The 144,179-nt window shown below is 38.6% G+C and overlaps 2 protein-coding genes and 3 long non-coding RNA genes across 5 annotated transcripts; 2 read left to right on the top strand and 3 right to left on the bottom strand.

Annotated features, from left to right (window-relative positions):
* Positions 1-24,787: 24,787 nt before the first annotated feature.
* Positions 24,788-28,154, bottom strand: LOC110479176 (uncharacterized). The gene is made up of 3 exons (XR_004149374.3): positions 28,026-28,154; positions 26,028-26,094; positions 24,788-25,033 (listed from the first exon to the last, which is right to left on the bottom strand). It is a non-coding gene; the product is annotated as an uncharacterized LOC110479176 (long non-coding RNA).
* A 2,177-nt stretch (positions 28,155-30,331) lies between these two features.
* Positions 30,332-40,463, top strand: LOX (lysyl oxidase). Its single transcript, XM_031507423.3, has 7 exons — positions 30,332-31,379; positions 31,800-31,908; positions 33,196-33,333; positions 35,621-35,777; positions 38,139-38,234; positions 38,394-38,509; positions 39,936-40,463. Exons 1-7 carry the CDS (start codon positions 30,662-30,664, stop codon positions 39,940-39,942), a joined length of 1,341 nt encoding a protein of 446 aa, XP_031363283.2. The 5' UTR covers positions 30,332-30,661; the 3' UTR covers positions 39,943-40,463.
* A 5,385-nt stretch (positions 40,464-45,848) lies between these two features.
* On the bottom strand, positions 45,849-116,078 carry SRFBP1 (serum response factor binding protein 1). The gene is made up of 8 exons (XM_021546254.3): positions 115,974-116,078; positions 94,202-94,290; positions 93,145-93,217; positions 71,044-71,115; positions 50,555-50,636; positions 48,926-49,661; positions 48,492-48,529; positions 45,849-47,783 (listed from the first exon to the last, which is right to left on the bottom strand). The coding sequence occupies exons 1-8, from the start codon at positions 116,001-116,003 to the stop codon at positions 47,593-47,595; spliced, it is 1,311 nt and encodes a 436-aa protein (XP_021401929.2). The 5' UTR covers positions 116,004-116,078; the 3' UTR covers positions 45,849-47,592.
* LOC146763762 (uncharacterized) lies at positions 79,063-83,038 on the bottom strand. The gene is made up of 2 exons (XR_014951433.1): positions 82,901-83,038; positions 79,063-79,237 (listed from the first exon to the last, which is right to left on the bottom strand). It is a non-coding gene; the product is annotated as an uncharacterized LOC146763762 (long non-coding RNA).
* Positions 116,079-116,422: 344 nt separating the features above from the next.
* LOC110479139 (uncharacterized) lies at positions 116,423-124,657 on the top strand. Its single transcript, XR_002466869.3, has 2 exons — positions 116,423-116,560; positions 124,045-124,657. It is a non-coding gene; the product is annotated as an uncharacterized LOC110479139 (long non-coding RNA).
* Positions 124,658-144,179: the final 19,522 nt, after the last annotated feature.

The raw sequence follows: 144,179 nt of genomic DNA, 5'->3' as shown, positions 1-144,179 counted from the left end.
AAGGTTTGATTTAATAACCAAATCATTGGTTATTAAAGACATCTATCTATCTATATGTGAACTGTTCCTGTCTTGTGCAGTGCTGTAGCCACGGGTTTTACATTTCTCAGTCCATCACAAAGGATGCATATTATATTGCTCTGGACACTGCTATTAGTTTATGCCCCCTCTTCAGGACTGTAGTTGCAGGACATGGTAGCCACGTTTATTGGCCTGCCTTCCCAGAAGGTGGCCCGAGAGTCACCACTCTGCACACACCAGAGCTCTCTGCTGTGAGTTTCCTCCCCTGAGTGCCAAGAATATCAGAGGAATTGGATTTGCAGAAACCTGAACTCCTCGCCTCCAGCTCAGGGCAGCCCAGGGTTGTTTCATACAGACTATACATTTCTTCCAGCCTCCTCTGAGTGGGTGACTCATTGCAGCCTCACATAGTCTGCCATTTCACACTCTTTCCTTTCTTACTACATCCCACATAGGCAGCCACATTGACAAATCTGTCCTAAGAGCTGGAATCACCTTGTCTCCAGTGCAGCCCCCTTTGCCCTGCTGTCACAGTGTCTAGCCATCAGCAATCTTGTGCCCCAAGCATCAATACCTAGATGCAAATTGGAACAGCAGTGCATCAGCTGCAGGGGAGCCCAGCTACATACACATAGTATATTTCAGGATGAGGCAATTTTCTTGCAACAGATGTTCCCCATTCCAGTCACTCATATTACTGCTGCCTGGATGCCCTTTTTTTTGACATATCTTTTGTACCTAGCATACAATTTTCATTTCATAAGCATCTTTCACATCAAGAACATAACTAGTAATGAAGGCTTCCAACAAAGCAGAAAAAGCTTACCAACAACAAAAACAGAAAGAAAGAAAAAAAAGGCTGAACTGTATAAAGTTAAATATAAGATCAACCTATTTGAAACAAGAAGGAGTAAACTACCAGAAGAGGAACTGTTAACATGCATTGAGTTCTTCAACTTCTTAAATCTCCATATCAAGCCCACATGACCTCAGGAAAGTTGGCTTTAGGCTAGCTGCAAAATTAGTTGGATGAAATACTATGGCCATGTTACATAGTAGGTCAAACTGACAATCTGTTGATCCCTTCTGGCTCTAAAATCTATGAGTCAAGTGATTCTTCCTAAGTGGCCCCAACAGGGATTTGAGCCCTCTGTGACTTAAACCCCTACCATTTCTTCTTGCATTTACATGTTAAAGATTTTCATTTTTCAATCTACCAGTCTTTTTTCTTCCTATTTCATCACACTAACCCCACCAAGATGGATCTCCATGCAGAAGAGCTTCAAGTGATTCCCTATCCTCTGTCTTTTTCCCTCCATTAACTGCATTAAATATAAATAAACCAGAAATAGTGTCCGCAGAAAGGACTGATTTCCAATTCTTCCTTAAAAAATCCCTCACCAGCAAGATCCAGAATTTAATTACAGCCAAAACCAGTCAAGAACCACACTTAGATCAATTTTTATCCCATAATTCTAAGCCAGGATGTCACTAAAACAACAGCTGCATATTATAAATGGTACACAGATTTTAAAATCTCTCTACACTCAACCAAAGAGTGAAGAAAGAGATTCTCCAGTCTTCAGATGTGTCTGAAAATACTTGAAGGCCTCCTATGTGCAGTCTGTCAATGCATCAGGTGCCAAACATGTAAAACTACACCCACTACATCCACTACACCCTCTCCTGAAAACCTGGATTTATATTCTGAAAGGGGCCAAGCAAAGTCTTGGTGTGAGAAGTAAAGAGGCCACTTTGCAAGTTCAGTAGACCCTTTGTATTAATAATAAACAAAAGAATCTATCACTGTCCCATTGCTCACTATCTCCCTTTCTTCTGTCTGCTTCCTCTTTCCTTACCCATGCTGCAATCTTCCTTTGTTTTTTACTTTTTTAAAATTTTATCTATCCTCCTAGCACTTCACTTTGCTGATGTTTTGTTCTGTGGCAAACCTGCTAGTGCCAGCTTCTTTCTTCATGATCTTTCTCCTTTCCCCCAGTTTGCTTTCTCTCTAATGTCACTTATCAAGCACACTCACCCTTTGTCTTCATTGCCCAGCTGCACTGTTTGGGCATTCTCTCTCTCCTTTCTAAGCCACTTACATATTTCAGTCACATGTTCATGTCCCAAACAGCTACACCTATCATCCATCTTTGTTCATTGTACTCTTTTAATTGCTTATTTTATGCAGGCCCATATACAGATTTACTATTCAGTACATGTGAGTAACTTGTGACTCTGCTGATCTCCTAATTTGGTTGTGTGAAAAACACTTCCAGTTCTCCTCCAGTATTTCTTCTACTTCCTCTGAATCATCATCTATATTTTCCTCAGCCTCTCTCTTGATACCACCACAGCTTTCAAGTTCTCTAGGCTTTCCCATCCTTCTCATTATTTTGTTGTCAGTTTTTGCTGCTGAAGAGAAACAGAGGAGTTGAAGACAAAGCATGGGAGCCATTTCCAACTGCTGTCACCTGCTAAGTCATCCTTCCTTTTGGTGGGCATCAGGAGCAGCAGCCACAACCCTTTTTGCAGCCTGGTCAGGAGAGCAGAGCAACATGACAATTTGAGTAAGCACAAGGAGGGGGACCTGCAAGGAAATGGTAGGAGAGATATACAACAAATTTTATGAAAATGTAGGGGCCAAGAGAGAAGCCGGAGAGTCTATGGGGGAATAAAAGCATCCACAAAATGCTCCAGAAAATCAGAGAGCTGTGTGAAATGAAGGGGTGGAGATGCCCCATTAATCTTGCTTATTGGATTTAAAATCATTATAATGGAAGACAACAGAGACAATCTTTCACCCATTTTCTCCTCCAACATTGATCCCCACATATTGAACCTTTTGAAACCTTCTTGAGTATTTTCTCTTTCTGTATCTCTTCAGCTGTCCGTCTGCATATCAAACTAAGCAGCACACTTCACATTCCCTAAGCTTAGAGGATTTCCTCAGCCCTTCCAAGTCCTCTGTGATGCAAGCATGCCAGACAAACATTCAGCCCTCAAATGTACTTATATAGTCTCTTGTTTTCCCCTTGTGTGGCTCTGAAGGATTATGAAAATAAGAGGCCAAACAAATTCATGCCAGCAGTAATTCCAGTCCCACCCTGCAGAATGGGCAGACACCACATGGGCCAAGGAACAGCCAAATTTCATTATTACATTTAAATAAATGTTGACAGTTAAAAAGACTGCTCTATGTCCCCCAGTTTTCACTCTCCTCATGTTCTTTCACTGCAGGGGGCTATCAGCACCTTGGCTAACTTGGCTTCAATATGACATGAAGAGATTCGAAAATACTCATGTAATAAAGCAACACTGGTAAACAGGATTTCAGCAAGGACCACAATGCTTAATGATTTTGGGGGTTAAGAAAAGTCACAGATGAAGTGGGAAGAATGAACTGCTTTTCCAAATAGTTTAAGTTCAGTGTTTGCCAAGAGCTGCAGGAGGGAGACAAAACCAGAAATATTAATAACAAAAAATAAAGGCTTTAGAGCAGTATTTAACTTAATTTTGTAGGTGGTTTGGGTATTTTGTTTGTTTGTTTGCTCTGATTTTTTTTCTGTATTTGGCTGAGGGTACCTGTGGTATTATCTAGACGCACCAGACAGGAATTAATAGTTGCCTTTTATTGACTTGTTCATAAGCTGTATGGACAGTACATTTCTTCTCATCCTTAGTTCCACATCAGGTTTCTATGCTCTGCATCTGGCTGTACATTAACAGGACTTTTTTGTGTTACCAGAATTAGCAGGAGCTTTCATGAGCCTTTAGAAGAGTGAATTTTTTATTACCTGATTCAGAAAACAAAATGAAGATATTGTATATACATGAAACCTATTTTTTAAGGAAATAATAAAGAAAAAAATCAAGATTATTCTCAATCCTTTTGTTTTCTGAAAACTGAGAATATTAGTTGTTTGCTCAGCCATTTCACTTTAATTTCACTGTGCTCTGTGCTTTGAATGCTGTCAATACAGATTAAAGAACACATATGAGGTCATTTTTAATGAACATTGCATTGCCAAATAACTTAGAAAAGTTCACTTTACAATGATTGGAAATACAGCTGAAAATTCTGCAAATCCTGTCTCTATAGGTTTTTTATTTTTAATGGCAAATGTCAAATTTGCTTTTTTTTATTAAACTTGGTTACTGAAGAAATTTGAAGTGTAGCTCAGACCTCACTGAGGGCCTTCTTGAGGTTGCCTGTGTTACAAAGAGCAAAAATATTAACAACCACTTTGTAATAGGTAGCTGTCAACTGTAAAAATGCTACAGCACATCTGCATTTTCAACTTCAGTGTTTTTTTAGAGGTCAGAATGGGGCTTATATTGTTATTCACTTAGCATCAATTATAATGTAAGTACAATACCATGATTAAAAGTTTTGAGTCTATTACTAAAACATAAGATCTTTGACTGCTAAAGACAGTGTGTAAGTTTGGCAGTTTTGGATATACACTAAAGCTACATTACCTGCATCATCCTTTCATACTTTTTTTTTAACTTTGCACCTCCCGTCATTCTCTTTGCAGGTACTACCAGTAGCTGACTCTTGCAGATTTGCCTTCAAGATACTTAAGGATGTTGTTATAGGTAATAAGAGAGCAATAGCATTGTGTTTCATGGGTAACACAGTGCTGTTTAATTTTCATATTCTCCTTGCAAGGTAGCAAGACAGCAAACATCAAGAAATCAGGTGGCAGAAGCAGAACATATTTCTCCACATATTTCCCACTTGACTATTTTTCAGTAATGCATCTGTACCAATGATTAATTGTGTTACAGAAAACAAGACAATGCTGGCTCTGCAAGAACCTATCCAGTCTCCTTGAGTTATTATCTTTGGGGAAAAATGCAGTTTATGCAAAATGTAGTGTAGTCTTGTACTGGGTTTATCTCACTAGAGAGCCAGATTTGTTGTCTCTGTGCAACACACACAAAACAGAACTGTGGAACCCACTGAAATGGAATCCAGTGGCCAGTAGATTTTATGCACTTGTGTTCATGCTGTATCAGGCATCATCTGACTCCTACTGTGTTGCAGAGCGGTCTGAATTCCTAGAAAGCTTGTTAGCTCTGTTGAAATGTGGTGCACTTAGAGATCAGTTAAGGTCAGGTGCTGTGTATGAATGAGTGCATTCCTCCTCCAGTTGGTGTGTCAGGTGGGGTATGATGAAGGGGTACTCCTACGTCATGGCTGGTTCCATGACTGCTCCTGGTACTTGCATCATCCATGTTTTTCTGCTGTGTTTGTTTCTTTCCGTCAGGTAATGGAGAATTCACCATAATTATTTTTGGCTGGACTACTGCCATTAAAAACTATTTCAAAATGGTGTAATGCAAAATGGGCTCATGCCAGAGAATGGTTTCTTTGTTTTAGAGAAAATGGTGTTACTGAAGGTCAGACTAAGAGGCCAGAAACCCCAGTAAAAATCAGCGTGATGCAGGAAAAGGATTGAACCTACTTGTCACATCAGTGTCCTAACACATGGACTTAACCTGCTGCTCTCAACATACATTGACAGCTACTGGGAGAGAAGGACTCTGCAGCCTGGAGGTGAACATGACCAGCTTCTGTGACAAGGCAGCGTCAGGCCAGGACGTTTGAGAGCCCAGCCATCTCAATATTTCTTGGTAGGGTGAGCAGGTAGCTCTTCTTCACTTCAGAATGTTCAAACCATAACTCACATCACCTGAGGGAGGTATCAGTTCTGTATCCTGTATACTGAACACTGAGTGCTCTGGACACTTCAGTAATGATTGAAAGCACTGTCATTAGCATTCATTGTTAAAAAACTTAACTGTAAAAAACTTCAAACTCTTAAAATTCACTCTTAAAAACATGTGAACTGCTTGCATGATTTGTTTCCTGGATGGACAGTCTATATGCCTGTGGAAAGAATAAAAAAAATAAAAATCACTAAGTGCAGTTGATCTAATGAATGCATACATTTTTGCTTTTTTTTTTTTTTAATAGAAATTAAAAATACTTTTTTTACACTATATAATTAATGTTTAATTGGTATAGTGTCCATCACCTTGTTTCTCACATGAATATCCCTGCCATTGTATTCTTAAACCTAAATGTAATACCTTTTGTAATCACTGCTCACAGGCCTCTCTAATATGCCACAGAGAATGAAATTTACTTTTGCACATTTTGTGAACAAAGACAAAACCCCATCCTTTTTTGAGGTTCAGTCACTGGACTCTGGCAAGTACTCTGCTTTGGAGGAGTACCGTTTCAAAAGAATGTTACAAAAAATGTGAAAGCTTCTACACTGGCATAACATGAGAAGACCCTACAGAAATTGAAATGCCAGACCAGTGAGCTGGAATTTGCCTGTGCTGCTAGCTGGGAAGGGAGCAGGGGGAAGAACAGTACACATTCCTACTCCAGAAGGAAAAACCTGGTTGTGACTCAGACAGGATAATTTTTTCCAATAACAGTTCATCCTAGTGAAATTAAGACACTCAGGTCATGTTGCCAAGGTCACTGACATTTTTGTTTATCTGATTCTTAAAGGCAAATTACCAAGTTAGAAGTCGTGGACTATATCCTCCATAAGGCAAACCGTTGCACTCCACTGGAGCCACTTAATGAATGCACTATGCGTTTCATGCTGTTTCTTAGGAGTTCCTTTCTCATGTTATTTCAGTTTTGTATGACATCCAATTTTCAAAATCTTTTCACAGTTAATTTCTGACTTTTCACAGTCTGGCTTCACTATATGTAATCCTATAGCTGCATGGTCATAAACAGAATAGTGGAATGAAAACTTGCTTGAAATCAAAAACAGTGTAACAAACATGCTGCATTAGTGCCTAATGCAACACTGGATCCCTGCCACTTGCTATCTCCTACCTCCCCCATTCCCAATCATCTCTTGTTAAATGTCTGCCTTTTTCCTCCTTTCATGTACCCGCTGATAAGAAGCAGCTGTCTAAGCCTCACAATTAAGCATTGCATTTATTAAATGTTGAGCCCATGATCTCCCTATAGAATAAGCTGCACAAAGCATCATTGCTTTTACAAAGGGCAGCTCCTTGCTGGAGGCAAGAATTTGAAAATAACTTCTTGTTCTAGATAGTGACATTTTTGTTATCTCAGTGTGATGGGTTCCACCCATACTTTGAAATTGTGGGATTTAACTCTTAGCACAGTATCAGTGCTGAGCTCTTCTTACTTGTCTTCTCAGTGGACAAGCACTCCTGGCCAGTAAGGCAGGTATAAGAGTAGTCCCAGATTCACTGGGCATAAATTAGACAAAAGGCAACCATTTCTTTCTTGCTTTTGCTTCAGGCATTTTGCAGGCATACAGTGAGCCAATACTCAGGCCAGATTCAGCAGAGTCCTGGGATCAGAAGTTATTTAACTTTTCAGTCCAATAGGTGGGTTTTAAGAGCAACATCCCTCTCTGACAAGAGTTCTCCACTTGTACCTTTTGTCTTTAGTCACATGCAAACTGTGAACTTGAAAGGACATGTCTTCTCTCTGCTATGACCAGCATACGCAGGGATCTATTTATTGAAATTTGTGGATGACAGTGATATTATGCCATTAGTAAAATATTAAATGACTGTCAATAGGGAGTAATTGTACAATTACTCCTGTGCAATTGTCTGCCTGACCAGATCTGTGAAGTCTGATGTCCCTTTGATGAGGTTCTCTGGAAATGTAATCTTCTCAGGGGTCCCTGGCATAGACAGTGACACTACAGAGAGTGTCAGCAATGCAAAAATATTCCATGTTATAAAAGGGTCAAAGAGGGATTGTTCTCCATGTCTTTGAGTCACTTATCGTACAGAGTGCAACATGATAGTTCCTGGCAATACTCTTGAAGGAAAAGTATTGTGTAGGTTATCACTTCATCTTCTCATCAAGAATAGGGTCCAGATTTCCTCAACCACATAAAGCCAGTCAGTCAGAAGCCACTGTCATTTTATGTCTGACCTCAGCATTGCTTAACAAAACATTTTCCTGTTTTGGAAAACACTTGTCTAATTAAAAGTACGAGCTGACACCCTTGTAGTCCCTTCAAGCAGTCTCACTGTGAAAAGAGTACTCAAGAGAAAAGTACTGAAGGTTCAATAACAAACATATTTAGAAAACTGTTAACTAATCAGATGGGAAACCACATATTTCATTCTTTACTCTCTGCAAGAATTTTTTGGTACAGAAGAATTACTAAATCAAACTGTTGATTATTAAGAGAAAGACTTCTTTTTTTACTAAACATTCTCTTTAATAAAATTACATATTAATCTACATGAAATACAAACTTTATCAGACTTCTTTGTCTACAAGAACCCTCTGCATATCCCTAAAAAATTCAGTAAATTCTGTTCTGAATTTATTAAAAGGCCATGTCCATTAAGCAGTCAGTTTTTGTTGTTCCCTTGAGAGACTGCTTGCGGCAAATTTTACTGTATTTCCTTCCCTCCTGGTATTGACTTATAATAAAAGAAAAACATTTTTTCCCTGTTTAATGCATTTTCCAAAATTACATCAGTATCCATCCACTTCAAACAATTTCTAACAAAGGCCTGATCCAGCTGGATAAACAAAATTATTTTATGTATATTTAATTTTTTATCTTTTTATTATGAAATATTAGAGTGTAGCTTCTTGCCACTACTCAGACAAATAATGATTTGCATGTTTAAGCTAAGGTATAGGTATTTTTACTATCACAGTGAAAGTTAAGAAAAAACATCCCAGTGTAATTAACTTGCAACCTCACATAAAAATAGGCCATTAGTACACAGCAAGGATATCTCTGGAACAATCAATACTGACTGAAAAAAAGAAAATAAAGTTCTCATGCTGATACACCTGTCACAAAGTTGAGAAGCATATGATATCTGAGCTTGTTTTCTTTTTTGGCAGATTAAACACAGATCATTACCAAAGTTGATGGACAGATTTCCTAAGTGCAAAACTACTCCCAAACAAGTAGCAACACAAGCTTCCTACCCAGTGCCCTCTAAGATAAAACTGTTTTCATCCCCATCTGTTGAGGGTACATACCTGAATATGCTTAGAATGAAGCTTTAAGCATAAACTTTTGTGTTTTGCTTCCTTTTAATTAAAAACATTAAATCCAAGGAAACAAACCCAGTATGAGCCATTTTTCTTTCTTTGGTGCTTTGAGAAGATTCTGTTAGAGCTGCATTGAGTTACATTTGATATTTAGGAAAGGAAAGCCTGTTCCTGAGGACAAGCCAAGTGGCAGAATGGGCATGGGAAGAATACCACTGTTTATGGATAAGTTGCAAAATCTCTGTTCTTTGTTTTTTCTTTTTTTCTAAGGACATAAAGATAGCTGAAAATTAGCTGACACTATGGAGGAGTTTTGATTTACTGCATAACCTTGAAATATTCTTCAAATCCAGCCTTCACTTCCATTATCATGATGTCAGTGGAGTCAAATTTTCTTGCGGTGTTCTTCTATTGACTAGAGAAAATTTCAGAAAAGGGATTTTTTTTCCTGTATTGATGAGTGCTCATAGCTACCAGAGTTATCCTGACTACAGTGTCCCACTACAGAAAGTCCATGGAGTCCACTTTTTTGAAAGCAGCAATGTACATCACTATTTACTTGTTATATGAGTTACCAGTTAAGTGTGTGTGTCTTCTTTATGTCAAGGTTTCATTTTCCCCCACTGACATGTATTTTAGAGCATCAGCGAAACTGGTGACTGTGTAGCTGATTCATAAGCTTGTGGCACAGGAATTCTGGATCTTGCTCCAGGGTGGTCTTCCTGCATAATCTTTACAGTCAAGGGTCATTCCGTGTCTAATGACAACTGTGACCTTTGCATGCCACCACAACACAGTAATGCACTGTGGTGGGTTAGCTCTGGCTAGCAGCTGAACTCCCACCCAGATGCTCACCACCACTTTGCAGAAGAATGGGAGAAAAAGTAAGCTGAGAAAGTTTATTGGTTGAGATAAAGATAGAAGATTGTTACCAGTTGCTGTCATGGGGAAAACATACTTGGGGAAAATAAATTTCTTTTATTTTCAATTAAAATAGATTCAAATGGTGAAATACAAAGACAGTCAGTGGAACAGCTCTCCTACCCTCCATTCCAAGGCCCACACTAACTCCTTCACTCCTGACTCCTCTATTCCACCTGAGTTGCACAGCAGGGGCTGCAGTAAATACACAGCAGTCAAACTCCCACCCAGCTGTTCCTTCCTTCTCACACTGTTCCATGCTCCTCTGTGGGTACTCTTCATGGACTCCAATTCTTCAGGATAAACCTGTTCCAACATGGGTTTTCCATGGTCTTCAGGGAATTTCTGCTCTGCTGTGGAGGCTCTCCTTCTCCTTATCTGACCTTGGTTTTTCCCTGTGCTGCTTTTCACTCTTTTTGTTCTCTCCTTCTCATTTTGCCCTTTTTAAAATAAGTGTTCCCTGACACACCAGCAGCATGGCTGAAGGGCTCAGCCACGTCCTGTGGTGGATCCATTGGATCTGGCTTGAGCAGATGTGACCCCGCATGAATCAACCCCTGATCTCCTCTTGCAGAGACAGCTCCCAAACCTTGCTTGGACACAGTGCCAATATTGTATTTCCTAACTGTACAAAGAAGTCCCTGCCATAATACTTGTTTTGTTATATCACTCTGTGCTGTGACATTATGCAATGCAAAGTGACAAAAATTTGTGACTGGAATGTGGTATTGGTGTTGAAGATTTGCAAACTTTTTTGCAAAAAAAGCAAAAAAATAAAATTTGCTTTTTTCCCCAGCAAATTTAATTTCTCTGCATCCCTCTCTCAGCTTCCAGAAAACATTAGGAAAACTCATAGATTGAATCAGGTGGGAAGATTAAACAGAAAGGAAATACTGTACATAGAGCAATTTAATCATCTGAACAAATATTGTCAGCCACTTATCTCTCTTAAAAAGGAAAATAGGGAGTAAAAGTATGAAGAGAAACAACTTGAACATGAAGAAAGGGAACTTAAAAACGTACAGACATTACAAAGGCATTTCAAAAAGCCATAGATGCATTTACCTATGGGAAAAAAAACCCAAAAAAACAAAACAAAATAAAACAAACAAACAAACAAACAAACCCCAAAACAACAACAAAAAAACCCCACGAAAACCCACCATGCATAGGTGCAGACTGAACTAGGCTCAAAGAATGTTAACCTGTCTGCAACTTAGCCAGTAAATCTGTATCATACAAGATCCCTCTATTTTTCTGCTGGAGTACCAAAGCTGGGAGGAACATAGAGTTAAAAAGGATTAATGGAGTAATAACAGCATTTTAGGAATGCAAAGTGATTTGTGGCATCAGATCTTGGCTGAAAAAAGCAATCTGTTGAGGACAGTGATGGTTAAAACATATTTGATCCAAACTGCTACAACACATTACAGAAAAATTTGCATCTATTTAATATTACATCTATAAAAAATACTTTAAAGAAAGGAATTCTAAAGGTGACTACAGAAACTGCAGATTTTAAAGCAAGTTCTGAACTCTTACTGTCAGTAATTATTCCCATATCAGCCCTGTAATACTAAACATCCTGAGTTTGACCCGGATTATGACCAGTAAAATGCAGTGTATCATATGGGTGAGAAAACAGAAAAATCTGCAATTGTGAAGCTTCTGAAAGTTAATAATTACATATTCAATGTGAACACTTTGTGGCTGCACTCGATCCTCAAGTAAGATGAAGTAAACAAGGAAATGCTTTCACATTTGATTGCTTTATTGAAGCACTTCGATGTTTTCAGAGGAAGAGGTTTCCAGTTCTCATATGTTTGATTCTAGGAGATGTTTATTTTTCCTAGTCTCCTTTTCTCTTGCCTTTTCAGAACTCAGTATTTCTCAAAACATGAGAAGAGCAAAAAATACCAACAGTAGGAAATGGGAAAAAGATATTTTTGAAAGAGAATAGGAGGATATATGTAGCCCATATGTTTCAAGAATTGTGTTGTCCTAAAGAAACTTATCTGACAGTTTCCTGCTGACCCAAGATTTCTATGGGGTCTCTCAATATATATATATAAAATAAAACCTCTCCCATTTTTAGTACTTATTGGCACAAAGGAGAGATGTAATGGATGAAGTGCAAACTATTTTAATTAAGTTCTATAGAGCGCCTGCAGATCAGGACAGGGACAACATTGAGAGGATGCTACTATGAAGTCTTCTGGAGTACGACAAGGCAATTTATAAGCCTGTCAACCTTTTAAATTTCATAGCAATATAGTTGCTATTTGCCTGTTTGCCAGAATGCTTACAATCAAAAGAATTTCTTTATTAAAATACAATGATGATTCCTTAGGTCAGGTTTTTTGTGCCTTCAACTCTTGCTGAAACCATAACATAGAAATAATATACATACAAATAATTAAATTGCTAAGTAGTAGTTTTACTTAACAACTGAATTACTGTCTATTGTATAGAATGATCATATAAGATTGGAAGGGGAGCTCAAGGATTTGGCCCAACTTTCCTGACAAAAGCACAGGGTAGACAATACTTTCTTCCAAAGTATCCACATTTCCACACTCGGTTTAGAGTCATCAGCAAACTTCTTCAGGTCATACCTGGTGCCATTTTATCAGTGCTATTAAATAGAGCATTGGGCCCACAAGTGGGGGATCCCACTTGTTACAGGCTTTTGTTTTAGAAAGGAACTATTTGCCAACACCCCCTTGGTGCATTCAGGCAGCCCCTCAGCCTGCACACAGACCTCTTGTCTAGGCCAAAACTTATCAGTCCTCCTCTAGAAATAGGCTGAGGAGACTATGATTTATTCACTTTCTTTAGACATAAAGTGACACCTAATTTAATAAAAACTGAGCATATAATTTTTTCCAGTATCCCAGTTTTCACCTGGTTTTCCTGTTTTTCCTTTATTCAAAGAAATACACATACAGCATCATGTCCTGTCCTAAAAGAGGTTAAGAATGAAAGCTATGTGCACAACTGTGTGCTCTAATGTTTCTTGCTTCATATTGCTTTCTGGAGAATTTCTCCTCTCATCCTTGTAGATCTAGCAACTTATCCCTTATATCTAGCTGAAACAGTGTGTTTTGGTTCACAAATAATAGTTCAGCTTTGCTTTGACGCTAAATTCAAATGATGTTTGGGAATAATATTCTCTTCATATTAGCTTAAACAGTCAACTGAAGTAAATACTACTTTTGTTTGTATTTTGGAAGTGGTTCATACTGACTAAAAGTCTGGAATGGCAGAGCTACTAGCTGTGGCACCCTTCATTGTCAAATTGTGGGAATCACAGTAGTACAAAAAAAAATGGAAGAATCATGTCCGTTTAGCTGGGATGAAGTTGATCCAGACTAATAGAACGACTTAACAGAGATGCACACTTAGACTATGTTACTGCAAAGAGTAGCCACAGAAAAAAAAGTGATGGAAAAACATAAAATATGCAATATGTTATGGCCCCAAAAAGATGAACAGTTCAGAGCAAATTTGCATTTTGAGCCAGGAGTGTAGAATCATTGAGCCATGGGCATAGAATCATCTTGATGAGAAATCACAGACTGTAAGATTGACTGCAGCTCCAGAAAAATCTTAGTACCTTATTTACAGGTATAATTAAAGCTTGATATAGAGTTTTGTCTGGTTTCAACTCTATAAAAATTCTTGAATTTAATTTGGATTGGGAACATTTCAAGATGTAATTGAGAGTTAAATACACTATTCTTCTAACTTACTTATTTGAATTAAATAATTTAGGTTACTATTTAGATATATTTGTTTGAATTGAATAATTTAGGTGAAGACTAAGTGAAATATAAATCACATCAGCCTTAAAAAATTCTCTTTGTCTGCTTATACATGATAAATAATTTATTATTATATACATGTTATTCTGAGAGGAAAATAAGCTATAAATAGGTTTTTACATCAATGAGAATGATGCAAGTATAAAGGGGAATTTATGTGGGTGCCGTTCACATTATCACTTGGCTTTTATGCCAAGGCTAACATCCTTTCTTTCTTGGACACTCTTGACATATAATGGTTGCAAGTTATTTAAACCCTAAGTCTCCCCTCAACTCACATAACATGCTGTACCTTGAACAACACAGCATTTCCTACCTTTGTGCTGGAGAGCAAGGTTAAGTTAGCAGTGACCCAAAAGAAGGCTGTTATCACCATATAGTGCAGTACTTTCCAGCAGTATACTTCCATAGAGTCAGAGAGACCTGACCATATATTGTCTGTCTTCTGAACCACAACTCAACTATTCTCTTGTATTGTTTTAGCTAATCATCAGCTCTCTTTAAAATTGTTTTGCATGCATGGTTTCTTAATTACATTTAAAACACTTTTTTAACAGAAAAGTATTCGCACTCTTCAATGTCTAGTGGGCCTCCTGATATTAATTAAATAAATCATAATACTTAGAAATGAGCCTAGAGTACAAAAATCTGTTCAAAATATATTTTAAAAGTATGTTGAAAATCTGTGCCTGAGTATTAATTTGGTGCTACTGTTTGAGAAATCAAATTAGTTGGTCTTACACACACATGTGGCCATGGAGCTATCAGGAGAGTAGCAAAAATCAGTCCTGAAGGATGAAGGAGTCCAGAAAGGCAAGGTGTACTTTCAAAGAAACTGTTAAATACTCAGGAGCAGTACAAATGTGTGGAAAGACAAGTGGTCGGGGGAAAAAGACCAGCCTGGTTAAACAGAGAAGTTAGGCTAGTGCTTAGGGGAAAAAGATGCTCAGATCTATAAGGGGAGGTTAGGTAGCTTGGGAGAACTATAAGGACATCCTGAGGTCATATAAGGAGAAGATTAGAAGGGCCCAAACTCAACTACAGTTTGATTTGGCACCTATAGTTGAAGATAACAAAAAAGTTTCTATAAATACATTAGCAGCAAAAGGAGGCTCAAGGAGAGTCTCCATCATACACTGAGAGCAGAGAGTACTGTAGTACCATGGGATGAGGAAAAGGCAAAGGTGCTTAATGCTTTCTTTGCCTCAGCCTTTAATATAAAAAACAGTTATCCTCAAGATACTCATCTCCCTGAGATGGAAATTGGTGAAGATCAGTGAAAACTGCACAGTATGGGAGGAGATGCTAAGTGACCTGCTGTGCCTGCTGGAAGGAGGTTGTGGTGAGGTGGAGATGATCAGTCTCTTGTACAGTGTCTGCAGTAAGAGGATAAATAGAAATACCCTAAACTGAGGCACAGAAGATTCAGATTAGATATGAGAAAAACATATTTTCCTGTTAGATGGCCAGACATTGGAATAGGTTGCCCAGGGAGGCGGTTGGTTTGACATCCCCAGAGTTGTTTAAGAAGGCTCTGGATCTGGTGCTGGTTGTACTCCTGAAGATTATTAGTAAAGGAAAGACAAAGTAAGAAGACAATTTTCATGCATTAGATATCCTTAAGAATCATGTAGTTTGTCATTGGATTGATCAGAATTATGTAGTCACATAACAAAGGCTCTCTCACCTTGAACCCCAAGACACAGATGTGCCTTAGATAACACTCCCTGTATGTGGCACATGATATAACCTCTTGTATACTCTGGCTATGGATGATCTACCTAGAACAACATAAAAATATAGAATATGATGTCTTGTGGATAGCATGCTAATAGTCACTGTATATTTTAGCTGTAGACCAACCAAAAGTTCTAACCCCTGTTAGTGTTACCATGTTATATAAAAGCCAGATTCCAGGATGTAGACGTTTCCACTGAAACCTACCAGAATGTATGTCAAAACTGGCCGACAGATTGTTTTGGGAGTACTATGAAGTTTAGACAAATTCTTTAGTCTAAACAGTCAATTTAAAGTTTCATCACATCAGAACTTAAAGATTTTTCTTTCTCCTGAGAGATCTTGAAACCACCAACATATTTCCTGGACAATTTGGGATCGGAATGGAATTATCTTCATATGTAGATTAATACATAACATAGCTAAAGGAAAAGTGAAATTTCACAAAATATTTTGAAATCCAATATTTTGGCTTTCACAATAACACTGCATCTGCAAGTTTGTAAGAGTGTACAAATTTGTGATATCCAAAATTTTGCTTAAATAATTGTAGATGTTCATGCAAGTTTTCTAACAGAGCAAATGACTGGAGATTTGATAAATTAAAAATGCTGATTTTATATTATAAAACACAGGGCCTTGCCATTCAAAGGAGGAAAACTGGGGATGATTCACTACTATGTCTCAGTTATACCTCCAGGCTTACTGCTGATGTGACCCTATGAAGCTGCCCTTGAAGACACCTGGTTTGCTCACTGTCACACTTCCATGCATGGGTGTGGGCCTTCAAAGGTTCCCTCAGGTTTGGACCTTCAAAGTCTCTTTTACTACTTCAGCATTCTCATTTCACAGAAGCAGGACAACAGGTCAGAGAGCAAGTTTCTTAAGTTAAATGCACTGATTGTGTTTACATTTTATATATGCACACATACACATGCACAAAAGAAATGTATTACTCAGAACTAGCAAGTTCACAAGGTAAGTATATGCTAGTGTAAAAAAAAAATATGCTTTAGTATAAAATTGACAATGTTATTATTTTTTAGTACTAAAAAAATAGCTCCCTATTCCCCTTCTCTGCACCAGTCATGACTTTTAATTTGTATTGCTCCCCTGAAAACATCAGTTTTCTGCTCTATGAAATGAAAGGTCCTATTCTAAGGAACAACCTCATCAAATTAAAACATAGGAAACAATATTAAGAAAAATTACTTACTCCAAGGTTTGTGAAACACTTGCATGCCACAAAGCAGGTGGGGTCTTCATCTCAGAACCAGTCTGTGCTTCATATGCTTCATGAAGAAACAGTATCCTCTGCCCTCTGAGGAATCCCTACCTATAATGAGCTGTTATCTCACAACAGCTTCTTTCTGTTGCAAATATTTAAGACAGGATGTTACCGAAAGCTTTTCTTAAAAAAAATTCAAGTATTGTCTGCGTGCCCCAAAGTAGGTGTTGCAGACAGGTGCTGCAGCAGCACAGGAGCGGAGAGCTCCCAGGTGTGACTCCAGAGAAGCCTTTTAGCCTGGTACCTGCACCCTGATGAAAGGAGTTGCTTGTGCTACCTGAAAAGAAGTGTTCATGAGTGATACTTTTGACTGGCAAAGGCAAAAAATCTGTCCAAGGAGTGCTTAATATTCTTAAACCCATTTTGGAGATACTAAACCTGAAAACTTACCAGAATAAACCAGGAGAGGGCAATGAGCACACAGCTGATAGCTAGAGAGGCCCAGGTTACTGAACAGTATGCCATTTTTTTTCTATCAAGGGATAAATATATATTTGCACCCTTTGGCCCTAAAGAAGCTGTAGTTCTGGGCTTAAATATTACCACATTGCACACAATAGGTCTAAGGGTCTCTCAAAGCAAACCAAAGGTTTCCTCATCCATCTTGACAAAATAAAAAACAGTTCAGAATTGCTGCTGAGAATTTCCTCTTGCGCTAAATGGAAGAATATGTTTAACTGGAAAAATTCCCAGAATTAATGCCACAGAAATTTGCATTAGAAAACAACAATAAAAAAACCCTCATCCCAATAATCTGCATTTAGAAGTGGAAAACTCATTGAAAAAGATCTGTTCTAAGAAATTGCTTTCACAACAGTCTTCATATGAATGCACTCTTAAGTTGCTTCTTTCCCAGCACATATTCTTTTTAAAAAACCTATTTAGCTCATTTTAGTCACTTTCAGGAAGTTTAACTTTTGGTGGACTCTGAAAAATCTGTGTTCATTAACAAAAGGAGGAAAGCATTTTTTTGGTTTCCCCAGAAAAAAAATGCTTGCTGTTCTATGTGTTGCTGTTAAGTCCACTGTAGACATAAACAACAATAAATTGTACTGCTGGATTGAGGCATATAATTTTCTTAGTTTAAGAAGAGAGGGTAACTGTTAACTTCAAAGATGCTGTAATAAAAAAAAATTTTAAAAAAAAGAAGTTGCTTCAGCAGAAACAAAAATAACCCCCTCCAAAAGCAAATGAATAAGGCACATCATTATTCTCAGGTATAAACAAGTGCAGGGGTTTAAACTTGAACCTTTTTATAGCTGAAGTGGAAATGAGTTCCAACAAAAAATATTCTTCTGAAGCTCAAGTCCTGATTTTTTATTTTTCAGCCTTAGTAATTTAGGTGGCATGTGCTGGATTCTGTTTTTGTCCTAAAGGTATTGGTTTAATATTTTATAACAAAATATTTAAAGTCCTGAGGAATTCAGAATACTTTTAGTATCCACGGGAGCAAACAAACACATATTGCCTGCATACCTAATAGTCTAGTGGTTTGCTGCAGTGAGAAACTGCCCACCACTTTTTATGGTTTAACCTCAGTACTTAGTTCTTTATGGGTTCAGATGAACTGAGTTCATGTTTCTCCAGGATATTATTTTCTCTCAACCTGCACAGGTTGCTCACTGCTTGGAACATCCTTCTGACAATGCATTTTAAATACCTATTTATAAAAACATTATTTCATGGGATATGAAGAACAACATGACCATTTTTTGGTCACAGAAAATGACTTAATTAAATCTTATATTCTTCAAGAGGATAACATTATTGTTTATGAAAGCATTAGTTTTACAATTGGGGTGCTGCCACAGGGAGCAAAATAAAAATGAAGGCAAATTTTTCTCAATAGCATTTAAAAACCTACAGATAAGAGATGGTCTCCAGATGCTATACAGTCACCAACAATTCAGAACAGGAAGGAATGTACAAGTAATCTCTATTTTGATTTGCAGGCTTTTTTTGGAGAAGTACTTTCCAGTAATGGTTTTATCACAGAGGTGGAGGTGCAACAGACAGGTGCACAAGATTCAGTAGGAATGCACAGGCAAGACAGGACTGCCTGGGTCACACTAACTGCAGTGGAAATCTGTACCTTGTTTCTGGCTTCTGTTTGGTATCTTTTGACCCTGGAAAAAGGAACCTGGTCAATTCTTTCAGGTATGTTCAGATATAGTTTACCTGACACCTTTTAAGCCTGGGCAAAATCTGCAAATCATGATGTAAGACTAAACATGAGTAGCTCTGTGGTTCCCCAGTACACGGGGTGGTTTTTTTGAGCAGTTCCTCCACCAAGTATGCCTCTTGGCTACAATGTGGATCCTAAATGTAGTTTTATAAACTACATTTATAAATGTATTCTTGATATAAATTTTGAATGGTGAAGGAATTTGAATTTTTTCAAGGGATGAAGTATTAATTCTGATTGCAATTTTCAGCAAGTAAAAGCCATGTAACAAAACAGAAGACTTAGCAATTTCTCCTAATTAATGTGTTCAATGACTTCTTGAGAAAAAGACATCAGACTGTCTTCAGGTGCATGTATATGAAAAGTTCTCAAAATGCTTTGGGAGGATAAGTGGATCTCTTCCTCCCAGCTGACAGTTACTAGTGGTTTTCTCAGCCCAGTAGCACTCCATCATTTGGTAGGAAGAATGTAAAGTTAGATAAATACATTTTCAGCACACCAGAGTCTGCATCAAAAACCTCCTTTACAGCAACATGCCCCTTTCTCAGTTAGAAACCCCGAGAAGGACAGTCACTCTGAAAATCAGATAATGGAAGGAGTGTTTCAAAACTGCTGCAGCTCATTGTCAAAAATCTGATCCTCCCTTATGAAGAAAGCAGCCAGGAGGGAAAAGTGAGGGACCTTATAAAAATGAGAGAACAAGAACAGTAAACAAAACTTTGCTTTTTTTTTCTTAATTCTCTAGTCAGCATTTATTATGCTTAAAACATTTTTATTCATGCTTGTGTTAACAGATATTTTCTTAGTACAGATGCTGTCCTGAATGATAACTTCAGTGAAGGTGTTAAATTCGAATTACAAACAAGGAACACTTTGTTATGTTTTGTAGGGAAGGGAAGAAAGTATTGCATCAGCTGACTTTGGGATGTGGTGTGCTCCCTATCATTTGGCCTCTTTAATCCAAGACCGTCTTTCTAAAAAAGGTATCTTAGTTCAGATAATTATGATCTTTATGAAGAAATTGCTGGGTGAAATTCCACTGCCTGTGTTATGCAGAAGATCAGACTGTCCTGACAGGTCCTTCTTGGCTTTGAAATTTTGTAAATCCAAATTCTAACACATATAATCTTACTTACAGATTTCTCCAGGGATTACTATAAAAGGATATTTCATTTTATTTCTGTCCAACACTGCTCATTTACGTTACTTCAACAGAGTTAACATGCTCTTCCTCAGTGTTGTGCAAAGATCAGTCATGGGATATATTTCTGTAACATGCTTTTGAATCTTTCATGACATGATGCAAACCAAAGTTTCTTCTTGCTGGTTTTCAGTCTTTGACAAATACTAACCTGCAAGGAGAGTGCAGTAATAATGGAAAGACAAGTAGTATAAATACAGTATCTTGCCCTTGTAACTCAGGACTTTTAGATTGTGCTCTGATTTGACTTCCTATACATTTCAATTCAAATTAACCAAGGTTTTACACCACAATTGTGCTATTAACCATTATAGTTTTAATGAGAAGCCAAATCCAAAGCTAGACCTATGATAAATAGCTTTGGGCACCACAATGTAAGAAAGACATTGAGCCCTTAGACAGTGCCCAAAGGAGGGCCACAAGGGTGCTGAAGGGCCTTGAAGCCCTTGAGGAGAAGCCGTGTGAGGAGTGGCTGAGGTCACTTGGTCGGTTCAGCCTGGAGGAGACTGAGGGGAGACCTCACTGCAGTTCTGCAGCTTCCTTGGGAGGAGCAAAGGAGGGGCAGGCACTGATCCCTTCTCTGTGGTGACAGTGACAGGACCCAAAGGAACGGCCTGAAGTTGTGTCAGGAAAGGTTTGGTTATCAGGAAAAGTTCTTCACCCAGAGGGTGTTTGGGCACTGGAAGAGGCTCCCCAGGGAATTGGTCACAGCACCAGCCTGATAGAGCTCAATAAGTGTTTGGGCAATGCTCTCAGGCACATGGTGTGACTCTTGGGGTGTCCTGTGCGGGGCCAGGAGCTGGACTTGATCTTTGTGGGTCCCTTCCAGCTCAGCTTATTCTTTTATAATTCTGTGAAATAAGTGGAAAATACAATACCTGGAACAATTTACTTTATTTTAAAAGTCCATCACAAGACACATAAAAACATGTTAAGTGCTCTACTCTCAGCTGCAACGTCTCATGCTGGTGTAAGTCAATTAATTTCCATGGGAGTTTTTCACTAGAACTCAGTATTATACACAAACCTTTTAAAGGGAATCCAGACATACTGTATTCCTTTTGTGTCTGTGGGGCAAACACCTGCTTCTGGAACCAGACATTCATTCTCCTCATGTAGCATCTTTGCTTCTTAAACCTGCCAATGCTTAATCAGATTCTGTCTTTCGACATTGTCTCTTCTTCTGATATGATTCCTACAGCAGCCCTATAGCAATTTCTTAGTTTCTGCTCTTCATTCCTCGAGAGGTCCATGAGAGTGAGTTAAACAGTGCCACCAAGTCAAGGTTTTTGTATTCATTATTGATTTCTCATTACTCTTTGGAAAAACTCTTTCTGGTTTACCCCACAACAACTTCACTGGAGCAGGCACAGTAACTTCTACTTGAAAAAGCAGAAAATCTTGGAGTAGATACACCTCCCTAAAGCGCTTTCACATTGTTGTGCTGAAAGGTGTAGTCCATCATACTATGACTCTTAAGACACCCCACGGTGCAGAACAGTTGCCACCCTCCTGAGTTCCCCCTAACAAAGGATGGAGGTGATAGAAAGTATAAAACCTCCTGAAGGTTAGGATTTTATGTGGGTTTTTTGATGGTCTATGTAGATCCAAGAATTTGATTTTGTTCGAGCTACGCCACAAAATTGTACTTGTACTAGATGCAATCTTATATATACAAATGCATAGAGAAAGTTGTGTTAAACAAGAGCAAGTACAGAAAGAAATTACCATGGTAAAACTAGACAAAAAGAAACAACAGAGTCGGTTTAACTGTAGATTTATTGGGGAGAATAAGTAAGGGGTGTAATTGGTCCTGTTTTTCTCCATCTCATGTCCTCGTATTGTGCTTTCATGTCACCACACAGATAACTCATACAAACCCAGCCACTGTGTGAAACCACAGCTTTCCCCCAGAGCTTTCAATGCTACAGAGTAGCACCAGTGCTGTCTGTGTGCTCCCACAGCCCATTGCCTGTCCATCAGCAGTGCCAGCCCAGCGCCTGACCTGCTGCTATCACACCACCCAGACCCAGCACAGGGAGACAAGAGTCAGCTGGAGAGATGGAGAAGGGGCTTTGCTTTCGCAGTGAAAGGCAGCAGCCACCTCTGTCACTACAGTGCACAGCTGGATGTACGCACTTTTGAATAAACTACCTTTTTGCACAGGAACTTCTGTTTGACTACATGACATGGAATGTTGAGATAATCTTTAATGCTCTAAAATGACATATATAAGAGCAGTTTAAACCAATTACTATGTGAGACTTCAACTCAGAATAAACACAGTGGAATCAGCTTGGCCTACCATACACATTCTGAGCTTTCCCTCAAAGAATGGGCTTCCATTAGGAGCTGCTTGAGTCTGTTCACTGTGAGGGAAAAAAGTCAACTTTATTTTAGCTCATTAAAGTCAAACAAGTTCTTTCTAAGCATACACTTTTCTTCTACTCTTAGTTGGTAAAGCAAATATTACAGTCATTGCCCCGATATACCTTCAGCATATTTTTATAAACATTCCTTTCAATTTAACTGCATGACTTAATGTTTTACTTCTAAAATTTTCCCCAATCACTGAGAATATCTAAAGTTAAATCTGATAATTATGCATGGATGAAAATAGGGATTAGATTAGGAATGTATTTCAAAGAAGATCTACTATAAAGCAGAATAGTAAAAGAATTCATAAGATTGGTATGTAAGACAAAATATTATGATGAAATTTAGACCAAAGTGAAAACCACCGTGGGTGTTTTATTTGAGTCATAATTGCCGAGTGTCAACTCTGTTCAATAACACACACAGCTGCATGAGAGTTTTCACATGTTCTAAATGTTGCATTTGTTCAATGCAGCATTCTGTATTTGGGACTGCTCTTCATATTGTAGCAGAGGCCAAAATTAATAGACTCTGTGCCCTACTGTGAGCATCACTGAGCTGACACATAGGAAGACTTGGTCCCTGCCCTGGGGAAAAAGGGACATAACAATTGGAAAAAAACAAAGAGGAAAGATAACAGAACCAAGATGATGTATTTGATATGATGAGACTATGAACAACAAACAGTTTCTCAATAGTTTTAGTGCTCTCTTCATCTTGTAAGGAGGGTAAATAAATAAATTCAGTTTTTCCCAAGACTTAGTCAATTAGATACTACTTATTTCAATTTTCCTGAAATAGTTTAATTAGTTATGACTAGACAAAGAAATGCTCAGAAACCAAGAAATACTCACCAGTCCAGACCATCACTTTAGGAAAACTGGCATATCTCTACTGTTGAATGTATGCTTTGTTTCAGGATTGGAGTATGTCTATTTTCACAGACTCATATAATGGTTTGGATGGGAGGGGACCTTCAAAGATCATTGAGTTCCAAGTGCTCTGATATGGGCAGGGACATCTTAACTAGACCAGGTTGTTCCAAGCCCATCCAATCTGTCTTTGAATGCTTCCAGCGACGGAGCATCCACAGCTTCTCTGGGCAGCCTCTTTCTATGTCTCACCATCAGCACTGTAAAAAAATTTTCTTCCTTGTATCTAACCTATATCTACCTGCTTTCAGTTTAAAAATATTCCTCCTTGTTCTGTCAGTACAGGCCTCAGTAAGAAGCCTCCCTCCAACTTCATTACAAGCCACCTCTACAGACTATGACTAGATCATTTCCCTGGAGCCTTCTGCTCTCTAGGCTGAGCAACATCAACTGTCTCAGCTTCTATTCAAAAGCAAGTCTTCCAGACCTCTGATCATTTTTTTGTCCCTCCTCTGGACCTGCTTCAACAGGTCCATGTCTTTCCTGTGCTGAGGAACCCAGAACTGGACACTGTACTCCAGGTGGGATCTGAGGACAACAGAGCAGAGGAGCAGAATTGCCCAGGATCCTATTGGCTTTCTGGGCTGGAAGTACATGTTGTACCCCTTCTCTCCAGCACAGAAAAGTACACCAGTCAGAAACCTTTTCAGGATGCCTTCAACCCCACTGCTTGTGTCATTAATAAAGTTACTGAGCACTACTGGTCTCTTTGGATTTTGCCCTTGGTGAAGCCACGCTGGCTGCCTCTAATTAACTCCCAGTTATCCACATGCCTTGACAGATCATCCTTGACAGGAGGATATGTTTATGTAATCCACACAGAAAACCTTTTTCAGGGTTTACACATAAAACTTTCTGAACACAGATGTTTGATAAGCAAAATAGAAACAATAGGTGTTAATAATATCAAATACTTTCTTGTCAATAACATGCTAGTAACCAAGACTGAGTTGCAAACGTGAGACATAATACAACTCGCAAGTCAGAGCCTGCCTCCCTTACCAGATGACTTTTGTCAGGTTCGTGTGTCCTGCTAGAAGCAGATCTCACTGTGGAGAAGTTGGACCATTCAGCTGTTTCAATTCTACCCTCATTTCTTTTTGAATGCAAACTGCAAACTCTATTTCTAATGTCCCTGATGCCTCTAAACATTCTCTCTAATGCAAAGGTGCAGGGGGGTTGCTTGTTGTTACTGTGTACATATTCTCCAGTGAAAACAAAGTAGACAATTAAAAGCCTAGACATAGGAGTTCTTCTGCCAGTTCGTTATTTACCATCATCAGTGTCCCACTTTTTATGCATTCACATTCACATAATGAAGGGCAATACTGATCAGTGTTTTAATTGAGCCTTGTCAGTATAACACTAATTTTTTTCTAATATCAATTATGGAAACTCACATTGGGATTGGAAACAGGAATTTTCTTTGGCATTCTTCCATCAGGCATTGAAGTTTCACAAATAAAGCCATCTGTCCCTGTGATGGCCATGCAAATCTGGGGATGGTTATGAAGACAAAATCACTATTAAAAAAAAATAACATCCAGTATTTTTATTGATGAGATGCATAGTAAAATCATATTCCAAAATTTCTGCTGACATTTTCTGTTCTTACATTATGTTGGGCAGTGTTCCCCTTTGTTAATGATTTACAGGCACTTATCCCGTGCTGAAGATGGATTGGAAAATGAGGTTTGGAAAGCTATCCATTTCTCTCCCTTTATATATTATCTCAACCTGGTGAATGTCTCAATTTAAAATTAATTATTCTCTCAAGCCTTCCTCAGTTTAGGCTTACTAGATGGGTTTTCTTGCTTTTGTGCAAAATATACATAAGGAAAGACTATGCACTACCACAACAAAGATGTGCCTGTGTATAGAACTGTTCAGCCAGTTTGTGTTTTTCACAATAACCTCTCCTTAGTATCCACAAGTTTCAATAAAATAAAATGAAATTAAATAAAATTAAACACCTAATAAAATTAGGTGTTTGTGCCTGAATGGTGGCAGTTCTTTAGCACCTGCTCAGCTTGTGGAGACAATACAGGACTGAACTCCCTAAGCAATAAGGCACTGTTTATCCATGCACTGTTTAATCTAATCTGAATTTTATTGACCTTGCTAAATGAAGCTAACTCTAGTTCCTATCACAGATGTTAATGCATAGATCTTTAGTTTGAGTGTCTTGGACTTCTATTCCTTTGTATGTGTCATCAGACAACTTATATAACACTGCAATGAATACTACATAGACAATAGGTAGGGAAGGTTTACTACAGATGCTGATGTATAAGAAAAGAAAAAGCTTTGGTGGATTTTCAACTCTCTGAACAAATTTGCAGTAACTGCATATTTATCTCTTTATTTCACGTTTTTCAAAATCTCACTTTTATAGAAATCTTGGAAGATAGAAAACAAATAAGGTTAGAAAAAATATACAGAAATGGAACACATAAAGTCAATGCAGAAGGCTTTGTCTTCAGCCCTCACCATGCAAGAAAAGAGTAACATCTGTCTCAGATCCTGTAGCTGCTTTTCCTGATCAAGTTGTCAGATCCTGAAGAGATAGACAAGTGCAATTAATTTATTTCATCTGGTGCAGGTATTTGTAATTCAGCAGTTCTACCCATGGTGCATAAAACTAAGCAACCAAAAACTGGTATTGTAATGCAGATAGATAAACCCAAAATATTAGATAAGGTAAAGGTGGCTGATAACATTTTGGCTGTTAATTTTGAATCGAGAACTAATAAAACTATAATAATTTTCCTTTTTCAACAAATCGACAAGTTCATTGAATCAACAAAAATCTATTTGTTCCTCTATAAGTTCAGAGCCGAAAAAAAGTCTGAAAGTTTACTTTTGTGTTTTACTTATGGTAGTGGAAAGTTGCCTGATTAGAGACTTCAAAATCAGACATACAAAGGGCAGCTAAATTTAACTGGAAGGCTAACTTTTGTAAAAATAATTAGCTGTCTGCTCCAAAGACTACCGATGTCAGAAAAAGTCTATAACCCTTGCCTCTAATTAGGTTGGTTTGTTAAAAAAAAAAATCTCAATACAAACATGAATCTGAAAGTGCTCAGTGTTCTTAGTTTCTAGAGAAGTTCACATACTGCAAAGAATACCTTTACATTTTAATCCCAATTATTAAGGGGAATTCATTAAAATTAGGAACTTTATAATCCAATGGATTGACAAGTGACTTCCTAAATAAAGATACCTGGACCTGCTGTAAAATATGCTTCATAAAAATCCACAGTGTTCTGGTGAGCAACAGAATTACAGAATTTATATTTGAATGCAAAAAAAAAGGCAAGTTATAAAAAGTATTGCAAATAAGATCTACAAAAAAAAGGATAAATTTGAATCATCTAGTTGCAACTCAGTGTTATGCAAATTGAAGAATCAGAGGAAGTTCTTTGTCTATTCAAGCATAAATCAGTTTAGTACACTGAATATTTCCCAGGTAGAAAAAGTTAAAACCAAACCCTATTTTCAAGATTTTTCTTGTAGTGACTCCTCAACAAATAACCCTTCAATCCCAAGAGAAAATATATCAGTTTATAAATATACTTAACAAATATTAAGTTTGTCTAGTTTCTTATTAGGATTTTATAAAATTATTTCTATTTCTTGGTTTATGTGTGTGACCCTCATCAGTTTTTGACTAAACAAGAACACAAATTATCCAGCCCGTAACTACAGAGCTCATATTTTAAAAATAACATTAAATGTAAAAAATTATATGATTGATGTAAACTGACATTTAAAATTGCTTCCTCTTTTTTACACTATCATAGTTTTTTCATACACATATCAAATAACAAGATTAAAAAAGCTTAAAATGTGTGTCTTAGGACATATATTAAGACATGCCCAATTCAAATACCTTTGGTTCTGTTTGGAGTATTTTTGTTGATTTTTGTGGTGAACAGGTTAATATTTTTCCATTTTCAAGATTCACAACTGAATTAGCAGTTTAACAGTAGTAGTACACATTAAAGTAACTTCAAATGATACTAATGCCATTGTAGATATTCTTCTATTTGTAACATCTGAATGAGGACTGCTACAACCTTACAATTAAATGTAAATTTAAATACAAGTTACCACCTGATACCAGATTCTGAGACATTACCGCATTTATGTATGACACCTGCTTTAACTAGTGTCATTTTTTAGTGAAGGAAGGTTTTATATCTCAGTTTATATACATTGCATTTATTTCTATAGGTGGCAGAAATCAAAATCCCTAGTGCAACAAATACCCAGGCATACCAGTCATTCCAGACAAAAAAGAAAGGGGTAAGCAAATGCTTAAGTACCTAAATTAATTGTGATCATTACCAGAACTGGACTTTACAAAGCAGCTGTATCAACCTCATAAGAAAGTTTAAGTCCAGAGTGCTTGACAGTTTTTGAGGCAGTTGCAGTACCTGATTTGCTTATGAGTCTTTTTAAAGTATTGCAGACTTAAAATCCTACCTCGACACCTGAGATCACAGAGCATTTTGATGGTCTTTTCAGACCCATGATGGAAAAACCTGGTGCAATTAGGCAACCTGTGGAGAGAGGAAAGTAGTTAAATGGACATAGGCACCTAATACTAAGGGAAGGACATGACTCTAGTGATGCTAATAATGCTTTTCAGGCATTATGAACCCTAAATTAATTAAAAAATGAAACTTGTGCATGTAAAAAATGGCAAACAGTGTGAATGGCTGATAGATGGGTGACAATATCAGCCTCAAATATGCTTTCTCTAGTTTCATGAAAAATAGTAACTTAATCAGGCATATGAAAAAATGGCTGGAATCCCACTGTGTGGAAACATTGTCTAATATCACATATTGGGCAACAACCTGCTGTTTGTAACATTAGTAAGATTTAGAGGAAGATTAAAAAGACAGAAATCTCATTCCTTCAGAGCTGCATTTTCCCTATCTTCAACCTTTCCATTTTACTCAGCTTGAGTCACTGATCATTCCAGGCAAACCCTTAAATGGAGAATAATATTTTCAAAGACACAATGAGAAAGATCATAGGGTATAAGCAACCTGCAAATGCGATGAATAAGGGAACCCAAAGCAGACCACCTCTGCAGCAGACTGCCCAAACTAACACAACATGCCTGTTGACACCAGTTACTCTTCTGGTAGGGGGCCCATTCCAGCAGATGCTTCCCACCATCTTGGTGCTATCTAGCAATGGTAACAAGCACCCACCTGGCTATTGGGTATGTTTTCCGGATAAGAAGACTTCGCTGTCTTTGGAGCAGAAGTGCCCTGTGCTCCTCAGTGTTCTGCAGACTGACCATTTTTATGGTTAAAGCACAGCCAGCAAGCCTGGTGTGGTGAGCAGCCAGTGCCAACACCAGTCAGAGCTAATGACCCCCAGTCCACGGGTGGACCTTTGACATGCAGGGTGGCACCACTAATTTCCGGGTGGTGAAAGTACTTTAAAGATGAGCACTGCAACTATTAATTCTTTAGCAGTGTAAGTCAGCATTCACCATCCATCACAGCCACAATGCTGGAAGTGCACACCATTTAAAGTAATATGCAATTAAAATAAACTACAACACAACAAATGACTGGAGAACTGTACAAAACCATCCAAATGCAGCTGCAATATCCACCTGGCCAGTAACATGTGGTCTGTTAACCTGACCCAGGGAAGCTGGCAGTGGTTCTTGGATGACTTGAATCTACCTAAGGTGGAAACCTTGAGCAAGCCAGACAGATCATCATTGACAGGATTCACTTAAATATTCTCACCACAAAACTTTTGGTGAAGGAGAACTTTTGTGTATTCCCCTCAATTCCTTTGCAAGGATTCATAAGCAAACAGCCTTTGGAAAAATAATCCAAAAGAAGTTTTGGCTGAAATCCATGGACTGGGTGATAGTACTTATCAAAACACAGCCTTGATGAACTTGTAAAAGCAGGAAGGAAGGGAGAGGCTTTCGCGCCGCAGTCTGCTCCTCTTCCCCAGCACGATTTTGGGGAGACACTACCCAGTCTAGGTTTATTTGTTCTGGTGATGGGGCTAAGCCTCTCCCATGTGAAATTTCACTTTTCAATGAAAACTTACTCCGAGTGGAGCATCGCCAATATATTTCTCGTGTGACTCATATGCACAAAACCCAAAAGTCAATAGTCAAGAGTTTATTTGATGAAGGTTTTCTTCTAATTAAGAGGTCATCAACGGGATCCGACTGTTACTCAGCGCTGAGACAAAGGTTACCAGCAGCTGCTCCAGCCCGGGAGATGTGCCGGCCAGTACATTTTCCAGAAACATGTTTCCTCTCTCGCCAGCGGCCCCTTCCCCCTCCCCGCCACCCCGTTTCTAGTCTCTCCAGCGCTGATGAGCTAATAGCATTTTTCCTTTGCATACTTTGGCGCTGCCCCACGGCATACTCTGGCAACCTACGTGTGTCTGAGCGCGCCCGCCCGCCGCAGGCTCGGCACGGCTCGGGGCGCGGGGGGAGGCAGGGCAGGGCAGGGCAGGAGGGAGGCAGACGGGGAGGGAGGATGGGGAGCCCCCACCGCCGCGCCGGCCCGAGCCGCCCCCGCGCGGGGCGGGCGGGGGGCGGCCGTGGGGGAACTGTCAGGGCCGCACGTTTCCAGCCGCATTACGTGAACAAATGGCGGGGGTGCAGTCAGCCCAGCCAGCGGGGCTTGTGTAACTTTGCGAGCGTGCCAGCAAGTTTAAAGTCCCTGGTCTCTCCTCCTCCTTCTTCCCTCGCTCCAGACACCAGCGCGGGCCGGAGGACGATGAGAGGCTGATTGTTTGCTCCGGCTCCCATTCGCATCCCCTCGCCTATAAATACCAGGGAGAAGAAAAGCCGCTCTCGCCGCCTACCCCGGGCCGAGTTTCCTTTCCGACGGTCCGACCTGCCCGATGGCACTTCCCGGGCGCCGCAGCACCTGAGACCCCGCTGCCCGCCCGACCCTTTCAGAGGCGCAGCCCTCCACCCCTCGGCCGTCCCGCACCGCCCCCGGCTCCATACCAAGCAGGAAAGGCGCCCCTCGCTCTTCTCTCGCTCCCGCCCCCCGCTCCCTCCCCTCCCGGTTTCGCCCGTGTCTCGCTACCCGCCGGCGCCCACGAAAGCGGAGAAGATGCGTTTCGCGCCGCCGGGGTTCCTGCTCGCCCAGCTTCACGTGTGCATCTACTGGAGCTGCCTCTGGCCCGCCGGCTGCCAGCAGCAGCCGGCGCGCCGGGATCCCCCGCCGCCCCCCGCCGCCTGGAGGCAGCGGATCCAGTGGGAGAACAACGGGCAGGTGTACAGCCTGCTCAGCCTGGGCTCCCAGTACCAGCCCCCGCGGCGCAGGCAGGCGGGGGAGGCGGCGGGCAGCCCCATCCTGCTGCTGCGGAACAACGGCACGGCGCTGCCGCGGAGAGCCGCCGCCCGCGCCGCCGCCGTCCAGCCCCCGCCGCAGCCCCAGCCCGCCGCCGGCAGCCGGGGGAGCTCCGGAGCTCGGCACTGGTTCCAGGCTGGCTACCAGGCTTCCTCCGGGGGTCGCGCCGCTGCCGCGCCTCGGAGCCCAGCGGCCGCCACCTCCGCGGCCCGGAGCGCCTCCTGGGGGGCGCCACCACCCAGCGCCGCCGCCGGCGGCACCGGGACCGATAACAACGGGAGCAGCACCGGGGCCGGCAGCCTGCCGCCCCTGGGCAGCTTTAGGCCCGGTCGGGAAGATGTCATGGTAGGAGACGACCCCTACAACCCCTACAAGTACACGGACGATAACCCCTACTACAACTACTACGACACCTACGAGAGACCCCGTCAGGGCAGCAGGTATAGACCCGGCTATGGCACCGGCTACTTCCAGTACGGTAAGAGCCCTCCTTTCCACCCGTGCCGTCCCGTCCCTCCCCTGCCGGCGGCTCCGGCCCCGGATCCGCTTGCTGCGCGCACGCCGGTCCCGGCGGGATGAGCTGCGGGGGTCGCCGGCCCCGCCTGGCCCTTGCGCGGGGCAAAACCTGACCGGGCAGGCGCTCGCCCGGCTCTCGGGCTGCGGGCAGCCTGGTTCCAGTGTCTGGGAGGGGGGCGAGCTGCCGATAAGCCCACCGGGGGCTCCGGACGTCGTGTTTGCGGTGTTTCGGACAAGCCTGAGCAAAGGGGATTGAGAGGTTAACGGAGAGCAGGGGTCCTTAGCAAATCGACGGCTCCTAACGACTAGGATGGTTGTCAAATATTTGCAAACGTGACCTGGGTTGATCTTACTGTTGTGTGGTTGGTTTGATGAACTGCAGGTCTCCCTGACTTAGTCCCGGATCCCTATTACATCCAGGCGTCCACATATGTCCAGAGGATGTCCATGTATAACTTGAGATGTGCTGCCGAGGAGAACTGCTTGGCAAGGTAGGCATCGTCCCGAGATTTTGCCCGTTTGCTGTGGGTTGCTGTGCTCCTGTTTCCACCTGTGAACGCGGTGAAGAGTGGAGAAGGGTGAGGCTAGAAGGCTGTGGAAACACAGCCTTTTGTAATCTAGTTCCAAATTTGTGGCAGATGGTAGAGTATGCACATCAGAAAGCAATCCTGCCATATTAGAGAAAAAAGCTACAAATCTCCTGAAGAACCTGTGGAAACTTGTATTACATGTTTTTATTGCCAGGCTCACTTGAACATTTCTGAATTTTGTGAAATGGAGGCACCTAGAAAATGACTTCATTCTGTTGATTTTCATCTCCCTCCTCTACTCCCACAAGTCCCATTGTTACTTCATTTAAAAAAAACTAAAACTGAACAACAAAAACCCTATTCTTAACCAACACAATTTACTATTAAGATTATAGTAAGCTAATTGTTTCTGGGTCTATGCCTTTTAAAAGTCTCCTAAAACTAAAATCCCTCTGAAAAGTGTTTCAGAGTCTCTTAAGGGGTTGAAATAACAGCTTTTTTATGAAGTTAGGTCTTGTCCAGTTGGCAAAGAGTGATTTTTCCTATTTTGTTTGGAAAGAAATCAACATGGCTGGTTTTAGCCATTTTAACTTGTTTGATACCTTATCATGCAAAACAGACTTATTTATTTATTAACATCATTAATTTGTGTTTCAGGGTCATGCTTGCTCTTCACTTGCAGAAAAAAGAAATATGACATAGCAGGTTTTTTCTTGCTAGCATCACAGTGAAGACTCATTGAAGTGTTCTTTCTAGATATTAGTTGATTAAAATATCCCAATATTTAAAAGAGTGTAGATAATAGCTATGTAGAATAAGAAAATATAGCCTGATTTATATACATGTTAGGTTTTTTTTTAAAACAATTGAATCAACATCTGTTGTGTGATCTTGCATACACAGGGAGTTATTTTGGTTAACAGCAACTAATAAAATTATGTTTTTTGTAACCAGAGTAATTTTACAACTCAGCAGTGATCTTCTTCTTAGAGAGAGTCAGTCAGTGGTCAAACTTCCATTTATAAAATTAAAACCAGGTCTGAAATGTACTCAGGTCTTGGTCTGACACCAGGCATTTCCACAAGATATGGAATTCCTGTATGAATCTCCAGTGCATGAGGCTTATGGGGTCTGAAAAGATCTCTGTTATGAGTTACTTCTAGGACAATCTAAGGCATTTTTTTGGAAGTATTTATTGCACATGCTTATGGCTTTTTCCTTTGTTTTCTTTGATTTGCATCATTGCAGTTCAGCTTATCGAGCAGATGTTAGAGATTATGACAATCGAGTGCTCCTCAGATTCCCCCAAAGAGTGAAAAATCAAGGCACATCGGATTTTCTGCCCAGCAGACCTCGTTACTCATGGGAGTGGCACAGCTGTCACCAGTGAGTAAAGTGCTCAGTATGACATCTTCTAATTATGCTTTTCACTAACAAATTATCAAGTATAAGGTGACATTTTCTAGAACTAAAGTGAAGTAGAGAGAAACCCTGGGGAAACTTTGGCCTTTTACTATCTGATTAATTTTATGTTGTGGTAATTACTCTTTGTATATGTAGTGATAATTAATGTTAGCACAGACACGTGAAACGAAGATGATACAAAGCTTATCCATATGTAAGAAACTCTTACAAAGTGTAGATTAAATAAAAATACAAGTCTGAAATGAGATTTGACAGTAGCACTTTCTCCATTTATTTTACATATAGTCCACTTACATTTAAGTGTAATCAGTAAATAAAGGTCCCAGCCATGTTAAAATAAATAGAAACCCTAAAATGTACATTTACTAGCATATTCCCTATAATAACACCTCATTTCAAACAGTGACCCATACTTCTTGAGCTAAATTTAATGAGATAGTTCTTCACAAGGAATGGTCTGATTAATTTGGAAAAGGAAAGCTACTGAGTTGACTGATCCCATTATGAACAATATTCTATATATATATATTATGATATTTTGACATAGCAGTATTGCTCTAGAAATAGTCTATTTGCTGGAAACACAGCAAGGAAAATGTAGTAGAACATTTTCAACATTTCAGGAGCAAATAACACTGCAAACTTGTACCTGTTCAGAAAAATCATATGCAGGAGTTTGAAGGTTTGTCCCAGTTTCTGCTGCTTCTCAGCAGGAGCAGTTATAAAATACTAGAACTAATTACTCAGAATACTTTCTTCCACCTTACTTACAATACAACTCTGCTGCTCCAGGTACATAAATAATAACTGAATCTTTTTAAAAAATGGTATGCAATGTGGGTTTGGTCTAAAGGCCTCTGAGCCAGTGGAATATTCCTCTCTAGGTTCAAAGGCTTTAGGTATTGAATGAAAAATGAGTATCATTAGCAAATTTTCAAAAAAGCCTCATCAGTTTATAAATCTTGCATACGTCAAAAAAGCTAGAACTAAATCAAACCTAATAAAAAAGCCTCCAAAAATGCTTTAGTTAAACTCTATCCCTGAAAAAAATTTCAACCAACAACAAAACTTCCCCAACCCTCATTCTTACAACTTGATAAATTGATGAAATGGGTAGAGAGCAGTTGAAGTTTTCCATTTGTAGAATAACATTTTCTTACTGTGCCACAATAGCCCAGCTATCACTGTTCAGATGCAAAGTGTGTCTGATGTTGATTCAATTCTTGAACATAAAATATGTTGCCTACAAAAGAATGCATCTCATGATCATTTCCATAATAGTAAAGCAAACTCATTTGGAAATGAACTTTAACTGCCAGTTACTTTGGCTAGCCATCAGACATCAGTGTTAGTCATCATCATCTGTGGATTTATTTTAGTGTTCTGGATTTGCCTGCTTGTGAGGCTCCTGTGCTGCTTTGTTTTTACCAATATATTTGATTTTTTTGAAATTAGGCCTTTCTCATATACCTCTTGAGCTGAAAGCATTCAAAAGTAATGGCAGCCAAATTCTGCGAAGATACAGAGCAGGTAGAAAAGACAAGTTTATTTTCCCACACACTTGGAAAGGGTGAAATTACAAGAATACAAGGTCTTAAAACTCCACAGTAACTCTCACAGTCACTTTGTGAGAAAGCAAGAAAAATTCATCATTTTGCCCAAATCAAAAGCATACATACTTCTGAAATAGAGACAGCACTAACTACAGGCTGTAAAAATAATTGATATTGAATGAAATCTGCATTGCTAGTACATAGCTCATTTCTTTATGCAGATTTTGTCTTCACCAATGTTACGAATATGTTAATTGTCTGAGGGCCATGGAAATGTGAAACCAAGTTGTTGGGATTTTACTAGCAAGTAGCAAACTTCTATGGAATTTATAGTATGTAAGATAAGCATTCTTAGCAAACCTCTGGTTAAAAGCACTTATAAGATTTTAAATTTAAATATGAACTACTTAATACTTGATATTGTTATTGGAAAAGAGGTGAAACAAAATTTTGGAAAAACAGTGCTGCTATTACCATAACAAATTAAAAATATTATTTATTTATAGGATGACATGTTGTACTTGAAAATTAGAGTAAATTGAGTGGTCAGTAGTAGGAAAGTATACTAATACACACATTTTGGGTAGTAAATAAAATTTGTCCAGATTTAACAGGATGTAGATCAAATTGGAATATGTGAAAATGTTATTGATAAGATTTGATCCATCTCTAATAATGTATCGATGGTTTAACAGACATTATCACAGCATGGATGAATTCAGCCACTATGACTTGTTGGATGCGAGCTCACATAGAAAAGTTGCTGAGGGACACAAAGCAAGTTTCTGCCTTGAAGATACTTCCTGTGATTATGGATACTACAGACGGTATGCATGTACAGCACACACACAGGTAGGAGCTGCTTTGGAGGCAACCACGTGTTTGTGTTTAGATAACTTTTATGCCAATCATAAATTAGCTGATGCCCTAACTAGCTTCTGGAGTTCCCCATTATAGAGACCAGGATACTGATCTGGAGACTGATAATTCACCCACGTGCTGTTAACTGTGGGTTTCTTATTAAAGGGCAGTGACACTCACTAGTGTAGCACCACTGGTAACTGAACTATATTAAAACACACCACAAGTTCTCATGGCAGTAGGACTGGTCAGGCTTGCTAAGGGGCACTCAAGACACCCCATAAAGAAGCTGTTCCCAATGTCCGTCCCCCAAACTGATGTCCTTGGCTGGTGCCAGAGTTCATAGCTGGTATTTTCTCCCTTGCAGAGTCTGAAGCTGTAAGGTGCTGGATTCCATTAACACCTGCAGTTGCTGGCTGGCAGCATGGCACAGAAATCTCAGAGTGTTGTTCTGTGCCCATACAGCAGGAGGTTGTTAAAGAGAGTGGCAGTTATGTTGCTGTTATGATGGGCTACATACAAATGTAAAGCCAGGTGCCAGGGCTTATTTCCAGGAGAACATGGAAAATAGAACATACCTTTATGACAGACAAATCCATGCAAGGCTCCTATCTCGAATATTGCATCACTACCCCTTAGAACTGCTAAAGAAAAACTTAAAAAGTCCTAACCAGCCAACCCCAGCAGAACAAGGTTGATCAGCAGTGTAGTATGACTAAGAGATTTCATAGACTATTCCATTTTGGAAAACCAGAAGTAAGACCAAAACTTGACTGGTTGTGGATTGAAAGAGGAAATTTTTGATATATACTGACAGTTGTTGATGTTTCTGACAATATATGAACCTGACAGGTTTTCAGGTTTCTGCTTTAAAACAGAGAGGTATGCTCTTTGGACACATGAATGAAGTATTAAATTCCTTGCCATTGGATGTTGCAGAGATCAGAAATCTCCATGGGCTCAAGAAGAATTTAGACAAAATTACAGATGTTATTAAACACAGAAATCTGATGGTACCCCATGCCTTAAATACAGTTAAATGCCTGGTGGAGGGAATTTGCCTGACATTACACATCCCATTCCTTATGCTCTTTCCTCGTTAAGCATCTGCTGCTGACCACTGTCAGAGATGTGACACTGAGCTTTGACAGATCTGTGGTTTAACTCTGTGTGGCCATACATACACATAAACCTGTATCCCTTATTCTGCAGCTTTTCATCTAGAAGGTAGTTATTCTGTTACAGAGAAATGACAGCTATGCTTCACTGGCTGACGTGTCCACATTTTAACTATAATGAATGATCTGCAATACAAAGAGGCTTTGAAGAGGTTTTATAAAGACCTTTTCTACTTCTGTAGACTATGACATCTAACTGAGTAACATACATATTTTACAGCTGGAGTATTTGTGTCACTAGAATAATGGCTGTGTCAGCATTTCCACTGGAAGCCCATATTTCAGGGGTTTGTAATTGGAATATAGAACTTTCCTCCAGCCTCAGACTTGGCACAAACATGCAAGAGTCTGAGCTGAACACCAGCTGGGTCAAGAGGGAATTCCTGCAGGACTTGGGTTTTCTGCACTCTGTGTGTTGCCAGAACAGATCAGCTCTGCCTAGAGCAATCTGTATTGGCCACAGCTAAAGATACTAGCTTTGAACCACCAATACATTCATATATGGGGATTCTTACTCATTTTCCTAAGAACAAAGAATTTTTCAAAAATGTGGATCTGGAATAAAGGCTACATTTTCAGTTCCCTCAAATTCTTGTGTCACTATTTGCCTGAAGAGACACCATTTCCATGGAAAGCTCAATGTGAAAATGGCCTTTAACCCTACTATTCAAACATCCATAGCAAAAGGTTGCATCATTCCTAAGGATAGAGATAGGTTCCAACATGGTGATCAAGTCTGTCTGTACTCATGACCTCAGAAGATATTCACTTGACATTTACAGATACTTACCTCCAGTCTTTGGTCTATTTTTATTGTATTGTGATCTTATGTAAAGAATGGGAAACGATATAATTAACAGTTTTTACGTAAAAGGAGTACTGTAACAAATGATTGTAAGAAAATACAGATACCTCACAGATGCACAACTGTCAATATTATAGGTGTTTTTTATCCAGTAGTAATAAAGGGCTATAAAAGTCTATAAAAGTGGTGCATTAGACGTAGGTATTCTATTTTAGACACACAAATAAAATGCCAACTAAAAATAAGATTGATTTTCTAAGTGAACTGTGATAGTTAAGTGAACTTCAGTCTGAGTGTCCCTAATATCTAGAATATCACTACTTCTAAAGATTAATGTTTGTTCACATCCATCTTAACTTCATTCTTAAGGGTCTGAGCCCTGGCTGCTACGACACTTACAATGCTGACATAGATTGCCAGTGGATTGATATTACTGATGTAAAACCTGGAAATTACATTCTGAAGGTGAGTGTATTGGGAATGGGGAAGTTTGGGGTTTTTGGGGAGTGTTTGTTTTTTTTTTTTTCCCTACTGAAATAAGCAAATAATTTACATGCATCCTTTGTCATATAAGTTACCAGCTGAAGCATGGCAGCAGATAGCAATGTGCTCTCTCCCCTCCAGGTTAGTGTAAACCCCAGCTACCTGGTGCCTGAATCTGATTACTCCAACAACATTGTCCGCTGCGACATCCGCTATACGGGCCATCATGCCTACGCCTCTGGCTGCACAATTTCACCGTAAGTGCGTCCCTGGTGGTTTCTCTGCCACTGTGCCCCACTGTCAGGATTTTGTTCTGTGGGTTTTGGGAATATTAAAATTTGTGGGAGTTTTGCTCTTGTGCTTGTGCTGTTGGAATATGTAACACTTTCCAAAATTGCTGCTCCTGTCTGGTCTGCCAGATAACAACCTCTGGCTCACACACTTTCTTTGTACTTGCGTTAGGACCTTTCTAGGATCATTCAATACCCTTTTACACACCCACACACAACTGAGTAGCTGCAGTGCTCTTTAAGACATTCTGCAAAATCCCACACATGCATGTTACTTCACTGCTGCTACTTGCACAGCACTCTCCCTGAAACAGTTCTTTCATACATCCTCCGTTTAGTTTTGCTCTTTAAAATTTTGAACAATGCCAAAATTGCGCCTTTCTTACATTTTTTCCTCCAAAAAGGCAAATTCATTTAATAAATGTCCTCATGGTAGATCTACTGTACCTTAGTATCTGTGAAACTCACACAGAGAAAGTAGTCTTCTGTAACACAGTGGTAAGCAGTTCTCAGAACACTGTGCTAGCTGCTCGTATGAAATATTTATCAAGAGACTTCATTTGGATTGTATAAGGAGTATTAACATTGTATAGAGGTTCATATGAAACAATTTCCAGAGCAGTCAGTGAAAAGTAAAACAGCAAAACAGATGACCAATGTAGTCTTCTATAGCAGTATCAGTGAAACAGACTGAATTAATGTGACTTGCTTAATTAGCCTGTAAAATATTAATTCCTCACTTTACATTAGGAAACCGGTAGTTAAATGAGCCAAACTTATGTTTCACGCTTTTAACTTGTAATCTCCCTATTTTACCTCTGAAAATGTTACTGAGTACATAGAATAATAGTAATGTTGGAAAAGACCTTTTAGATACTGAAATCTAGCCATCAACCTCATATCACCACCATGCTCACCATATTCTCAAGTGCCATATTCATACATCTTCTGAAAACTTCCAGGGATAGTGACCTCACCACTTCCCTGGTATTCTGCTCTAATGTTTTACAACCCTTTAGGTGAAACAGTTTCTCCTGATATTCCATCTAAACCATCCCTTGAGGCCATTTCCTCTCATCCTGTCTCACTGGTTATGTGGGAGAAGAGACCAACCCACACCTCACTAGAGAGTGATGAGATTTCCCCTCAGCCTCCTCTTCTCCAGGCTAACACCCCATCTATCTATCTGTCTGTCTGTCTATCTATCTACCTATCTGTATATATGTACACCATACTTTATATCTCTCTCAGGTACATATTCATGCAGGGCTAGGACGCAAAATGTCTGTTAATGTTGGCTGATGTGTGCTTCCAAGCTGACAAGTGGGTATTCAGCAGTTCTTCTTTCTGTGCGTGCCTGCTCACCTACATAAAATTACTTCTCTTTCAACAGATACTGAGAGAGATGCAAGAAGTGGATGAGATGGTGCCAGATGTTTTGAACTGAAGTATCATTATACAAACTTCACTAGGATGCAAATACTATAGAAACAAAACTACAGAACATACACACATACACCCACACACCTTATGTGACTTTGAAGCACTTCTGCTGCTTTTCAACCAAAACTTAACTGGATATTAAGGATCTAAATTGGCATTATTTGTATTGCTGTTGAAATGTGTGAAACTGGTGCTTCATTTAGAGATATTTTAAATTTTGATAATCTAACTCATTCATAAAAACATGGGACCATTTCTTAGCTCCTTCAAATTTGGAGTTTACATGATAGTAGACTTCAGTGGGAATATTACTTGTGAATGAGTTGAACATATTTTAAAATGTAGAAAAAAAATGTACGCAAAATGAATTAAATAAAACTCAAGAGAATGTACTAATGTCAGTTATCTCAGAAAAGACCACAATGACAAACAGATTAAAAGTGATGATACAGTACTATTAAAAAGTCTTGCTAGGACACATTGATATGAAAGAGAGAAGTATGTTCAGTTTTCAAAGAATATTAACATATAGCAGAAAAATACACATATATTATATATACAAGTTATACCCCTGCAAGAAAAGTTATGTTTACATTTTTAATACATTAGAAGTTTTTCCATTTTCTTAAGTGAAAAACAGATGGGGTTTTGAAATACACCTTTCATCTGTGAAAATTAATGAAAAAGTTTACCCATCTGTATATGTTCCAAGAAATTTTTCAAGGTGGGACTTTAAAAAAAGTTCTGCAAACTTAATGTAGATAAAAAATACCTGTCAAGAAATGGGCTCTTGGAGATGATGAAGAGTCCCTAATGTGGTCATCTGTGAAAAACACCCAACTTGAACAGGTTAACCATCAAAATAATACAGGCAATTAACTCAGGTGGTGCCACAAACAGAAGTAGGTCAAAATCTCTTACAAAGTATTTTTAGTGTGAAGAAAACCTACTACCTGCTTCCCCCTTAAGTACTGTAGTTGACTTTAAAATTTATATCTCAGTATTCAAAATAACAAAGTTGAAAATATACTGTATAGAGAGGAAGAGCAAGAAGTCAGTGTATTTGACACCCTGCTTTAGGCTGTTCAGGAACCAAATGCAACATTGTTAAGGGGAAAAACTTCCAGCCCAAATTAATGTTTCTGCTGAACTGCTTAACTGGTGCTGGGTATACTACTCCTCCTCCCATCCCCAAATTATTTTGCTTTTGCAGTGCACCCTGCTGTAAGCTACAGTAGCTGTGATTTTTGTTTTAAACTGTGAAATGACATATCACAAGGGGATCTGGCTTTTGTTTTTTCAGAAGATTTCTGATCATGTAAAATGAGAATCTACTTTTCGACCAATGGGACCTAGACATATTGATTGGTGTTCATTAATTCGATCAGCAGTTCAAAACACCTACTGAAATATTGGAAACTAATTAATTAAAAAAAAAAGGAAAAAATGTGCTATTCAGTATAGTTAAAAATTAAAAATTTGAGGAGTATGGAGTGGTTTTATTATCACTATTGAGAATACTTCAGGTAGTATTTGGAAATATTTTATGCTTTAGAACCCTATGGATTTAATTTGGAAGTTTGATGAATTACCATAAGATCCTTCATGGATCAGCTGTTCTTTAGTACATTTATTTAAGTTTATTTCCACCTTAATCATAACTTGATTATAAATTTGCACAATCAGAACTTAAAAAGAACCTGAGATCCAGCAGCCTCGTGATTACTACCCACCAGTGGGAGAGGGTGCAGAATAATAATTTATACCTGCAGGTCCCTTTCTGTTTGCTGCAAGATCCATTTTTAGCAATCTGTAACCAGTATGGGCAATGAACAGAAGCAAAATTTGGAACTCATGAGAAGACCATTTGTAACAGATGTCTGCAAAAATGAGGGCCTATTTAAAGTCTAAGCTTCTGAAATCACAGCCCAAAGAGTTCTTAGGTTTAAGAGGTGTTAAGGGATGCAAGCACATTCATCTTTCTATAGACAGGTCAAAATTGGGGTCAAAGTCCTGAGAGCAGCTTGGGCATTGGACACAAAAGCTACTGAATGGAACCAGGCTGTGGGCATGGGCTGCTTCCTGGGAAGAGGTGTGCTCATACCTCATGGTGCCTGATGTTGAATATGGCATGTGAGAGCACTAACTGGAGACAGAGCAGCCACAGGAAGGGTGGGGTACACCTCGCACATGACACACTCACCTGCTCACATGGCTGTGCCCAAACAACTTGCAGAGCTCCACTGAAATCAGCAAGGAGCCAGAGGGCCTTGAGCATCTGTGTAGGTGGAACAAGTGGGAATGGCCTCATTTGGAAAGGTGTTGAATGCTGTAACTTGGAATATTGGGGATACTGAAGCTACGAAAATGTAGCTTTTCCTTCCGTAGCAAAATATTTTATTTGTTTTGAAATGTGTGTTAAGCGACATGACATTGATGTACAATAGCACAAAAATTGCCTAAGAAATGAACAGAAAGACAAGGAATTTTAGGATTAAAAAAAATGAAGGAATGTGACTTCAACCCTGTTTAATTATAGTAAATCACAACACAGTAGACGTAGAAGAGTTTATTATATAATAGCATGTGTAGAAGTAGTTCTAACTAGGGGAGCGCCAACCAATATTTTCAGTATCTTGGCTCTGCAGATTTGACACCTTTTTGCATACTGGAATATGTTTTTGGGATTATCTGAATTTTTAAAAACTGTTTTGGAAAAAGTTTTCATTTTTACAGGAAATTATATTTGGATTCCATTTTACCAGACATTTGGCTTATTCCCTTATTTTTGGAAAGTGTGTTGACATTGGTCTCGGTGGGAGCAAAACCAGATTTAAATTCTGTGGGAATTCTACTATGAATTTGCTGTTTTGCAGTCTCAAATTTCTTCTGAAAAGCCAGAATGTATAAAAGTGTGTGAAGCAATAACTTCTCACACTTCAAATCTTAACTTAAGAATTGCACATAAGGAACATAATATATGTCAGGCTCATTAGAGGAAGGGTTTGTTATATATTTTTTTAATCCTGAAATACATTTGGTATTTGTGTATTTCTAGACAAAAGTGTAACAAAAATGAACAGACTGGTCACCAATGGAACCAAAACATTGTGTAGATGATGTTTTTATGTTAGAAGTCTACTCAGTATTTTTTCTGCTCCAGAATGAATGCACATATCAAATGTACCTTCCTATTGTCATTCATGCATTGTTTGCAGTGTGCTCATTCAAAACCAGCAGGGTGGTTTTCATTAATGAGACACTGAAAGTTGGTTTATCCTGTGTCTCACATTTATGCCAAAAAGGCATTTTCATTTTCTCCAAATCCTAAAAGGTGCTGAAAAATTTTTAACTTGAATTAAAACCAAAGAGTATGTAATTGGGAGGTTTTTATTATGCAACTAAATGCTACAGATACAGTGAAATGCCACTTATTTTTGCAACTTTCTTGAAGACTTTCCATTATTTCCTTCACTTTTCTTCAGAGTCTTCATTTCAGTAACTTTGCATCTTTATCTGCTCTAATTTATAATATTCAGGCACTAGCTTTGTATTCTTCACTGCACTTTCATATTCTTGTGTTACCTGCCCGTATTATGGTTGCAAGTTTATGTGAAAATGACTTGAATAAAATGTTTCAAGCGTTTTACTTGTCAAAGTATTACACTTACTGCACAGGCCAGATCCATCCCTCAGTGAGAAGGCTTTAGTTAAGGTTGTTGTATCTACACAAAAATGAAGAAATTTCTATCTTGCTGACATGGTCTCAGAAAAACTGTGACAAGAAGGTAGAAACAAGAAATAAAAAATTCAAGGCATGATAAATTACCCCCAGTACTACACAAAGGATTAACATGTCAAGGCTTAACAGGAGGAGGCATTTGGTTCATCTGGACACTATTTCCTTACTGTATCTGTCTCGGTAAAAACAGGAACTTAAAAAACACTTTCAGAATTTCTGCTCCAAAAATTATACTTTTACAGAAAGAATATTTGAGCAGTACATGGTAGGAAGCCTATGTACTCTAGAAAACTGACTAAAAGATTAAACATACAGTTACTCCAAACACATTTTATCCTGTTATTTACAACCTCTACAAGCCAGTACAAGTCAGTGTCCTGCTGCCTCTTCAATCTGTATGCTAAACCAATAAAACAGTCTTGAGTTGTGAAGCATCTCTTGTCCCTTCACTACTACAGAAGAGAATAGTTAAAAAGAGACTTGGACTCTAAATAGTTTCGCTCTAATAGTTAAAAAGAGTCTTACTGGAGTCATCAAACACATAAATACCAACTAATTGGCACTCTTGGCTTCATGTAAATGGAGACAAAACCAATGTAATATCTTTTAAAATTAATAAAATAAATGTAGTATTATTTCAGATATAACCCACATTGTGTAATGTTTCTCTATTTAAAAAGTATTTCATGTTCTACTACTTATTAGAGCTAAGAGCTTCAAACTGACAATTTCTCCATGTGCTATTCCTACACCACAGAACCTGGAGTGGATTAACTTTTGTGCAAATACAAAACTGCAATAAAAATGGCTTGTGATAATGGAAGAAAGCATATGCAAATCTGTTGAAAATAAAGCATCTTCTAGTTCACATGTACCTTCTACCTCCATTCTGCTATCTCATTTTTACATTAGACCACCTGCTTAGTATCTCAAAATTATCTACCACCAGTAGATCTACCACGATTCATTCTTTCACTCCAGAAAGTGTTGCTGTAACTGAATTTTCATTCAAGCTCCATTTTTCCTGATCTAATAATTCCATAAAACCTGATTAAAGAAATATTTATGCCTGTTTGGAAGTCTACAAAGTGGTCCCATCAATAATACACCCATTTGCTATAAAAAAAAAAAAAAACAAACACATTTAAACTAGTAATTACTGTCTTAAAACACACTGAAAAATCTGAGATTGAATTGTTGGTAAGCCTGAAGTGAAAAAATTGTGCACCTGAAGCAGCCTTGTAGTATCTGACAGTATGTACCTGGCTCAAGACATTTCTTCTATGTTCTGGTACTGAACAGAAAGGCATGGATATCAAGATTTTAAAATCTAATCATCACAGAAAAGAATAACTTCCCATGTCACTATAAAAATAAATTGCTAGTATTTTCTGAGAAGTCTCTGTCTAAACAATGCTACAGATACAAGTTAAAATCACATATATGCTGAAAATGTTATGTTGTTACAATGAAGAGAAAACATTCTAAACTTTATCAACAACCTCCAGGCAAGTTCACTGGATTTATCAGTTCATAAACAAATTACCAGTTACATGTAAAAGATACTATCAAGTCTCCACCATCACTACTCATTTGTATAATGTATTAAAGCTGTGATCCAGGTGAGTCACTAAGCACCAGCAGAAAGTAGCAGTAACTCATTAAAATATGAAGTAATGCCAGTATCCTAATCTCTCTTCTCTCATTCATGTTCAGTGTATGTTGTCTTTTTTCTTTTCTTTAAAATAAGAGCTCAGAATATTTTTGGGAAAAAAAAAAAAAAAAGGATGTTTTGTTAAGTCAGGCTTCCTTCAGGGAGAATTCTATGGCCACAAATTACAAAATTACAGCTGTAATAATGCAGTAAGAAACTTGCTCTAATGCCAAGATAAACCAATGACCCTAAACCTTTTAAGCACATGCAAAAAAAGCACTTTAGAACATTGGCTCCTTAAAGTCTTGAGGTTTTTCCCAAACTATTTGCAATCTTTTAAGTTTTTGATCTTTAAACAGGGTACTCATCTGCTGAAAGGTAAGCTGTCCATGAAAAACTGTTACAACACCTACCAAAAGACATTTCTCTTGCCTTACACTGGAAGCAGAGAAGTCACATACCAGGTGTGGCATTCATCTAGGATTTATTTACTTATTTTATTTAAAGATTTAAGGATTAACATTTGCATCTGAAAATCTTGAAGTTTGTAGAAAGCAGGTAAATGCATGGCTTCTTCTGCAAAATATAACCCTACAAAAGCACAGTAAATAGGTTTCTGTGCTTTATTTTGTAGCTTTTGGCCTTCATTACTGTTCCATACAGAACAGTGAAAATAACAGCACCAAAACCACTTTGAAATGAAAGGTGGTTTGAATTTCTCATTTCTCTGGGAGGCAATGCCATTAAAGACAGTATTACATAAACTGACATTTGTTCAGTATATAGAAAAGAAAGCCTAAGTAGGGCAAACCATGCCTAAATATTAATGCAGAACAGACCCACTTGAAGGCTTAGTCTTCAAGAACTTAACACAAGATGGAATGTCTACAATGTACCATTACCTGTGTTTAGTCCAGGGCAAGGATCCTCATACTGCTGGCAACATTTTCTAATGCAGCCCAGAAGCCTGATGGCTTTGTCTGAGACACAGAAAAAGACTAGACTTTTTCAGACTGCAATATGTTGGAAGGCCATCTACACCTTAAGAGATGACATACCCTACAAGTCTGCAGGGATTTAAGAGCAGGCAAATCTGAAGAAAGGAAACTGATCAAGGATTATTAAACACTATAAGCTACTGTATCACAAGACGTCGCTCAGCTGTAAACTGGAAGCTTGAAGAGATCAATGTTGTATGATGTATCACTGTGTGCTCCTTCTGTCCTTAAAGCACCCCTTTCTGACTACTTTCAAAGATACTAGGTTAGATGGGCCTTTGGGGTGATGCAGGGCTTCCATTAAGCATCTCAAAATGCTACATGAATAGTACAGTCCAGTCATTTATTAGCTTTATGAATTAATTTGATAATGAAAGGTAACTATATTTAAAAAAACAACACTATTAAAGATTAATTACATGTTCAGAATTTCTTTCAATAAGGTATAGGGAAAGTACCTGAAGCATATTCAATGAACTTTTTATGCTATATTCTAATCAAATGAACTCCCAGTGTCAACTGGCACTTAAAAGTCAAATGTTCCTTAGTGTACAAAGTTTTTTCACATTTTTCAGAAAGTGCAAGACACACATGTTGAAGAATCCAGACATAACTACCAGAACAAAATATTAAAGACATTGCTTCATTTCTTCAAATTGGCAGTATAATCAGAGGACAGAGATCACAATTTAAAAGCACAGTATTTTATTCTCCCCAGAAATTTTCATATTATGCTTAAAACTAATTGACGTTGCCAGATACCTGATACACTGGTAAATTTTTGAAGTCTCTTCAAGTTTAAGAATCTTTAACTTTGTCTCAGTTGAGATGGGACAATATAGAACCTTTCTTTTGACAACCAAATTCTCATATAAAGTACATTTTTTTACATTAAAAAAATTGCCTTCCAAACCCCTGTCCAAATAATCTGTACTATTCCTACAGGGCACAAATTATGTTTCTAAAAAATCCTTTGTTCACATTAGGGTATATTTCATGAATGTTGGCACTACATAATGGGACTTACGAACCAGCACCAAATGGTCATTACATTAATGAACAGCACAAAGAATGAATGAAACAATCTTGATATTCTACAATGGTAAATAATAGTTGCAGGTTTGTAAATTGCAAAGGATATGGACAGTATAACAAAAATGCTCAAAGAGCAGTTGCAAAAAAAATGTTTTTTGAACCTCCATTTATGTATAGTCTAGTCATCAAATTTAATCTTTTTCCCTTGAAATGCTGTGATTTGAGACATTTGCTCTCTGCGTCTCCTGCTTGCTTCCCATGAAGGATGAAGAGGCTGCTCCAAAGATGCTTTATTATTGTTGCATTTAATATCCCCTGAAGCTTTTGAAAATGGTTTCTTCTTGAGCTTTGTTTCATTTTTAAGAAAACCTGTGCAAGTACAAAACAAAACATTAACTACATCAGGAACCTTTATAAAAGTATGCAAACTACCCTGGGATTGCAGATATTTTCAAAAAATTCATAATGAGCCATGGGGAACACAGTCATCTGAATATTCACAGCAAGATTTCTTCATCTTGCAGCCTGGTAAATTGCTACTTGGTAGACTGCAGACAGTTAAGATTTATTAATACTGACTACACTCTAAATCTATGTAGACAAACATTCAGCACAGTGTAAACTTTTTTCTTCACAATAAACCAATGCCTGTTACACAATGTAACTCAATATGACTGGAATTATATCCTCAGTCCAATGAACTCCAAACTGGTACCACAGAATATAAACTGAATAAAATATTCCATATCCAGAAGCTATTGAAGAAATTGCTTATAAGGTACTAGTTACATATAACAATCTAGTACCTTTAACTGTGCACAAATATATGACAGACAGAAAAGCACTTTCCAGTGTAAACATTATATTAAGTATTTCTAATATGAGAGAATAGAAAATAGCAGACAACATCCATAGATATGAAAGGTGAACAGTTAGACCATTTTAACAACAAATGTTAAAATATGTGCCACAAACTTGAAAAGAAACAAATATATCCCATCGTGAATAGACTGCAGAGGTAATAAAATTTCAAAATATTTTTTCTCTCCTAGTTTTACCAGGTTAAGTAATACATACCTGTTCTTTCCTTTTTCAGAGGCTGGTCTTTAGTATTTCTAAAAAGAAAAAGAAGTTGTTAAGATTTTTCAATAAAATTGTAAGATTACAAACACCTGGAATAAAGAATCATCATCACCATAACGCTCACGGAATAACTTCAAACATAACATGCAAGCTTCTTCAACACTGCTCCACCCATGTTAATAAAGAAGTAGTATTCAGAAGTGATTGAATTTGCGTGCAGATCTAGTTAGAAATCCTACGCATAAATCAATGTTATTGTGAATATAAGAAATTGTCAAGAAAGCTTAAGAAGACTAGTGAGTAGTTTCTGTGAAAATGTTCTAAGGTTTAATTCTCTTTGTTTAGTAAGGATTACTAGAAAACACAACCCTTTCCATTGCCATGAAGGAGGGAATGAATGGAAAACATAACATGGAGAAAAGGTTTACCTTCTGTTCTGAGATTTCTGATAGGTGGTAGACAAAGAACTGCAGATCACTGACTCCAGCTTGCTTGCTTTTGCAAGTGGCTTTCTCTCTTCCATGATCAAATCTTGTACTGTCCCAGACACTGTGCTCTTTTCTGTTTTCATTACATTTTTCTGAACACTAGCCTTTTCTTTTGTTGAAGAAAAATTATTAACTGCTGCTGTTTTTTTCTTTTTTACTTTTCCAATGAAGAAGTCATCATTGCTGTCACTGTCAGAATCTGATGACTCATTATAAAACCTCTCTTCAGTACTATCATCAAAGTATTCCTTTTCACTGGGATGCTCTTGGTCACTATCATAAATTATTTCTTTTATTGCATTTATTTTTTTCCTACTCATATTTTCTTTCCTTTTTTGATAGTCAAGTTTCTTTCCTGTTTTGTTTTGAGTAACCATTTGCATTTCTACTGCCTGAAATGAAGGTTCTTCTGAAGCATACACTCTCTTCATTTCCAGAGTTTTCTGTTCATATTCACTCTCACAGAGCTCTTCAACCACCTTGTCAGTTTCTACTTTAATGCCTAGTTTTGTTTTGTGTTCACATCCTTGCTGTTTTTGAGGCCGCTTACAAGTTTGGTCATCCAAGCTGTTACTGAAACATTTTACTGATTTAGGCTGTTCTTCTGACTGATCCTTTTTCATAGGAGTGTCTTTGTCTGGATTCTTTCTTGCATCCTTAAAAGCTTTAACAGCAGCTGTACAAGGGGCAGAAAAATATTTTGTTGCAGCTACACATGAATTTACTTAAGTTATTTTTATATAATAAAATATTTTTGCAACTTCTATGTGTTGTATTGAGCATATTTTGTATGTCCTTATGAAGTATTTACCACACACATGGGAAAAGAGATACGTTAGAATACAATATCATCAAAAGAGAAGGAAAAACCCTGAAAATATTAGTGTATCAATAAATACACTATGAAATTTGGACTAAATCATGAACTTCTCATTCAGAAAATAATCTGCAGCTGATAATCATGTTCATAAGACACTACTTTGTGTATAAAATTGTAAACTAATATGAATTTGTTCATATATAATTAAATGGGTATTTGATATGCTCTCTTATTAATGAAGTAACTTTGTGGCATTACTACTAATACTTTACCCTTTTAAACATTAATTTTAGGTGGAAAATTCCAGTTTTGAGAGAACAAGAGAAATCCTACATAACCAGGAAAGATACCCTAAGAATTCTGAGCAAAGTTTTCAGGGAAAGTTAAGAAAGTGATTTATAAAATCTTTTAAATGCCTTTGAAAACCCAGTTGCAATGATCCATTTTTGTTCCTTTTTAATTTAGTTATACTCCATTACATCTATTTGATTTTTAGAATTCTCGTTATAAGCTCTGTTTGTTCAATTACCCTATATTAAATAAATGTCATACTGTATACTGTCACATATAAACCCATATAAATTCAAGCTATATAAATGGTTTGAAGATTGTGGCTTGGTTCACTGCAGCTAGTTATGCTAATTACAGAAGCTTTTAGTTTTTGTGGGTTTTTTACTGTTGTTCATGTCAGAAATACATTTCAAAGTAACAGTAAGCTATAGAGAAAAATTCAATAAAATGTTTCATACCTTTAAGTTCAACAAATCTGGGCTTCAAGGTGGGATGTGTTGCAAGTCTTGCCATGGCTCGCTCAGCTGCAGTACAGTTTGGCTGCACAAGAAAAATTCAAAGGCATGAAGTCAACAGAACAGTCAACCTACACAAGTCTGTGTCAGTTATGCATTAGTATGCAGTGCATACTAATGTGATTCTCATCAGGAACTGAACAAGAGGAAAACTTATGACACTTTATTTGTCATGTATTACCATCTGTCGAAGACCACCCTAGGTTGCAGGGTGGCTTTGTGTGGTGGAAACATTTCTCCTCCAATCCATGCTTCCAAAGAAAGGCTCAGCAGTCTCTTGTTTGGTCTCAAGGCAATTTATTTTGAGTTATCTAAAAGATTGTCTTCTCTGGCTGCTGCAGTTTGCTCAGCAGCTCAGGCAGAGACACACACACACCCTGACATCCTGTCAGCTGTCTTCTTCTTCTCTCTCCCTGCCCAGGGCTGCAGCTATCTTTTATATGGTACATTACATGTTACAGGTTTATAGTTTTTCCCCAGTACCTACTACGTATATTACAAGGTGCTTTTCTACTCTAAACCAATCTGGGTGCCAACATCACCAAGAACATGGAGGTAAGGAAGAAGAAAGAGGGAGGACAGGGCAGGTCCAGATCCCTCCATCTTAAAACCTCTGACCCCCATGTACAAAACAGAAACCCCCCGTGTACAGGTGTTAAAACCCCCCTGTACAGCACTAAAAAATTCTTCCCTCTACTTTGTGACTACTTCTACTATAATATCTAAACTTTTGTGACTTCTTGTTCTTCCTGCAAGGTTGGTAAATCATTCCATGGCTCAAATAAAAAATCACAGCTGTTTCCAGCTGCCTGCCAGGGTCTCAAATGCTTCTGACCTGGACCTGGAACCTTCAAAAATGTCTGAGGGACATTTTGAGTTCCCACAACCATCATTCTAAATGCATTAAAATCTGTCTACCTAAACATTGACAGAAACATAGCAGATGCACAACATGTGATACTTCTCAGGTACTGAACAGGGATAACATAATTTATGTTTCCTTTAAAGCACATCAGATATATCGGTCACTGATTTTATGTTTACTATTTCATATAAGTGCAAAGAAAATTAATTCATTAATGAATTAATGAATAAAGAACATTATACTGATAGAAGGCATTCTGCTTGAAGGAATGCAACAGCTTGCAAGAATTACAGTATTGATCCCATAAAAGTTGGCAAAATGACACAGCATGACATTGAAGGAATACACGTAAACCACTGAAAGGCAAGGTCTAACTTGACCATGGAGACAAAAAAATCTTAAATTTGACATGGTAGAATACTGGAACTCTGGAAACTGATTCAAACAAGAAATATGATCTTCTGGAATTACTTCTTTTCTGACTTCCTGTTTTCAATACTGGAAATCACAAGTATGACCATTGTAAAAGCTCTCATTTTCAGGTTCTTGTGATCACTCTGCTTGAAAAGCTAAATGAATGGTACCTAAGACTTTTCCAAAGACAGCTCTGTCTTCTGTTCTGATGTGTGATTGTTTGTTTCCTTGTTTCCTTTTTTTTTAATCTTCTTTTTTGAAAGGAGGGAAAGTAGGTCCAACAGATTTGTAAAACACACCTTTATCAGGAAGATTTCTTAGAGCCTGCAGTAGAATTCTCTGGGAGAGAGTGGAAAAGACATACAAAACACACCTTTTTCTCTTCCTATTGACGGTACTGCAATAGATTTATATTCAAATTGTTTCTGTGATTTCAGTTTTGTGCTATGGAAATATCACAGGCAAAGCCACTGGAATCAAAAGAGGATGATATTGATAAAGAACCAGACCAAGTGCCCTGTGACCCAAACTAAGCTCATTTTGGTGCCATCAACTCAACAGAGCATGCTACCTCTCCTCTCCTAAGCAATCATCACAGCAGATGGAGCCCAAGCCATAGGTGTTACGTGAAAACAAACAAGGAGTAGAAATGGTACTGTCTTTCTCCTGGGATGGAGTTAACATGCTTCATAGTAGACAAGATGGTGCTGTGCTTTAGGTTTGTGACTAAAACATTTTAGAGCTGGTAACACATCAGTATTTAAGTTACTACTGGGCAGTGTCTGCACAGCATCAAGGCCTTCTCTGTTTCTTGCTCTGCCCCTACCATAGGTATGGAACACCCCTGGTACAGCTGATCCACATGGACCAAAAAGATATCAAGTCCTTTTCAAGTCATGCTTAGTAATAAAAGCTTGAGGTAACAAAAAGGTATGGGAAGATGTTTGTGGTTATGATGTTTATCTTCCCAAGTAACCATTATGTGAAGTGAAACAGTTCTCTCTGGGATGTGGCTAAATATCTGTCTGCCTATGGGAAGTGCTGAATAAATTCCTTCTTCTCCTTTTCTTGCACATACAGCTTTGCTTTCTTCCTTGAACTGTCTTTATCTTAAGATAGAAGTTTTTCTGACTTCTGCTCCCGGGATGCTCTCCCCATCCCACAGGGGCAGGGTGAGTGATCAGCTGCTGGGTGCTTAGCTGCTCGCTGGGGTCAAACCACCATGACACACATGATACCCAATACATCAGCAATTCACACTTAAAGCAGCTCACATGACCCACATAAGACTGCTCAGTGGTGAATGTTACTTTTTCGCATGTCCATTTTCTTCCAGCAGAACCATGTCACTATAAACAGTTATATATCTATATTGTATAAAGAGAGATGGGACACTTCCCACCAACTGCTAGTGCAGGAGAGTCACTCTTCAGTGCTCTGAAGGAAACAGAACAAAAGAAGGCACTACAAATACACCAGAGTCAGTACTTCTAAATGCGGAAACATTTAATTAGTTTGCCAGCCATAAATCTTTCTCAACCAGTGGAAAGCAATTGCCATTTTGTAATTCTTTTGCCATAGTTTTAGAGCTTATAAAATATACTCTGTGTATTGCAAGTTCGAAGTGCAGAGCATCTGGGAGTTCTAGTACTTTCCCCTCAAGTCTCTGCTACATTATTTCTTCAGGTCAAGAGAAACTGGAAAAATGTTCTCTCTGAAGACTGTCCACAAAACTATGAACACTGGCCAGAGGGGACAGGTCAAAAGATGGGTCCATTTCCAAGGGCCACAGACTGACTTATTTCCAGGCTAGTTTAGCTCTAAGAACTTGAAATCTGAATTTTGATGCCCATGTGACAGTGCTGCATGCTGCCACCAGATTCTCAGGACAGAAAGCTCACATTTCTGAAGATCATATGCTATTTTCTTTGGAGACTTTCCTATAGCTGGAAAATCTATTTCTGAACTTAATTAATACACTTTTCCCCTCAGCTACTTCCTGTGGGCTTTAAAGAATATACCATGACGTTCACAAAGCAGCAGCAGCTACTGTGCAGCATCTGGTGTCTTTTAATTCAAGTATTTATAGAAAGGTTTTAAGCATATATAAGCCAATCCATATGGAATAATCACATTTTTTTTCCTTAGCACAAAATACTTCACAAACACTACTCACACTGATAGCCACCAACTAACAAACACACAATATGATAGTCACAGTCTCTCAATTTTCTCATTTTTCTGTGTATGGGCTTTTTAGTTTTGCTTTGGTTTGGGTTTTTTTTTTTTGGCAGAGCCCATGCTCAATTTATTTTCCCTCAATTATTTTCCAGTATATAAAATATTTTAGAAATATAGACAATATAGAAAAAAAACTTAACAAAGAAATGCCAACTGTCTTTACAATCAAGAACACTTTCCTCCCTCCTTCCCATCTTTTGGACGTTTAATTAGATACTAGAATTTTGCACTGTTATTCTGACATACTCATGCTACTTCTTGTATTATTTTGCACTCTTTATTTTTTATGCAAGAATGTGCTAGTACTTTCTACAGGAACATTCTTCCTCTTCCAATGTCCAACTGAGGCACTGGAAAGTGAGCAAAGCAGAGGAGTGTACAGTCACACTTTGCAGTGAGAAATTTTAATTTACTGTGCTGGTTGAGGTTGGGGTAGAGCTAATTTCCTTCACAGAGGCAAGTATGGGGCTGTGTGTTTTGGATTTGTGCTGAACACAGAGTTGACAACACAGAGATGTTTTTGTTATTGCTCAGCAGGGCTTACACAGACCCAAGGCCTTTTCTGCTGTTTGTACTGCCCAACTGGTGAGGAAGTTGAGGGGGCATGGGAGGTTGGAGGGAGACACAACTGGGACAGGTGACCCCAAGTGAACAAAGGGATATTCCAGAACATGTGACATCATAGTCAGTGCATGACGTGGGGAGTAAAGGGAGGAATGAAGGGGACATTTGGAGTGATGGTGTGCTTGCTTTTCCAAGTCACTGTCACATCTGGTAGGGCCCTGCTTGCCTGGAGATGGCTGAACACCTGTCTGGCATAGGAAGCACTGCATTCATTCCTTGTTTTGCTTTGCTATTGTGCACAACTTTTGCTTTCCCTATTAAACTGTCTTTATCTCAACCTGTGAGTTGTCTAGCTTTTATCCTTCCAATTCTCTCCCTGATCCTGCTGGTGCACGGGTGAGTGAGCAGCTGCCTGGCACTTGCTGGCTACAGTTAAACTACCTGAAGACAGTCTACTCTAAAATTCTATCTTGGTAAATAATGCATTATTTCCACAAATAATATAAAAAACATCTGTTATCAAACACACATGTAAGCCCCACATAAGAGAGACAAACTTGGCAAATAGTGGCAATGCCTGTGAAGAAAATGGATGGATAAACTTGCAAAGATAAAAGCAGATTCACAATGCAAGTTTTGAGATGTGCTGGGACAGGCCAGAAGTTTGGAATTGTTCTGAGAGCTGGCACCACAGGGTAAAAAAAAAGGAGCAGTGTGACATAAACATCAGGCAGAAGTTTTGTGGGTAGAACCTGCTTCATACTATGCAGGTAATAAAGTGAGAATGAGAAACTGAGTGTCTCAAGGCAGATGGGATTGCAGGAACTGAATGGTATGCCTTGGTAGTAAGCCTGAGACAGTAGAGCTCCAGGATGAATTAAAGGGCAGATTAATCTGAGAACATGAAATGTAGACTTTTGACCATTGCTTAATTCTGAATAATCTTTCTGTTCTAAGACTACTTTTGGTGGTACCCTCTATGCTGTAGTTATAATCAATAATACGAAAGAGGTCATATTCTGTTTCTCAACCAACTTTTGCACAAAAGACAGATCTCATCAGAAACAAGACTGTTATTAGAAGCATATTCTACTATAAGGACAACAAACTAGAGTTTCAGGGCGAGGATGCTACCAAAGTGGTAATGCTTTGTGGCTCTGCATCAGTCATTAGTCAGTTATTTGAAACAATGACATGCAAATGGAGACAGCAAGACACCCCACTGGGAAGCAAGCAGTACATGGAAAAAACCTGACAGAGAAACCAACCTTGGAGAATGTCATACTAGTTTCTAAACCATCTAGAAGGAGTTTAATTTCAAATGTTAACAACACCCTGAATTTAAGGAGGTGAAAAATAAAAGGGTCAATATTACCTAGAGAAAGTATAGAAAAAGTAACACCCAGTTCTAGGCCAAAGAAGATGTCATTGCAATATCCTTTCTTAGAAGCCTGGGAGAAGACTTCTCTACTAAAAAACCAGCAAAAACCAACAAAACAAATAGAAAACCTATTAATACACACACATTCTTTACAAAATTCTAACTAGCTACAGCAGTCCTTCGTAACAGTAGATATGATTAATGTGAAGTCACAGTGCAATTGAAGGTGCCAAATCATGGCTTGGCCACCCAAGTCTATACCATGACTTCATACTTCTTTGGAACAAGACGTGAATGAAGTTACTTTCTGACTGTGAAACACAGCTAGTTCTCCCTCTTGCTTTATGTCTAAGGCATACAGCTTGTGATTTGCGGCCTCAGACATGGTGAAGATTTTGGTATGAGAAGCAACCGGTTAATGGTATCACTCATGACAGCATTGCTGTCTCAGCTCCTGACAGCAAGGGGTTGGTAGTTGACTGTGTCTGGCATTAATGATGACAAATTATGACAAATCTGCCAAAACCTCTAATTTTATAATAATCTACTACTTTGTTTTCACTCAAGCTTTAACTATTTTCAACATAACACAAAAATGATCGTACAGGTGTTATAAAGTACCAGTTATAAAAGCTTAATAGCATGACAGGTGAGAAGTTCTTAAAGAAATCAATTCTTTATGGATCTCAGAAAATTGTCCAGGTTTCAGTAGAATTTTTTTAATTGCACAATATAGCATTTTTAAAGTAGGCTGATGAAAAATTTTCATTTGATGATAAAAAAATGTCTGAACATATCTAAAACCTTTGCAATAACTCATCAAGACAATATTTTGTGAAGAACTACAGAATTAAAACTGAACAATTTCTTACAAAACATCAAGATACACAGGAAAACTTGTTTATTATTATTTTCAATGCTTACCACAGTTTATATTAATTTACATTGTTTTCTTTTATCATGGTAATTCAAGCACAGAGGTACATGGATAATACTTTATTTATCTTGAAACCTCGGCTGGATGCTAGGTGCCCAGTGAAGCTGTTTTTATTACTCCCCTAGTCAGCAACACAAGGGTTGAAATGAAAGATTCATGGGTTGAGATATGGACAGGAAGAGACCACTAACCAAGTACCACAATGGGCAAAACAGACTCAGCTTGGGGAAGTAATAATTTATTGCCAATTAAATAAGAAGAGGGTAATGAGATCTAAAAACTAAATCTTAAAACACCTTCCCTCCACTCCTCCCTTCTTCCCAGGCTCAATTTCACTTGCCATTTTCTCTACATCCTCCACCCCAGTGGCACAGGGAGATAGGGAATGGGGGGCCTTGGGTCAGTTCACACATTGTCACTGCTGCTCCCTCCTCAGCTCCAGTGACTGAAGCACCTCCTTCCCTTCTTCTCCCACATACTCTCACTCCTCTGTTCCCTGGTAGCAATTGCTCTTGTTCATTCCCTCCCATTCATTTTTAACTCTGTTATCCCAGAGGTGCTGCCACCATCACTGAAGAGCTCAGCCTTGGCCAGTGGTGGATCAATCCTGAAGCTGGATGGTATTGGCTCCACTAGATACAGGGGAAGCTTCTGGCCCCTTCTCACAGAAGCTAGCCCTATAGCCCACCATTTACTAGAATATTGCCATGCAAACCCAGCATAAAACATAATAAAGAACATTATGAAACTGAAGACATGGCAATATGCACAATTGTTTTGCTCATATGTAAAACTGCACACAGTAGAAGGCAGAAGTCTTGAAAATCTATCTGAGCTTGGGCTGCCAGCAGCAGTACTGACTCAACTCATCACTGCCTACCACAGACTCTTGAATCCAGCACCAGGGAACAACAGCATGAGATTTTTCTAAATACTGTCAAGGTACTTACACTTGCTGTAATTTTATTTGAATGTCTGGACCAAATAGATTAAGTCCAGACATTCATTTGGTCCAATAGAATATGGAACAGATTTGTTCATTTAGATTCATGTTCCTTTCCATATTAAGTTTGTCTTGTTTTTTAGCTTGTCTTTTATCAAAAAGAAGTTTGATGTATAAACATGTTTCTATCATTCCTCCTTTTAAAAGAAGGTTCTAAACAGGTAATAGATTCAAACAAAAATAGATTATTTGCTGTTTTTACTATGATATAAAGTACCTACTATCTAAGCATTTTAAGACATTCACAACAGGCTCTTTAAAAAGCCTAGCACTCTGCAAATGTTAGATGTCCATATTTAATATGAATATTAATAGGTAAACAGAGTTTCTTTGGACTAACCTGTCACAATTAAGTCAGGCAGAAGCACAGAAGCGGGAAGTAAATGCTTATTTTTCAGATTCGGAAATGGTCAAAGAAAAGTGGAGTCTTTCATCCCAAACTACCAGAGTGATCTACAGCAGAGCTTGGCATAAACCCCAGACCTGCCCAAGTACAAATTATGTACTTAATCTTCTACACTTCTTTTCTTTTTCTCTTTATTAAAACAAAACAACCTAAAAACAAACAAACAAACAAACAAAAACCCCAACAAAACCAATTCCCATTTTATTTCAATAAATAAAAGTCAGAAGAAAAAAGTCAAGATTAAAGTAGGCATGGATTCTTGATTGTTTCCTTATGGAGAACAGGGTCAAATCTAGGTGTAAGTGGAAACAGCAAGAATGTGAGAAAATTAAAATAATTCTAACTCATTCTCATTTTTTCCAAGGCTAATAAGGCTATGTGTCTATAATCATCTCAATTTGGCATCCCACACAAACAATGCCCACATAAAACAAACAAAAAAACAACTTCTTAAGGTTATGAAAGAGGACATAAAGTGAGCTCTGTGACAACTCCTCCCTGAGCTGTGATGGTCTAATTCATATTAACGCTGAAACCACTGCTAGCCTTTAATAAAACCCAGGAGAATGCAGATCATTATATGCTGTAGAAAACTGTGAACAAATTCCAAGTGGAAAACAGTTGTGAACGGAGCACTCCCTAAGTTAGAGTCTAAAAACATTGCATAATTTAATTTGTACATTTAGGACAACTGACTAGGATAAAATACATGCAGTTCTGACTTATACAAATGTAAAATCAAACACAAAAAGTGTAGCAGTATAAAGTCTACATGTTTTTGCTTTTTAAAAATACACAGCTTTCTATAAAATACATGCCTTTCATATATTTTGACATTTGAACAGTCAAGGCACATTATTGCTATACAATATGGCACCTTGCCAGACTGCATGAGCAATTTTGGGAGACAGCATAGATGGCATTAAAAAAACCACACCCAAACCCCACACAAGAAAACCATGCAAACATTCCAACCCAAAAAGGCAAGAGACAATTATATTGAGAGATTAAACTGTAAAGCAAAATAAGATGAAATAGAAACCCTGAAAGGAAATATGTACTTCAGTGGGAATAGAAATAAAATACATCTTGGAAACAGGCAGTAGCTGTGAGAAAGAGAAAGTTCTTTGCCACAAAATTCACATAGTCTTAAGAGAAGAAAATGAAATTTGGAGAAAACATCATAAACAAATTAGTTGGACACCAACTATATATCAGATCTGAAACCACAACTGACTTTCACAAAAAAGTGAAGTTGAGATAATTTCTTGTAACTGGCCATCTTGAATGAGAGTCTGAAAAATCAGAACAGGCAGTTGGTTATTAACTCTGAATAGAGAGTTAAGCTAGGTAACATAAAAAATAAATCTGAAAGAACGATTTTTTAGAAAAATATTAAAAATTGATTACTTATACCTATTTGTTATAAAAAAGAGAGCAGAAACAAAAAGGACAGCAACAACATTCAGGCAGTGCTGTAAATACATCAGCAAACAATTCTCTGACTTCACTGTAACCTGAATGCATCTGAATTCCCATGAGTCAGCTGTGCACCATGTGCTTGTCCAAAGACTGAGTGGAGCTCATGGTAGCAACTAAACTGGCGATACAGGGATGAGCTCTGTATTATTAGAACTGTTATAATGAACCACAAAGTTCAAAATATTCTGTCTTGGATGAACCAAAGAAGTTTCGGAACTGAGATATTCACAACTTTCTCTATGGCATCAATATGCTGACAAAACTCTGTACCCAACTTACAAATTATCCAACAATTTACATCAGGCATGTAATCTTGAGATATCCTTAAAATATTTCATTTTAAAACAGATGCCAAAACCTCAAAATATTCAGATGCAGCCTGATACAGCACTTTAAGTATAAGCACATATGAATTTAAGTTTATAGCAGAGAAAGTAGACATAGTTGAGCTCTTCAAATTTAAAACAGATGCAATGCTTTAAAACTAGCTAACATTTCAAAAACAAAACAAAAACAAGTGCCACTTTAATCAGGTATACTTCAGATAATTTATAACATAAAGGAAAAAAATTATCCCTGTGGACAAACCTTGTCTTGCTCAGACCTTTACATTTGCAAGCATTACCATTGGGGAACACACCTAGATATAACTACAGTATTGTCAAATTAATGTCTTCAGATAAAACTCTCAGAGAGACATACTTCTGTTCAAAGACCTGTTGAAGGAACTAAGAGAGAGGGAATTGGAGGCACAGATGACTTAAAAGACTTCACAAGCACTGCACACACTAACCAGGGTTAGGCCATGTGACAACATGCTACTCAAGACAGAATTTCTTGGCATACCACATTGCAATTTGCGTGCAAGATTGAAAACAGATTTTTTTTTTTTTAAATATATATGTCTTTCAGTTTTCTTCAGAAAAAGACAATGGAAATAAAAGTTCAGTTTACTGAAAAACTATTAAAACATCAGAGATAAACATGCCAGTTCTCTGGCACCAAAATGTAGATTTTCCATTGTGAAGTCTGTTGATTTAATGCTTTCGAGACCTACTATAAACACATGACAGACACACATGTAATCCCTGGTATTACTTGAGCACACCAGCAGAGAATGGATGTAAAATGGATGGCAATCCTGGGTGTTCACATTTTACAGCTGGTATTTCACTATATGGCACACAGAACCTTTATGCTTAGAGCTCTCAGGCATCTTCTAGGTTATTACATTATTATTACTTAACTCTGGTATGCTACTTCCCTAGTGCAACCACTGAACCACTCCAATAATTTGGCAGTTATTTGAATTCCAAACCCAAGGAAAACAAGATCATCACCACTAGAAATTAAATGTCTTCATCTTTCCATTATGTCACTAGTTACCTCCAGTTCCCAATACTTTGTCTTACCTACCAATACTGCCAGAGAGGTACAACGTGCTGTAAACTTATGCTGTCATTTTACCAAGCTAAAACCTTTTCACAAGGATGGTCTTAGCAGCTATGCTTATTGGCATCCCAATATAAGAGATTTTTTTTTTAAACAGAATTCCAATAATTTGGGAATATCTTCTATAGCTTCAGGAAACTGTAGCTCTAACACTTTTCTTCTAGCTTTCCAGTGTTAACAACAGATTGATGGGCTTCCTAATGACCTGAAAGAGCCTGCTTAATTCTATAGCTTTTGCTTTACTTTTATGATTTTTATAAGTATAAATTTCTTAGTACTTAGTTGGGCACTTTAAAAACTTACCCGGATAGGAGAGATGGTAAGAAATCAGAATAATGTACTTTATTTTTACATTACATGTATAATGAAAAACTGAGTTTCATTTGTAAAAATAAAAGGAGCATAAGACACCAGCAGCTGGTTTTCATTTTCAGAAATATCAGGAATGTCAGATAACTTTTTTGATTTTGCAATGCAATTCTGAGTCACACTACAAAGCAAATATAGAGTTTTTCCAGTTAATAATGCACAAGGAACTGTTAGTCTTTAACATAAGTAATCACACTTTTTAATATAACATTAAAGACAGCTTAACACTTAAAATTCTCTAAGCAAGCAAGCAACCAAAATAATGTTTAAATTCATGTAAATTCTCCCTTATGTGGTCTCCTTGCAATTTTCTTCCTGATAGGGGTGCATTCACTTGGCACACTATCATAGAGTCCCAACTCTATCGTGCTTCTCAAAGCAAGATCAAGACATAATAATCTATTAACATTTTCCCCTCTAGGATTCACTGATTTCTCACATTCACAAACACGGTAAAAAGCCTTCCTGCTGGAAGTTAAATCTCTCAAAAACTAGATACAGGAAGCTTCGTTGAAATTGCTCAATGAGTACCAATTCTCAAAGGATTTAGAGACAGATGACAAGACAGAGGAAACATTTTGGTTCATATGGTTGCACAAATCCATCTCCTTGTCCCTTCATGTGGATCAACTTTACAAACTGATTACTTTCCATGGATACATAAAAGATACAATTTAAAGATTCTGTCTTCAGTATTCAAAAGAATTAAGAATAACTGAAATCACTGACTTTTATTAGCTGTCCTTAATTTGTAGCTTCTCTAGCCTCACTGGACATTTTCTGTTCACCATGACCATTTGACTCGGGCCTGTAGTACATAACTCTTGTTACAGTTGGAACTTCCATTCAAATCACTTCTGAGTGCTTTTTTTTCTGGTAATACCTTTGAGACGTTAAAATACAGTGCTTCACAGAGCAGTACCACTCTCATGTGTGTACCTCACCCCATTATCCCTGTAAAGATGGCAAATGGCATTAAACATCTTGAAGACATGGTGGAAGGAGGGCATCTATATTATATGTGATGATGATACATGTCAGGAATGCTAGTTCCCTGCCATTATTATTTTCAGAGCAAGGGTTAACAGTGAAGCATTCATAATTTACACTCTTTCCCTGTACCATAGTATGGGTCTATAATCAACTGTCACTGCAGCCAGTCTGATTTACCTTCATTATTTGTTGGACCAAGTTGTTCTGTCCTCGGCCTGTAAGAGCCATCCTGAAAAGTAGCCACATGCTCCCTATGTGTCACATCACTTTTAGTTTGAGGTTCCTTCATGCATATAACCTTCCCTGTGCTTTTAAATATTCCTTTATGTCCTTTAAAATTTTCAGTGCTGAGAGCCCAATGCAATACTGATTATCATCCTTCATGTCCAGCTTCTCCTGGCCCCAAAAATACTACAAGTATCTAAGTGTCTCATTTTTATACCATACACTTATCTAGGCACTGATATTCTGCCTCGTACACATTGTATGCGAGCCTGGGCAATATTCTGGAGAAGGAGATTGTGGCCATCAGTAACTTGACCTTCTTTTACTTAAAAAAAAAATAGATTAACAAAAACCAAACAAAAAATCAAACCAAAATCCACCAAAACAGCAAAAACCAAACCAAACTAAACCAAAAGGTTGCCAAATCAACCACAATACCCCGAGAACCTCGTTTTATGCCACTTTTCCTGTATTTTCTTCAGGGAAAGCAAAGAAACAAGACTACTTCTAATATTCACCTCTATTAGGTGGACAACTCATGTCCAGATAGATATTGATCATACATCACTCAAATGCTCATTTAAAATAGGAATGAAAGTTTTGAGTTGCTTGTCTTTTGTGAGTGCTGTAAGATAGAGCTTTCTGTATCTGAAGAAGTACAGCCATGTGTATGTGCAGCATCATGCATCACAAAACCACTACCACAGGCATATATGATTCTAACAGCACTGTTCTTCCCACCCCACTTTTCATCCATCATACCCTCACAAGCATTCATTTTGTTTGAATTACATGGAGATCCAAGTTAAGTCTCACTCACAAAAATGTGAACCAACTGCCTCTGAGCTTTACTATGATATGCTTGCCCACATTCTGGTCTGGCATATCAAGTAAGTGCAATGAGCACATTCAAATCAAAGGCAATCAAACCACTTGTTAGTCTAAGCCTTGTCTAGGGACAAGACTGTACTTTAACAAACTTGAACTGTTCAGCTAGGCAACAAAATTAAGAACTACAGCCTCACAGGAATGCAAATGAGTGCTAGAAAGATTCTTGGACTAGCAATTTAAAATCTGAGACAGCCCTTTTATGTCAGAGATAAGCAATATCTCTGTGAAACACTGTCAAAGTTACTAGCAGTTTATTTCAATATGGAACTTAGAAGAAGACAACTTCCAGAATTAACAAAATCAAAGCTGTGGTTAAACTGAACTCATTGCAATTGCTACTCTGATGTTGAAGATGATGCTAGCTTTGGTCTAGCCTACCTCCTTGTTCTCAAACAGTGGCACTATAGTGGAGTGTATTTGGTAGCTTAATTTGAATGTGAAGGGGCAGCTGGAGAAGATGCATAAGGTGGAGTAACATGGACAGAACGCGGTACAACTCTCTACTCTGCCACTGGAAGCCTGGGGAGGGACTGATACTGGCTAGGCTAGCAGACGTATGGACAACTGCAAAGTAAATTATGTGGGGAAAAACACTGGATAGATATTTGTCAAAAATTTTCTGACTTCACTTATACTGACATAAAATTTCAGTTACAGCCACAATAATGGATTCTAAGCTCTAAAATACAGCCTGGTACATATAAAGGCTATGCTAAACAGCTTGGAGTTCAAGTGATCAAATCTGGGAGATGAGGAACTTTCAGGAAAAGAAAACAAAGAACAATAAGTCAGACAGAGAAAGTATTTACACCTGAATGTGATATTCATCAATGAATGCAAAATTTTTCACTTCATCGGTGGTCTTCAGAAGAGCACAGACGTTCCTGTTTAACAGTAACATCTGGTGTTTGACATGGAAAATTCTCAGGAAACTCTGGCTTCATGCATTTAGTGTAACTTTCATTCAAACTAAGAAAAAATAATCAGGATAAAAAGAATTTAATTCTGTAACACTGATGCCCAGCATAAGAACAATTTTCTTAGTCTGTGATGCAGGAAATTGTAATATTAAATAAAAGCAACATATTTCCAAAAAAATATAACATGTTGACAGATGCATCTATTTTGGAGAGTAAACTCTATCTGGCATCTAATATGCAAATTAATAAATTAATCTAAAATGTTTCATACTGAAATAAGATGGGAAGGTAACATTTTAACGTGTTAACATTATGCAAAACTAATATTCAGCATTCCACAGTGAATTAAAAGCAGATCGCCTTTTGTCAATGAAAACATGTAGGAAAATGAATTGACTATTATTATTTTACTATTTTCAGCATAAACACATTCTTGGAGAATAGAAATATCCATGTACCTAGTAAGGCAATACATTCCTTCTGGAGCTAAAGGAAATAAGATAACAATATTTCCAATACTTAATACTTCTAGAGAAAGGGGCAGGGAGTAAGATGGAGATTATCTATTAAATCCAGTTAAATTATTAAATCATCAGTGTGTAACAACCCAAATTTAAAGAAAAAGGAGAATTAAGTTTTTCATGAGTTTCCCAAAACCACTAGCCATTGTCCTCACACAGTCAAAATTAAACCACAAAATTGCAATGTATTAATGATAAGCATATTATACAACACTTATAGACTATCACATCAGTATTACAAAGAAAATTGTTTCATACAATAGTCTTGTCCCTATGGTTTATGTACTGCAAACAAAATATGTATAGCAAACAAAATAAGCTATGTTCAAAATCCATGTACATAAGAATCTACTATTAAAGACACTAAAAACAGAAACAGAAGTTCTGCATCACTAATAACATCTAGACTAATTAGTATGTTTCTGTTGTGAGTAGAATTCTTCAGGAGGGCTGGGGGAAGAGGAAGGAGGAGGTTGTGGAAAAATCCTCGAAACACTAAAAGAAAGACAGCAACTATTCTATGTCTGATCCAAAGCCTTTGAAGCTAACAGCAAGTCTCAAATTAAAATGCAAGAAGACCCTTTTTATGATTTAGTACATTTCCTCACATTAAATCTACAGTACATGCAGAGGGGTTTGTTTAGACATTTTTCAACTAGGAAGTACATTTTTGAAATAAATGAAAGTGAAAATCACATACATTCATTTAGGATTATCAGATGAAAGAGAAACCTTTATATTTTTCAAAATTAGGAAGTACAGATATGACTGTTCCTCTATAGATGTAGATGTGTTTACTTAAAAATTCTACTTGATTCAGAAACTACATCTTTCTTATCCTCCCACAAAGTTCAAAAGCATAAGGACTATTAAGTTTGAAATTTCCTTAATAACCAAGTGTATTTAGTAGAACAATGTCTCATGTATTTCTTCATCAAGAATGTCTTGTATCCATCTAGTGAGTTATTCTGGGACATCTGGTGCTCAGAATTAATTACTCACTGTTAATTAAAGCCTCAAAACTAGCAGCCTTTCATAAACTGCCTTTCACATACTGTTGGTGTGAAAAACATTTTCAGTATGACTACTCCACCTTTGCTCTTATTTTGTTTACTTATGACAGAGAGGCTGTGAATTGATAGACTAATCTCAGGCCATCACCTGCATAATTTAAGATGGACATGAATCTGACAAGTACTATTTTGATGTGATAGAAACACACTTTTGAAATAAATAAAGTTAATACATATTTAGCCCTGTAACTTTGTCATTCTTCTTTCTGTCTGTCCTGAGCAGAAATACCTCTCTAACCTCTTTCTCATATCCTTTTTGCCCAAGAACTGAACTTCCTTAGCCCCACACCAGAGATTGACTGAATTCAAGGAGAAGTTTGGGAGATGAAACAGAAATTTTCTTCTCACATGTGAATAAGTCAAAGTCCTGTTTGATAAATCACAGAAAATCCTTTCACATTACTGTTAGTATTTTGGTTGGTTCCCCCAGCCCAAGTTCATTTAAGCTATATAGGTAAAGTGCCAGAAATACTAAATACACTCACCCCAGAACTTCTAAGTGTAATGTATCTTTGGGCATCTGTTAAAATTACTTGTACCAGAAGCCACAGAGCACTAACGTCAACTCTCCAAAATCATGTTAAGCTGAGCTGTCCTCATCAGGCAGCTTAGATTTTAAATGACCAAACTCATAATTTGTACTCAGTTCCTCAGTTAAATCCTGGCATGTCTCCTTATGGCTTTTCATTAGCTGCCTGAGATCCTATTTCTAAAGCCTTTGAATTCCTTTTAAATTCCAAACAAGACAAAGTCGGTTCCTGTATATAAAGCAATCCAAAACAAGCTTGCCAGACCTTAAATTAGGGGGAAAAAAAGTGCTTCAAAAAGCTACTAATGGCTTACATTTCTGGCCTACAATTTTTTAAAAACATATTTAGAAACTGTGGCAAGCGCTTCAGAAATCTTGAGATGCAGAAGAATGTGGTCCCAAAAAGCTCTGAAGATCATAATATACTCAGTATTTGCTGTGCAGAATCCTCTTTGCAGACAAGCATCTGCATGATTCAAATACAACAGGATTTGAGCAAAAGTAGAAATACAAGACTTAATAGGAAAAGGTGTCATTCTTCTCAAAGACCACAGATTAAAAATCAGTGTGAAAGAAGGGAATATTATGCTCCTAAGGTTATGTGAAGATTGCATCTGGAAGCAAAAAATGTAAGTGGTATTTATCATCTATGAATGCTTGTTCTGCAAGTCAGAAACACATGCTTAATCCAATCTCTGATCATAATGTATATTGTTACTCTATTCTTCACTCAAAGTAAAATACAATAGTTAATTTCTGTTTCAACCCTGCTCCCCAAATCAGAGAGTTGCTGAATTTTGAAACACATAGAGTTTATTCTTTAGAAAAAATGAGAAGTATTTTGACTTAAGACAAGATGACATATCACTGCTTGTAAGCACAGTTCCATTATGCTGGAACTTTGTCATTCTCAAGTGATTAAAACAGAGGGATTTCTTCCTTATGTGCTATACACCAAAGACTTACTGGGAGAAAATCTAAATGAGATGCTACAGTAAGTTAGGCAACATCTGCTAGCAAAGGCAACAAAACTAACTATAGTTATGAAGAATATGTTTGCAGGTGGACCAATGTCCTATTTTCCTGAGGAAACAGCCCAGATTATAATTTCATTTTACTGGAAAAACATTAATTCATATTAACTTAATTATCCTGCCTATCTTCGCCTATCTGAATTACCCTAAATCTCTCTTAGCAACAAGCTGAAGATAACAGTTAAGACTTTGCCAGTGTTCAGTTCAAATTTCTGCTTGTAATGAACAGCATTATTAGGACTAGCTTCCAATTTATTTCCTGGAGCACAACACTGATGAATCAAGCTTCCCATACACTGCAGGAATATATGCTGTGTGCCACAGTTCAAAATGCCATCACAGCTGCAAATGTGAATTTAAAATATGAGCTCTATGACATGTTTTTCTAATTCTTCTAATGTCTGTCGAATATATTTGTGGCACACAATGCAGAACTTGGTACAAAAAGTGCACAAGGACTTGGAGAAAAGCTACAAAATACAGGTTCTGTTCTTCAACAACTGTAAATAGAACAAACAATATAAAGCCTAGTCAAAGTTGCATGGTAACATTTATCACAGTTTTTACAATACGATTTATCACCGTTTACATAGGATTTGTCACCGTTGGTAACAACGGTGCTAGCTGCAGCAATATTCAAATGGATTAAAAATACTTCAGCAAACATACACAAAGAATTGTTCCAGCTGCTTCTTGCAATGCTTTTCTAAAAAGTCTTGTGTCATGGTGCTGGTGGCTCTTGCCAACACCCTCTGCAATTAGACAAATATGATCTGCTTAATATCAATACAGCCATATAGAAATCTAAATCACAGTAACTCCCATTAAACTGCTACCTGCTAAACACTTAGCACAATTTTATTGTACTTGACGGAAATATATACTAACTCTTTTTAAACAGAAAAGAATGCTTAATTTATTCTGAAAAAGGTTGGGAAACAGTAATGGAACATAAAAGCTCAGTGAGCAGAAGCAATTAAAAAAGTATCTTTACTACATGACCACTAAGCAAAACTAATATTCAGCATTCCACAGTGAATTAAAAGCAGATTGCCTTTTGTCAATGAAAACAAACCTATTCTGAAAATGAAAACAGCCACAGGATGTTTTCCTTCAAATATTTTGAAACTTAAGTTAATCAAAAGGTAAACAGTGTGGTCTGTATTTCATGAGACTACAGAATATTGCTAGATAGAAAATCAGAATTTTGTTTATTGTATGTTTAATGACTAACTATGGGAAAATAAGAAATAAAATATTGGGGAATTAACTTCTGTTTAAGCACAGAAAGTATGCCTTCTTTAGCTGGGGATATGCTATGGCCAACCAAAAGCGAGCAGTGAAGTTATGATACATATTGTACATAGTCTTCTACACCAGTGTGGTTAAAAATCCTCTACAGATTTAAAAAAGCATCAGCATCCATCAGTCAGCGTGATCTGAAATGTAAGTTTCATCCACGAAAAACTGTGAGATTAACAGACTTCCATTCCCTGGAAAAACAGGACCACCAGCAGAAAGTAACAGAAATGACAACAGATCAAAACCCCAAAACAACTCAAGATGTTACACATTTTCAAGAATTAAAGCTAAATTAAAGCCTATTTTAACACTTTAAGTAATTATGAGAAGCACATAATCAGTCATGACTATGAATATATAAAAAATAATGGGGTGAAAGTAAGATTAAATTCCTTCAGCATTCTTTTCAATTGCCACCTTATAAAATAAAATTCCAACTGTAAACCTACAGACTCCGTTAAAAAATAGCATCCATAATTTCATTTTGGTACTCCTTCACTTTACGAAATCAGCGTAAGCCTGAAGAATTTGAAATCTTGGCAGAAGAATTTCCTATGATTAAGTGACAAAATGTCACTGAATTTAGCATGCCTCTTCAAGAATGAAATCCCTCTCCACATGTCCTCACATACTTCGTGTCTGCCCAATTTTTAATATCACAGTAACCAGTTCCTGACTGCCTCATCTTCACACTGGAAAATCCTGGTCAAATAAATTTAAAAGAAGAATGCTTTTTAGCTTCATGTCAGTGTATCTGTGATCTTTTCCTTACTCTCTTCTATCACTAAGAAAAGGAAAAACAGTTAGGATGCTTCTACCCAAACACTTCTCCAGAAATACCAAATTCCTATGATATTTTCCTATTAACTCAATTCTGCTGACATAAAACATTGAAAAACTTGCTGCACACTATGCTATTAACTGAACTACATCACACATGACTGTAATATACAACAGCAGAGTTATATTATAAACTAATGATGCCATTACAGGAGTGAATGACCCAATTCTACATTAAAAATTACCCTGTATACAACAAACATTTCAAGTTTTCAGCCTTCCTCAGTGGACCACCCATAGGAATTATGAATAAAGTGAAAAAACCCATGAAACTTCATGTATTGACATTTTTAAACTCAGAATTGCTTTCTGAGATAAAAAACGTAACATGCTTTGAAATAGGACTGCTCTCAGCCTCAGCTGCTTATTTCAGTGAGTCTCTTTGCACTTCTATGTCTTCATTGAATCTCTGACAGACATCACTATTTAGGCTGTTAATATATGATACTGTACTATCAGCAGGCTTCAAGAGAAACATTACATTGAAACTAATGAATCACAGGGGTGTTAGAATTCTACCTTTATTTCCAGCTAATATTTGTCCTGTTTTGTTTACACATGGGAACTTCTCTCGGCATTTAAAAGTATTGAGAACCTTTTTCCAACCATTGCTGAAAGCTTACTTAGATTATTTCCACTAACTGAAAATTAATTTATACTAATTGAATTTATACTATATCATGTATATATACTATAAACAAAACAAATCTAAATATAAAGACTAAGAAATCACTACTATGCTTCCTGGTATTCTGTTCTAGTTACTCTGGACTAGCCCACCTGATTAATGACAATTCATACTAGCTAGATATTAATTTTTCTGTAGCAATGTCCCAGTGGGTAAACCTTCACAGAAAAGGAAGATCTACAACGAAGATACAATATAATGAACAGAACACACTGTGTCAAATCCACGTACTTGCACCCACATATGAACCTTTTCACACTCAGAGAAGCAGGGGAAGGAAAACAGAAATCAGCAAGTCTTACCTTTTTGCAGACACTTTCAAAATTAACTTCTGTCCTAAGAGCAAGTCTTGTAACTTCATCTGGTTTTATTTCCTGTAGATGAAAGATAAGTTTATTTTTGTTATGATCACACTATATGAAGTCTTTCTAAGGTTCACCTTCCTTATAAACATTCAAATAATGGCACTTCCCTAATATCTTAAAGGAAAAAAACCAGTTTGTTATATGGTGAATTTTTTGGTGTGTATGTAAACACTACATTTATACTGATTGACCTTTTCAAAACACTACCTTATACCTAATCTCTTATACTAGTGCTGAAGGCAACAGGGATTTTTCAACAGCAAAGTATGCAGAATGAGTGCTTTTATTTGCAGAAATATTTCAATTGCCCATATTGTTGTACTACAAATAAACTTTGGAAGACCTTCAATTCCTGACTTATCTTCTGATGAAGTCACATCTTATCAATGTACATGAATATATAAGTTAAAGACAATGAAAATGAAGCTAAGATGAAAAAAATACTATATAGTTTCTAAAGAGACTGTCTAACATGCAGTTTGCATTCCTGGACTTGAGCATTTGCATTGGCATCTGAAATAGAGGAACAAAAATCCTGGACAAGTGGATTTTATTAAAAGCTGAATATTTTATGAAACATGCCTTCATGACGATTTCTTGCTATTTTAAGACACATGCTTTATGTAGGTTGTGTTACAAAATGCTCTACTAACCTCATCAAATTAATTAATTGAACATTATTTTCCTCCTAGGGAAGTGCAACAAAAAATCATGTTACATACCAGTAGTTTCCCAGATAGGCATTTTAAAATCAGTTTAGCTATTCTTATGCCAGACCCAAATAACACCCACACATTTTGAAAAGCTAAAATTCTGTACAAAGTAACTTAGTTCTTCTGACAGCTTTCATGTTCAACAACTATATCGTATTTGTAATTCTTTCTTTCCCTGCTTAAGCATTCTTGAAACCTATTCAAATACCTTCATTTTAATGCCACTGTTAAGTTCCATATTCTATCCCTTTTCTGTTGTAAATCTGGAGCAGTCTGTACACTTCTTTAGACATAATTTCAGGAAGAACCAAGTAGCTTACCTTCTTATAAAAGGTCATACCTTGCATCTCAAAACCTTATGTTTTCTGTCTTTGTATAGATAAGGTACTTTACAGACACTTGCAATTTGTCTCTTTATTTATCATGAATTGCGTATGACTTATAACTAAACAATTATTTACAAATGGGGAAAAAGTAATAGAACTCAGTTAAATTAATAACAACAACAAAAAAATCTCTTTCTGTGAATGCCAGAAGAGCTTCCTGACAACGAGATCTAGAACTCTGCAAAATTATCTCCCAGAGGTACTAGCGGAAGAACAATCACTTAGAGGACAGGATCCACACTGGAAAAACACTGGTAGATGTAGGAAACAATCTTTTACTGGCAGATGAACAGCTGGATGACCTAATAGAGATGGAAAAGACCTATGATGCAGTTTTCCATCACTTTCCAAAGTGTTTCACAGATGGTGAAAGTAGGACACGTTGGTTAAGTGACATGCTTACTGTCACATAGGAGGTTAGGGGTTATGAATGAAGCTCAGGAACCCAATGCTATTTATTAAATCAAGCTGTTGAATTATTAAAAAAAAAAAAACAACAAAACCACAAAAAAATATAATTCCTATGATCCTCCCCCCAAATAAAACTGCCTACTTCCTGCCTCCTTAGGATTTAAATGCTGCAACAGGGTTCAGGGCAGAGGCAGACAAACTTCAGTGATCCCTCCATGAGAATGTCAGAAGTTTAATTTTGATAGGACAATACTGTAGAATTCCCACGACATTGCAAAATCACGAACAATACTGGAGAATGAATTACACTTTGGAATGTGAAGTCATTAAAGCCACACTGAAATGCCTAGGATACAAAATGAGGCCAAGAACCGTCCATTCAGGCTTGAATCCCCAACTTTATAAATAGTCTCCTTCACTTCTCCGAGACTTAAGGCAAACTAAGCATTTTTTACTTAAATATTCTTCCACAGAACCTTGGTTTTGTAAACATAGTCACATGAGTCAAGTTACTGTAATAAATACATGTTTACTCTGTTTCTATTAATCATCAGCAACAGACAATAAAATAGGAAAAAAGTGATAGTGGTATTTTTACCAGTACAGTTTTCTCAACTTTGAGGTGCACCTGAGTGACAAGAAAAATCTTAGTATTTATTATCTGTTATGCAACCATCTTTCTAATGATGCTAAGGAATGTTATAAATTATTGCCCCCTCCAGCATTTCTGAGGTCAGCCCAGAGATTCCTCCTGCCCTGATGATGCAGCCCAGCCCTATGTGTCCAGAGATCCAGAGGTGTCTGTCCCACATGTGGAGTTGTGCGATTTATATGTTTTAATATTTCTGTATTATCCATTGGTTTGTCCCTGTACACCCCTATTACCACTTGGTTTGTTCCCTGTTTTCCCGCCTGGTCCCCCCTTCCCGCCTTTCCAGTATTTGTCCATCATTCTGGAAAGTGCAAAGTCATTCCCCTGTCTCCTCCCAGGTGCCTTGTCTGTCACTCGGTGTTCCTTCCCCTCCATCTAGAAGCTTCTGCTCAGGGCACCGAGTGATTGGACGAGGGCCTGGGGCCCCTCCCATATCCTCCCCCCATTGGACCAGGTCAGATCACCCCATCCCGGAGCCACTCCCTTCCCCTCTCCTCATTGGATCACCGATATCCCTCCCTAAAGGTTTACCCCTCCCCAAAGGTTTATAATCCAGTGTCAGACCCCTCTCGGGGTTCCAGTTGGCTGGCGCTGTTCCTGTATGTTTGGCCCGTTGGCCCGAATAAAGTGGACTTGGCCCCCAGCTGGATCCGCCCTTTCTTTGTTGCGACGAGGCTTACCTGCGCTGCCCAGGGACCCACGAAGGCACCCTCTAAACCCCATCCGGGAGCAGCGGAGGGTGTCTCCACCGCCCACTCTTACCCCAGGAAGAGCTAGCCAGGGCTAGAGAGACCAGGGATCTGGGGCAGGAGCGCGGCACCCACATCCACAGATATAGGAGTTGCTTTCTTATTGACAGGTTCAACCAGTAGTGAAGCTCAGTTTTGCAGCATGTAGCACTTTAATGAGTGCTTTCATGTTTACTAACATGAACTTCGTAGAGCTAGCCAAGACCACTTCCTTCTTTTCTGAAGTTCATTACTGAGAGCATGCCATCTCCCACCCCCTCAAAATGCACAAATAAATGAGCACTTGTGGATACTTCATATCAACACAGCATATGCTTCTGTCCATCTAATACCCCTCAGCCTGGGCCATAGCTCTTGTGCCCCTCTCATGGGCTTCCCACTTGCTGTCTGGCTGCAAGTCACCAGCAGGTAGATGATCCACACTCTCACCTTACAGGCACCAGCAAGGGCCCTCTGGCCACCTGATACCCCTTCTCAGATCACAGAACCATAGAAACACAGAATGGTTAGAAGGGGCCTTAAAGATCCTCTAGTTCCAACCACTGCCATGGACAGGGACACTTTCCACTAGGACAAGGCTGCTCAGGGCCCCACTCAACCCAGCCTTGAACATTCCCAGGCATGGGGTATCCACAGCTTTGAGTACTATGTGCCTCAACACCCTCACAGTAAGGAATTTCTTCCTAATATCCAATCCTAACTTATCTCAGTTTAAAGCTATTACCCCATGTCCTATCACTATATGGCCTTGTAAAAAGTCCTTCTCCCACACACTGCTACTCTAATTTGAGGTTTGCTAGTGAACTGCACCTGCCAAAGAGACATACATGCGGGGTCAAAGCACCTGAATATTAGACAGTCTGCCTGTACTATCAGCAGTAGCACAGACACACAGGCTGTGACCAGCAGCCCAATCCAGATGTGCCAAAAGCCTCACTGGTCTGAGTCACTCCAGTCTCACCTGTAGATGCACATAGGACACACACTGCCTGTCCTCCCTGACAGTGCATATGCTGTTACTGCCCCTATGCCTGGAGCTGAGACCCCCACCCACTGCTGCTGACACCACAGGCTTGGGGCACCTACACTCCTGCCCCGACTCCGGTTGCTCGCTCCATATCCTCAGCAGCTGGCACCTAGTCCTTACAGCACTTGCAGGCAGGGGACAAAGAGGTGAAATTACAAACAGGTAAGAAAATAAAAAAATATCAAGATGACACTGGGAAGAGGTGTAAAAGGCATAGCAGCAGTAGGACCAGCCTGACTCAATTTTTCGAACAATGTGGGGAGTGATGCTCCTTCAGTCATTCACTGCCCAGGCAGCAGCTCCAGTGGGTAGTGGAGCAATGTCAGGAGAACTGACCTGTCAGCCAGCTGGATCCTGGCTGCAGGCAGATGACCAGGCCTTGGCCTGAGATTAAGATGAATAAACATGTGAAGAACTACTGTACATAAGAAGACTACTAGATGTGACAGACAAGGCAAGAAGCTGCAGTGGCTGCACAGATCATTAGGGTGGAGCTACACAAAAACCAGACAAGCTCCATGGAAAGGTGGAATACAGGGCAGACTTCACGGGTGAATATCTTACAAGGTACTAAAGTAACTTAACTATTAATAGCATATGAAGGCAATATTGCATACAAAGTTACAGTGAAACACCAAATCTGAGGAAAAAGTAACTATGGGTGGGCAAAGACTGGCCTGGCCTGCACAAAGTGAGCCCTGGGGCACTTGAAGGGGTAGTTGTAGGGCAGGCAATCATCTCTGAACAGAGTACTGGAGGCAGCAAGCTCACACCAATACTTACAGAAACTTAGAATAGTAATGTTGAGAGATAATATTTTTTAATAAACCATAAGTGTCTTACACAGAAAGACAAGGCTATATTGAAGAGAAGTATGTCATGCGTAAATAGTATGTGAAAAGAGAATTTCATGTTTATATTGATTGTGGCTGCTCATATGACACTTTATCCAAGTGATACTGAGTAAGATAGAGGTGCTAACCTAAAAGGCATGGAAATGTAACTTATTGAACAGCTTCTGGAAGACAGAATCAAAAAAACTTGCTGTCAAATGAGGCTTCAACACATCTCAGAAATACAAGAGTTTTCATACAAAATGTATTCCCAGCTATGCTGCCTCAGGCAGTTTTAGATGACTCAGAAAAAAAACCCAGTCTGCCAGTGGCCTGTGGAAGCAATTTAAGAGTCCTCAGACTACTAAAAACAACACAATTTCAAATTTGTTTTGACTAGTATTTTTTGTTTACCTTTATCATAAAATACACTACTTATCATCACTATTTTTTCACATTTTCTTAGCTGTGCAAGTTTCAAGTCCTTCCATATGAAAAGATGATTTTCATCTTAAAATGTTGAAACTTCTACAAAAAATATGTAATCAAGATATATAGAAATAGAAACAGAACACCCTTACCAAAAGTCGTATTTCTGGTGAAATCTCAGCTATAGTTTGCCACTCATTTAATATACTTTCAGTTTTAAAACATAACCATAATCTTTACTCTCAAACCTGTGTTTGAGACTACTTCCTCACAAAATTTCTTATAATTTTTCCAGAGCATTCAGTCTGGTTTTGCTACCTTCTGTCATTTTTCTAGGTTTTCTTAGTGAGGAGAAAGGTATAAGAGAAAAAAATTCCAGAACACCTTTTCAGCTTTTTTCCCCCCTACAATTTAATCCCTGTATGTCTTCTGGTACTATTTGCTCCCCTAAATCTTTAGAAGTTCAGTATTTCAGTCATTCAGAACAAAAGTAGTCTTAGACTTATCAGTAAGTATTACTTGTGAAAATAAACAAAAATGGGATATCTTCAAAGTAGTGAAATAAATCAGCCATATCTTATCTGAAAACCTATCCAGCTTCCAAAAAGAAACTAAATCCATTATAAGAGCACATTTTTTTTAAAGTTACGAAGGATTGTTTTCCAGAAATGCAGTGCTGTGATTATTATCAAACTGATTATGAAGCAAAAGAATACCTTCTTCCACTAGCAGTTTACAAATCCAAATTCCTTGTCAGTACCTGTGACCTAAATACACACACAAGAATTTTCAGTGTCAGTCACATTAGTGGACCAGCACATCGAAGTAAATGGCCTATACAAAAAAAGAAAGAAAGAAATCCCAAACGTCTATCACCTCAAGTCCCCATTTTACTAGATGTACAACCAATGTGGAAAGTACTACCAGAATAAGAACTTGGATAAAACAAACACAATAAAAAATTTTTATCTGGTAAGTAAAACATTACATTGTCTATTTAAAGTGTGGCTTAAGCTTGTTAGTAAGTTTGTTAAACAAATCAGTCCTACATTGACATACCTGCTTTATTATAAAATCCCTATGTAATTTTATCACAGACAAAGCTAAGCATTTTCAAGTAGATGTCTGACTTACTGCCAGTGTTTATAAACTATTAGTAAAACAACTCTCAAGCTCTCTTCTGAGTAATTAGATAACCTGAACTTCATCTACCACAGAATAAAAGTTTAAAGATATGTAAGGTCTCTAAATAACTTTTGTATTTGCTCTCATTTTTTAACTACAACTTTTAAAACAGGAATAAAATGGGAGGCAGTATCTTCCTTGGTAATATCGCACAAGAAGAGAAGTCTGATCCTAGGCAAAGAATCTATAGCCTTAGCCCTGGAAATTTCATCTTCTATTTGGCTTTAGTTTTTTCCTCAATGGAATCCAGGCAATCCAGGTCATTCTCATCTTTATCCATCAGCTATAAATTACATAAAATCCTTCCAGAGGCCTACTGATTTGTCCCAAATTTCCCTAACTGTATTCTGATGATAGGTAAACTCAGAATACTGGACTTGCTACTTGTTTGCAACTGCATCTTCTACAGTAAAGCATTTTTCACCTGAGAGCTCACTTTTGTTTTAAAATGCTTTGCTGACTGTGATATGTTGTGGCGTGTTTTTCTTTAATTTGGTATTTGTTCTGTGTATGTTCAAACCCCCTCCCCAATCTCCTCCCTTCCCCAGTTGTCAATCTTCCCAAGCTGTTCCCTAACCCCCTCCTTTCCAAGTTGTCAATCCTCTTTCCCTGCCCCTTTCCCCAGAACATTCCCTGTCACTCCTCCCAACCTCCTCCCCTGCTTCCAGAGCATTCTCTGTCTATTTAGTGAGGCTCAGCATCCTATTGGTTATTTTGTATTATTGCACTCCCGTTTCCCCTGATAGCTTTGTGCTATGTTAGTCCCCCCTTAGACTCCTCCCCAGCCCTGCCCTCATTGGCTGTTCCTGCACCCCTCCTCTTGAGTTCCTTTATAAAACCTTTGTTTGTCCTCTCCAGGAGGGGTCTTGGGGCTCACTGAATGAAACGATCCTGTTCACCCCCAAGACCCATGTCGCCTCTGTCTGTTCCCGTGCTGACAACTGGGACAGCAGAGCTTCGCAGGGGGAGCGGCCGCCCATTCTCTTCCCTCTCGCCGCCCAGCATGGCACCACCGCGGTGAGAGAAGCTGTGCATGTTACAACAGTGATAGCTCCCAGTAAAAATTTATCCTCCCGGCTGAATGATAACATAAGAATGCCCAAATGGTGCAATTGCACAATTTATTTTACTTGGTGCTAAGAAACAGGCAGGATAAGCATTAAGATGTTGCATTCATTGTTTTTATAAAGCAATTCTAAAAAGACCTGCAATTGCTTCCTTTTGCAGCAGACACATCTGTGGATGTGAAAGCATTACACATTTACCAACAGTTTCCTGCTGAGAAGGACTGAGGTTTTTAATCCACAGGGGAGAATCCATTGGGGGCCAGTAACAGTCTCATGAGAGGTAGACTGATTTGACAGGAAGTTCAGGATGGTGCTATTAGGGCCATGCCTGTCATAGGTCTGAAGCTGACTGATGTCCAGAAAATTATGAAGACTGACAAGTCACTTGTTAAGAATACTATAATCCTTCATGAATCTAGTAAAATACCTATGCATCTCCATACTAAAAACTTTCCTGTTAGTTTTTTTAACTGCCATTGGGAAAAAACCAAAAACCTGCACTCACCTGTCCTGAAAGTGTCACATGACTTGCTGGCACATGCAGCTGAAATGGGGATGAGTTTTTGGGTGAACCACGCTTGGGGCTCAGGGCAGAGGATGAGCTGGGAAACTTCAGCACTTCAATTCCCCTCTGTTACCACAATCCAATCACACCACATAGGGAAGGGCCTTGTTGTGCCTAGTAAGACACAGTTAATGCTGGATTTAAATAAAATGCCATTAAACCCATTTGTTCTTAATACTCAAAAAAGATAGAAACATCTTCGGAAAAGAAAGAAAGAACAAGTTTTACCTAATTTACTCATACTAAGGTTAAAGAGCTCTCTGCCTCAGTCAGTTTGACTTGCCATTCTTCCTGGCAAGACATTATTGAGGATTTTCAAGATTGGTGCACATTTATGCCAGACCCTACACCTTTCAGATAGAAAAAATAAAGGAATCTGCTTTTGGGAGCTATATTCAGGATTTCTTTGGTGACCCACTGGCATAAATTCTTACTTTTCAAATTACAGAAGGACACAAAATCTAAGTACAGCTAACATGTTAATCTTCTTAAAAAACACACGACTCTGTGTGGTAAGAGACCATAAAAGACAGTAACTAACCACTGTGGGGCGCATGTGTTGCAAATGATAGATAAATATGATTGTTCATAAATAATACAGCTGAGAACAGTTCTCCCAGCTAGCTGGATGTCGCTCCTGCCCCTGGATGAGTCCTGGGGTGAAATGGACTGTTCCATCCCACCCCCCAAAAGATGTATGGCTCATCCCACACCTCTGTACCTTCCCCTAAAACATTAGTGTCTGTAACCCCATTGGCCCATGCCTTGTCCCAGCCCACCTAGGAGCCCCTGATAAGGGGGCTCCGAGGAGCCATGCGCCCTCTTGGAACCCCTCTTCCCCCTCCTGGAACTTCCTCCCCTCCTGGGGCTTCCCCTCTCCTAAGCCCTCCTTTTGTCTCTCCCCTCCCCAACCCTCTCAGGCCTGGCCACGTGCTGCGCCTGGGAGCACGAGGCACAGACCCTTCTGCACCCCCAATAAACCTCTTTCCCCAAGAGCAAACTTCAGGGATCTCTGCCTCCATCCACCCACACCGTGCTGGAGCGTGTTATTTCCCACATGCGTGTATTTGAGAAGACCTATTTATCTAATGGAATGCAATATAGTGACAAAGTGAAGACTGTCTAATGAGGCACAAGTGCACTCAATAGAAACAAAACAAATCGGCATATTACTAATGCACTCTTTATTCTAAGAAAATTAGATGTCACATTACAATGTGGGTAGGAATGTCTTTCCAACTAGCAATGCTCTGCATGTTGTGGAAGCTTCTCATTATCAAAGACTTATAAGTACTAACAGATTTTAAAGAGGAATCTAATAGTGCTTAAATACATAGTACTTCAGAAGTTTGCACATATTCAGAAACAACATATTCTTTCAATAAATAACTTCAAGAAGCCTTTGACTTAACTTTTCTTAGCCTTTGCTAAGCTTACAGTCAATGCAGCAAGTCTGAAAAATGTGTGAAAATATATGTATGTAGAAATGTAGCTTTCTGTGGAAGTCAAGTTTTACTGTACATACCTGCATCATAAAGGACAGACAACTACAGCAAAGCAAAAGCACAATAAGAAAAAGTATTCTATGGATTTTTTAAAAATTTGTTTCATTGGTACAGCTAACACAGTTTCTGCCAGTGACCTGACTGGATGCCTTGGTTCTGTAGCACCATATACTGAAAACAGAAGGTCTATCCAGTAGAAATGAAGGCATTTTCTCTCTAATTGGAGGAATGGTTAAGTGAATTATATTTTAAATACTTTCCCCTGTATCACTTGGGTTTAAGATTTACTATTATGTTCAAAAGTAATTATAGAGGTTTTAATTAATAACTTATTAATATGTATTACAAAGACGAAGAAAAGCGTAAGAAGAAATGGTTCCACAGTTTCTAATTTTCCTGATGCACCAAAGACATTTAATGTAGTTTTTGCATGTCTTATCTACTGTGTTTTATTTTCAAAACTTGTATTGAATTCTATGTTGTTTTAACCAGTCTTTGATTTTCATATAAGACATCTCAAATAAAAAACTAATCTTTCTTGAAATCATTAATTTTCAATGTTGTTGGACTAATAACAACTTGGAGAGAAATACTACAAAACAGATTAAGAAAAAAATTGTAACATTTAATTCATATTTGAAAATAACACAACTAAAGATGTCACTAGAGGAAATTACCAGAATACAACTTCCCAAAAAAAATCAGAAGCTTAGGAATCATCTCACTTTAGATGAGTAAAGGACAATTAATTTTGATGCAAATTAACTATTACCAACCAGTCAAAAAAAGAAAAAAAGAAAGAATACTCCAAAATCACAGTTAATCATTGGGAATTTAAGAATGTACTTCAAGGAGAACTTGTCTAGCAATTGTTCTTTTTATAAACTACACTGGTGTCAGGCTTTTGCTGGCACCAGTTTTGAACATTACTAAATGTCTACAGTATTGCTGTCTCAGTTTATATCCAAGTGAAATTCAATGTCAACCTGTGAATTTTCATCTAATAAGTTTCACAATACAAAAATTTTATAGTTTGATGGGTTTATTGTTTTCTGGAAAATTAAAGTTTCAAAAATACCCATCTAACCAATTGACACCATATTCTCATAAACACAGCAGTTTTGCTGTGTAACAAATGATTACCTTCCTCAAGCTAAATATCTTTATTCTTCTGTGCTGCATAACCTCTTCTAAAAGCCGAACAAGCAGCTGAGGGAGAGAATACTTATTCATGCTTTAATAACAAAACAAAATGAATAAACAACTCCCTCAAAGAACACTTAACATGGCTAATTGCTTGAGCTCTTGTAAAATACCCAAACTTCACTTGGCAAGTATAGGCTGCTCTTTTCTGCCACGTTTATAAACTAATTTAATATTTCAAGAGGTATGCAAGTCAAATGCCAGCAATTACATCAGTCTACTGAGACGAACACTGTGAACTTGGCATTTTATTCTGTCAATTAGAGTAAACGAATTGTTTCATTTTGGAGGTTCACATCTGATTCAGTAGTCACATTCAGAGAGTGGTCACTGTTTTCACCACAGCATACAGAAAGTAATTTGCAAGTCTGCAATCTTGTGATCATTTCAGAAGTAGAAGGTATTATGAAAGTAAACTACAATTACAAGCACGTAAAAATTACAAAAAGAAGTAAAACAAGCTTAGAAGGACAGCAAGCATGATGCCAAAAATTATAATTATTTGAGTACTCCCTTTTCTTCAAACATCTCTTAGTTCTGAATGTCAGTGTTTACTTGCACCGCAATCTGTAATTTCATCGAACTGACACGCTTTGTTCCACAGTGCTCTCCTAATACTAAAAGAACAACCACATGCGGCTTGAGGGTTAACATATTTCCAAGCAGCCCCGCGCTGGCTGGAAGTGCCGGGGGTTTTGAGTTACTCTCCGCGGTACTGGGCGCGGCAGCCAGCAGCGTTGGAGCTGCCGGCAGCGCGGCCTCAGCGAGAGCGGCGGGCAGGCAGCGCTTCCCGCCAGGTGAGGGCGCGGCGCCCGCCGCTCCCGCCCGGCAGCAGCGAGCCAGCAAGGCGCCACCGAGGCAGCCAGCGAAAGGCCGTGCTGGATGCTCACAGCGCTCCCAAACAAGATAGTGACTGACAAATGGGTGCAATCCGCGTAATAACCCCCCACCCGCTACGTTCGGGTTTGAAATAAGAGACGGAAACAGAAACAAATAGTAGGGACAGAAGAATGCAGAGAGATGCAGCGTGAAGCAGAAGCACGTGAATACACAGACCAATATGCACAACCTCTTTGTCTGCTTCCACAGGGCATAAGAGTTCACAGATTAGACACCATCAGGAAAAAAAGAACTTCCTGTTTTCATTCCTTTTCCCAGTATGCACTGTCTCCATGAAAATGACTCCTCCTCCAGTCCTTATTTCAAGCTCTACAGAGGAAAAATATGAATTCGTTTTTGTCCTTTCCTAGAGTTAAGACCGCCTCAGGAAAATATTGGTACACAAGACAAATATGTGAACTGCATAAAACTCCAACATCAGTAGTTCACCCTGTATCCTGGAGAATCCTCTTCTGATTTTGTTACCCTTGTACAGATGCTGTGCCATGTAAGATCATTCTTGAAACTCTTCTTTATACTTTTACTAGTTTATTTGGTTTCTTTTTACATACACAAAGATGACCTATGCAGTATACAGTAAAATAATTTTAGTAGGAACAGACTGTCTTCTGTTTGAAGACAAGAAAGAGCAATCTAGCATTTTCACAGATATGTATGTAACTGATATCCACCTCCTAGTGGTATCAGCAAAAGCCAATTTCTTTCAATTCAGTAAAAATGAAGAACTGGAAATGTAACTCTCACCACCACCACAAGTGCGAAGTAGCATTTATTACCATTTAATTTCTTCAGTCATTTAGCTGTCCAGTTGATCAACTCTGCAATGTTTTAAGTATTAGTATCTTCGCTACCCCAAAGTTCTGGAATCATCAAGCTCTGTCATTCATTCACTTTTTCTGAATAATTTCCAGCACTGATCTGCACTAAAACTCCACTATTAGCTTTCCAACACTACAAAAGGCAAGCATTTATTCTTCTCTTTCACTTACTATGTTTAACTCCATGACTAAAAGAAGAAAATTTATATGCATAGACAGCTTTAAAAAAAGAAAAACCAAACTAAAGCCACATAAAATCACTAAAGGCTTTGGTGAAAACGGAACAATAGCTTTTTTTTATAATAGAAAACTAGATAAAGACTAAATGAACAATATGTACTATGCATTTACTCTTTCAAAGATCTCCCACTGATTTGCAAGGCATGACTTTCATCTCCTAAAGTTACCATTATTCCACCTCTTACTACTCATCCATGTGTTCACTAAATCTTCACCTAAACAACAGTGCCAATATATCTGTCCAGCACTGAAGTCATATTTGTATCAGCATTATGTTCTCAAACAGACTTCATTTTTTCTTTTTTTTAAGCAGGAGACAGCCATGGGGGAAATAAGATTTTACACACAAAAGCATCAGTTGGAATAAAGAGTCATAGCAGCTGCAGTTGCCATTCTGAATTAATTAATTTCCAAGTGACTATAAAGACACTTACAGTAATCACCAAATTCTTCTCCCCTCAGACCACAAACTCTTCAGTTAGAAGACATAGGAATAAAACCTGTATTGCAATATTAAAGAACTTCTATTTGTGAAAAACAGAAAATCTAATTTCTACAGAAAATTTCTTCACAAGGAGGACAAAAAAGAAAGGTTGATTAAGGATATTTAGACAGTTTAGTATTTATCCACCATACTAAGATTCAATAATTATTGCAGATACTAGCCTTCACTTCTCCAGAAGTTAAGTACAAAAACCAGCTAGTATACAACAAGAAATTAATAGAATTGTCTCATAGACCTCACAATGACTACTATACCTCAGCACAGGATGATTAAAATATAAAGCAAAAGTATGCAGTACTTACAGAAATGTTCTTTTCTTTTTCAGGTTTTTATGAATTATGGAGACATTAAAGAAAAGGCCCAAAGTGAAATGCATGTTGGGATGATGAAAGAAGTCAAAAGTACAAAAAAAGTACCTATTTTAAATACACATAGATTTTTTCAAAATGAGTGCAGAAACAAGCCAACAATTCTGTCATTATTTCGATTAACAGTAAGTGGTTTGCTTGGCTGTCACTGGTCAATTTTCGCATAAATGAATATGAGTGAATTTTTTTTAATGGTTATTGCAAAGGTTGCCTCTATTAAAATAAACAATGAAAATACACAGAATTCAGAAAAATTATGAAATCTTATCTGCAAGCCTTATTTTTTCAAAAAGTGAAAATTGCTTATTCTGCATCCTTACAAAAAAATGAGAGAGTAAAATGCTCATGCAAGACTTGATTAGAAAAAGCTCCATCTGCAAGCTGTACTTTTAAGACAGTTCTAACCTGCACTTAGAATGTACTTTAATATTTTCCTTAAGTTGCCTCAAATCCACAAAAAAAAGCTGCCCTCGTGATCTGTTATGACTATGTATCTAAGAATCTAATGCATAAGAAAAAAACCATGATAGCTACTTCTATTGAAGTATCTTGTCAACAATTAAGTTTGCAAAATGAAGTTGATGACATTCTTACTGACTTTCATTTTTAAGAAATCCAGCCCATTTTTTTGTAATCCAGGACAGTATTTCATTATATTAAAAAAGCCAGAGAACTTCTGCTATCATAATGTAATAAAACAGTAAGAATGACTGTCAGCTATTTTTTTTCCTTCAAATTAAAACTGTATGGTACAAGATCCTACACTAACTTTTCTTTCTGTCTTACAATTTTAAGTATTCTTTTATGCTTGCTATCTAGAAAAAAAAGTATTGTATTCTACAGTATTCTCATGCTAAGATTGCTCATTCAACGTAATTTCACCCTGCAAGAGAAACAACCAGGGGACTAGCTTACAAAAACAGTTAAGAATATTAAATATGGAGTTGCTCATTTTAGCATAAATATGAACAGAAGCAATGTATCAGTGAAAGGAGTACGAAATGCTATGAAGATTAATAACATAACTCATCCAGTGATTAAGTGATTATAGCAACCTGCCATGTCACTATTTTGAGAATCAAAAAAGCCTATAAAGTAAGAATATTCAAGTAAAGTGGGTACATTGAGGAGACAAGTAGGCTCATGATGAGGCGTTCCTTCCCCATTCTTATTCACCTATTAAAAAAGATTAAATAGCTCACCTTTTTTCATATCTCCACACTGAGCTGTGGACTATTATTTTTGTTTAGCCTTTACTTCTGCTGCAGTGTACCTACAGAATCCATTCATGCAGAACGTCACAATTCCTCACTAATTGAAAACCCATCAGAATTTTGTATTTACTAAAATAATCTCTGCACATCATCAGCATTGTCTTCTACATTCCACACAGGCTGTTTGTTCTTGCTGCCACTTTGGTGGGCTTCCTGTTTGTGTTTGGGCACTGTTTATCCACACCACCTTCTCCATTATGTTAAGTGGTCTTCAAATTGGGTTCCCTACTTAGGAGAGTTTTTGCTTCAACCTTGACATAATTTTAGATAGCCACTGAATTAATATGCAGTTTTTTAACAAAAAAAAAAAGGTAAGTCTTTTTTTAAGGCATACATTGTCCAGAACAGCCATGAACTGCCACTGGCAACAAAGAATGTGTTGTTGAGAGCACAAGCAGCAAGCTTTTGTGTTTCTGAATAGTGCCTGACTCCTTGCACATCCATGCCTGTGCAATGCACATGTGGCTGTATCTGCCACTCAAAGTCCCACGATTCCTGCGTTACTGTACAAGAATGCATCATGCATGGATAGAAAGTCAGATACCTGCACCAGAGCAAGGATCTGGACTGCTCCACTGAAGGAGGGCTGAATAACTTTAAGTTCTACCCCTTCTTCCTTCCCTGAAATTGTCTATAAGTGGCATCTGGCCCACACCATTGCAGAAGCTGAACCACCCCTGCCCCTGCCTTTTGTTGAGATGCATTAAAGACTGTGTCCTGGCTTGTAAGATAAGCATGAATTCTATTTGACATCTGTTGGAGGTTGGGCAGTTTTCTTATCTCTTCCAAGAACAACGTCTCCCTCGGGGAGATATCTTCTGTTAATGGACCATTAAATGACTCACTGCATGACTGGTAAAGTTATATCATCCCACTGTGAGATGCTCCAGCCAGAGGGAGGAGCCAAGCACCCCCACCTGCATAAAATCAGCAATTTTTGGGACATCAGGGCAGCCTCTCTGCTGGATTCCCAGAGGAGCAGCCTCTTCTCTGCTGGATCCCCAGAGGAAGACCAGGACTATCTACTCCATCACCAGACCTTCAGAGAAAACTACACCCTTCTACAGATCACCACTTCAGCAGCATTTCATCTGCCACTCCAGGAGGAGCAGCCACCATTTAACTGGACTATTACCAACACCCTGACTCCTCAGGGTGTCAGGTTTCTGACTCTATCACTAATTTTGTTTGTACTAATTACACTTTTTAAAAATTTCTATTTAGTTTTTTCCTAGTAAAGAACTGTTATTCCCATTCCCATATCTTTGCCTGAGAGCCTTTTAATTTTGAAATTGTGGTAATTTGGAGGGATGGGGTTTACCTTTTCCAATTCACAGGAAGCTTTTGCTTTCCTTCACAGACTCCTGTCTTTTCAAACCAAGACAGACTATTCCTAGACTAACTACACTGAAGTTTAAGCAATTCCCATTACTCTTACTAAACTTTTAAAGGTTAAAGATTCTACAACATTAGGATGAATGTTTGCTATCTATTTTAAAAGAAAATATGCAAGCCTATTGGAAACACATGCCAGGAGAAAGAAAAAGCAAAAACATGCATTTGTTTTCACTCTGACTTAAGACAATTTTACAGTGAGATGTTAACCAAAAGCCAGGTTGCAGAAGATGAAACCATTAATCAAGAAAGAACACACTATTGATAGAAGAAAATTACTAAGATTTATGAAAAAGCCTGATATTTTAGGATATTGAAATTCCATGAAAAAAGGCCAGACTAGAAGAAAGAACTACCAAATTCCTTAAGCTGACCTACTACAAAAATCATCAGTTACCCAGCCCTGTCCTCAACCTTACTACTATTCTGCACCTATTGCTTTCAGGAAATTGAATGACTGTTGTTCCAAGGACAATGAGTGTGACATCCTTCAAAATGAGGTTCTACTTTAATAAAATAATTTGGCTTTCAAAACCTTAGTAATGAAGTTCATATTCAAGTCTACTCTCTTAACATCTTGCTAGAATATAAAACTAAGAAAATAATGTAAAGCATTATTTTTTCCTGTATGTCTTGTACTAAATTCATTATTCTGTGATAAATATTGTGGTTTAAGTGTACTAAAAAACCTTCATTGTATTAACTAATCTGTTTTTCCAGTGATTTTTCAGGATAGAGAACATGTATTTCCAAGACACTTGAAAATGGTTGAAGCCAACTGCTGCTCATTCCTGACAAATGGAAAGCATTTTTCCTTCAAGCACTGCAAATTGCCTTTTGTCCGTATTTCTTCAATGGACATCCCCCAAACATGATACAGCAACATCTTGCTATATCATGACAAGATTTTTGTTGCAAGATAAAGGCAAAAGTACTCCTAGACACATAGTAAAGAAACAATTATATTAAGATCTTCTTTCAGCCAAGAAATTCCAACAGCTCAAGGTAAGCTACCAATTGCTAAGAAATCACTAGACAATCCGCTATTTTTGTGTCAAGAAACTTTAAAAACAATAATAGCTTCTTAGATATGGAAAGTAGTACTCTACCATGGATAATTAATCCATTTTGATAGTCTCATCAAGCCTGACAAACAAATAAAGGAATCTCTGTACCAATACACAATTTTATATCTCATAGATCTCTAGAAAGGATCATACCATTCTTTTCCCCCATCTTTTGTGAATTCTGGAATAATATTTATAAGTTTTGGAAAAATGAAAACTGAAGAACTCAAAAACCAGCATATTATTCCAATAATTTGGAGAACTCCTGCAACCAATTAACCCAGTTCCTGCATCCAGGTAGCTGGAACTTTTAACTGCTCTCATTCCTCACAATGTTTACTTCTGATTGTTGTGCCTGAGACACTTCTATTTGTATTTGCCAGTTAAGATTTTCTTATTCTTCAGTTCTAACAATGAAAATATAGAAAATAAAATATTAAAATGTCATTCTAACAATAATACAATATACACTATTTGCAAATTCAAGTAACAAAAGGCTTCTCAACACAGCCTAGCACCAACACTTCATAGATTTTCAATATATATGCAGAACTGTGCATTAGTGACTATGCAGAGCCTATTAAAAAAAAAAAAGACATGGACGCACTCTATTAAACTTAAAAAGTAAAAGCATCCTTTACCATCTCACTCCTAGGAAACAGCGTGTTTAAAGTGATATTATGTCAGCACAGTCTGTTCAGAATTTACTTCAGGACAGGCAAACAGCATCCCTGAGAGTTAGTATTACAAGTGTTAGTAACAGCAAGCATTTTGTCTTTCTTGTTGCATCAGACTGTAGTTGGTACAGATACAAACTAGAAAGAGGAGTTAAAGAAACAAAGTTAAAACTTAAAAAATATCTAGAAAGAGAAGTTAAAATCTTGTAACTGATATTGAAATTTATTTCATTCAGAAAAGTCCCACTGAGCTGCAGGCTGTGAGTTTACAGGCAGCTGAAATGAGAAACATAGCTCTTAAGAAAGCAAAGAATTCTCCCTGATTAGGATTCCAAATCATTAGATTTTTTTCCTGAATAAGAGAAACTTAAGCCATTGCATTAAAAACTTCAGTAAACAGACAACTGTGTCAAGGTTGCAGAATTTCAGTCTTTCTTCCCTGAGACTGAATCCAACTCCCTGTAAAATGGAATCCACCAATAATGCCTTCTCAGGTCATCAGAATACATGAAGTCCTTCCAAAGACTTTGCTGCCAAAGGTGCAAACTCCTCAGGTGGCTTTTTTGTTTTCCTTCTGCATATATGATAAGTAGAAAGGAACTCTGGGTCTGTCCTTGACAATGGAAGAAAAGGGACTGATGTTTTTAAAGAGGCATCTTTATGCACTGGTTTAACACAATGGCTTTTAGTGGCTTCTGAGAGAAGCTCCTCAAAGCTTCTACAATGCCCAGCAAAGCCCATCCCTTAAGGCTCTGATGACAGACATGTTTTGACCCAATTAGAGAAGTTGGTAACACCTCTGCAATGACTTATTTAAGAAGGCAAAAAACACACTCAAGTCCTTCCTCTTCTTCCGAGAGGTGGGGAGGTGCCAGGGCCATCCCGGTGCTGCAAGCAGCTGCCAAGGCCATGCAGCACGCCATCTCAGGACAGCTTGCAGTGAACTTTGCCTGCTTCGGTGCTTTTAGCCAGCCATGCTCCAGGCAGAAGGGCAGAGGCACCAACAGTGGCTTCTCCTTTTTGGCTCCCCACACAAAGAATGGTGCCAGCACAGCCCATGCGCTGCCAGCAGGGCTCATGTGTCCGACAGCAAGGGGCATAATGAGCAATTCCCTGATGCAGAGCCCACACGAGATCAATCTTTCAGTGCTGCAAAACCCTGTAAGAACTTTTCAACTGATAGAACTTGAGAACAAACAAACCTACTGACAACAATTTTCTTCCAAGTCAGCAAAAAGGAAAGGTGAGGGCACATGAGGAGAACAACATGGCAACACTAAGGTTGGTGAAAGAAGGGAGGAAGAGGAGATGCCCTATATGTCAGAGCTGAGATTCTTCTGCAAGCTGTGGTGAAGACTATAATACAACAAACTGTTTCCTGGTAATTCATGAAGTGCATGGGGGCGATTCAGAGATCCATTCGCAGTCCATGAAGAAAGATGCTCATGCTGGAGCAGGTGCATGCTAAAAAGCTGTAGTCTAAGAGAGAGCAGACCCTTGTTTCCAGATAGAGGAACCTTGCTTCCAAACCCGAGCAGCTTACCCTTAAAAGCCTTACATACACCCCATGAACTAAAATGACCCAAACCATGTAGTTTGGGAAGACTGTTTTGCCTGGGAGAGGGATTCACGTTACAGCAGGCTGGGCAGGACTGCTGCTGCTGAAAATTAGAACCACGCTGGAAAAGTTCACAGAGAACTGTCTCCCATGGGAAGGACCCCACGGCATAACAGAAAACACTCTTCTCCCTAAGCAAATTGAAGAAGGATTTCAAGTGAAAAACTCACCAAAATTCCCACACCTGTAGTGTCAGTGGAAAAGAAGGAGAGGCTGGAGGGAGGAAAGCGTAATCAAGGTTTATTTTAGTTTGTATCAACCTCTTTTAATTCTGTTAAAAACTTTTTCTACTATAAAGAAAAAAAATTCTTTTCTTTATACCTTTTCAAAAATTTGTGCCTGTTTTGCTCTTGGAGTGTTTTCGCCTAATCCTTATCTCAACACATGAGCCCTTCAGTTTTTCTCTCTGCTTCCTCTGTTCAACTGTAGCAGAGGAATATGAGTGAATAGTTTTTCTCGTGGCTGCCTGGTGCTTAGCCAGTGTCAAACCACAACTTTGGCAACTGGGGAGAGCTAGGAAAAAAACTGCACTATTTTATTCAACCTACAGAAAGCCTTTAGGCCTCCAACCAATAAATTTCCAGAAGTTTTAAGCTACTACTTCAAAAACCTTTTTATCCTTAAAATACACACACTATCAGACTCTGGTGCATCCATTTTCTGGTTGCACACCACTTTGGCTGCTGTAATTATTTTGTTGGATTTTTTGTGTTCTTTCTAGTTTGCTGCTCCTCAAGACTAATCATTCAGTAAGAGAGAAGACACATTATTTCTTACAAAAATACATGAGGAGAAGTTCATGGACAACTTCTTGATGTTAACAGAACATGAAATACTGCTACATCCTGCACACAATCCATCAATTTTGAAAGGATTTTGAATTTCCTCTGACTTGTGTTTGAGATTCACACACTAAAACTGTTAAAATAATCCAGAATAACTCAAACCTTAGTTGCTCTAAACTGCAACTTTATAGGTCACTTTCTATTTCTATTGTGTCCAATCTTTCCTTAAAATTCCTAAGTTCATAATTTGAGTTATGTGAAGGTGTTTTTTATAAATCTTAGTATCAATAATTTAGGACAAAAGGCTACTGGGAGTGAGGTTTCACCAATATAAAATCTTCCAGTCATCTGACAGAGCATTACCAGTTTGTGTGAAAGCCATCTTTTCTACTTTTTCCATGCTGAATGAGGAATATTTCTACGTCAACTCCAAAAATCTCTGTTAGTACAGAAATCAACAGTGGTTGAAAAAAATACATATACAACTACTGCCTTTTAGGTAGTGATTAATAAGAAACAGGAGATTTTCATTTAAGAAACAAATGTACTGTACAGCTGTTAAATATCACCTTGTGCATTTTTAAAGTCTAAAAATCTCCAAGTAAACAAACCTTTTCCCTATTAAATATTAAGATGCATTGTTTTAACAATAAAGTCAACTTACAGCACTTAAAATTTCAGATAACCAAGTGCATTCACTAGCTATCTACCCAAGAAGCAGAACAGTTCTTCCTTCTCAATTGCTTAATTTGAGGACTCTTCTCTTTCTATAAACTATTTCAGAGCAAAATTTGCCTTCAGTTTTCTAGACTATCGATCTGTCCTCCTGACAGCCACTCTTAAAGCTATCACTTACAAGCCTTGTATGTTTATGCCAACTGAGGCAACACTTGAATGTACTTGGCCAGTACAGTCCTGAGTGCTAGCAAGCTTTAAGATGTCTGCATGAGCTGAACCTGACAGGAGAAGCCCAGTGTGGACAAAACAAAGACTCCTAGTAAATTTGTGCAGAGCAAATCTTGTAGTGAAAGCCTCTTAAGAACATTCAAAAAAGCCCCATAAAAAACATGGGCTTCTGAGCTCAGTGCTCCAGCACACCTGATCACTTCATCATTCTCTTATCTGAGACACACATACTTGGCATTAAAAAAAAAAAAATTAAAAAATTAGGGAAGAGAAAAAGGAGCAAATACAAGACCAAGCTTATGACTGATGGCAAGTCAGTACTGCAGAATGCCCCAATATTACTGTCATGGTGATTGAGCAGTGCTGCCCATTTTCTTTTCCCCTTTGCTGGTTTATGAAGACTCTTCCTGGAAGTATTAAGGTAAAAATCCCTCTGATTCTACTTGATCAGTCCGGCACAAAGAACATCCAAATTGGTCAATGAAGCCTTTCCTGAGTGGCACAAGAACTTCAAGTTCTGTGCTTTAACTGTTACAGTAAAAACTTCAAACACCACACACTGCTAAGCAAAATCACATCTAGCCTGGAAAGCTTAAGACCTCAAATTGTTTAATACCTTGACAAATGCAAATAAAATTTGCTAGCTCTTAATGTTCAAGCTTACTCTGAAAATACTTAAAAGTTTCAGTAATGAAGCCACAGAAAACAGACTATTTTAAATAACCGTCTCTAATATTGAATTATCTAAACATGGCATTACCTTCATGGCATGGATTTCTTCTATTAATCTCTCAACCCGTTTCTTGTTCTTTAATTTCAAGTCTTCTGAACCCCTGCAAGTGAAGTCTATCTTTATTTTAAAAAATCTCAGTTTAGTTACTTTATTTCCTCTCTGGCAATACTAAGTAGCAAAAAAAAAAAAAAAAAAAAAAAAAAAAAAAAAAAAAATATATATATATATCACAAAATGGTGCATAAACATAATCCCTTATTGGCAAATGAACATTTTAACATTTTAGCAAAGAGCTGAACACAGCCTAATGCTTTTGCTATACTGAAAAGAACAGGAAACACTGAGGATTTAGCAGAACAATGTGAAAAACAAATGTTACTGTGTCAGAAAATACAAAACCACAATTCGTATCAAGAATAGGTGACACCAGCGTCTCAAATATATTTATATTTTAAGATCTGTAATATTTAAATATGGAAGTTTATTGGACTTGCTTCTTATTTTGGACAATTTGCTAAAATTGTGGAGTATCCTCAATTTACAGTATGAACACAGTAACAGATGTATCTCACACCGTCAAGACACATGCTAAGTTATTTCAGGCCATTAATCTTTAAAAACATAATCTACATATACTGTTTAAGCAGTTCATGTAAGAAGTAATTAATAGTAATTACTAAAAATCAAGTATGATCTGTGTATCTATGCAAATGAAGTATTTTTTGCTAAACAATCCTGAAGACAACTACAGTGAGAAAACTTAGTGCAACTTAAATTCAAAATCAGACTAGCATAAAATATGAAATCTGATACATTCAGATGTGCTGTAAAAGGTTCTGTAACTGATTCAGACTACCTTCCAATACACTAAATCCCATTAAAAAAAGTCACCCCAATTCTGCTTCATAAAACTCCTTTTACTCAGTATTTTTAGTCTAAAATGATGTTAAAATAAGACAAGTATGTGTTTTAGTGTCTTAAGTTTTAAATGTAGTACATTTTTTCTCCAATTTTTCCATTTTTGTGAAAACAATTAAAATACTTCCTTATTTATAACCACAAAACACTATTATTTAAAACTGACCTTTTCGATTTTAATTTCCTAATGTGTCTGGTTAGTCTCCGAATAGTGAGAACTCTGGCCTTCTTCACATCTTTTCTCATCTTCACAACCTGTGAGAAATATCAAAGACATTATAAACTGTTTTCATTGATTATGTTCTATACACAACACATTTATTACACTGACTTAAATTTCAGAAAGTAGTTTGACAAAGAGAAATAATTTGAAAATAGAGTGCATTTCCCTACTAAGAAAATATAATTTAAAATTAATGCAGATTTCCATTAAAATCAAACTGCTTCCATAAACATCAGAGGAAGAATAACAATGTCTAATAATGTGCCTGAGGTCTAAATAGAAGACAAGACAGTCCTAACTTGCCATACTTTAATATTATTCTTAGAGCTAGACTGAGCTAGCAGTTTGCAATGTCTCACCTTTTGCCTTTACTTAGCTTATTTTTGTCCCAGTTAAACATCAGCAGTACATTAAGTCCATTGGTGCATAACACATAAAAGCATTTTCATTATTAAACATCTTCAAGTGTTAAGGAAAGACTCTCAAAAATAAACATTATTTATTATGGAAAAGAATTTGAGATATTAAATTCTTTTTATATATTTGAATTTATTTTTGTTGAAAACTTAAATCCAACTTGTTTCTAACTCACTACAGTCTATCTCAACCTGCCATCCTACTCACTAGGTAGGATGTTCCAAGTCTGTTCCCAAATTTATACCAGGCAGTTTCAAAGAAAATTTGGCAATGCTATTTTGGTCTTAATTCTCACCTCGATAGCAAAGAAAGAATTCTCCTTATTATTAGACAGATAGGACAAACAAAGAAATCTTTCCAATCCTTTGCAGTTAAATCCCATAATGGAAAACCTTAAGCCCAGGTGCTGTCTAATGATGAATGTTTCAGATACAGGGAGTCAGTAGTGATCCTTTATTTTTACAACTCATCTTGCCTCTTATTTATTCTATGTCTATTAAAATTTTGTATTTAACAGTTAAACTTAGAATAACATGAAATACTAAAACAAACAAAAACACAACCAAAACGAAAAAAAATTAGTCTTCCTGACAAAAGCCTAATTGATCTTAAATTTATCCAGTGGGGTAAGTTACAAATTTAAGTTGGCACCTCTTTCTCAATAAAGTTCTCTACATCAGATTTCTATTCTAATTTCTCAGTGATAACATCAAAATGACAGACTGATGATGACTGCACCACCTAGTCAAGTCAATGAAGAATATTAGTACTATAAACCTACATCAATTTTGAACAAAAAAAAGTAAAAAAAAAGAAAAATCTTCAAAGCCCACAGAGCAGAACTTCACACCTGTGATGAGGAGTCTGGCTAGTACATATACAGAGACCATAAAGATGTGCAGAGACCAGAAAGATGATCCTTAAAAAAAAAAAAAAAAAAAAAAAGCAGAACACCTATTTTGCATAACTGATTATGTTCGTAGCTTAGATTAGTGATTCAATGAAGCTGTTAAATCCTGAATGGTATTTCACTAGTGGCTTAACTGAAAGCTGAATTAGAGCAAAACAACTTCTGGAGAGCAGCATGTACTGATTGTCAGCCTTACCTCTGCCAGACAAGCAAAGTGAAGCAGTGCTCCTCTGAGAAGCAAGGGAGGGGAATTGTATGGGGGGCAGTCACTTGTATGGCATTAGTCACTTTCACCATGAAAAGTAAAAAGGTAAAGGTTTCTGGGATAAAAAAAACTGACCTAGAAATGGCATCCTGTTGCAAAAAATTGTTACAGCAAAGGTCAGTACTTACCTTAGTAAAAGTAACTGTACATACAGATCTACCTACAAAAGCATTTCCACTTCAGTTAACAGCAGAAACCACATGCCAAAAAGCACCAAGTGCCAACTTTCTGTTACACAGCAGCACTGTCCAAGACTTTAATATGCTAAGGAAGAAACCCATTGCATCACCATTTGCCATCAAGGCATTTATTTTTTATAAGACATTGAATGAGATTATCCTAGGTCTCTATAGTACATCTCCTAAAAGGAAGAAAGAAAAAAATTGCAGCTTCTGTCTGAACACCTCTTTGATACTATACATACATACTAGTACATTCAATTGAATGTTTGCAATATCAGAAGCAAACTGGGTATGCCTTCTTAGAAGGTCTGGGATGGGGATATTGTTTTGTGCTTGGGTTTTTTTATTCTCTATTTTTTTAACCACCACTGAAACCATCCACAAGCTAGAAACATACTGAAATTTAAGTAACTTATACTTTACATATTAGTTATTGTGTATGCAAACATGAAGTATATTTAACTTTCTCTCAAAAATATTTTGTCAGGTATTCTTTAATAGAAATATTAATGCACACATAGCATGTTTCCAGGGCCTACAAGAGCCAAACTTCAGCCTCCTCTGCTGCCAGCCAGTGAAGGCTGTATAGACATGACAGCAGGAATGAGGGAAGGTATTCGCTCCTTGGCAGACTAGGAATATCAATTTATGTAATCCAGTAACTTCTTTCACACGGGACAGTATGCATCAACTCTGTTCTTGGAAGTACTCATAGTGTTCTCAAGAAAGCAGTCAGCTCTGGGAAAGAAATCAAAAAAGTTTAGCTTCAAATTTACAGTGTGCCTGAAACAATGGGGCTTAGACCACCAGGGTAGGCCCTGGTCTCTGTATTACAAAGTGAGAGAGGCAACTTTGCCATCAGCAGGAAAGAAAATCAAACTAAGCCAAATCAAACAAAAAAAAACCCACCAAGAATAGTAATGAATTTCAAAAAATAATAACATTTATTAATAATAAAGTATTTTTTACAAATAGTTCAAGAAAAGACAGTAAGAAAAGGAGAAGTCTTTGCACTGAAACATAAAAAGGCTGCAGTCTAGGTCAGGATGAGACTTTATGCTTCAAGACTAGGCAATAAGGATTTTTAATCTACTCAGCAGTGACAGTAAGCACTAGAATATAATTATAAACAAGCAAAACACAAACCAAACAGTTTTTTCTATCAATAGGATCTACGATTTCTGGAAATTAAGGAAGTCTGCAGTTGTATGTGGAAATAAACACTTCAAGGATTTCTTTGAACAAAGAACAAGAGATGTTTTCCTTTGTTGACAACATTTCTTTATTTTGTTGGGAAATGCTACTTATGAGACAATTAAACTATTCCTACTCATCAATGCTACCAAATGTCTGTGTTCGCACATTATTAATCATAGATAATATCAAACTAAGAGTTGATATAGACTACATATCAATTATTAAATACAAAATAATGAACTTATTTTTGAAAATAAGCCTAGGCAGAAACATACAGAATGCACATAAGCATATTTTAAAAGCTATGGTTATGAACAAAACCCATCCATTTGGCTCTGTGCCTTTTCACAAAACAATGTATTTATATTACTACTGATGCTTAACAAAGATGAAGTCCAAAAAATTCCATGACTGGTGGCATTCCACAAAGAGAGCCCAACAGCTTTCCACCTGCAGTAAGCACTGCCACAAGTGTTGACATGTACCAACCAGCTGCACCCAAGCCATTTCAAGCCACAGGCAGATGGTCGCTGCTGCTGCCCTTTCAAGAAAGGGCAAACAAAGAACACAACAGGGGATCAGCAGATGACAGGCCAGACAAGAATTAGAAACTCTCAAGCAATTCACCTTTTCCAAGGAGTGCATATTATGAGGGAGATTGTAACAAGAATTGCTAGCTTCAGTGCAGCCTACATTAATGTGATACTTGGTATAACGATCCCAGTACTCATCTGGCATTAAAAATGGCCCCAGCTTTAATGTATGGGTACCACAGACACAGTGCAAAGACACCAAAGTATACATATCAAACCAAAAGGGTGATTTCTAGAAAATAATAACGAAACAGTGTATGTTTAAGAACATCACAAGAACCATATTTAACCCAGAATGCACAGCTGAGTAAGGGAGAAACTAATAGCTTCAACTACTTTGCTTTCTATTTCAGGTTATATGGCTCCAAACAGTTTAAAGCCAATCCCATAGATTTGTCTTTCTGTGTAGTAGCTCAATGAGACCTTCCCAGTCCTCAGCATATGCAAGCCCTTCTCGTGCCCAGAAAGAAACTGACACAGGATTTCTTAATTGTACCTTTGATCTCTTAGTCCTCTTTACAGCTTTTCCATGAAGTAGTTCCATTTTGACACTGGTATTTCCCTTGGTAGTTACAAATTAATTTTGACTAACAAAAGTCTTGGAAGAGCTGAATCAGTTCCTAAATCAGTGTTAGACAGTGTTAGGAAAGGGCTTTTGATCAAAGACATTACCCCTTTTAAATAAATGGGACACTGTTATTGTACATAATACAAGACAAAACACATGTAGAATAGAATAGGAAATTATTTTAAGAGCCTTCCACATAATTAAGCTGTTACAAAAAACTTCTTTGAAAATTTTCAAGTTTCTTTAAGATAAATGTAAGGTATTGTTAGATAAAACAACATCAAGAAGTCTAGTTTAGGTTCTGAAAGTCTGTACTACAGAACAGTCCTCATATTAGGGATGACAAGAAAAACACTAAGGAATGTGGATAAAATGACAGCATGGGTACAATTATACATTCTAATTCACATGACTAGTTAAAGATATTTGCCTTCACATTTTTAAGACAACAGCAGCAAAGTTCTCAAACGAGCATTACATTAGAATAAAATGTTGTACTTGGCCACTTCTGAAACTTGTTTTGAGGTCTGTACAAGCAACATGACTCCAAACTAAGCTAGTGTTCAGCCAATTAGAAATAAGGAAAGTGTGACTAAAGATTTGTAGATGTATCAAGAAAGGTACGTGTCTACTCTGAACTACAGTATCAACTGTACTTGACAAGAAAAAAATCCCAGACCCAAACCATTACTAAAAAAAAATCCAGTGGGTTAAGAGACACACTATGTTTCTACCTATGACTTGTTTGAATGTATTTTATTCAGACAACACTGAAATACTAGAATAACTGTGAAGTAAAAGCTTTTTTTTTAATATTACCACTTACAAAAGCTAATACCGAATATCTGAAGGACCTAGAATATTTTAAATTCTTCTTAACTAAATTTAATAGAAGTTAACTTACACAGCCAGCCCCAGCTATCCAAAATGCATGAAAGCCAATAAACTAATGAACATGTCCTTTTCTTCAGAGCAGCCTGAAGCACATACAACTGTTCTTCTTGGGCTTCAGTCCATGAGGTACTGAATATTTTGGTCCTGACCCAATAATGCACTTAAAATTATTAAATCCTTAAACAACCAGCTCAGACCAGAATTTCTTCATCCACTTCTGTTTTACGCCAGCACACAGTCTAGCCCTAGTTCTGGTACAAGCAAGCAGAAAAGACAAATCATTCTGTTTTCTTCAAGAGGGACACTGCATGTAACCTCATCTAGTAAAAACACCCCTTTTATTATAAGAGTTTTAACATTGTGAAATATCCATAATGTTGAACAAACACACATTCATTAAACAGAAGCCTCTAGCCTCCTCCTCAACATGGTATGGTGTCTATGAAAACTCTCTTTAACAATACAGTTTTTCAAACACAGATGCAAAAATATTTCTTTTACAATTTGAAGATGACACTCCTAAAGCAGTGTTCTGTAATTTTACACATACACATCCAAATTCACCGTGCAATATAAGGCGTCTTATGTCTTTTCTATCACTTGATTCCTGGAAAAAAATATGGTACTTCTGAGCTTGCTTTTCCATTTCAGTTTCTTCCTGTACTCTCTGGACTAACAGGATTTATTTGACATGAGAGTCATCAGATAAGAGTGGGATAAGAAGGAGAAAACATCAAGAACCAAGGCTATTAATTCTATCCCAGGAAGAGTGTATTTTAAATACAGCCTATCATATTGCTATTGACAAGCTACCATTTACCAGGGTCTAGTGAATGAATGAGAGGAGAAAGATGAAATTCCATGTACAGAATATACTTGAGTCCTCAATACATTCTGTTCATGCCAAGCAAACCCTAGGAGGTTGAAATGTGAGCCTGATCTACTAGAATCAAAACTGCTCAAAGCAAAAGGAAAAAAATATTTATATATGCCTGTAGGCAAACAATAGCTTTTAGATTTTACGGCAGTAGGATTTACTTTTGAACTCCCTCAAGTTTAAACAGTGCTGCTAAAGTAGAAAGGGAAGTCACTAAAAATATACCAAAAACACTTGTTTTTGTACAGTTGCCTTTTCTATGAATTTTTACAAATTGCTTAAATTACACATTAACAAGTGTCAAAGCAAGAAATCCAGCTTAGAAAAATCCAAATAAAATAATAAAAAGAAATTTTAAGATGGATATGTGTTTAAGATGAATATTCAAGGTCTCTCCAATACCTGCAAAAAAATATGGTACTCAGTAATGTTTCAATTCTCACTAATATTCTTTCCCTTCCTCATTTTAGGGCACATTAAAAACACTGGTTTCACTTTATGTTATTTGGTAGTCTTCTAACAAAGAAGTTACCATGGCAACAGTATTCTCAACATTAATTTTTGGTGCTATTTGGCAACACAGTTTTAAAATTCATAACACCTGCAGTTGGATCACAAATTAGCCAGAACTAACAATAGTACATAATATGTTGAGTGAATAATCTGAGTGAAAAAATGTTTCTGGAACTTCATTACAAATATTTCCCCCTATTATGTGGAATGCCAGCTTGAAAGAGCTAATGATTTTTAGATTCTTAGGAAAAGCTAGGAATTGTCAAGTTTCTTTTTTTCCTTTTTTTACAAAAAGAATCCTTGTATTACAGTATGTATTTGATACATTTCAAAACACATGGAACTAGGCAGAAAGACTTAATACAGCTTCATACATTTCATTATAAAAACACATATAAGTAGGTGGCAAAGGTAGCAAGAAACAACACAAACACACCGGTGTGGTGTATCAGTGTTCAGTTCCAGAACAGTTTTATACAAATATATACTGCAAGAAAGAATATATAAAAAAACCCAAAACAAGGTGAATTTTTCAGACAGATCAGTTTCCTGAACTGCTTTCCCTTATGGTCACATGAATGTTAGCTAGTTCCAGCACAAATGAGCCAAGTAAGAACACACAGAAGATGGAGATATGAACCACAACAAATCAGACTACAATAAATGAACTATTTCTTCATTTAATATAAAGATCAAATCCCAACACAGAAAGTGCTAAGAAACACAGTTTTTCAATTACTGTTTGTGCCAATGTCATGTTAATCTTGCCTTTACCATCTGCAGCTATATGACAACAGGTTTCAATGAAGTGGATTCAATTCCATCCCAATAGAACTATCAGAATGTACAAAAATTCTTGAAATAAGAGGTTAATTATTCTGGATTAAACTAGTTCACACTGCAGTCCAAAGCTGACAGAAATGCCACTGCTATCTAGAGCATCCAAAAAGCAAAGCACCTGCAGGTTCCCAGGCCTCTGGACACTTACCCTTGTCAGGTTTCCCAAGGGATTTGCTAAGGATGAATGAATAAAAGCACACTTGGGCAAACTTCTATCTTCCTTACAGGAAAAGTAATGCACACCCTCCTTGAGTTACTGTCAAACTCTTCCTCCACAGTCTGCCCATGCTGCGTTCTTTGTATTTTCTCAACTGAAGCACTGAAATATGGGTTTCTTTATTCCATATAGCACTGTATTTCTTCCTGCATGGAGAACAGTTGTCATTTCTAGTGTAATTTCTCCAAGTAGAAACCACAGTGAGTACTCGGAAATGCTAGAAAAGATCATTTTCATCTAAAGGTTTAGAAAAGCTATTCCAAGTATCTAAGATAGTTGGGAAGGAGTAAGGGTAGCCTAGAATTACTTGATCATTGCCAAAGACCAAAATTTAATGGATTTCAAAGTCAGTGTCTCAGTGGATGGAGTCAGACTCTTTGCAGTACTTCAGAAAACATTCAAGTCCAAACCAGGATCATGAGATGGCTAGACACATTTCTAAACCCTAAATACACACCAGCAGTTGTAAACGTCCAGATAAGAAAGAACTGTTATAAACTAGCCTCAAAATGCTATATTAGATATATCACTGCATCCACATGGAAGCAGAAACTATACATGTTTTCCAAAACAGAGGACTACCTGAAGGTAATTTCTAACTCTGTATTTAATTGATCAACAAGTTGGAAAAACCCCAGATACCACTCTGCTAAAAATATTTCCATGGAATGTTGAAAGAGAATGTGATCAAGGCATTTAACACAGACAAGCCTCAACTCAATGGACTTTGATGTCTAGGACTTCTTAAACAGACCAGAGTTCTAGCTAGAAGTCACACATGAATTTCATGCCTCCTTAAGCTTTGACTTTACAGAAAAACAGTAACAGCAGAAGCTGCAGTAGTGACATAAGAATTACGAGGATGAACACACATTAATAAATAGTAAGAGTGTTGAGGGCTTTTACCCCTCTTCAGATGGTGAACCTTTTAAAAGCATCTGGAAAAGAGCACTGATTAAAAGGCAACATTATGAATCTCTATATTACTTGCATAATCTGAAGCATGACACCACAGCTTGATTACAGTGACTCACAAACAACCTATGTAATTTTTTACATTAATTAAATAGGTCACATATATGATCCAAACCTGTACAGCTGAACTGCCACCATGGAAAGAAAACTTTGTGAAAATTGGGTAAGAACATTTCACCCTAATAAATATGAAATTCAATCACAGTGATTCCAGTATTAATTTGAAGGTATGTCTGGTGGCGTGACTGCTTTGGCTTGGGATTAAGAGAGGCTAGCATAAATGGTAATATGGCCTCCTAAACAACACAAAAAAACTTCAAGTCTTGAGTACTAATATGTTGCAACTTTACTACCTATTCTGAAAGTGCAGAATATCAAAACTGTGTATTCTGGAATCATATTTGTTGGCCTAGTTTCTGAGAAAATTAGGTCAGTCAGCACACTGTTTTGTCTGTCAGTATCTCTGGTAACTTTTGGGCTTGTTAAATTGAAATCAAGGTTGACCAATCATCACAGCTTCTACATGTTTTGTGAAAACTGATAGCCATGGGAGTTGTGAACTAACACCAGCATGGCTAGCATGGAAGAAATACACAGGCAGAATCCAAGTATTTTTCATTTTGGCTGAGAACAATACATGCATACACATTCACCAGCACATGTGGCTCTGAACCAACCACAGAACACTCTCTCCTGACTGTCCAAACAGACAGGAAACATAGGCCATAACTACAATTACTGAGAACACTCCAAAAGCATAACAAATAACCCAAGGATAACACATTGAAAACAAAAAGAGACAGACGAGTAACTGATGATATCTATACGAAGTTTTATGGAATATTGGACTCAAAGCTGTAACACGCCAGGCATCACTGGTTCTGAACTTACACACACAATACATTTTATTTTTATCACATTGTTTTGACTGGTGATTTAATCTGGTGATTGAAGCTTCAAGGGAGATTAGAACACATACACTTGCTGAATGGGATAGAAGAAGGTCAGTTTCTTCTGTGCAAGACAGTTAATGAAAAAAAGACACTTTTCTAATTACTTCAGTTGTCCTCAGCTTGGACTAGTCTCGCACACCAAGAGGCCAGGAAAAGAATGGGAAGCCTGTGCAATGTCACAGAATCGCAATATTTGACAAATATTTGTATCCTAATATTACCAGGAAAATGCATAATTATTATGATGCGTCATTCAACGCAAATACTTACTTTGTAGTAAGATTCATCAGTTTCAAAATTTATATTTCAATGTCATTATATAGTTATTATTATGCAAGCATAAAGGAATAATTAAGGAAAAATGGTTTCAAGTTCATTAAACGAAACAAAACAGCACCAGAAGAGGAATGATGAAGTTGGAGAAATACCTGCTAAATAATTTTCCATTTCTCCCTAAATCTGAATGATAAAAAAACTAGCTAAATACCACAATTTTTAGATTGACCATAAATATACATTTAGCCTGCATTATGAAATCTCACTACTATGAGCAAAATTTCTTTTGTTTTAAAATTTAAACTAATTTTTCTTCAAACTCCTCCTCTGTAAAGTTTGTCCTCTGTCAACACAAGTAAGAAGAAGCCTAAGTACTGGAAAAAGGCTGGAAGGCTATTTAGGTATATGAAAATTCCCATTAAAAAGGGGGAATGATCAACTATCACCAAAAAGAAGAGCAATTAATTTCGGTTGCTCATGCAAAAGTCAGTGTTCTGGATAGGAGCAAACCACACCTCAAGTTACATCTTGAATTTTCACAATATGAGCAAGCATCACCAATACTGATACATTTTGGAGGGATAAGCAGCTCTCCCTCTTACACTCTACTCACAACCTGAAGAAATTTCAATCAAGCAAGTATATTTTAAAATATTAAAAATAAAATAAAAGCTTCTCCTCTCAAAGCTGTAACTTTCAAGAGCGTGTTTTCTTGTCTGATGTTCTGATATGACATATATAATGTTTAGAAAAACAAAGAAATAATCGATAAAAGTAGCATCAAGACCATAACAAAAATATTGACACAGGAAGCAACTAGAGCAGAATGTCATGGAATGACACAGCATAATAGGAAAAGCACAGAATGATGTTAAGTAAAAAACACTGATCACATAAAAATTAGTGAGTTGAGTTCCGGGAAGAAAAAAAATTTAAAAATCATAACCACTTTCTTCTTATGCCTGCGGAAAAAAAAAGCTATTGAGAAACAAATAAGAAGCATTTTTGAAGAAACAATCCTTTGTTAAAAAAAGAAAAGAGAAGAAAACAGGGAAAAGATGTGTTTGTGGTTTATAGCTTTCAAAGTATTTGGTACTTGTGCCTTTCTTCTTAAAAATAAGGTCTGTCGTATTAAAAAAAATTTACCAATCTCAAATTTCTTTGAAGAAGCATGAAACTTCTTTTACTAATATACTATCAAGTCTAACTATTAATACTTTTCATCTGTCTTATGGTGACCCTAGCACAGACACCTGACATCCATACAAAAAGTAAGTATCAAAATGCATCCAGTGAGTACAAGTAAGTACAACCACCCCTGTTCAGACCTAGAGTATGCCAGTGACCAGGAAAAGCCATGGCGTCAGGAAACATACTCTGATAAAAACCTCATATAAGGGAAATCCAAATTTGCATCACACTGACTTACACTTCCATACAGGATGAATAATTAGCCAAAGACTATGAACATCACCAGAACATGAGCTAGATTTCCACTGGCTTCAAGCATACTGCAGTATTACTGGCCTGACAAGCTAAAATACTATTCTGCTTCTCACAGAAAAATTGCTCACCCCTTAATATGCTGTCTGCTATTATGTCTCTATAACTTATATTTTTTGTGGGAACTTTCTCTCAGTCAGTATAGATTTATTAAAAAAACCCAAAAAACTAAGTGGCACTACTATATAAGCTACTCTTCAGTCTTTTTGGAAGGATGGTAAGAATTCTTGCTAGTGGGAATGGAAAATTACCTTGCTACACCAGTTAGTGTTCCTCATTCCTTCAAATCAGTTTGAAAAAATCAATTTCATTATAAGAATTTTTCATAAACACTAAGAAATGGGAAAGCCAGTGTTTAAAAAAACCTAAAAAAAAAAAAAAATCTAATAATCTGCATTCTTCCTAAAAGTTTCTTCATAACATCAATCAAAACTGGGGAAAAGGACAAGTATGAAAAGTAGAAGGAATAAAGCGCTTAAAATATCCCTTCCACATGTCTGACATCTATTCATTAATTTAAATACCTTTCCACAAGTTGGTCCCCATCAGTTGCCAAGATGCCAAATCTACAACAGATTTGTACACAACTATTCCAGTACTACTCATTAACAACTTGGAGCAACGCTAAAGGTTCTTGCAAAATCTTCATTGTTGTGATACAAGTACTCTCACCTGTTTGCCCAATGATATGTTCCTTGCCCAGCCATTGACAACTTTTCTTCCACACCAACTACTTGTTCTGTTGGAAGATTTCCTTCTTCTGAAGCTTGCTACCTTATTCTTCAATTTCTAGGTGCTTCTTACCAACCTATTTTCCCCTTTCCTGTCCTTATAAGCTCTCTTCATTCCTTAACCTATTTCTTCTTGTTCAACACACCCCATCACCCACCCATCATTTTTGTCTATTCTAATATTTAAGTACTTTCAAGCCCACCCCTCCTTCCCTCTGCATGAGCAAGCCATCACCTTAACTGCCCTTCTGTTTTATATTGTTTGGAATTCCTATTTTATCCATGTAAGATATGCTCCCCTGTGCTATTTATAGCCTCTGCAGCATTTCCCCAGTGACAACACCTGCCTCTGAATGAAATCACCATTTATTCCTTTAAACTAGTGGCTATTCAGAACAGTTCTTACCAGCCTCTTGTGCAAACAGCTTTTATCTGTTCCCCTCTTGCTACATTAATGTACTTGTACATGGCCTTATGTTTTCTCATATGTGTCCTCATTAAACACCAAAGAGGATTCACAGAATCCTTTACATTGGAAAACACCTTTAAGATAATAAAGCCTAACCATAAACCAAACACTGCCAAGCCAACCAATGAACCATGTCCCTAAGTGCCACATCTACACACCTTTAAATTCTTCCAGGAATGATGACTCATTTAATGATCAGCTATTACCCTAAGCATCCTGTTGCAGCACTTGACAACCCTTTAGATGAAGAAATCTTCCCTAACAACCAATCTGGCACAACTTGATGTCACTTCCTCTTGTCCTGTTACTTGGGAAAAGAGATCAATCCCCACCTCACCACAATCTCCTTTTAGGTAGCTGTACAGAACAATCCACCTCAGTTTCTTTTTCTATGAACAGTTTCACCTGCCATTAAATGCCATATGAATAAACAAGTATAATTGCGATCCTTCTTTGCAAAGGAAATGGTATTTTTTTCATTACAAAATCAGTACAAGAATTTTAAATCAGTTTACTTTATATGACTTGAAAGACATTCAAAAGAGTCACTGAATTTAATAGTTGGCCACTTTACTTTTCCATTAATTGCTCTTTAATACTGCAGCACAAGACAAACTGAAAATAATTTTATCATTGCATACCAATGAGGAATTGCAATGAATTCAAAACTGGCTACTATTCTCTTCTAGGAACATCTTCTCTCCCAAGCCCCCAAATTCTATTATGAGAAAGTATACCACCACATCTTCCCTTCAACACCCATTTCAGCCTTGCTCCCTTCTTCATTTAGCAACAAGTTCCAGACCCAGCAATGTAAAGGCTGCTGAAAGACAGTAAGTCTTACTGCTGTCTGCAAGGACAGCAGTAAGCAATTATGCCCATTTACTGTAACAGAACTATTTTTAAATTGTGTTTTACTTAGGCATATATAGCCATAAATTACATTTAATAAAAAAAAACCTGCACTATGTACTGCAAGTACCTCACAGTTCCCTTAAAGTAAAAGTTTCCCATGACCGTTTGCATGTTTTTTTCATTATTGTACACTACCACACCAAGGAATCACAGATGTTTTTGTTTTATGAGAGCATCTTACTAGGCTACGTGGCCTAGCACACACACTTTATATAAACCACTTGAACTAAGAAAAAGTTTTCATTCCTGTCCTCAAATACGGTAGTCCAATAATGGCTGTATACAATACTGTCAGAAGTAAAAAACTGCCCTGTTAACTGTGGTTAATTGCTTCGGTAATCTGTGGAAAAAAATCTGTGTGAAGAGCAAGCAGATCAGAATTTGCTGCTAATATTAGTAAAACTGATGATGTGGCAACTCTAGAAACTTTAGAAACAGCTGCTGGAACAGTTTCTATGGGGGGAAAAAAAGCCACAATTCCTCAGAATTTTATCTAACAGAGTATAAGTTTGGAAATTTCATAAGCTTTCAAAAGACTTTTTCCTTAGGACATTTACATGGTCTGTAAAAAGAATGTCAGCAATTTAACACTTGAACTGTTTTAAGCAGAAATCAAGCCCTATGTAGCACAACTTTCTTTTACTTCTTAAAGAAACTGTTGTGCCTACAATTACTTATTAGTAACACAACTAATGCAAGAATTTTTACATGCATTTCCATAGAGCTAAAATGACTGCTGCCAAGTATTCCAGAGTTTAAAAAAAAAAGCCATGTTTGCTTTCCAACTTTGCATAGGCTTGTAATAAACAGAAAAAACAGAGCGATTTGCCAGTATACTAAGAAATGAACTGATGGAAAAGATTAGCTATTTAGTTTTGAATCGTGCAGAAATTTTTCTTTTCTCAGTTCTCATAACTTGTTTATATGCCTTTCCAAAACTTTAGACTGACTTTAGTGACATTTAAGAGAATGCAGAACAAGCTTCAAGGAAGTATTTAAGACCATGTGCAAGCCAGGGACACACAGATCTTGGCAGTGCCAATAGTTAGCCACAGCTTCAATTTGACCACAAAGCATCCACAAAGCATCCTAGACACATATACTTTCAAAAGTATCCAAGTTCCAGCCACTCTACCTTAAGAGTAATTTTGAAGTGGTCACACATGAACTTCAAGCCAGCTTAAGTTGACCAAGAGGTAGAGACTCTGTGATACAGCCGAACCTGTATCCTCCAGGCAAATAGCTCAGGAGAATACAAGAACTGGTGTTCACCATCTGAGGAACAGTCTAGATGCTGGGGTACTTAACAGAACTGAAAAATCTGGTATAGGAGTCTAGGGTAAATGCTTCTACTTCAAGAAAATGGCTTGGCCAACATACTGTGTAAGTGCTGGATTTAACACAGCTCATAAACCACAGAGAAAATAGCAAGAGAACTTGTCTATAGACCAGCAATAATAATTTTCTCAGGAGTAAAGAGCTCCGAGTTACAGTTTTTCCTTTCAGGGATCTCATGTATTTTACGCTAATTGTTGGATAAGCAGCCCTTGGAGTACTGTCAAGGACTTTTCCTACAGAAATGCTCCCACTGGTGAAACACATGACCAGGCTCCCCCACTCGATAAAATGACCTTCTCTGCCAGACAGTAGCCCAGCAAAAGTATTTGTTAATATCTGTGATTGGTGCACTGTGCTGGTCATTAAGATTCACATCAATCACCTCAGACTGAGGGAACCTATACATGAGCTTTCTCAATTACTAGAAAGTTTTATAACAACTAAACCATTAAACTATATATTTTCCACTCTCAGACAGGTTCAAGCCTTAAAGGAAAAGCCTGTATTTTGAATTATGAGCAGTTAAGTCACCTCACAGCTCAGCCCAATACCAGGTAACTAGTCAGATGCCTCACCTCAAGTCTCACTTCCCCTTTATATACAGAGACCAGACACAAATATGAAACTGCCCTAAGGGATTTCTCAGTTACCACATAGCCCAGGGGCTAGCACAAAAATAGATCTTTGGGGGTAGCTATTTTATTTCAATGAGGCGCTGGATCACTGCACTGGACCAGCTGCCCAGTGTTTTGAACTGTCTTAAACACAGTAATGTCTAGAGCACTCTGTCAGTGTTATTTTGAACGTTTCCATATAGAGATCTTTTTCATCATTAGGAATAGGCTTAGGAATAAACTTTAAAATATCACAACATGAAGCCATTTGGATCCTTGGATCTAAAAACACAGAAAACCTGAATGCTCACATCAATTTTCCCACAATAGCAAAAGGCAATTTAAAAGAAAGCCCATTGAAACATCATACTTCAACAAGTTCCTGAGAGTAACAAGTGTTAATTTCTTAAGTACTGTTGGAAATACTAATCAAATACTATATTTCCCTCTACTTTTTACCAGACTGCAACTTGTTTTGCAACAGATAAGTTTTTTTATCCCCATAGTCACATTTCCCAAAAAAATAAATACAAACTTAGTGACATAAAATAGACTGTATGACCAGGTTCAAGTAAGTATTTAACACAAATTGTCAGGGATAAACAGATCTTGGCAGCACCAGTATCAACCACAGCTTCAATCCTGACCACAGAGCATCCTAGGCACCTGTAATTTTAAGATTCTTCCTTAAAACTAATTTTTACCCAGTCTCCCATGAACTCATCATTTAAAGCTATCAAGATTAGACAAATATAAGGGCTCCTTTGACTTACCCCTTGAACTCTCTAATTCTCTTGTCTTTACTGCCTTGACCACTACTTAACTTCTGTAACTTCTGTAAAACACCTGCCAGACAACATAACTGCACATTATGTATCAGCCTACTGTAGGTTTTTCTGGTTCAATACACTCCCTAAATTCTACATTTATTTCACAGAAAGCCACTGCTTACAGAGAAACACATAAGTGAGATGAACTATGGCACAGCTCTATCAGCCAACCAAACAGCTCACTCGATGTGGTGAGACAGTCCATCTCTCCACCTCTGTGCCCATCCCATTCATCTCAGGTCCCACATTGCTGCTGCTCCCACTTGCTTGTAAGACCCTGTTATCAACAATCTGTAGCAGAAAACTACTCTAGCAACAAATTTCTTATGATCACAGTAGCAGGAGGCAAGACCACGTGGCAAGAATGGGCGAGTGAGAAGCCCCAGGTTCAGAAGCAGCAAGTCCAGATGCTTGTGAAACCACAGCTGAAGAATCACACTCCATCAGGGGCACATTGCATCTGTCTAAACTGCAAAGCAATTCTGCACAAAAAGCCTTATATGAAGGTGCTTCAATGTTAAAAACTCTCTTGATTTCTACAGAATAAAATGTAAAATAAAAAACCAGACCATGAATAAATAAGATTTTGAATTATATGTCTAATTTATCATCTTAAATCAACAAAAACCAGAGACATATATCATATCTGAGTGACAAACTAGTCATACATAATGCTGAGGAAGGCTGAAAATATGGAAGATCTCAGGTAACTGCAAATAAATACTCATTTTGTACAGAATGCTTCTTGCAAAAATGGCAACCATTCAAAAAATTTTAATTTTATTATCAATTCAAAAGTATTTCTACACACGTTATATGTATTGTATAAAAACAAGAAATATATAATACAGTAAGGACAGTAAGTAATGGGTAAATACTCAGATCTTTCACATTTAGTGAAAAAAATCATGACGCAGTTCTTGGTTATAGAAATCAATTCAGCTTCAGAAAGAATGAATGACCCTCTCAAATTTCACTCTCCCTAGTCTTTCCTAATATTTCATTCAGACCACATTCTCTTTACTGCTATACAGAAACTTTGGTGACTAGAAATTATTTACTTATAAAAGGATGCAGTTGAACTGTCTTCAATTTGTGAATGAAGATATGTATAAATCCAATTTAAATAGCTCTTTCCTTTTTGTTTTTTGTCTTATTTGTGTCTGAACACCTAAGGACAAACACAACACCTACCCATGTCTTTATATAGTATCTCCAAATATACATTTACATCTGTTTGTACTGCGATAAAAAATTAAATCATTACAGATATAGTTCTGTACAATTATTAAACTACAGCTGAAACTCAAGACTGCAGTTTCAGACTTCCAGAGGCTGTATGTCAGTCTTTTTCCCTAAATTAAGGTCAGCCATGCTACTCATACTTGATTTTGCAATACACCAATCTAAATTCTTAATTCACATGTTCATTCTGCTTTCTAAATGTGCCATTACTTAAACTGCTGCCCAGTTAAATCTGAGGAAAGGATGTCAGCCCTAAACCAAAAGAGCAGAAGAGCTGAGTGTTGCCATCACAGTATCACAACACAAAGTGCTGGGACCCAAAACAACATAAATGGAATTTATCACCTTGAGCTTCATTACTAAGCTCCCTACATAACAATTTTAATTCTGGACTTTGCTTGGCAGACTGAAAAGTGTGTGCACACACATCATTCTCAAGGTATGGCTCTGTCTTGATCCTACCTTTTAGGAAAGAACAATTCTATCATAGATGACAAGCATTATGCAGACATCAGCTTTTATAATATAAAAACCTATGGTTCTGTAAATACAGAGAAAAACTATTCTGTCTGTATGCAATTAATTATTACAAATTTAAGACAAAAATTCACCTGATAGCAGAGTTTTGATATCCAACCAAGTATGGAAAATTTGATTTGCATTTCCCACAGGTAGAAATGACTCTCAACTCTAAGAATTTGCTTTATATAATATGATGCCTTACTAATATTCAACTTTAGCTATTACAGCACTCATGGAGGTACATATTAGAATACTTGTTTTTAAAACACTGTATACACACTTAATTTGCATTAGCTTCATTAGCCTTCTGCAGCACAGCTCCTTGAAGTAGCTGCAAAGAGAATACCATTAAAAAAAAAAAAAGAGGGTAGAAAGAACTAAATTTATTGCAGTAATTCAATACTGATAGCAAATTAGGACTGTAAAAGCAGAACAACATAATTTAAGAAGCATAGGTTATTAAGAAAACCCTAGAAACCTGTAGGGCTCACATTCAACAGCTTCTGTTTCATTCTATTGTGTACTGATCAACAAGGAGAATTTTCACATTTAATATGAGCTATCTCCCTTTAAACTTGGCCTTATACATGGTAGTTGATGATTATGTGCTGCCATCTAGCAAATGTTTCCAGAAAAGTTTAACTTTGGAAGCTATTCTGTGGCAAGACACCTAAAATTTCTCAGAAAGATTTTTAACATTGGAAACACATTCAAAACAGCAACAGGTTTTAAAATGACTCCTTCAGCCTGCATGCTTGTAAGAGTAACCACAACTGGAGAATACAATTAGGCTTAATACAGATAAACCTTTCAAAAGTAAGACTATATGCAGTGAATATGGAATTGCAAAACTGAAATTTTCATTCTACAACTTATGCTTTCCTTTGTTTCAGTGAACTGAATGAGCAGTAGATGGTAAGAAATACTGCATTTTCTTCTTTCCCAAAAACTCTAGTCTTCACTGTTTCACTTTGTTCCATCATCCTTTACACCCACCCTCCCTGCTTCCCCCACTCAATTTTTCTTTGGATAGTAATCAAAAAGCAGCAACCCCATACAGTAATATGATGCCCTCATTACAAAAAACTTGTGTTTCTTAACTCTTTTCAATCTCAATTCTTCAGTCATGCAGTCACACTGAAACTGTACCATGCTGTTTACCAGCAGCAAGATGGCTTCCTAAAATTACTGGACCTTGCTGACTGTGGGTTCTGCCAAAACCTTACTTTGTTTGCTATTATCTGGGTATACATTAAGTTAGAGAAAACCAAAGAAAATATTTATACACTTTTGGCACAAGTTCTACTTCTTAACATGGAAAAAGCATGACATTTTGAAGCACTAACACTGCTACAAACAACTTTTCATTAAAAGAAAAAATAATGAAATGTCTAAACTAATTTTTGTGAATATGACTGGTTTCTTATTATTTTCTGTCTTATTTCACCTCATCACAATAATTGCAATTTTCTCTTTTCACCCTGCATCCTTAACATTGTACAGCTACCTTAAATCTCTCATTAATTTAATTACCTAAGCAGTACAACATTTTCATTCATTGCTCCCCATAGATCAGAACAGTAGGGAGACTATTGGTCCATGGAGGTATTATTCTTTAAACAAATTATAATCTAAAAACCCCAAAGCCCAACAACTTTTGAGGTGTCAATTCCTTTCCAATTTCTCTCAAATTAGCCAATGAGTTCAGAAGCTCTCAGAAAGGACACCAGTGTCACAGTCCACTATTAGTCTCACTTCCCCAGAACATTTTCTTAATCATCATCATTAAATCATCATACAATTAAATGTCTTTTAGTTTCAAAGCACACATACACCTCGTATAGAAGACACTGCAGAAGTAAGCTTTTTGACACAACTATTGGTTAGCTACTAATATCAAACATAAACCAGTAAGTAATTAAAATAAAGGTCAATTAACATTAGGATAAGTGCCAGTTTATACTACTGAGAAATACTGGTCTCAAGAATATCTGTTCTTCCCATAAACAAAATGTGAGTTGGTAAAAAAAAATTTTGAAATCTATCATCCTAGAATTCCTTAAGATCCCACCATTTAGCAGGACCTGGTATTTTATGTTAATTAAAAGCTTTAATTCTTTTCTAGAATTAAAACCTGAAATATATGTCACAGAATTTCACAGAATGGTTTGAGTTGAAAGAATAGAATAGACTGCATTTTCAAAAGTTATTCCTTTAAACATGGTCCTAATAAAATTCCTCCATTTCATCTCTTATTAGAGGAAGATATGCTTTTTATTTTTAAAATGTATTCTTGCAAAGGCATCTCTGTAACAAATACACAGAGGTACCTGTTAAAGAGATATAAAATATCCAGGTATTGGTAAATAATTTGTTTTACATTTTATAACTAAACACCACAGTAATTAATATAGCTCTGACACTTAAAAAAGGACATATGCATAGAAGTGGAAAACATTTTTTAATCAACTCACACTATGTCTCATCCTACTCTAAACCAGACTGACCTTCTGTCTCTCTTGAAGAGATGGCATCCAGGATTTCAGTCTCTGTCCTACCTTATATCTCAGATGGACCTTACAGAGTGTCTACTTTCTGTAGAAACTGGTACAATCTACCTCTTCCAGAACTTTCAGTTTCCTCTCAGGAGAAAGTTATGTGTGAAGTGTAAGATGAAATTACATTCCCAGCGTACTTACTGATGTTTTGTGCAGAAACTTACTGTATTCTTATTCTGAAGAGCTCCCCAGTCAATGAACACTTCTATTTTCATCCCTTGTTGTATTAGCATTTTTGTGGTGAAAGACTACAAAACATTACCCAAACATGAGTCAATCACAAGAAATCCACGCTATCACAACGAATGAAATACTCTCTTCTTTCCTTGGTGATTGACAGGTATGTTTTAATATCAAATCACTCATTTCTGACCTTACACTTGTTAACAGCAAGAACCAAAAACTACTGAGTAAATACCTTGATTTTATGTACTATCAAACATTTTTCCTGATGAAGAGGCTACACTTTACTAAATTATTGAAATCAACTTGCAAATTAACCCCTCTCAAGTAACCATATGCCAAAAAGTAATTTTTGTTCTGCTGAAAACTGCAATCAAGCTGTTAGTTATGTAGGAATTCTGGAAGTGCATAGTGCTAAGTTCAGATGCTCATATCACACACGCTCAGCAGAAGTGCCAGCTATTCCAAACTGTTGGCACAACACCTAAAATGAGGTTACTTTAGTTGTGTCAGGCTTACTGTGCGCAATGATTTGCAAATATGTTACCAAAACCCATCACAAGTGAAACAGACGCAACGGAATTCACACTATAAAAAAAGAAAAACATATACTGAAATAAATACGAAACACCAAACTTCTTACAGAAGAGGAAGAATTAGCCATAACCTATTAATTTTTCATTTTCAGTTCCTCCATGTCCAAGAAAACAAGGCAATGTCTTTGCCATCCAGGAGACAGGTAGCCTGGGCTTTGGTGGGTCCGCTAGATCACCTGCAAAACTCCAGTGTGAACACAAACAGAGCAAGACAGGCATGATGAAACGACACTCAGAAACAGGACGCCGCACCGAGGCACCCGTGTCGAAATCGCGTGGCACCCCCATACAAGCAGCTTCACTTCGTCCGATAGATATTTGTTTTCATCACGGCTGAGCTCCAGCACGACAGGATGCGCTTTCCCACGCCGGGAGACGGCGTCAGTCACCTGCGGCCTTCCCTACGGCTCACAGGCAGCCACGCCGGCTGCGGGGAGAGCCCCCGAGCCGGCTCGCTCGCAGGGCGACCGCCGCGGCTGACCGCCGCCCCGGCCCTGCCGAGCCCAGGATCCCCCCGGCCCGCGGGTGTCTCACCTCGTTGTTGAGGTTCAGCACGGGAGCCATGGCCCCACGGAACCCTGCAGGCCACTCCGAGCGCTCCGCACGCCGCCGCACGAACCGAAACCGCGCGCAGGCGCCGAGGGGCCGGGCTGGGTCCGCCCCGGAGCCTCCGCTCAAACGGGGGTTCAAGAGCTTCGATTGGCCTTTTCCCCGCCCCGCCCTCCTTCAAACTGGGGTTCACGAGCTTCGATTGGCCTTTTCCCCGCCCCGCCCCCGTTCAAACTGGGGTTCAAGAGCTTTGATTGGCCTTTTCCCCGCCCCGCCCCCGTTCAAACTGGGGTTCAAGAGCTTTGATTGGCCTTTTCCCCGCCCCGCCCTCCTTCAAACTGGGGTTCAAGAGCTTTGATTGGCCTTTTCCCCGCCCCGCCCCCGTTCAAACTGGGGTTCACGAGCTTTGATTGGGCTTTTCCCGCCCCGCCCCTGTTCAAACTGGGGTTCACGAGCTTTGATTGGCCTTTTCCCGGTGCCTGCGCGAGATGAGCGGCGTGGGCCGGGGCCGGATCCGCGCCCGGGCTGCCGGGGCGCCTGGGCCGTTCCTAAGGGTGAAACCTGGTGGCGGTGTAAGTGGCGTGGCCGGCCGGCTAAATGCGGGATACGGATGTAGGCTTGCGAATCCTTAAACTGAAGTAGCCTCTGCCCCCACGACTATTTCATGATAGAAATATTTTGGGATTTTTGCTTTTCCCGCCTTGTTGCTACTGAGTGGAACGTGTTGCAGGAGTAAACTGTGACTGCTGCCGTAGCTCTAGACTTTGCCCTATCCTCACTCTGACAAAACAGCCTCCATTTTCGAAACGCTTTACAATTGTTAGATTGAGTTTTCCATTTGTGCAGAAGGAAGATTTGTGTAGGAGCTATACGTCCTGAAGCTTTGGTTGTCTCAATTTTTATGTACATAATAAATTTTAAATAGCCGTGGTGAAGTGTGGCTGAGCATGTGCTTTGGACTGAGTGATGCCTCAGTCTGAAAATTTTGGCGAAGTTTCATCAGATTTGTCCTCATCATTGCCAGTTCCTTGTGCTAGAAGGATTTCTTGGTTTAAATTGCTACAAATATTCTTCTGTTGAAACTTTTGCAAAACCCGTGCTTAAATGTAAGCAAAGTTTAATACGTGTAGAGAATGAATCAGTGTGATTTTTTTTTTTTTCATTCCTGTTTATCTGCTGCAGTATTCAAAAGAACGGAGGTAATAAAAAACCAAAAGCAAAAACCCAAACTGAAACCCCCAGCAATTTACCAGCAATTGGCTGGCCCCTGGATGGCACTGTTGCGCCTAGAATTCTGCTTTGAGGTCTGACTATTTAGACAAATAAAACTGTTGCCAGTTGTCTCTGTAATACATTTTATCTGCAGGACCTAGGCTTTGGATCTTGTTATATTTTAATGTTTGCTTTCTAAATGGTACTTAGGCATCTCATGTGAGTGAACTGCAACAAAATCACCCTTGACTGTGCTTTTTATTAAGCCTTACATACAAGTGAGGTTAGTCCAAGCTAGTCCTTTCAAAGTTTTACTTTTAAGTTCTATTTAGGATGTTTTTGAAGGCGGTGCAGTCTAGGTGTCATCTGGATCAGTAAATATCTGAAAATACTTTGAACTCATCCCTTCATCTTGTAGTAAAGGAATTTTATTCCAACAGGAGCTGAATTTCATTTAAAGCATGTTTGCTGAGAATGCTTGAGTTACACTGCAGATGAGGGGTGTTTATGACAGCTGGTGCTTCATGAAAGTTGTGACTTGGACAGTTATATGCAGTTTAACAAAGGTCAGCCAACCATCATCAAGTAAACTTTTCTTTGTAGTACCACCAATGTCAGGCAGCTACAGTGATCTATGCAAGAAGGAGCTGAATTTGACTGTATCTGAGTATAGATTAGTATGGGATGTGATAAACACAATGCTGTCAATATATGTTTAAGAATTACTGGATAAAATCTCACAGCTAGGGTCTCTTTGTTTGCAGTTAATGTAAAATTTGATGCAAAAAAATCCAGAAGGAAAGCTCTTCCAAGGAAAATAAAGAGCTCCTTCCTTTTGTCTTGATACTTCATGCAAAACTAATCCCTGCATATGCCAGTCTTAGGTTCCATTGTGCACCTTTGCAAAGAGAAAGACAAACCAGGAGCAGGGAGCCAGCTGTGGTTCTGTGAACCCAACCAGTGCCAGCCTGGCCTCGTATCAGTTAGAGTTGTTCCATCTGTGTAGCCTATGGGGTCATAACTTCAAGTTTCCTTTCTTTTTCCTCTGAACACTGAAATAACTTGCTTTGAAATTTTCTTGTAGGCCCTGATCACATACTTCTGGCCCCGATGACATAGTAATGTGCCTTCTTCATCCCACAATGTTGTTTTCTTCTCATTTAGTTGTTGCTGAAAATAAGGGCTTTATTTCTTTCTTCCTTTTTAAACTTCAGTGGTTGTCCAGAGTTAAGAATCTTTGTGCCTCATAGCTTCCTTGTCAGCCCTTTGTCATACTATTTATTGACTTAAATGCATTTGAAGTCAAGATTTTCTTGTCAGTTTGTCACAGTCAGGATGCTTTGAGGCATTGCCTCATACAACACTTCTGTATTTTGCTGCTTTGTTCTGAGATTTCTTCCTGTGGTGTCAGTATTTCACTCCAGTATTTTGGCATGTATTCACAGTATTGGAATGCATTTGTCTGAACCATTTTCTCTCCTTTATGAACAACTGTCTGTGTTTGCACGTTGCTGGCAGCATATATTTATGAGCTATGAAAATGATGAAGGGCCTTGAGGGGAAGCCATGCATGGAGCAGCTGAAGTCACTTGGTCTTTTCAGCCTGGAGAGGAGGAGACTAAGGGGAGACATCACTGTAGTTACAACTTTCTTATAAGGGAAGAGGAGGGGCAGGCACTGATCTCTTCTCTGTGGTGACAGTGACAGGACCCAAGGGAATGGCCTGAAGTTGTGTCAGGGGAGGTTTAGGTTGGACATTAGAAAAGGGTTTTTCACCCAGAGCCTGAACAGGCTCCACAGGAAAGTGGTCACAGCACCAAGCCTGACATAGATCAAGAAGTGTTTGGCCAATACTCTAAAGTATGTGAGGTGATTCTTGGGGTGTCCTGTGCAAGGCCAGGAGTGATTCTGATGGGTCCCTTCCAACTCAGGGTATTCTACAATTCTATACTTCTATTTGTAGAACATAAGATGTTGCAGAACAATACAGGGGAGTTGAAATGAAAAACTATTTAAAGAAAGAGGGGGTTATAGCTGGGTCCTATTTCTCTCCCTTTATCTCCAGGTCCATGTGATGTGGTAGCAGCTGTGTAGACCATCTTGTAGCTACAACTGGCCTTGATCCCAGAAGGCATGCATAAAAGTTATATTTTTGAAATACTTACTGAAATATGTGTTTATTGCAGACACTTGCATTTGTATGTTCAGTACAGATGTAATGAAATATATATGAAGTTTGTTTTGTGTTGAAAATGACAATAAGTAAGTTTTAGAAATTTCAATTAATTTTCTATGATTTGTGAATCAAATTTAAACTTTAAGAAGTTTCATAGAAAGAAGTGCTAATAATGTTAACTAGGGACTGAGGACAACAAAACCAGAAGGTTTTCTGCAACTTGGTGTTTTCTATAGCTTATGCTTTGACTTTTGCCAGAGGAGTTTCTTTTTACTGATACCAAGATGTCTGTTCTGGGCTTCCTCCCTTTCTTTTTGTCATTACAATTTAAAGATGTGAATGCTTATTAAGATGAGTTTCCTCTCCCTAATTTCAGCCAATCCTTTTCCACCTATAAGGAACAAATATTAGTAGATATAAGTTAAAAACAGCGATTACTAACAGTCAAAACAGCAACAGGCAAAAAACCCCCCAAACTAATAAATAATCACTTAACACAAAATTGCTAAATCTCAGGAGCCCCATGGGAGCAAGGAGACTCCCCAAGGGGTGGGGTACTGCCCCCTCCCAAAACGGTAGCCCCCACTGCTGATCATGTGTAGGGAAATAAAGGGAAAATGATACCAGCTTCTTCTACAACATAGAAATTTATTTTAAAAATATACAGTAAAATAAAAAATTCCTTTATCCTTTGTAAACAGGTTCTATGAAATTAGTTGTTTTGACTTCTAAGATAGAATAGAAAAATTTGTTCTTAATGTTGCAGATGTTTTTCTTACTACTTTCTTCGCTCTTGAGTCTTCATACACACAGAAGACATCAGTCTTCATGTGTTGCTGTCGTTATGTACACATTAGAACACACACTTTTGGGAAACTTGCTATATTTACATCATAAATGATCATATCCCTCTGTTACAAAGAAAGCAGAATTAACATTGAAATTCCTTCCTGCTTAGAATCCATTCAACATTCAGTAACACTTTGAGAATTTAAATTAAAAAAAAAAATCTGAATTTAATGATTATTTTAATGTGTATAAAACCAGAGTTTAAAAAGAAGATTTTATGGTGAACTTCCACCTGGGATAGTAAGTTTAAATGTGTAAAGCACATTGTTTTCTTCTACAATCCATCATAAATACATTATTTAATAATTCTTATATCATACATTTTTCTTTTTTAAAGTACAGTTACAGTAGTTCAGCTGACTGTTTCAGTTGCTTTTTCTGTGAGGCCAAAATTTACTCTTATTACACACAGGTAAAGTGTTAAGTAAAAAATGGGATTCTAATGTCTGCTAGATTCCTTAAGTATTATTATAAATTAAAAAAAAATTCCCATGAATGTGTCATGGGTAACTCAGAACATTCCATATCCAGAAAACATTACAACCTGGTTAATGAGTTTGGAGTAGAAAAAAGCAACTCTGTGTTTCAGTCCAGAGATAACTGCTGATCTTAGGATAACAGAAAAGACTACTCAAAGACAAGATTCAGGGGGAGAAAAAGACAAAAGACCAAACTCTCTCTGATCCCTTGCAGGAGGAACACTTGAAAAGAAATTGCAGAAGCACTGTGAAGAGATACCATGAGCAAAAGGTGGATGGTGGGTCTTTGTCATGGTGCTCAAACAAGATATGTACTGGAAAAGATGAGAATGAAGTGGTCTGACTCATTCACAGAGAGAAGTTGTTTGAATTCACAGTAAAAGATGCACAGGGAGCGCACATTCATGATGTCTACAATTAGAGCTGTAGGATGAGTCCTTGTACCAAGTCCCTGAAAAGGAGTTTGGATGATGGAGCTTAGAAATGGATGGGGAAGGGGTCTGTGGGATAGTACTGGAGTGACTAATAGGATTAATGGGACTATCTACTGCCTGTATGGCAAAGAAAAAGCTGCAGAGAATGAGTGGGCAAGAAAAAGGTAAGTTTTAGTATGAAATTTTTAGTGAGTGGCATTGGGAGTAGTATGGCATCATTACTACAAATTGAGAGATATGAACAGACAAGTAGAGGAGAAACTTTTTGGCTAAAATGGAAGAGAATTTCACATCCATAGAATAATTTTATTTGCCTTATCTAAGATTTAGTTGCTGAGGATAACAGAAGTCTAGGATGACAAGATTCTTGACCTACGGGCCTCAATTAACAATTAGTTAGATAGGATGAATCTTAGCATGGGTGTCATTGTAGGTGTGATGAAAAGCTCAGAAATATGGAGAAACTGTTAGTCTACCTAAGTCTGAAAGCATAAGCAGATATGATGTACTCCAGACACAACAAGGTGATTCTTGAGTGCTCCCTACAGTAATTAAAAACCTTTGAGTCATGTGCCATGTTTCATCAAGTAAATGGACAAAAGCAGCTGGGGAGGTAAAGTCTCAGGGTGTATAGCAGTGGGCACCTGACTGATCAAGATTGCTCTCTATTTTCTTTTCCTTTTGGTACTGACCTAGGAGTCAAGTTTAAAGCTGAGCAGTATTCAGGTAGGATTCCTCCCTCAGGAGTCCTGTCCAAGGAACTCATCAAACTTCACAGATCAGGAGGTGATGTGTGAAGCTTCCTCACTTCTAAAACAAAGCTTTAGTTTGGTAAATCAAATTATTAAAGTGTAAAGAGTACTACTTTGAAAATTGCATATTTCCACAATACTGTTAAGTGGTGATTAATGAGAATCATGGTTCAGTGTTGATACTAATAGTTGTGATATATGAGAAAGATAAAAGACTACTGTTGGAGTTATTAAAATTTATTTATTAAAGTTACTAAAATTTTCACTGCTAAAAGGGACAGCTTTCTAAAAGTTCACACTGTTTTTTATGAAAGTTCACATTGGTTAATGGTAATGTTTTTTTGTCTACTTGACAGCAGGGGCAATGTGCAGAGATGTTCAGGTTGAGAGAGAGACCTTTTTCACAATTACAAAGCTCTTAGCACATGTGTATCATTAGCTGATTTTGCTGCCATGGAGTTTTTTCTGTTTTAACTCTGTTTAATGTATGAGACCCAGATAAGTATGTTAAAAATCTATTATCTATTATCTATTAAATCATAAAAATATGACTATTTTTTGATATTTAAATTCCATCACAAGATTCTTGATATTACTGAAAGTTACAAGAAACTAGCCAGGAGATTTTACTTCAGTTAAAAGGAAATACTCTCTAGTATTACATCTGTTATAAAAATCTGTTGCCACAAAATTTAGGCTCTGATTTTTTTAGGATATATATTATATAACATGCACAGGTATAAACTGCATATATGCTTACAATGTAATGCTTAGTTATAATCTTGACTTTAAGGATATATTTCAAAATTTTTATGACCAGCAAGGGACTTAGTGGCAAAACAGCTTTCTTACAGAATACTTTGGATCTTTGTATGTTGGTAGAATCATGCTTTCCTTTTAATTAAGGAATTCACCAAGACTTGCTTAAAGGTTACTCTATTATTCACCTTCTTATAAGTAAAAATAAATTGCAGTTCAGAATATGATTTTTCAAATTATTTAAAATAAATCCTATCTAGAGCCTCTCTTACTCAATTTTAGACACAAAGGTCAGCTCATGTCTGTAATCTCTAATTCTCAACAAAACAGGAAATAAGTTGTACTAACAATAATATAATTGTTCATTCATTCTTAATTGCTTGATACCAGGATGGGTATTGCAGGAGCTCTCTGTAGGAGAGCTCCGTCATCCATAATGGCTGTTGCCAGTATGGTTTGTGGCAGTAGCTGAATGCAAAATTGCAGCATCAGATTTCTTCAACGGAAGTTAGAGGGTAGTGTTCTTCAAAGACCTCATCAGTACTGCATAAAAGGTGTCAAAACTCCAGATTACAATATTTGAGGTAGTGGGATACAGACTTTAATCAGCTTAGCCAATATAAGAAATATGTGAACCTTATATGAAGTATATGAAGCAGTTAGATATATAATCAGATACAGCTCAACCAAGATAAGATATATGTTTATTCAGTTGTTAACTTATGTAATGGTATTATACTTACTCTACAGGTACTAACCCCATGATATTCACAGAAGGTCCCCCCAGAGCTGTTGGAAAATTAGCATTCCATTAACTCTCAATTCAATAGTGTTTTTGCCTTTGAATTTAATTTCAGAGTAATTTGTTGTCTAATATTTAAAAAATGATATTATCAAGCTCTGTATTGTTAGGTTCGAATTCAGTTAAAGTAAATCATAAATTAATTAGTTTAAAATAGTTTTTAAATATTAAATGCTGTTTTCAGATACTTTTTTTCTTAATGAGGTTATTTCTAAAAGCTGAGGTGTTATTAGTCTCCATCACGGTACTGATATATGTGTTGTTATATTCACATTATATTCCTAATTCCTATATATTCCTATATTCCTGAGGTGTTCAGGGTGCTGAAGCAAATAGCTGCTGGGGCATTGAGTATTGTTTCAACATTTGTTCCCAACATCTGTTTCTCGTTTGAACTTTCTGTACTCCTTTATTTTCCTGCCCTGTCTTGGCCTCACTGTGAAACAGAGCTGCCAAAATGAAAAAGAAAGAAAAAGGAAGTTTCTGGTCCCTTGAAACTCTGGTCAGGCAGCAGTGTTCTGCAATATTTTCTTTTTACACCATCAGACATGAGAACATGTGCTCTCTCTTATTCTACATTTTTTTTCTTGCAGGAAAAACTCTTGCCAACTATATGGCAGAAGAAAAGAAGTAAGAAAGACTGATACATGACTCCAAGTTCCAGAAGATGTTTTAGAAATTGTGGTCTGCAAATAGATCTACCAGTCTATTGATCTGGATGAAGTCATCCTTCAAAGGAAAATAATTTACCATGATTCAGTAGGCAGCAGTCCTTCCGAGAGCACTTACTGTGAAGAGCAAAGATATTCCAGAGACTTGTGTTGTGAATGTGTATTTTAAGGTTGCATGAAGAATTATTGGCAAAGGCACTGCAAAAGCAGGGTTGGTGTGAAAGCAAAAGCATTACAAAGTTCATTGCTCAGGTTCACCCTGCTACTTCCTATATAGTTAAAACACGCAGAGAAAAACCATACAAAAATCTAAACCCATTCTATCTGGAACCAAAATTACCTGTGACAAGGCTTGGGGGCTGAGAGGGGAGGAGGGGGAGGAAAATAAATGCTTGGAAAGGATAAAGATCAAAAGGAATAAAGAAGGCCCTAATGTTGACTCACAAGATTCAGAGTAGACCCACTTGCAAAATGAAGCCTATGAAATTTTTGGTTTAAAGGTTTAAAAATAAACTTAACAGTAGTTAGTCTATAACTTAACAAGTTAAACAATTGAACAATTCATACAGAACTTATGATAGCCCGACAGTACCTCACAGGCCTAACTTAATTATAAATCTAAAATACTTAAGAATCCAGAAGAGCAACATTCCCAGTACATTTGCTATGGCATATTCACATTAGCATGCGCACAGATGTCAAGGAGTGCAAGTAAGATATGTACCTCTGAAAAAATTCCCTTCCATTTCAGTGAAGTACTTGCATCAGATATCTTTACATCTTCTCAGTGGTCAAAGGATTGAGTCTGGAGGAGGGTGTGTATCACCATCACTGTTGTTCAGCAATCTTTTGAGTACAGTTGGCTGGAGACTTTGCTGGCTCTGAGAAGCCCTGCTCAGAGGGAAGAGCTGGTCACAGCTGCTGCAGTCCAGGATAACTCCAAGGGTCTCACTTTGGAATATGGTTATAGGGTTAAAACAGAGTTAGCTTTGGTCATGATTTCTCATCCTGGCTGCAGTTCGGGTAGGTAATTTTCTTCAAAAAGTGTTATTTCCCTTGGGCAGTTCTTCAGACATGAAAAAAAAATTTCCAATATTGTTTGTTGCAAACCAACAGCTTGTTGGACAGCGCTAGTTCCTGGGAACAGTTTTTCTGATAAGCTCAAGAAAAGATGAGCCCAGGTGCTGTTCTTCAAGGCCAAGGCCTAATGAGCATTTCTGAGATCATAGTTTGGCCTAAGCAGGACAGGGGATACACCACCACAAGCTGTCACAACATGGCACTCTGCTTGAGTTGGGCCAGGTTTCACTGGACAAAAATTCACACCCAAATCCCACTTTTAACAAGTGTCCAGTGGAGACATTTTAAGAACACATTAAGGAGATTTAGTGAAATCGACATCTATTTGGATTTTAATTTTTTTCTTTTAAAGTAGACAAGTATTTTCAGAAAATTCATTTACATATAAATGGGGTGTGAGAATATAATTGTATAGGATATTTTTATAAAAGATGGAAAAGTTTTCTTAGAATTCTGAGAAACTGAAATTTGTCTAGAGCACATTGGCAATGACTCATGGGACGCAGTAAAAAGGGACTCTGACATGAATATCTTTGTCACTAGAAATGCACTTAGAAAGTTGGTGCATTTGTAGTATGGTTCAACACTGAAAGTGAAACCTGCTAGGAGGTAAAATGCTATGCACAAAGTATGATAAAGGGAGATTGGCAGAGGCTAAAATATGGTTTAGCTGTTGGGTTTTGGTTTGTTTGTTGTTTTTTTTTTTTTTTTTTTGTGTGTGTTTTTTTTTTTGTAATTTTTTTGTTGTTGTTGTGGTGTTAGTGTATGATGGCATTTCAGCATTCAAGTAGTTGATCAGGGAAGAAAAGACTGTGTTGTATGATTTTTCCCTGCTTTCCAGTTCCTTCTATGATGAATTCAAATTTTTCAATCATGTAGCGGTCAAAGAGAGAGAAGTTCACATTGGATTGTGGGACATGGTATTTGGAGAAGCCTTGGCTGAAATGGATGCCTGACATATAATTTCCTTAATGCAGTATAGGGCCTGGGAAATTATACTTAACTTTTTTTGTGTCCAAAGGACGTTTTCTTTTGGTGCATTATAAGGTACATGAGTCAGATAGACTCACAATGAAATATTTGATTTTGACTTTACATAAGGAAAACAGTTTTCCTGTGGAAAATTCACAATGAGCTTTAATATTAATATTAGTTAAGCAACTGCTTATTCACTAAATATGTGGAACTGGACTAGCTCTAGTAACATTTTTTAAAATTTATATCCAACAGCCTTCAGGAAGACAAATATTTCAGTAGAAACTGGTGATCTAGCATCAGCTTTGTTTATTCTAGTTAAAAGGAATGAGGAACTTACTTGTAAAGACTAGATAAAATTTCTGTCATAGATAGGTTTGTATTACAAGCACTGTGAGGAGTTACATTGAATGGAAGAGTTTCTCATGTCAATTATAAACATACAAAAAACAATGAATCACAGACTTTCCCTTCCCCTCTGTTCACAGTCCCTACATACAGGATCCAGTTGTTCCAAATTTTGATCTTAAAGAATTTGTAGACATAATTTTCTCATTAATTACTTAGTCTGGAAATGTTTTAACTAGAAACTTATGTTTTCAGGCAATAATTCGATTCTGAGCTGTTATTCAGTAAGTTCCATAGATAACATCTCCCTACTTTCAAATGTGGATTGATTTATACACCTTCACACTTTGCGACCTTGTTGTCACAATTCTGTCTTGCAAGCAAGACAATACTCCCTTGTGGAGAGGTATGCCAGGTGTATGTTAAAAGTCATTTGCATAGTTTGAAAACAATAGCAGACAAGGCTAAAGGATTTCAGTAGTCAGTAATCCTATGTTACTTCTGTAAAATAGAGAAAATGCTGTGGATAGCAAGTAGGGCCTTCTCGGTTTCTGCTCAGAGAAGCAGAGAACTTAAGTGATACTTCAAAAAATTGTTAAAAATAAGAGAGGCCCAGGTATCAGACTTAAATACTTGTAGACATGAACAGGAAGGAAGAGTGGTCACGCTGACATCATAGTTCTTATAGTCTTCTCCATGTGAAAGAATAATGTGTATTTCATTGTCTTATGACAAACTTCATTGTTCCTAAGAGTGCTGAAGAATGAAGCACTGAAGAATAAAGCACCATAAATACTTTTTGCAGCTGCTAGGTAGTTATTACCATCATGTTCAAATGAAAAAAACATCTCAAGGTATTCAAGGCCTGAGACACAGCTAGGGAAAGGACTCAAAATTCTTGAATTCCTTTAACTTAACCTGATGACCTTTTCAAGACTATATCTCTTATTTCTGGGTGTTTTCTTAATACACAGCAGAAGAAATGAAGTTTGATTTGGTATCCATTACTTCAAATTTTTCCTGTTCAGCCTGAATCTCCTGAAGGTAATGCATGGGCTGATATGTTTATCCTGGATGATCCTGATATGTTCCTGGATGAACATCAGGAGAAAAACACTAGTTAAAAAATGGTAGAAGGACTTTTAATAAGAACTTGCTTCAGAAGTTCAGGTTTCAGTAGCTCTTGTGAATCAAAGTAGCAATGTGATCGAAGTCTGGGTTACCACACCACAGATTCTAAACAAGAGGCATGTGCAATTAAGCCTCCTGTTATGTGTGCAGGAAATTCCTTGCTCAGTGCTGTAAGTGTAATGTTACAAGACTTACCATCTGGAAAATCTGAATTTTATTACTGCTTAATGAAAACTAGTAGTATTTTCACAGATCTCATAATTGGTTCAGCTCAGGCTGTTGTATGACAGCTTTCCACACGGAATCATAGAATGGCTTCGTTGAAAGAGACCTTAAAGATGATCTAGTTCCACTCTTCCCTGCCATAGGCAGGGACACCTTTAACTAGACCAAGTAGCTTAAAGTCCCATCCAGCCTGGCTTTGAACACTCGCAGGGATGGGCATTAACAACTTCTCTGGACAACCTGTTCCAGTACCTCACCACTCTTGCAGTAAAATTTTTTTTCCTGAAGTCTAATCTAAACCTACTCAGTTTAAAGCCATTTCCCCATTTCTGTCGCTGCATATCCCTGTAAAAATTATGTCTCCATCTTTTTTGGAGGTTCCCTTCAGGTACTGGTGATACCTTGAGAGGTTACCTAGAAAAGAGGCTAGGCAGTGTTAAAGGAATAAAGTAGGTGTTTATTAAAAGGCCTTCAGCAGATACATCTTGGGTAGTACAAGAGCCTGGCTGAGACTACACCCAGGATGGACACCAAGTCACTTTTATAATTTTTGGTCCATTGGCATATTGTAATTAATTTTCCAATTATGAAGTCCCAACGTTCTAGTTTGCTTCCCTCAATTTGCTGTTGTTTATACTTTCTTGGGCTTGAAGAGGAGACGGTGACCTTGGTTTTTAGGCTGGAAATGGATTGTGTTGTCTAATTAATTGTGAAGAGAACCTGTGTAGTTCAGAGTTATATACTAATGCAGTACAGAATTTGAAAAAAATGAGAGCTAAGACTTAAGGCGTCACTAGAAGGTGCCGCGCTCCTCAGCCCCAAAATGCCCTCTGATGTTGCGCTCAACCCCGGCTAGCTCGGCACCTGGGGTGAGGACGGGCAATGAGGCACCTCTCGCTGCACCCTGTCGGGGTTTGAGAGGTGTCCCCGTGGGTCCTGAATCACGCTAGCGACCCTCTGGCGGCAAAGAAAAGCCGGAACCAGCTTGGGATAAAGTCTTCTTTAATCCAGGGCCAACGTGGCCAACGCAAAGAAGAGACACAGGTGAACGGGAACACTCAAACTGGAACCCCCCCCCAAGCTGGAACCCCGAGTGGGGTTTGACACAGACATTTATGGAGTTTGGGAGGGGAATGGGAGTGGAAATCCGGGAGGGAAAGCCAATGGGAGATGGGGAAGGGAGTGGCTCCGCGGTGGGGTGATTCCGCCTGGTCCAATGGGAAGGGGACCTGGGAGTGGTCCCAGGCCCTCGTCCAATCACTCGGTGCCCTGTGGAGAAGTTTCTGGACAGAGGGGAAGGAACACCGGGTGACGGACAAGGTACCTGGGAGGGGATAGGGGAATGACTCAGCACTCTTAGGATGGATTGACAGGTGCTGGCAAGGCGGGAAAAGAGGGCCAGGCGGGAAAACAGAACAAAAGGATGTACCAACATAGCAAATAGGGGGGAAACAGGGACAAACCACTGGGGAAATACAAAATCATAAAACCGTACATAAAATAAATAAAAACGCACCACCACATCTCCCCCTTTTGTGTTTAAAAAGAAAAGAAAGAGAGGGAGGTAAAACATAAGTCTTTAAACTGGGGAGTCAGAGTCTTTAGCATTTTCGTCAAACCAGACATCGTTCTGTTCTTCTTTCTGCTGCTCACTGATGTTGAGTGGCTGGAGCTCACCAGGGTCGGCTACTGCGGCGCGATTGATGTTGATGTTGTTGTTGAGGGCCTTCAGCTGAAGCCTACGGCGAAAGCGATGAGCCCTAGCAGCAGCACGATGCCTGTTTGAATCAGGGAACGGATCCACCCAGCGAGGCCCCATCCTTCAAAGAGGGAGTCCAGCCATCCGGCGGACTCCTTCTGGATGTGGTGAATCATCTCCTGCATCCTTGAGATGGAAACTCGGACGTCCTCAGCCTTAGATGATGGCTGAGGAACGACCCAGGCATGCAGGAGACGAGGGGCGATGGAGAGGCCCAGAAGGATGAGGTAGATCGGCGGAAACATGCTGGGTGGACCGGTGGTGGTGGGCACGGTTCTGTAAAATAAACTGAAACGAGAATTAATACTTAAAGTTAAGGGGGAGGTCCATCCTCCAAAGAAAAAGGGACTCCGTGGAGCCTAGGAAGGGGAACGGAAGGTCATAACAAAAGGGCTCGGGGCTGGGGGAAAGGGACCTCCTCCGCCTGCGGAGGGCTGCATGTCCCACCTGAGGACTTGATGGCCTTTTATCGGAATTTTTGGGGACATATGGCCGGACGAACTTGGAAGGGACCCATCTCAGGCCTGAGGGCGTGGATACGCAAGCGTATCCCCGTCCCCAGGTGACTAAGTCATAGGGTCCCTCCTGCCGCCAGGTCTCTGGATCTTTGACGAGAACTGGCGGCCTCTCCCTGACCTTGCTCTGCTCTGATGCCCCGAAATGTCTCACGATGGGAGGATTGAGACACTCAAATGAACAATTTAAAAAGTTCAGAGTAAACAGGGCTCGCGCCAACTGGACCTGGGGGGACTCATGCTTGGATGCTGAAAGTTGTTGTTTCAGCATCCGTTTGATGTTTTGGTGAGTCCTTTCCACCACGGCTTGACCTGAGGGGGAATAGGCGATGCCGGTCTTGTGTTCTATTCCCCATTGCTGCAGGAAGCTGGCAAATTCCCTGGAGGTATACCCGGGGGCATTGTCGGTTTTGATCAATTTGGGGACGCCCAGCATGGAGAAGGCTTGGATCAGGTGTTTTTGAACGTCCTTCGCCCTCTCCCCGGTGTGGGCAGAGGCGAAAACTGCCCCAGAGAAGGTATCCACAGAGACATGGACGTACTTCTGCTTCCCGAAGGAAGGGACATGAGTAACGTCCATTTGCCACACCTCGCAGGACTGGAGACCCCTGGGGTTAGCCCCTGCGCTCACCGATGGTAAGGGGAGCGACTTACAGGACGGGCAGGTCGCCACGATGGCCTTGGCCTGGTCCCGGGTCAGGCGGAATTCCCGGACCAGACCAGGCGCATTCTGATGGTGGAACTGGTGGCTGATCTTTGCCTGTTGGAACTTCTCCGGGAGTGGTGCCAGCTGCACGGGGGCGGCCGCGAGGGCATCGGCACGCCGATTACCCTCGGCCAAAAACCCCGGCAAGTCGGTGTGAGACCTTATGTGCATTACATAAAAAGGTTGCTCCCGGTGGGAGATTAGCCTAACCAGCTTTGAGAGCAACTCATTGAGGGCCTCGTTGGAAACACCCTGCAGGATTGCATCCTGTGCCCTAGATACTACACCTGCTACATACGCCGAATCTGTAACCAAATTGAAGGGTTCAGAGAACCTCTCAAAAGCCCTGACGACTGCGGCCAACTCAGCTAACTGCGGGGATCCCTCCACCACAGCGACATCAGACTCCCACCGCTGAGTCTGAGGATCCTTCCAAGTCACTACAGACTTGTGAGACCCTCCGGACGCGTCAGTAAAAACTGTCAAAGCCTTTAGGGGTTTTTTGCTCTGAATCCGTGTTATTTTTAACTCAAATTGGACATCCGAATCAAAAATTTTGTGGCCCGGTCTTAAAACAGAAATTTCGCCCGTGTAGCTATCTAGAGCAAACTGCAAGGATTCATTCTCTCGCAGTAGGTGTTCCAACATGGCCTTGGTGAATTGGCCCGATTCCAATTTTAACGGTATGTAAATGCACTTAAAGTCCTCGCCTGCCAACTCCCGGATCCGCATTCGCGCTTTGCGGATCAGTTCCGCCACCAGTTCCTGTGGCTTAGTTAACCTTTTGGACCTGGTGTGGCTCAGGAACACCCACTCTATGATCAAGAGTGGGTCCCTTTTGCCTTGGTCTGTGCCCTTTCCCAGGGTCTCCATCCACTGAAAGATGATGCCGTGGAGGTGTGGCAGTCTGCCCATGATGATGAATTTGAAGGGCAGGCCCGGATCACACCTGTGGGCCTGCCTGGCAGACATGGCCTCCTGGACCCTCTCTAAAGCAGCCTTGGCCTCTGGGGTGAGCTCCCTGGGAGAACTAGGCTCATCCCCCCCTTTCAACAAATTGAAAAGAGGGGCTAGGTCTTCGTTGGAAATACCTAACCAGGGTCTCACCCAATTCAAAGACCCACACAGCTGCTGGACATCTGCTAGGTTCCGAATTGTATTTTTAATCGCCAATTTTTGCGGCACAATGGTCCGCTTACTGATTTCCAAACCCAGGTATCTCCAGGGTGGCATCTTCTGAATTTTGTCCTTGCGCAGCTCGAACCCTGCAGCAACCAACGCACTGGTTGTCAGTTCAAGCGCGTGTGTAAGCAGATCGTCATTGGGGGCACAAATTAAGATGTCATCCATGTAGTGGTGGATGATCACGCCAGTTGTGGCTGCGCGCACAGGGGACAGCAATGAAGAGACGTACCATTGGCACATACTTGGGCTGTTTTTCATGCCCTGTGGAAGTACTTTCCAATGGTACCTCTTCATTGGGGCTTCTCGGTTGATGGAGGGAACCGAGAAGGCAAACCGCGGCGCGTCATCAGGATGTAGGGGAATTTGAAAGAAACAATTTTTGATGTCGATGATAGCCAGATTCCAATTTTGGGGTAACATCGCCGGGGACGGCATCCCAGGTTGGGGAGAGCCCATATCTTCAATGACTGCGTTGATCGAGCGGAGGTCGTGAAGGAGCCGCCACTTGTCTTTGCCCGGTTTCTTCAGGACAAAGACGGGGGAATTCCAAGGAGATGTAGTTTCCTGGATGTTCCCTTTGGCCAATTGCTCCTCCACGAGCTCCCGGAGCGCTTTTAATTTTTGTTTATTGAGCGGCCATTGCTCCACCCACACTGGAGTATCCGTGAGCCAATTTAGTTTTTGGGTGGGACGCTCCTCAATGGTCACTGCCCGAAAAACCTGGGGGGTCGGTATGTCGATCGTGACCCCCCATTGGGCCATCAGGTCTCTCCCCCACAAGGGTTCCGTATAATCTAAAACGAATGGGCGTAAATATGCCGATTGCCCATTCGGCCCCTCAATTTTGACGATGTTTTTCGATTGTTTTGCCAATTGGGTGCCCCCTACTCCTTGAATTTTTCCCGCTACGTTTTGCAACTCCCAACGCGACGGCCAATCCCGCTCGGGAATGACCGTGACATCTGCCCCTGTGTCCAGGAGTCCATTGATGTGCTTGAACTCCTGGCCCTTCCACATGTAGCAACCCAACTTCGGCCTTTCCTTCCCGATGACCTGGGCCCGGCACACCTGGTAATCTTGTTTGGCAGACTTTCGCCACAAATCTTCAGGGTGCACCGGTGGCCCAGATATTGGAATCGCTTGGGCGATGATTTGGCCCTTGGGAAGGAAAGCCGGAGGGTGGGAGCAATGCAGCCACAAAACCACCTGATCCGGGTCCCTCGATGTTAAACAGGGAGCGATGGTAATGTCCAATGGCGTATATTTTGTGTCCCCAAGGATGATGTACTTACTGCGGATGTTCCTCCAGGTCCCTGGGTCGTCGGTGTTGATGGTGACAAAATGCCAATGATCGTCCCTCAGATGCAGAGCGTCGGTCAGGGCCAACCTATATGGGGAGAAATTGGAGCTGGTGTTAAGTATTGGCCTGGGCTGGGTTGGGTCTCGACCCAGCCAGGCAGTGGAGATGAAATCCACGTCCTCCCTCATATAGGCTGGTTCGTTCGTCCGGTGCTTGGTTGTCATGTCCTGTAAGAAAGAGTCCTCAGGTGGGGTGCAAAAGCTGGTGTTGTCCCTCCCCTCCTCCGGTGTTACTTTCCCCACCTCACTTCTGTCCACGCGCAGGGAGGGACTGCGCTCATGGATCAGTTTTTTGGTCTAGCCCCCAAGTTGGGGGTAGACCTCCCCTGCTTCTGCCTATAACTTAAAAACTCCTCCCTGAGGGGACACTTGTTGGCCCAGTGTCCCCCTTGCCCGCAAAGATGACATCTTTCTGGTTGCGGGGGTCCTCTCGGGGACGCTCCTGGCGGACGGCGGTCAACTGATGGTGTGGCTGGTGGCGTCGGGGCAGCGGCAAAGGACACCCTCCTTGATGGTGCTTGAGGGGTCCTCCGCGGATCCTCTGCAGGGACTGTGACCTTCCTTGCACAGACCTGCAACATCGCCTGCAGGGTGGGCTCAGGTTCGAGAGGGAGGCTGAGGATAGCCTGCCGACAGGGCTCGTTCGCATTCTGCTTGGCCACTGTGGCAAGCATCCCCTCCCTCAGGCGCTCATCCGGAACCTGAGCCTCCATCGCCCTGTGCAGGCGGTCCACGAAGGTCACGAATGGCTCGATTGGTCCCTGCTTAATAGATAAGAAGTCAATGGCCGCCCCGCGCGATCTTAAGGTGACCAGCGCCTTTCCCTCGCACTGACCTGCAGTGCGCCCCGTGGGATTTTCTCGGCCTGTTTGCCCCCCTCCTTCCAATCCCCCTCCCCGCACAGATGATCAAGGGATATAACTGCCCCATCCCCATCCCTGGAGGTCTCTGCAGAGGCCCGGAGGTCAGGGAGAACATCCCTTATCTCCCGCTTCCATTCAGACTCCCATATCAAGAATTCCCCATGCGAGATGAGGCATGATATGAGGGTCCGAATGTCTGCGGGGACATATTCGGCCGCGGAAAAGGTTGCTTTTAGCAACCCCCGAAAATATTCGCTTTCGCGGCCAAACTCCCTCTGAGCCTTGCAAAGCTCCTTGATGACATGCTGCGGGATGGGGGACCACTGTGCAAGGGGCCCGGCCCCCTGCCGCGGTGTGTAGACAACCGGCGCGGCAGAAAGGGCCGGGAGGGTTGGGGGTGGTTCCGGGTTCCCACGCCCCCCCCTTCCGGAACCGATACCGTGGGAACCGGAAGTCGGAGCGTGGGAACCAGGGGGCGGGGCGGAAGGGGCGTGGCCAGGAGCGGGGGGAGTGGCAGGATGGGAACTCCCCTCCCCGGAGGTGGAGTCAGGGGGCGGGGTGAACCCCGCGTCATCAGGGGTGTAGTCGGGGTAGGGTGGAGGAGGGACGTGGGCGGGGAGATCTGGGGAAGGGGCGGAACTTAGGGAGGCGGGAAGGAAGGGGTTGTGGGAGGGGGGAGCACGAGTGGCGGGAAAAGCCGCGCGGCCTCCGCCATCCTGTGCTCGGGAGAAAGGGGGAGAAGGGTGGCCATTTTGTGGCAGCCCAGGGAGAGTGGCTGAGGGAGAGGTTTCAGGTTCGGGGGATAACTTAAAACGAACAGACCCTCTACGGGACAGGGCTGTACATTTTGGGGAAGCAGGGGAACGGGAAGAGGCAGAGACGGCGCCAGTCCCGCCAGGAAGGGGATTAGGAACAGAGGGCGAGGAAAGAGGTTTAGGGGAACTAATCCCACCCGCTGAACTGGGGGTTTGTTTGTCAGCTGGCTGTGGCAGGTTTCCATAATTATTCTTAACGATATCGCGAATTTGGAGAGCCAATAACGTGAATTTCGCGAGAGAGAGATCCGACTTACGCAGGATCTCCCTCCCGACTTGGTCCCAAAAGGGGACCTGGTACAATTTGGCTGCCGAAACCTCGGGGAAAGCCTGCGACAACCATCTGACAAATTTCTTAACTTCACTTTTCTTAATTTTCACCCCACCCACTAAGAGGATACCCACAACTTGGACGTAAAGACTTTTCTGGGGCACCGAGAGCTTAGCACCCATAGCTCGCTGGTAAGTGGTGCCCCAAGAGGTAAGATCCGCAAACTTACAAAAGAACTGAGAAGACTACCGCTCCCCGCTCTGTCCCTACCCCCGACGCACTCCCGCCCGGGAAGGGAGGCAAACCCAATGAGGGCTAGGGGAGAGCCGGACTGTCCCTACACCGCCTACACGGTGATGGCCCACCAAGGGAGGGTAGAAAAGGAAAAGCAAATCTTACCAGTCCGCCGAGGTGGAGACCGACGCCGGTGGTGCCTCCGACGCTGCCGGCTCCGCCCCTCGGGAGTGCAGCTCTCTAAAACGGAGCGCGCTCGAACCAAGGGTGGTTGACGGCCACGAGGGTTAATTCCCGAGGTCTGGAAGACCTCAAACTCCTCTGCCGCAGGGTCCTAGCTGTGATTCCAGGGCCCCACGTTGGGCGCCAACTTGCCGCGCTCCTCAGCCCCAAATACCCTCTGATGTTGCGCTCAACCCCGGCTAGCTCGGCACCTGGGGTGAGGATGGGCAATGAGGCACCTCTCGCTGCACCCTGTCGGGGTTTGAGAGGTGTCCCCGTGGGTCCTGAATCACGCTAGCGACCCTCTGGTGGCAAAGAAAAGCCGGAACCAGCTTGGGATAAAGTCTTCTTTAATCCAGGGCCAACGTGGCCAACGCAAAGAAGAGACACAGGTGAACGGGAACACTCAAACTGGAACCCCCCCCCAAGCTGGAACCCCGAGTGGGGTTTGACACAGACATTTATGGAGTTTGGGAGGGGAATGGGAGTGGAAATCCGGGAGGGAAAGCCAATGGGAGATGGGGAAGGGAGTGGCTCCGCGGTGGGGTGATTCCGCCTGGTCCAATGGGAAGGGGACCTGGGAGTGGTCCCAGGCCCTCGTCCAATCACTCGGTGCCCTGTGGAGAAGTTTCTGGACAGAGGGGAAGGAACACCGGGTGACGGACAAGGTACCTGGGAGGGGATAGGGGAATGACTCAGCACTCTTAGGATGGATTGACAGGTGCTGGCAAGGCGGGAAAAGAGGGCCAGGCGGGAAAACAGAACAAAAGGATGTACCAACATAGCAAATAGGGGGGAAACAGGGACAAACCATTGGGGAAATACAAAATCATAAAACCGTACATAAAATAAATAAAAACGCACCACCACAAGAAGGCCTCAATTAGGTCACTCAAAAATTTTCACTAAAACCATAAAATTCTTATACAGGATCTGAAACACAAATGAGGACTTTTCCTATTTAAATATTTTTTATGATGTGGAAAGAATGTGATTTTAAAACAAGGTCTGCATTTCAAACCAAACTTTTGTGAGCTAGGGCTGTGGAAATAGGTTTAGCATTATTACCTAGAATTTCTACTAGCCTTCCTATAGTTGAAGAGCTGCTTTACTAGCTGTTTTGGAAGGAATTGAGCTGGCAGCCCTCTAGAGTCTGGATGAAAAGATATTACTGCAGCCAGCCAAATGCAGTCTTTTTGTTCAAAGAACTTAGAGTTTGTAATTTATTATTAAGACACATACATGTGAAAAGGCGGTTCCCCTCTGTTCATTTAATAAAAACAGAAAATGCTATTGAAGCAATTCTCTTTTACTTGGGCTAGATTATTGAATTAATGCAAAATAAACTCTTAAATGTCACATACTGTAACAGCTTTTTAATTACAAATCATATTTTTTATATGTATCAAGGCTTTTAAGAGGAAATTTGCATAAAAAGCTGTTGAATTATAATAAAATCTGGTACAGAATAAAGATGTATCCATGCTCCTCAGGTTCTACGTTTTAAAAGGAGGGGATTTTTTGGTCTCATTAATTTCCTTAAATACTTGATTATACATTGTTTTGTTGGAGAGTTTCCAAATAAGCCAAGAACACTGAACTATTTATTGAACATCAATAGCATATAGAATCTGTCTTTGAAGGCTTCCACAGTGTTTAAATTAGTAGAGATTGCAACTGCTGGTGAAGGGAAAACCACTTTTCACTTTCCTCTGCACTAGTTCATAACAATCAAAGTTAGAAAAACTGCCTTTTTCTTTAGAAACAAGTTTAAAAAAGTGAACTTCAGTATAATGTTGTAATTACTCTTAGGCTGCCTGGCTGTGCTGTTTTGCATGCCAAAAATCCTTTCATCTAAGAGGCATTAGTGTAAAGTTTAGGCAGCATCTATTGTTATGTGCCGTTAAAAGCTTCACACAAGCGCAGTATTGAGTCAGCTTTAAAGCAATCCTAAATATTTTTCTCTGCCTTTCTGTCTTGGTTCGACAAGACAGGAGTCTGTGAAAGAGGGCAAAGCCTCCTGTGCAATGGAGAAGGCAAACCACCCCCCCCCCCCCCCCCCGAATTACCAGGATCTTTAAATTAAAAGGCTCTCAGGCAAAGATATGGGAATGGGAGTAACAATTCTTTACTAGGAGAAAACTAGATAACAATTTAAAAAGGCAAATGCAATTGGTACAAACAAAAACTAGTGATAATGTCCACAACCTGAGGAGTCGGGGTGCTGGTAGTAGTCCGGTGGCAGTGATAGCTGCTCCTCTTGCAGTGGATGATGAATTGCAGCTGCAGTGGTGATCTTTAGAAGGGTATAGTTTTCCTCTGAAGATCTGGTGGCAGTGGGGCCGGTCTTCCTCTGCGCCGGGGTTGCCTCCGAGCTCCGCCGCTGCCGCCTCCCTGTGCTCCGGCTGCTTCGCTGTGAGATCCTGCGAAGAGAGAGAGAGAGAGAGAGCTGCTTCTCTCCCCAAAAAGCTACCCCTTTAAACAATAATAGAGTGCTTGGCTTCCCCCTCTGGGTGGGACCCCTCACAATAGGATGGTGTTACATTTACCAGCCCGGCAGTGAGTCAGTCAATAGTGTATAAACAAACCATTGCCTCTACGGGGCAAACCATTGTCTTTGGGAGAGATAACAAAACCTGCCCAACCTTTCGATAGATGGCAAATAGAATACAAGCTGATCTTACAACCCAGACACTTTCTCAGAGAGGTATCAAAATGCAGCAATAATAAAAAGCAAAAAGAGCAGAATATCACTAATTCCCAAAGAAATAATAAATCAAAAGCCCTGAACTTAGTATAAGTACTTCTGAAGTGTTAAAGATTTCTGTTATTTCAAGGTAGCCAGGATAGTATGCTGCAAGACTTTCATGCTTCAGCAGAAAACTTGTCTGTGTAGCTGTGCATTGAAACAAAAGTCATCAAGTCAGTGTGGTTAGCAGATGCAAACAATATTTTATAGAGAGTCTCCTCTAATGGTACAGATGTCATAGAAATACTGATAGATAGGAATACATTAGGAAAGCTGATAGAGTTACAAAGCATTAAAAGAGAGGAATACCATTGAATATCCTTTTGAAACCATGAGGCAATTTTATTATAATATGTTGAAGTACTAAAGTAGAGCTGTGATAAAAAATCTTCCGTGTCATAATATGTCACAATGAGTGCCTTGTCAATTTTAGCTAATTAATTACCACTGCCAGTAATCCCAGTAAGACATTACCTTAAAAATAGCTTATGATCTCGTGGGTACTGGAAAACTAAACTCCCCTGCTGATATATCTATTTCTTCCATGTCTCCACATTCAATTTATAAGAAAAGTTCTCTAAAAAATAATTGTGATATCTTAGTAATTTCATGTTTAGATTCTGGCTGATGAATTTGAATATAAATTCATTCAGTCTTCTCTGAGTTGTTTCACTCAACATGCTGCATGGGAATAAACACAAGCAGGGTATGAGCTATTGGCTTTTGATTATTTCAAACTGCTTAATTCTGATTAATCTAAGAGATTCTTTCCTGAGGGATGGATTCACCATTTGCTTTACTTTTGTTTTTGTGTGGAGGATCTAATGAGTACTCTTCACTTTTGAAGAACACCTTTCTACAAAAGATTAATCCACAAGTTGTTCCCTATATAGTTAAACTAATTTTGTTGCTTTTTATTTTCTTATTAAATAAGAAGACTAGTGCAAAAAGCAAGCCCAAGAAACAAATCACCATTAAACACTAATTTGCACTAAAATGAAGCTTTCTTGCTCTGATTTGAAATAATAAAAGGAAAGACTGTTAAGTGGAGAAGAGTCTTCAGTAGCTAATGAGCAAAGGAACTCCAGAACATCAGCTACTTGTGTTTATGTCAAAATTGAGTCAAGAAAATAATTGCTAGATAAAGAGAACCTTGGAAAATATTAAACTTTTCAAAGTAAAACAAAAAAATAGAAGTGAAATAGATTAAAATTAATGAACAAGTATAGACTTTTAGAAATGACATTGCCTTGCCAATTTACCTTTATATAAGTGAAAATGAGGGAAGAGAAGAAGGTATTAGCTATTCAAGGTGAAATCTAAATTAAAATGAAGGTGATAGTAAAAATTAAATGGTTGTAGTATGAAATCTAATTTTCCCAAGAGAGAAGCTATGAGTAAGCCATACTGGTTTAATGTGTAATAAAGCATGGCTGATAAAGGATTAAAAGTGAAGCAGAATAACATAATGATAATAAATGCAGATGTTTTTTAAATTGGTGGGTTTTTTAAAAAAATGTATGTATGCAAAATTAATGTTTTAGGCTTGCTTACTATGACTTAGTAATGGGCAGTGATTTTAAATTGAAAAAGAGTAGGTTTAGGATGTTGGAATTTCTTTACTATGAGGATCATGAGGCATTGGAACAGGTTGTTCATAGCCAAGGATGCCCTATCCCTGGAAGTGTTCAAGGCAAGGTTGGATAGGGCTTTGAGAAATATGGTCTAATTGAAGGTGTGCCCTGCCTGTGGGGGCAAGGTTGGAACTAGATGATCGTTTAGATCTATTCTTACCCAAACCATTCTAGGGTCTCAGGATTCTGTGATTTTGTTTTAGATGGTAAGAGGAAATGAACAACAACAAGAATATCAACTAGGAATGCATAAGATTGAATAACTTTTCCACTTGCCCAATGTTCATTCTGTATAAAAGACCATGCATTAGGGGCCAAATTAATTTTTTTTCTGAATATTTACTAGTTTATGCATTATTGGTTTTTAGGAGTAGTTACAAAGGTTCAGATAGAAAAGGTGGGTTAGAAAAACACCTTAATCTTTGGATATCGACAGCCAAGTCCAGAACAAAATGCTGATTAAAGTTTGCAAATTGTTAAATTTTGCATTGCAGCTCACTGCACATGAATGTGGCTTGAAGATCTCACCTAAGACCTTAGTAAATAATCATGGCTAGCACATCTTGGTAGGGGCCCTATAAATGATAGTTTTGTCAACATGAGTAAAGTGTGTGTTGCTTGTTTCAATGGTTTTGCAATTTTTACAAGTTATGAGAAATAGCTACATAACTCATAACAACAATGGAGAAAACAGGTATGTGCACTCAATTTCTAAGGAACAAAGGAACAGACTGGCTGCTTTAGGTATTTGAAGCACAGATTTCTTGTCTGGAACACTTCTGTTATGCAGAACTACTGCACCCATTTGTCTGATGTGTCATTTTCTAGTAGATTAGGGCTTGTGTTGGAGGCCTGTGTTGGAAAGCATTAAGTCATAATCAGGCAAAAGTGTACCACTGAAGAATTGGTAAGATGTTGAGGTTCCTGAGGAAAAACAAACAGTAAAAAAACTTAAGGAGAATGACAAATTTGCAAGAAGTCAGAAATTGTATGACAAGAAAACAGAAGCTGATAAAGAGATAAAAAAGGGAGATGTTCTATGGTCTGTAAGTGTGCAAGATGATTCTGACAGTGACTTTCTACAGTGTAAAGGAATAAATGAAAGGTAATAATAACCTAGACAAGGGGCACTAAATTGCTATAAGAGAAGACCAAAGAGAATTTTAAGCACCAATATTGCAAATCCCCTGGATTTTGAGGACATTGAAAGCAAAAATAGCATGGATACAATAGAGGAGAAACAAAAAAGATTGTGGTTAGGAATCACAACAAAATAGAGCTTTAGTAGCTATTTGGACAGCTGAAGGGGAACTGATTAGGATAAAAAATTATAAACAATAAAATAAATGAGAACATCCAGCTATTGGGAAACAAATGTTTCCTGTGGTTAGCTGTCAAAATTGGAAAAACTGAACAGTCTCTTTATTACTTATATAGCTTCTTCTAATACTTTAAATAGTTCATGGGAGGAGATAAAAATGAACTTCTTTTCCTATCAGTCACAGGAATTCTATTGGGTGACAGTATAACATTTTGTACTGCAATGGTCAGTAGAATCTCTGCAAAGTTATGACTGATATTCATCTCATTTGCATTTTTTACCTTTATTGTGGAGTTTTTTTTCCTACAAAACTACTGCATTTAATTTCTTATTCATCCAGTATTCTAGCACCTGACCTAATTGTGACACCATGATTCTGAAAGTAGTTAACTGCTTTGGGCAGCCAAGGCCCACAAGTGAAAGTCTGAACAACCTGAGAGAATATGAAGAATAATCTTGCAGATTATCATCTAGCACTTTCAAAAATATGGAGTTCTAGAATAGCCTAGTTGAACAAAACTATTGCTTCAATTAAAAGTGTATTTAAGTATGACATAGAAAAGGCCCACGGTTTGCTTAAGAAAGGGTTTGAGTTCTTACTCAGTTCATCATAATGACAATTTACTGGAAGCAGAACCACAGTTAAGCAAACATGCTGACCTTCTGTAAGCCCTGAGGCTCTCTTTGATTCTTATATAGATGTAATGGAGGCATGAAATTGTACACAATTTTTTCTGTTGATGACAGTCCTGTGTTTAATATTGCCATACAATGATCAGTTTAATCATGTGTGCTTCCAGCATGTGCTTTTGGACTTCATGCTAATGTGTCATATTGCTAAAAGTCACATGTATTGATTTGAAGTGTGAATATCTCAAGGAGGAATATGGAGTACAAGTTATTTCAACTGAAATATGGACTGGTATATTTCTATTTATGGTTCTCACATGTTCACTCATTCTACTCTCAACAGGAATGGAGTTGGAGTGGTCTGAGGACTTTTTTTTATTTTCAGCAGTCATAATTTCCATTGGGCATTGTACAGGACCCTGCCCTGAATAAACCAGTGTTTATTATAACAGAATAGCAAGTTGCAACTTTGTAACTGATTTAGCAAAACTCTATGCATAAGAAAAAAATCATTAATAGTTGCATTCTGAGTAGCCTTAGCTTTTTATAATAAAGTAAGTGGAATCTTGATAAAGCAGTGGTGGTTTTTTTTATTACCTATATGTGTTCCAAGCTTTGTTTCTTACAGAAATTAGGAGTGAAATAGTGTTAATGTTTGTTAAAAATTAATAGTGAAAATTACAGAGACATGATCTGTAAATCAGTTTGAATTTCATCTTAGGTTGGGAATAAATTTCAGTTGCAAAATGGTAGGTTTGCAGCAAATCTCTTTTGCCTTTAAATGCATGTCAGATAAGTTATATTATTGCTGTTAATTAGAAAGAATTAAGTGATAGTTTGCACTTGGGGAAACAATTTTTTTTTTCTTCCGTGTTTTCTTTTCAGAAAAGAATGACATTTTAACTTCACCTTTACAATAATACCATTAATTTAAAAAAGAAAACATGAAATAACTGAGATGAAATTTCCTTATGCTTTGTAAGCAGCTGTTGGAACTAGTGCTTTCAGTTCAAATTTCGGCTCTTTAGATTCATTAGAAATGAATCCAGTTTGTCTGCTGTCATCTTGCAGAAATGTACAGTTTGTTCCCAAAATTTAACTTACATATGAATATAGTGCAAAAGCTTTTAGTCCTTGAGATAATATAAGCATTTTAAATTGGTGTGATTATCAGAGTCATGGATGTGCTATTTTACTCAAATAATTACAACTATGCTCCCAGTGTCCTATCCCTGTGTTTTCTGAGGGTATACATTCCCTCAAAAGGCCTGTCATATCATAAGACTGTTTATATTCTGTCATTGTTCTCTTTTCAAGCACTGATAGATGGAACTGCTACATCAGTGCACTTGGATGTTGTACAAGTGCTGTTTCATTGTTGCTACTTTATGCAAACACCGAAAGTATTAAGCAGTAGATAAACACTCCCCATCAGTGTGTTTGCTGACAAGGAACAGGCCAAGGCAGTTCTTCTGGATAGGCAATATCAACTCTTCAACTACATGTTTCTTTTTATGGAGAGTGGTGGGTTTTTCCACATTTATCTATCCAATGTTTATGTATATAAAAATTTGTGTTGTATTGGAATCTAATTAGGCACGGTATGTGTGCCAGTCTGGCAAAATCAGTACATCTGCATGAGCACTGTGGCTTCAGGGATAATCAGATCTCTAGATGGGAATTGTTGAGAAACAAATACCCAAGATTGAGACATTGTGCTGCCTGAATAGAGAAATTTGGTTGTATTTTGTTAAAGTATTTTGTTCCTCATAAACTGGCATACCAAAACCCTTCACAAAGTCAGTATCCTCCATTTGGGGGCTCAATGATTCCAATTATCTGCTTAAGTTGATTTATACATTCTAGTGATATCTAGAGCTCTTTAATTCTGTATTTACACTAAGTATCATGTCAAGCAACCTTAATCTGCTGTTTCTGATAGCTGTTGAAGAGTTTTAACAGATAATTCTCATCATAATCCACCCTGACTGAATATTGACTTATGAATGTTGTGTACAAATTTGTTAAGCACATT

This window comes from Lonchura striata, chromosome Z, assembly GCF_050655825.1.
Source record: "Lonchura striata isolate lonStrDom1 chromosome Z, ASM5065582v1, whole genome shotgun sequence".
NCBI classification, from domain to species: Eukaryota; Metazoa; Chordata; class Aves; order Passeriformes; family Estrildidae; genus Lonchura; species Lonchura striata.
Note: the sequence above shows the minus strand (reverse complement) of the source record. Positions and strands in the feature narration are given on the sequence as shown.

What these genes read in the sequence shown, in the direction of transcription:
- LOX (XM_031507423.3), top strand. Translation starts at nt 30,662, where the DNA reads ATGCGTTTCGCGCCGCCGGGGTTCCTGCTCGCCCAGCTTCACGTGTGC. An exon ending in CACCGGCTACTTCCAGTACG is followed by an intron (nt 31,380 to 31,799) that starts GTAAGAGCCCTC and finishes GATGAACTGCAG; the next exon opens with GTCTCCCTGACTTAGTCCCG. An exon ending in GAGGAGAACTGCTTGGCAAG is followed by an intron (nt 31,909 to 33,195) that starts GTAGGCATCGTC and finishes GCATCATTGCAG; the next exon opens with TTCAGCTTATCGAGCAGATG.
- SRFBP1 (XM_021546254.3), bottom strand. Translation starts at nt 116,003, where the DNA reads ATGGCTCCCGTGCTGAACCTCAACAACGAG. An exon ending in AAGAAATCCATGCCATGAAG is followed by an intron (nt 71,116 to 93,144) that starts GTAATGCCATGT and finishes TTTCATCTACAG; the next exon opens with GAAATAAAACCAGATGAAGT. An exon ending in CAGATTTGTTGAACTTAAAG is followed by an intron (nt 49,662 to 50,554) that starts GTATGAAACATT and finishes CCCCTTGTACAG; the next exon opens with CTGCTGTTAAAGCTTTTAAG.